The sequence below is a fragment of the Centrocercus urophasianus genome, unplaced genomic scaffold (assembly GCF_019232065.1).
Source record: "Centrocercus urophasianus isolate 14NV4802_14NV808 unplaced genomic scaffold, USGS_Curo_1.0 seq_24, whole genome shotgun sequence".
Classification (NCBI taxonomy): Eukaryota; Metazoa; Chordata; class Aves; order Galliformes; family Phasianidae; genus Centrocercus; species Centrocercus urophasianus.
In genome coordinates this window covers 11914712-12023364 of record NW_024884800.1, presented here as the reverse complement: position 1 = coordinate 12023364, position 108653 = coordinate 11914712, and the positions used below count along the sequence as shown (strand labels likewise).

General features: G+C 43.9%; 3 protein-coding genes across 4 annotated transcripts; 1 reads left to right on the top strand and 2 right to left on the bottom strand.

The window, feature by feature from the left end:
* The first annotated feature begins 26319 nt into the window (after nucleotides 1-26319).
* Nucleotides 26320-55775, top strand: LOC122163821 (ligand of Numb protein X 2-like). 2 transcript variants are annotated; one of them, XM_042825331.1, is made up of 10 exons: nucleotides 26320-26455; nucleotides 38021-38481; nucleotides 40954-41198; nucleotides 42535-42731; nucleotides 44036-44404; nucleotides 46407-46586; nucleotides 47881-48055; nucleotides 48221-48431; nucleotides 52441-52599; nucleotides 53681-55775. In XM_042825331.1, the coding sequence occupies exons 2-10, from the start codon at nucleotides 38093-38095 to the stop codon at nucleotides 53814-53816; spliced, it is 2061 nt and encodes a 686-aa protein (XP_042681265.1). In that variant the 5' UTR covers nucleotides 26320-26455; nucleotides 38021-38092; the 3' UTR covers nucleotides 53817-55775. The 2 variants fall into 2 exon arrangements, with proteins under 2 accessions (XP_042681265.1, XP_042681264.1); XM_042825330.1 differs by having other exon boundaries at nucleotides 38018-38481.
* Nucleotides 55776-57420: 1645 nt separating this feature from the next.
* LOC122163822 (pre-mRNA 3'-end-processing factor FIP1-like) lies at nucleotides 57421-82133 on the bottom strand. Its single transcript, XM_042825332.1, has 16 exons — nucleotides 82007-82133; nucleotides 81462-81501; nucleotides 78673-78757; nucleotides 77289-77395; nucleotides 76192-76250; nucleotides 75292-75402; nucleotides 72744-72874; nucleotides 71278-71402; nucleotides 69186-69291; nucleotides 67028-67226; nucleotides 66366-66392; nucleotides 63906-63963; nucleotides 63272-63327; nucleotides 62565-62751; nucleotides 60811-60969; nucleotides 57421-58913 (listed from the first exon to the last, which is right to left on the bottom strand). The coding sequence occupies exons 1-16, from the start codon at nucleotides 82098-82100 to the stop codon at nucleotides 58781-58783; spliced, it is 1677 nt and encodes a 558-aa protein (XP_042681266.1). The 5' UTR covers nucleotides 82101-82133; the 3' UTR covers nucleotides 57421-58780.
* A 2068-nt stretch (nucleotides 82134-84201) lies between these two features.
* Nucleotides 84202-105083, bottom strand: CHIC1 (cysteine rich hydrophobic domain 1). Its single transcript, XM_042825201.1, has 6 exons — nucleotides 104865-105083; nucleotides 97805-97859; nucleotides 91316-91471; nucleotides 89320-89376; nucleotides 89043-89102; nucleotides 84202-88237 (listed from the first exon to the last, which is right to left on the bottom strand). The coding sequence occupies exons 1-6, from the start codon at nucleotides 105053-105055 to the stop codon at nucleotides 88187-88189; spliced, it is 570 nt and encodes a 189-aa protein (XP_042681135.1). The 5' UTR covers nucleotides 105056-105083; the 3' UTR covers nucleotides 84202-88186.
* Nucleotides 105084-108653: the final 3570 nt, after the last annotated feature.

Genomic DNA, 108653 nt, shown 5'->3' with positions numbered 1-108653 from the left:
AGAAAAGAAAAGAAAAGAAAAGAAAAGAAAAGAAAAGAAAAGAAAAGAAAAGAAAAGAAAAGAAAAGAAAAGAAAAGAAAAGAAAAGAAAAGAAAAGAAAAGAAAAGAAAAGAAAAGAAAAGAAAAGAAAAGAAAAGAAAAGAAAAGAAAAGGAAAGAAAAGGAAAGAAAAGGAAAGAAAAGAAAAACAATTACACAAACACTTAAGCAATCACCTTTCTGCCCTCTTCCCCTTAAGCCAAACACAGCAGTCGTGACCTCCCTGCTCTCCCTGGGTTACCTCCAGCCTGTCCCATTTCCTGCTTCTCTTACGTCTGAGTGGGACCACCACATGTGGGATGGTGTTGTGGGGACACTGCATGGGTTTTGGAGCTGCTGTGATACGTCACAGCCACCTCCTGCCCGGTCCCCCCTGCAGCTCCTGGCTCCCACACCTATCCTCGCACAGCCGCAGCAAACCCTACAGGTTACACCCAGCACCATCCTTCTGCACAACAAAAATGGGAGCTGCCCCCCACGCAAACGATGGCTGAAGCACAAAGAGACTCAGGAGGTCTGCGTGCTTCTGAGAATATTCAATTGTCCATCTTCCCACCAAACGATAGCAAATGTCTGAAGGGAATCATCTGACAAGTCCTCTTGCTCAACACCGCTCACCCCTAAGCTGCAAGAGAAAAACAAACTCCTTTCATGGCAGGAAATCCTCAGGCCAGTTTGTCAGCAGGATTTAGAAACATTTCAATAACAGAACTACTGACATTAGATTTTGACTGAATGATACAGCCAGAGAAGTGGTAAGCGTGCATTTCTGATGGGTACCAGTCAGGTGGTGGAGGTGTCCACCCTATTGATGTTGGGCACATGTGGGTTGTAGTGCTTTCAGGATAAAGATTTTAGGCTCCTCCAATGATTTTAGCTCAAGCATTAGGTCTTCTGAACTGTTCTACATTAAAACAATGCATTTATGATCTAGGAAAAGGTCCAAATGAAGCCCACAGCCTTGAACATTTTATTTCTAAAATGAGCCACCTGAAGATTCCCTACATCAGCCCCATCACTTTCCAGCATCCAATTCAGTCTTCAAACTGAACTCAAAGATCCAAAAGACTTGTTTTATAAACCCAGTATTTACTTTGGGGTCTCCTTGATGGGACGCTGTGCGTTCCTCCAGCCCCACACCCCACACTCCCTGTCTCCTGGGCAGTTTTGCTGCTGATGCAAGATGTGCTGCAACCTAAGGGGCCAAGAACACTGCTGAGTGTTGTTCAGCTTGTCCCATCCTTATGCACTGGTTCCTATGCAATTAAAAAGTATTTCTTTCCTTTGTAGGGTGTTTTGAGACCTATTGATTAAAACTCCTATGCATAAGCAAGGTGTCCTGCTGTTCAAAATATTATCTTGTGTGGAGAAGAGCTGTTATTAGAGTTTGTTATTAATAGAGCAGGAAGTGGGGATTAAACTTTGCTCTCTAATCATAAATAAAAGCTAGAAGACCTCTGCAGCTTCTGGGTAAGCCTAGCAATGAACAGCTGCTCCTAAGGAAAGAGAACCTCAGAAGGAGAAACCCAGATTGATGTCTCACAGGGAGCTGAATGAGAACAAGGTCAGGTTTGGCAGCCTGCCTCCTTTTCACCTTGTGAATACTCTCCAAGGGATCGTGCTGGAACACAACTGTTTTGACACAGGGTTTCCTGTTGCAAATGCTCTATGCAGGCTCCACATCAAGCAGCTGGGATTTTTTTTTTTTACGTGCCTCAGCCACATTTTCAAGTGGTGTAAATTGCCATAGCACCATGGAGTCCTGCAGAACAACAGAAATCAGGCCGTTGGTTTTTATGAGCTGAGGATCCAATCCAGCCTAAAAATCACCCAAAGCAAAAAATGTTTCCAAGGCTAGAAAGGGAGTCTCACATCTGCAGCCAAAGCCCAGGTGACCACTGCAACCACAGGGAGAGTTTGCAGAGGTAGTCTTTGTGCCTACTGGTTGTCTCCATTAAACCCCATGGAAGAAGTTTTGAGAGTTGGGTAAACACAGAAAAAAAAGCTCTGAATGTTTAGCGTCCCTCTGATTCACTTTAAACTCCTTGGGCATATTTTGTATTCCATTTCCAGGAATAGCCTGGTGAGATTTTTCCTCACACAACAGCTCCTGGTGACAGGGATTGATGTTGCTGGGGTATCAATTACCCTGCTGAGCAGCATCGGACTTCGATGTGGCCGTCTGGTGGGGTAGAGGACTCCTTGCATAAAACAATACAATATTACAGCAACAAATAGATTATGTGAGCCACGAGCCAGCAATATGCCCTCACAGCCCAGAAAGCCAACTGTATCCTGGGCTACATCAACAGAAGCATGGCCAGCAGGGTGAGGGAGGGGATCCTGCCCCTCTGCTCTGCACTGTGAGATTTAGACTGGATATAAGAAAGACATTTTTTTACAATAAAGATAGTGAGGCACTGGTACAGGTTGCCCAGAGAGGTGGTGGTACCCCATCCCTGGAGACACTCAAGGTCAGGCTGGACGAGGCTCTGAGCACCTGATGGAGCTGTAGGTGTCCCTGCTCACTGCAGATGGCCTTAAAAGTCCTTTTCAAATCAAATGATTCCATGATTCGATGTTTCTATGTATAGATCTACCATTACCTTCTAGCACAGTCAAGAAGCCAGCCTGGTACACCCAGACAGCTAGGAATTGCCCTCACAACCACACCAGGCCCAGACCTGAAAGCAGCATAGCTGTTAGCACAAAGTTACATTCCAACTAACAATCCCTTCTTAGTTGCAAAAATGTTGCCTTGTGCTAGCACAGCCCTGTTGCTTCCAGTTTTAGGGCTGGTCTGTTCAGCATTAACCGAGGATGTGCTGCCCCACTCTATTGTGTGATACGGACATGCCCTCAGAGTTCAGCAGCTGGGTATTTGTTCTGGAAGTGCTTGTGTGCTCACCCACTCGGTGCAGAAACAATGTGATGTGCTTTTTTTTCCTAAGTGGTAATAATTAACAAAGCACAACCCATATAATCACACAGCACTGCTCAACATCATTGGAGAAGCACGCAGCAAAAGAATTACCTCCCCACTGCTTCTGAATAGCACCAAAAAGAAGTAAATAACCTTACCACAAGTATTCAGTGAGCAAAAAGAAAGCCTAAATTCATCAGTAATGTCATCTCCCTGCCTTGAACGTTCAAACAGTGCTTAATACATGCCTTACGGTATGAACAGCCTTTACAGCTGCTGGGCACTCGGTGTGCTGTGGGTTGGGACGTGGCAGACACGGCCTTCCATAAACATCCCAGCTCAGCAGAGCCCGCTCAGCCCATGGGACATCCTGCTGGGAATCCAGGTCTAGGAGAGAGCGAGCGCATAAAAATAAACAGGACTCTCATCTACTTATTTAACAGGGCATGAAAGCAATTAAGGAGATACTGAGGCAACCAGTCATGGAAAATGTAGGTCACGGTATTTAAATTCAGCTTCATGGTTACATTCCTTCTTCAGTGCATTTCCCGCTCCATGTTGTTTCTAATGACAATGGCAGGGATATATGCACCAAGATCCTTCTTCTCACTATCAGTTTACCTTCCAACGCTCTGCTGAGTCCAGACACACCAATAAATACTTCATCGCTATCTGTAAAGTAGGGAGCAGGAACTAACATGAGCTATAAGGAGATGTTTTGGCCTACATCCATTATGTGAGTTTCATGAAGCATAAGGATTAAAACACAGAAAAACATAAAATTTGAACCAACATATCAAAACCACCACATATGTGAAGCAAACATGGACCAAAAAAGGAGACTTGACACTGCAACACCATGCCTTTAACATCAGCATTTCTGTGTTTATGGTTGCAACAGATCAGCTTGTATCCTGTTTTGCCCTGTTGCATGCTTTGCCTTAGATTCTAGCTTCTCATACTAATCTCAGTGCTAAGAGAAAAATGAAAAAGTCCCCTAAACATTTCCTCATGCTATACCTGTGTTCCCAGATAACTGATGGTTCATTGGCCCACAGAACCGCATTGCCTTCATTACATTTTGACCTGAAAATCCTTAGCAGGTGCATGACAACCTGCAACCAGTTTTTTATAGCTGACAGCAGTCTAAAGCCCCAAAGGTTCAGGAATTTTCTAGGCTGGATGAGCTCTTAAAGGAACCATAACAAGTTACTTCACTTAAGCCTGTTAGCATATTATGTCACCAATTGTTACTCTCAGTTGTTTATTTCTGGCTTATTTCTTTTGCATCTTCTCTATGCACTCAAAATGTACTCAATGGAGGCAGCCACTGACAGCTGGGTTTTATACGGTACCTTGTATAATTTTTGAGTGACAGAAAGGCTGTGTGTGGGGGGTTATGCTTTAGACCAGAGTGTAGGGCCACAGTTTTCCACTACTGAGGTGCCAAACTATGCACTTGAGGTGCCACCACTCAGGCATCCAGATACATATCTGGGGGTCCAATGAAGGAGTACGGCTGCTCACCGGTTGTCCATGGATATACACACAATTGATCAAGGTTATACGGACACCAGCATAGAATCTGGAGAAGTTCTAGCTGGGGAACTAGGAGCTAAACTGCAGAAAACAATGCGTGGTATCAGGATTTCACTCTAGAGAAGACTGTTTAAAATAGAAACAGTAACAGAATGGACTGAAAAGCATTGCGCAGACCTGTCCAAATACTCAGATTTCTGGAGAATCAAACATGAAACAAATGTTGTTAAATCTTTTCATGACTGACCCTGGCACAAACCATCAGAGCAAGTTCTACTTGCTGGTGATGTGCAGCTGGCTAACACTATCAATGCACAGGAGGATCAGGGTGCCCTACAAAAAGAATGGTGTTCCTCTGGGGAACTGAAATACAGTCAGTTATAGGATGCAGAGCAGCACCTAGGGACTGAGAAGAATTATTTCTCCTCTCACTGCTCAGAAGCAACACAGAAAGGTGTTACTGTAGTAAGTACGAATATCAGTGTGTTGCAGCTCTGAAACAAGAAGTGTGACCTGAGGATGCTAGATAAAATAATTACTGCAAAGGCAGAGAGCATGAGTGTTGTTGTACATGGGCTGCCCGAGACCTTTCCCTGAGCACTGCTCACAGCTCTGATGGCTCCTATATCTTATAGAACAGGTGCAGGCAGAGGGATTACTGAGCACAGCAAGGCCTGTTGTATGAGAGCAGGCTGAAGCCATGCTTTATTTTTATATCCCAGATCCAAAGATCTGGATGTGTTTTCATGTCCACATGGCATTGCACATTGCATACAGACCTATTGGCTCAGATGTGGTTGGATATTGGTGGCACGGTTGCAGACAGAGTTCCTGTACCCCTGGAGCCTTCCTCGTCTTGTTTGTGCACTTCTCTCCATTGTGCTGACACAAACATTTCTGTGGTTACCTGGGAACAGAGTCAGAAAATTGATCCACCCTCACAATGACAAAACGGTTCCTTTTCAAGATCACATCTACAGCCAGCCAAATGCCTCTGGACTTCTTTGAAATTTGAGATTTATTCAACTGATGGTAACTGGAGAATCTTAGGAAAATTGCATTTTCATTGTACAGATGACCTTCATAAAGGTTCATACTTGGGCACACAGAAAGCACCCCAAAACTGGACAAAAATACCTGCTATACACCTGTCAGAGTGATAGAGAAAAATTCCTCAGCTGAAAAGCAGCATTTAGCAGGAACCAGTGCAGAAAGTGACCAAGAATTAGCAGTTGCAGCCCAGAATTAGCAGCTGATTTCTAGCCATGGGAGCAGGGAAGTTCTGAAAGAGCCTTCAAGCGAGGGACAAGAACCTGAACTAGATTTAAGATGAGCTTTGACCCAGAGGAACTGTACAGGACTGTTCTGCAGTAGTTGGGCCTTGTGCCTGAGGAGGTCCCTTCCATTGAGGTGGAACATCCAGAGCCACGTGCCAGACAAAGTTCTCCATTGGTCACAGAATATAGTAAAATGTGTGCATTCTGCATTCTACACGCAAAATTTAAACCTTGGCCATTCCTCTCCATGTTTTTGCAATAGAGTACAAATAGCACTACCACAGTTTATCAGCACTTTCCACTACAATACCACAAGACAGAGCAACAATTCGTGGTGCAAGAAAGGAGAGAAGAAAGCTTTGTAGTCAGCTAGGACAACAGCTTGGAAGGAGTAAGTCCTAAAGTAAGTGCAAAAAGGGCATATCCTAATCTTTCACGTTGAAGACCTGAACAGAATTCACCCCCACACCATTCTTCAGTTATATTGAACTCCTCCACCTAGAGCAGATTGATTCCAATACACAGAAGTGGGGAGCTGGCCATAAAGGTTTGAAAGAAATGGTTGTATAATAAGAGTGTATAATAAGTGTACATATAATAAGAATAACTGAGAATAAGAGTGTATATAATAAGAGTGACTGATCCTAAAAAGAAAACATTTCAACTCAAAATGATAAATGAGGAGCAAAATGTTTTCTTTTGCACCATCCTACAGCTGTAATGTAACGTTGGAATGACACAGGGGTTTCCTTCAGTGCATGCCTGACCAAGAAGTGTGGACGTGGCCACAAGTGCATGCCACCAGAGAACTCCCACTGTCCACAAACCTGCAATGACACCTACTGGTAACCGGTCAAAGATATTCCTGCCTGCAGACAGCACGAGCTTGCTTGCTACCAAACACACAAGTGATTTTCTCTTACATTCTGGCTCTCCCTCATCAAGATTCTCTGCAGTGTTTTTGTACAGCTGAATGCAGAAACCTGGGCTCTGCCTGGCCTGACTTATTTGCAAACCACTCACCATTTCACTCTTCTGTTCTGAGCCGAGCAATCCACTCTGGAGTACCTTGTGTAGGGGACCCGGGACCCTATGACTTTTCATGCCTTAGGCTAAGCCAGACAGGATTGTACAGTATGGAACATTCTTGGATGACTCCCAGACTTCCACATTAACATTTCTGTCATCCTACAAGATGGGAGTTGCCCTTATTCTGTAGTCCCTGGCACACAACAGATAACTGCTCTCTGAAAGCCTGAGAAGGTGACCTGTTCCATCTGCAATACCACCTGGGGTACCACTCATCAACTGGAGAAAAGAAGCAAGCACCACTTCCAATAAAACAGTCCCACTGCAGACAGCAAGGGAAACCAACGCTATTTAATAGAAGCCTAGTTTTAGAACCTGACACTGAAAAGTTTCAGAGAGAGAGATATTTCATTCAAAAACCTTTGCTTCCTCACCTTAAAATGAAGACTTTGATAAAATATATCCACCAAATCTGTGGAGGATTGATCTCACACTAAGCATTTCACAAGCCAAAGGAAGGCAAGAAGTGACCGCGCCATGAAAAGTCTCAATCCTCAGCTCAGAGTTAGCACTGGACTTTCTAATGTTGAAACAACACAGAAAGAAAGGGAGAAGCAGGAAAGGAGAAACTGCATATAGTCTGAAGTCTGGAGAGGTTTTAATGCGTATTCTATCAGTATGATGGAACTCATCAAGATGATTAACCCCTGTAGAGAGCACCATAAATCACAGCAAAAACACAAGCGACGTAATTAGAGTCAGGAATCCCACGTGAGATTTTCTTACTGAATTCCTTGGATTTGTCCCAAGCTTTAAACTGCCTCCTTTGTCTTTTTCTAAGTTATTTCTGGGTGGCACTACAGCCATGCATAAATAGTGAAAGTTCCCTAAATTATTTTTAACAGTTGATTTACATTACTTGCATTAAAGAAAATCTGCTGTGAGAATGCTCTGCATGTTCAAAGAGGTAAAGAGCTCAACATACAGACCGTTGGTGCCCCTGAAAAGTACACAGCCTAGATTAATCTCATTGGCTTTGGATGTCTCCAGAGTAGGCATTCAGACCCGAGGGGCAGTTTTCCAGCAGAACTCCGCAGCGAGGAGAAATGAGAAGGGCTCACTCCATCTCATCCTACACAGCCGAAAACATCTACCAGAGAGAGGCGAGTTACACCTTGGAGAAGAACCTATTTTTTCCTTACATAGAAAGATCATAAATATCCATCTTAAGTAATACATATTAATGTGTATAAAAGGTTCTATAAGTAGATTTGGAACAAATACCTACTGTGGCAAATATCTGGCAAATGCATAGTGTGAGGCAGTGAACTCTCTCTCCTTCATGTTAGGAGGGAGACCTTGCAACAGTCTTCGCTGTGCATAGCAGGAACTTTCACTGCAGAGACATGAGGAGATGCTTTGTTAATTCTTTAATGAAGGGTTTATGAACTTTGGACTGAGTTTTCAACAGAAACGTAAATCAGAATTTCTTGCACAAAACTGGAGTAGATACTGCACAGTGCTATTTTGTGGTCACAACAACCTATGCATCTTAAGGCTGACCTTTGCCTCTTCAGTACAAGCACACGGGACACACGCCACTCGTAGCAATGTGTGGTTCCAGACACGACACTCACAGACCCTACTGTCTTACACTGGCACAGTGCCGCCAAGCCACCAGTGACTCACGACAGCGCCAGCACCAGTGCTTGAGGAGGGGAACAGCCACACTTTGGACACACCGTTTGTCTTTTTCAAATCACCCCACGGCTGCAGATTTCCCTGGAGATTCAAAGTTGGGACCAGACACTGAGGGGCAAACTCTGTCCAGCAGAAAGCCATCACGGGGGCACAGCATCATTCAAGTTATTGATTTGAGCACGTGTAGCATTTTACTCATCCAAAACCTTCAAGAGTAAACTAATATGTAGAATGCACAATCATTTCAGGTGACTGCAGGAGAAAGATTAGCTTCTAAACAGAATACTTTATTCATTCATGGCTGTAATAGGCTGAGAGCTAATATGTTAGCTACTTAATTTGGCAAATTCTGGGATTTTCCTTTAATTAGAGCTAAATAAAGACTGTTCTTGAATTTTTTTTCTTTATACCATTCTGTGTCCCCACTGATATAACCAAACAAGAACTCCGACTCCTATTTCTGCAAACATGTTTTTCCCCCTGTACTTAGAGCTCTCGGCATTCCACAGCACTTTGAGGCCAAAGTCTGTGACTTAAGCAAACCAAAGTTCTGGCAGGAATCCCTTCTTGCAAATATATTTTTGGCCTGGAACGACAAGGCTTATGTAGCTCCTGATCACTAAAATACCACAGGCTATTATGGAATGAAAAGGAGCCACGAGGCTAAGCCAATGTCCTCCAGCTCCTTGCAAATCCCAGAAGCTGATCCAGTGTAAAAGTCCACCCTAAGAAAAGATGGATTGCTTTTTGTCCTCATGACAGCGATATCATTAAAACTTGTCTAGCCACATAGCACACAGCATCTTCAGGGGTGAACGAATGGCACTACTTGTTATCTCAGCTGCAGGAATTGCCAGAACTCAGACCCTTGTCTTTACAGCAGAGCTGAGTGTGACTGCTCTTTTTCAAGCTAGCAACAAACACTCAAGATACACACCAGGATTTTATTTGCTGTACAGAAAAGCTGGATTAGCAGCTGATGAGCTGTTACAACTCGAGCTCCTGCATCCTCACTTGAGCTTAAACTCTTCTCTCCAACAGCCCACATGCATGCTTGAAGGGCCAACAAATTGTGATCACAGCCTGAGGTGGGGAGGGGACGCGGGTTACTGTTCTAGCCAGATCAGGTACCTGCACACACCACTGCTGTCACTTCAGGGACTGCTGGATAAATGTGAACAAAATCAGAATAAGACAGGGAGCTGGCCCTGCCAGGTGGCTGAAAAGATAGGGTTTTTTTCAGTCCAAATATTACTTTAATAGGAGGTGAAAATTCTGAAATGGTTTGCCAGAGGTCAACTAGCTGTGAAGCCAGTGCTCTCACTCAGGGTACAAGAGAGAATGATCCTTCAGACAAGATTCATGAGGACAAATGCATCAAAGTGCCTGGGGAGGGGAAAGTTCAGTTCTTCGGAAAAGAACTGCAGAAAGAGTTCCCTGGGATCAGCTCCTGAAGAGGGAGCTGGGAATGCCAGACACCTTCCCCGTGTGAGGGGGGCACAGCCAGGAGAAGCTAACAGCACAAATTTACACATACTGAAAAGCTGCAAGGGAAATATGCATTTCCCAGTATTTCTCCCCTCAAGCCCCAGACCTGAGTGCTGTCCTTCTGCTTTGCTGTGCACAGATCAGATCCCCTGGATGCTGCTGGTCCCAAAGACGTGTGGTTTCCAGACCTTCCCAGGGTGTCAGGTTTGACACAGAAAGCACCAACATGGAAAAGCCCATCTTTTGTGCCTCTCATAACCATTTACTTCTCTGTACAGGAAGGCAAAATGTTACATTTCATCAATCCAGTATAGTGGCATTTTTCAGTCTTTTATTGATAATGGAAAGTTTTAGAAAACAGAGAACCAGAGCTGCTGGATGCCAATATACAATTAATCTGTTTTCATTCATTCCTTCAAGTTTTATTAATACAACAGAAGAGAAACAAAGCACTCAGTGCTGAGCCAAATGCTTCACTCTGTGACGACAGAGACGATAGTTTTTTTCTGAAATCCTGATGCTTTAGAGCACACAACAGCAACCAAATGTCTCCACGGCCATTAGGCCATAAGCCACCCACAAGAAACAAGCACCGCTAAATATAAACAGTCCCAATTCTTTTTATCTGTTAGCAAACAAAACACCATCAGCTTGTTTACACAGAGCAGTACCCAGCTCTGCAATTAATTAAAGCAAAAAATCAACAACTGCTTTGCAACATTTTCCATGCAAATGGTGTGTTACTGAAGCCAGCAGCAAGGTGGAGCAGCTGAGGGCCAACGTGGGGCAGGTTAACGTGTGAGGCTCTTTGATGTACAAAGAGGAGCTGCAATGCATGAGCAGTGCATTCCGGAGAGCCAACCACTTCCTTTTCCTCTGGAAAGCTTTGAGTGTGAATTGGAAAGCGTTAGTCACTGCAGCATGAAGGTGCAGGGCATGGAGAACAATAAAGATCACTTTCAGTGTGTTAACCTTTCTAAATCCATCCGCAAACGTATTAAGAAGTTAGCTCCTTTACCAGCGCTGGGGCTACAGTGGAAAAAACAGCTGCTCCACATGCAGCTGACTGGCACCAGCTCTGGGCAAGGCACAGTGACTTACTCTGCCCTAAACTGCTGGAGCCAGGGATTGTCTCAATTCCTGTCTCAGAGTGCACCCAGCACTACGCTGGTGCTGATCTAACTGCGAATGATGGTTTAAGTACCAGAAAACAACTACAAATACCAGGGAAAACCCCATTTGACATCAGGTACATTGTCAGAGGTACATCAGCTTGGGATCAAAGTCTGTTCCTTTGGAGCCTTTCCGAATGTGATGTATTAGGACTCAGATCTTACTGGAGAGATCAGAGCTGCAGGCCTTACATCTGGGTCAAACTGGTGGGACAGAGAAGTTTCCAGGATTTATGGCCATCTTTTTATAATGCCTCAATTCTGTGGATATCCATTCTGTGTCTTTTATGCAGAATCAGACCCAATCTAAGATGATGGCACACAGGTTTAATGGATCTGCAGTAATTAAGGGTGTTACGCTCTTATTAGGAAAAATGCTTGTTCACCCAATATAAAAAATCCAACATCAAGGAAATCAGTGTTGATGTCCCTTTCCTAAAATAAGGCTGGAGCTCATTATAGGCTCCCATACCCTAAGACTGGTGCTAAGCAAATTTCCATTTCACACGAGGAGATCATGCAACCTTTGCTTTTCTCTGTTATTTACAGTGGGGAGGCAGAATTCTAGCAGTTGTGCTTTTTGACAACCTTCATATAGTTAGTCAGAAATCTTTGTTTCTGGAATCTTTCTGTGTTGTCATGGAAATTATCACCATGTCTCTGAGACTAGGATAACAATTTTATGACAAATTACAGGAGATAGGGAAGGAGAATATTTTGGCATAAAACAATACTTACAAGGGAAAAAAAAAATCACACAACATTTTTGCACCCTTAAAAGGCATCAAATTAAAGATTTTACTCTCTAATCTCTGCCCACTCTTTACCAGCAGGCAAGAACAAAATCTAGCAGCCTGCAAAACATATTTTTTCTTGAAGGACTCAATACAGAGCAGCCCTTGCAAGCAGAGAAGGTTGGCCAGGTCACCTCAGGCTGCTTCCAACCTTGCATCCCACCAAGATCTAAGAACAGGGCCTACAGAAATATAAAGAGTTTGTTAATATTTCTGACCACCTCAATATCTGAATCCCGCAGATTGTGTCTCTTAGAGACACCTTACGCAATTAGCAGGTCTTCAAACCTCTATCAAGTTGCCCCTATAAGAAAATTATCTGAGTGGTGTAGACAACACAGATTGTTAACAAGGGAGGAAATTCTTACCACACGAGGAGAGAGATATAGAAACTGCTTTTAGCAGAGGAGAGAAAGATGCTTTTCCTTCTGTTGTTTCACAGAGGTGTACAAGGCTTCTGCCAAGCAAAGAAGAAAGGTCCAGAAGCTGGAAACCTATTATTGTGGGTTATATTCTAGGCCATACGTGCAGCCCTAGAGCTAGTGCTCTACAGAGCTAAATGCAAGAGGTTTCATTAGGAGAGCATTTTATTAAAGAAGGTGATTCCCCTTCTATGAAGGAAGCATACTCACACGCAATCTCCAAAGAAGGGGGTCTTGATGAGGCATGACAACTTATTGGATAAATGAATCATTTGTGCTGAAAACAGCTTTCAGATGGTCATTTTGAGTTGCCACATCTTAATCTAAAGATGGTTTCTGCTAATCCAAAGTGTGTTTTAAACAAATCAGGACCAGCAGGATAACAAGAAGACTACGTTATGGTAAATGTCTGAGCTGCTTTTAGTCCAATTGTTAGAAAAGCTATGAACAGACTCAATGAATGAGGTCTAGGATACAACAAAGCTCTCATTAATGAATTGAAAATATTTATGGTTGTTTCTCCTAATATCAGTATTCAAAACTGTAACTACTTCAAGAATTTGGTGTTTCAAAATTTGATTCTCCTTACTATTTTTTAATTCGTATTTCTTTCACTTAAAAAGGGAAAGATTTTTCACCTTAAAAAAGATTTGGTAACATGAGATGGCCCTAACGCGACACACAACAAATCCCAGGTGCTTCCAATAGCATCTCAGCACAGCTCGATGCATTCCAGCAGTAATTTCAACCATTTACCCGCAGAGGGCAGACGCTGACAACAATTTGTGATGGCAGCCATCTCCATAGCCTGCTTTTGGTTCATCCAAGTGTTCAATCTGAGAGGAGTGGGATGTATGTTAAGACCATCGCTTACTAACAGGTAAGCATGATGGAAACTCTCAAAACAGCACTCATTGCAGCAGGCTGAACAGAGGAAAGCTCTCCACAGAGGGACGAACTCGTGAAACAAAACAAATCCCTTATTTTCTTCCTGTTGGATAGTAACTAGTTTTAGTGAAATTACGTGTTTCAAAAAACAACAAAACCTCTGTGTCGGAAAACCACACAGAAAAGTGGTTCCACACAGAGCACCCGATCCCTGGCTGTGGTGCCAGATCTGAAGAAGCTGCTCTGTTGGGGTTGGGGAAGCTTTGAAGACCCGAATGGCTGGTTACAGGCCTGCACAGAAGGGCCGGGGAAAGACAAACGAGCCTCAAAGGCACAACACCCCCCAGACCCGATAGCATCCTTCAGCCACATCAAAAGAGCGCAGGTCTGTTTGATATTCACTTTTCCTCCTTGAATTTGGAGACGTGTAAACAGAGCCGGGCCAGCAGCCTTGAGCCACACACAGGTTCCGCAGAGGGAAGTGGGAGGGATTGCTACACAGCTGGCTGGCCTGGCCCTTGTCAAACGGGAAGCCCTGTCTGCCGCCAGCCGCTGCAGATCAAACAGAAGATACAGCCCCTTTGAGAACATCTGAGGGTACACATCTGGGAGCTTCCTGGCCTGGTGCAGGTCCCTGTGCCAGAGCCCCACGCCAGCTGTCAAAAGGTTGCTGCAGTCTCTAGAGACTGCTCTCCGAATGGCTCTGTGCACACACAGTCTGTCCCAGCATTCTGGTTTACGTGGCTGCAGAGAAAATGCTGGAAATGGTAACCATAAAGGATGTAAACACAACGAGAGAGCAAAAATAACCTCGTGCTTATTTTTAGGTTAGTGAGAATTGTATTAAACACCTCATTGCTAGGTGCCTGACTCACGATACTTAAAAGCTTGAGGATGTCCAAACCTATATTTATTTACCACTAAATCAAAGAGAAACACCAATTTTTGTAAACCTCAAGCTTTGGAACATAAGCCAATCTCTGCTTGCTTTCAAAGCAGGTTGTTTTAGAAAGGCTCCTTTTGGAAACGCCCTGTGCTGACGTTGAGCACTGGCCCCAGCTGTTCCTCCAGCAGTGCATGCCTGCGGAGCAAACCGCGCCCAGCAATACCTGCCGGGTAATTCCTTCACAGAGAGAAATTGTTCAGCATACCACTGGCACCCTGCACAGCCCTCAGCTCCTCGTGATAGGTCACCCAGCATTGTGTCCACAATCCTTTTGCCCTCCTGCCCTACCTCTGCTGCACAATGGGATCCCAGCTCCTTCCTTTTTGCTTAGCTCTGGGGTCTCTTCAGCCGTTTCCTGCTATCAAACACTGCATAGTGGGGCTTCTAAATCTCATCAGTGCAGCGAAAAGCAAAGGAGAAAGCACCTTTGGTTGGTGAAGTATTCCCTTCTCCCAGCTGTGGAGGTGCAGGTGGGATTGCTTTTGAGCTTGCAGGCCCACCTCTGAATGCAGGCACCTGCGCAAACAGAGCTCTACTACAAAGTAAAGAGAAAGGATGGAGAGATCTAAGGGTTGTGTGTGTGTGGATTCCTTTGGTGCCTTCCACTGCAAGCAACACTGCAGCCCAAGGGCTGTGTCAGTCTGCAGCTGGCTCTGAAAAGCTCACCGTGAAAATAACTTGGCTGTGAGCAAGCGGTGGGGAGGAGATGGCCTGTGCACTGCCCTGCGCTCCTATTGTGTCAGTCCTGTCCGAATGGCCTCGCAAGCCTCTTCCACCAAGAGCTGATCTTTTCTCCTCCTCTGCTACTTACTTTTCCCACTTTCCTGTTTTGTACTTCAGAGCCAGGCACTCTGCTTGCTAGGGTCAGCAGTGGGTCATGACTTGTGACATGAGGTTAATGCAGTTGTTAAGTAACAGCAAGAGACTTCCAGTGGCATGAATATTCCTCCCCACCTCCTCCCAGACGCACACACGCTTGCTGTCTCAGCCTGAGCCCAACACTTGGTTAACATGGGGGTGACCGCGTGATGCACACACAGCACGCACTGCGGTCCTACTTACGTCAGCTACCACGTGCTCAATCAAACAGGCTGTTCAGTGCGTAGCACAGAGATGTCTTTAAAAAGTTGGAAGCATGTTGTGGCTGCCTTCTGATAGCTGGAAATGGATGATGGAAAATGACAGCACTGTTGGCACCACACTGTGAGCAGGAACAGAAGCGTGCGGGCTGATCACAATCTCTGAGCTTGCTGCACATCCGCAGAGCCCGTTTGCTTTAAGGAGGGCTGTGTATGCTTAAGAAAAGCTCTGGTGATCCGGATAAGATTTTCAGAGATGTAAAAATCATGGAATTGTATTGCAGGTTTGCAAATGTTTGCAGTCAGAGCACTTTGATGTGAGAGCTGTCTTTCGAGGGGGCGGAGGAAGAGGAAGATGAAAGAAGATTTTAGGAAGTGTCAAGTCAAAGATGCATCACATTTTTTTGAGCCCCTTCAGACAAGCAGTTAACAAATAAGCTATCGGACTGATACCTCAACAGACGTTTGCCATCTCTGTTCTCTGTGCTTGAGATGAACATACTCCACGTAGCCTGTCTTGTCCAACTTAATTGGCAGTGGGATGCTGGACCAGATATTAGCATCATAATGCAGTACAAGGCCTCTGTGTGATAACCACATGCAAGTGTGAAAGGGACAATAGTTAGGGCTGCAGGAGAGAAATCACACCGACTGTCTGCTCTGCTAATGACACAGCTTTGTCTGTGTCTCTGAATTTTGAAAAGGGTCTCAGAGTGGCTGTTTACCTACCTTCCTTAATCTGATGGGAACCTTTTGATCTCAGCTGGATCTGACCACTCAGTTTACAAAGTACAATTAAAGACAGATAACGCCTCTTGAAAACAAATCACTCAAAGACCCTAGAAAAGAAGCCCAAGTAAGTCAGTAACCTCCAACTTTAATGCCTAAGATTTTGAGTCCCGATATCACTCCTGTAAAAAGAAGGGCTGAGCAAGGTATGCTTGAGGTCTGGCTCCAAACATGAAACCAAGCAGCAAGGCAAAGCAAACAAAACAACATAGCTTCCCTCTGAGAGAAAGAAAATCCAAATCTATTGGTTTAACAGACTAGCTGCAATAAATACACAGCTGACTGCAAATTCTTACTGCTGGGTCACATTTGTAACTGTCAAGTATTTCACAGCTGCATTTTACTGTTAGAGCTACTGGGAGAATGTCTCCAGAAAAGTAGATGTCAAAGCATTTTCAAATGCTTTTTATTGCTAGGATTGGGAATACGAGTACAAGCTGCAAAGCTATCATTCAGTATTCATAGCCATTACTAACCAGCAGTAACACAGACATCCAGAACTGAATTTCCCCTCTGGAGGGTGCCAGAACTGCTGCCTCATAGCATGACACGTGCAAGAAGGGTCCCAGGTGTCAAGGACAGGAAAATAAATCACTTTATGTTGTTTTGCTCTTAGTTCAGTTGTTACCAATTGATAGCAGCAGTGAAGCTCAGAATGAGTCCCAGAGGCCTGGCACCTATCAAGCACTGCCTTACCTTGGGTTCAGATTTCTGCAAGGCTTCTGAGATGCACACAGATAATAAAAGCATCAATATTTTCTGTACTGACAAAGTGATGTTTCAGAATCTCTTCTGTATTGCTGGCTTACTCTGTGATAGCTTTATTATTCTAGATGGATCTGACATTCTATGGAAACCAGAGCTAGTGGGTTTTGCTTAACATAATCTTCACTAAAGAAGTCTTAAAAGCAAATGTCATGGTTTTATGTGGGTTTCCATGAACCTACAACATCTGCTCAGTTACAAAAGAGCCCACAGAACATCTGTGAGAGGCCCCAGAGAAGACAGCTGGTTCCTCTAAGCCACAGATGCCTAGACAGCAGGCGAGTTAACACAGCAGGACAATAAGGGGCAGAAGGAAACCTGGGCTTTTCTTTCCTAAAGACACTTAGGAGAGGAAATGGTCAGAACCAGAAGGCTAAACTGCAGCCAGCACAATCCCCATCTCCTTCTCTCCCCTTGCTCCACAGGGGATTTCTACTTCTTTCCCCCAGTCCTGCTGACTTCCCATTGTTCAGGACTTGCTCTCACAAAAGGGCTCAATCCCAAGGCCTCCCTTCAGCTAAAAATGAGTAAACAGGACCTGCAGCCAACAGCCAAATATTACCCCTGGTCCACAATAAACTTTTTCTTCCCAGTCTCTGCATCCTGAAAAGCAGTTCTCCTTTGCTATTTTCTTTCTAGCAGAAAAGGTACAATTATGCTCATCCTATCCCTCTTCTATGGCTAAGTTCTTCCTCAAGACTCTGTTGATCCATGATCCCTGCAAACCGTCACTGTAACACGCATGGTATCAAGTCCATCAGTGTTTAAAATGTTGGCTGTTGGAGAAAATATTTATGTCAACAATCTAAACACAAAGCAGGGACAGAAATGACTTACAATGACCTATGTGAAAACAAATAAAATTTAGGCAGAATAGAAAAGATTATTAAACGAAGAAAATGTCTCCAAAGGGACATCTGTTGCTAACATCTCTCCACGTGGAACTGCTTTACTTTGAAAGGCATCTTTTGTAACGTAGTATGATATCATAACCCTAACTGTGATATCACTGTACTTTTGAACCTACATCATGAAGTACTTTTTTTTTTTTTTTCAATAGAAGAAGTGACAAAATAAAATAGCTTTTCATTGTGCATACTTCAAGTAGAGATAAAATTCTGTTCTTGAAATAGAATTCCACAATTACTATACGGGGACAAGGCTAAGTGTGCAGTGTACTGCATGCGCGTTGTTACGACCAGAAGGAAGAGCAATGGGACAGCCTAATACAACAACATGCCAGCAGAGGGTACTCCTACTTTGAGCATCTGAGTGCGGGTGTGTGCTGTAACGGAGGGCAGTACGGAGAGCCTTCACCAGTAAGCCAAGCACTGAAGTGAAGGAAAGAATGCCTGTAGCTGCTTACCAGCTTCCTGTCACTGAAGGCCTTCACTGGGAGAGGCAGTGAGTAATGTAGCAAGAAAGAGGACACAAATCAAACTTTGAAAATGTTGCTAAGGTCACAGATTTACAGCTGCTTCCCAAATAAATAAATACATTGCTCTTTAATTCTCAGTCTTCTAGGCTAAGCAGGCCAAAGCAGCTATCTGATGAAAGTATCACAAACACATTTGCTATACCTGTGTGCCTAAAATGTTGCAACTAAGTGAACACAATTCCAAGCATTAGTAATATTAGCAGCCTGTATGTGCTCATAACAATAAATGTTTCTCTGCATGGATTGGGAAACAATAAGAACAAAAGCAAAATTTACCTGCGGCTTCTTGTATGGCTCTATTGAAAAAAAAACAAACGTTATGATATGTTTAATAATATCAAATTATTGAATGCAGACTTACCTTTTAGCTGGTTTTGAACCCTGCACACCAAATTAATTGCCACTGTACCACCACTACTACAACTTTGAGCCGTATCAGAGACAAACACAGCACGTCTGCCTTTGGCTCGCACTCATACCTGGCAAACTCTTCAAAAAATTCCACACATGAGCTTTCCTCTCCCCAGCAGAAGTGAAATGATTCAGAAGGCCTTCCTTTTTTTCTTTCTTTTTTTTTGTAGAAAACAAGGTGACTTCCAGGCAAATTCTCATAATTATCAAAAAGATAAAGAAATGCACAAGTTGATGTACGTCAGAACAGCAGCAGACCTTTGGGTTCCATGTAACCCTCCATCACAGATGTTCTTTGTAGTGCTATAGCAACTGAACTTCTGTGTGTCTTGGTTTCTAAATCAGTAAGTGAACTGTAACCTGGGCGACTGCCAGGAAGCAGATCTGCAAATTAATACCTGCAAATGGCTTTTTGATGAGCAGGTAAAAAGAAATGAAGAAGGATCACGTATTATGAGCAAAGAAGGAAAAGTTGCTAGAGGAATTATCAGCAGAAGGAAACTTTTATGGAAGATAAGGAATGTAGCTTGAGAAATCAAAAGCTTCAGAGCTGAAAATGTTATTTCTGACTCTTCATTTTTTAAGATGTATTGTAGTCCCACAGTTGAAGAAATTTTTCCTAACTAACTAAACCCTGGTACACAGATAAATAATTTGAATATCCTTTCTCAGGAAGGGATGCAGCATGTGTGGTTTTGTTTTCTAGACTACAGAATCATGACTTCGACCATTAAACCTACTGAAAAAAAACCATAAGAGGGATAGGACACAAAATAAAGGCTGATTTCTGGTCTTTATAGTACAATAGATTTAATATCAACTCCCTTCACAACAGAAAACACACTAGGATATACACCACACAATATTCCCAGAGCAGCTTTTTGTTAAATATGTCTTCTCTGAGAAGGACCAACACTGTGACTACTGCATTTATTATGAATTCAAAGCAAGACTTCCAACACAACGCTACAATAGACCACGGCCAAAAGAGCAGTTTTAATCTGGATGTAATATATGTACTTCAATAAATACATGATGGATTCGTGTTCAGTTCTACCTGCCAGCTCTTGAGGTTTCATTAAAACAATTATTGAAGGTATTTTAATACCTTTAATACCCTGGGTAACCTGTTCTAGTGCCTGATTTAGTTGGCAATCCTGCCCACAGCAGAGGGTTGGAACCAGATGATCTTTAAGGTCCTTTCCAACACAACCTATTCTGTGATTCTGTGATTTTCTGGGTACAGGCAGCAAGAACAGCCTGGTAAAAGATCCAGGTTGTGAAATAATTATCTTAAAAATTAAACCATTCCTAGGAAAGATTTATGCTATTTTCTCAGCTTATTTTCATCATAATACTTTTAGGCAAACTCTACAAATAGTAATCTAAATTGATCTACAAGTACAAGGATTACAGGAAGCTCTATAGTCAGGGGTGCAGTAATCTTTCTAAGCCAGCATCCTGGATGCAACCCCTGAATTTGTGTGTGCTGACCACACTTTTCCCTTCTCACACTGACTCTTGTGGCCTTGCAAGGAACAGAAGAAAACATTTAAAGTTGCAGGTCCCTTGGGAGAGCCTGTAGAGTTCCTAACTTTCAGCTAAAAAAATGTAACCTCAGTATTTGGATATGGAATAACTTGGTCTAGGAATGAGGGAAAAAACTCACAACCAGATGCTACGGCAGCATTTTCAGTAAAGTTCTTGTAATGGTATAATTGTGCTCTAAGTAGTTATGTTGCTTATTTCTCTGATCTCTTTCTAAGTGCTGTGGAAAAAAGATTTTTTTGTGGATTATCTTGTTAATAGATAATCCTATTTAGTGGGTATCTTTGCTGCAGGGCAGTCTTGGCTTCCTACCCATTCAGTTAGGAATGTTTATACTTAGCTGCTTTTCTAGAAATGGAGCTACAGCTGTAGCACATACCAATTACTTTGTTTTTCCCCAGGACACATTTTTTTCTTGATATAGATGGAACAATCTCACTAGAAATATGTCACACTGCTGGAACAGTTTTGAAGAACAAGTATGTTTAACTAGCATGCATCCAGATCTGTGTTAGATCTTGATGAGACTTGCAGCCATCCCACGTTTTTCCTTTCAAGCCATTCAGGTGCATATTGTTGGTATTAAAAATTGATTGTTGTAAATATCAAAGGTGTTTTCTGGAGCAATTTTGGTAACTGAAAGCTCCAGGGAGAAAAATATTTTGCATTTCTAACATCCTGATATGAAGGTGCTTCTTCATTCTCCTGTTGGATGTTGTTATGTTCTATCGGACAGACACCGAGTCTCATATTCCATTCCAGAAACAGGTGCAAATCAGGCAAAAACAGAGCAATCATTATGGAGATCTCTCCAACACAAATCTTCAATTGCTTTGGCATTTGTTGTCCTTGCAGCAGCCTGAACTTAACAAGCCAGTTTTTATGGGTTTTAGGACCTTCATTCTTATTCTTTAACATTCTTTATATAGCTATCAAAGTTCATTGTCCCACTGATGATGGCTAGATTGACATGTAGGACTTGATGCAGTAATTTTTTGAATCCAGGCGTAGGTTGCATAGCTGGATGAAATACCATCAAAACCAGGCTAGAAAACACTTGAATGATGCTTAAAATACATTGCTGTGGCAAGGGGTCCTCTGGTTTCATTTTCCAAATGTAGATGTCTTTCTAGATAAAGATGCTGCATGGCCAAGCAGAATATAGTGTCTGTCCTAGCAATAACCTTGCTGAAACAGAGAGCTCACCTTGCAAGACTGGAAAGAGACTGGCGCTGTGGTTATACAAAGTGTACCAACTAGCAGAGAATTCAAAACAAATGATGATTAAAATCCCCTAAGTTCCAACTGTAGGCTCTTTACATTTACTCTGGGGAAATAAAGATGCTCTATTATCTCCAAATAATTAAAGAGCAAGACTTGAAGACATTCCAAAAATATCACACTATGCTCTATACTCCCAAGGACAGGCACTCACCTTCCTGCTGCTTCCAAACCACAGTGGCAGGGAATTTGTGTGCACTAGGAGCAGTGCTACAGACTTCCTGTGACTCCTGCTCCTCCAGGAAGACTGCAGCATGCTGCCATGGCCTCACTTGGGACCTGAAGGGGAAGAGTTTCCTGTTAGTGGACAGGATAATATTCCTTGACATACACAGCCTTTTCCCGACCCAACTGTCCAAGAGGCATACAGTGTTCACAAACAGGGCAGAAAGTCAGCATCTGTTTTTAAACAGCTAACAGAACAAAAGTGGCTACAAGTCAAATTCTAAATTCTTCAGAAACACCTTATTTAGTTAACACAACTTTTGAGAAGAATGGTTCTCCCAGGCACACAATTATACAGATAATACTCTTGTATAGAGTCTACTTACTATTTGTTATCAGTTTTAATTAAGAGAACAGCACTGTAATTAGGGGCTAGGAAGTAAAACTGAGCACTGCACTTGTTTTACTAAAATAACTGCTAGCAACCTGAGAGTACCTTATCTCTTTTCCCTCTACATTCCCTCCACAAGGAGTTAATAAAGGGAAGGGAGCCAAGGTAACAGGGCTCTGCACTACAAAACATCAAATCCAGTCCTGTCAAATAATAATGGAAAATTCAGTAGGACATGAAAATCAGCCCAATAAAATGCTATTTTACCTGTTGTTACTGTACTTCCTTGATAGGCACTGTTTTTTTTAAGCATTGTTTAAAATGCTGCAACAGAAGGATTGTGATCAGAAAAAATCTGTTGGTTTAAAAGTAGCTGCAGCATTTCAACAGTACAATTTCACAATGACAAAATAGCCATCGATGTTATTCAAAGCAACAAACGTGAAACGCGATTTGCCTCGCGTACCTCAATTCTTTTGTGTCATGTTATCATATCTGCATCACTGTAGCAAGCAGGATGGGCTACTCCCCTCCCAGGGAAAGCCAGATGTCCTCTTTGTATCTGCCAAACACACTTTTCTACAAGCAGAGAATCAATCTGTTTACTTCTAGTGAAAGCGTTTTACAGCTTCAACAAATAAAGGAACCCAGCGTAGTTAATAACTAACCACTGTTAACAAAACACCACAAGGAAGAACGGGAAAGTAAAGCAGCCATAAGTTATTACTAACATACAGAATTCTCACGCTATCTTTCTTAACACACTGCTTGCTCTCCTTTATACAGTTGGAACCATGGCACACCAGCCACCTCCTGCATACGCAGGATGCAGTGCATACATAAGGGGAATCTGCAGCAGATTAACAGTGTAAAAGGAACGAAAGTGCTATAGAATGTGGGAGATGAATTCCAGCAATGTGTTTAGCACCTTGGTTTTAGCTAAATCCACCATGCCTTCACGCATGCGTACCTCCATTGGTCTGCTTTCTGCAAAAGGGAGATTCCATGCCATTTAATCACAAATTCCTGGGATGACTCTCTCTCCTTGTTTGTGGGATGTTTTTTTTAAAGTGTGTTTACATTCTTGTGTGTGGGTTGGGAATTTAGGTTTGTTTGTGATGAAACATCAAAGTTGGTTCCCAAATTATTACCGTGCAGTCATTTATGCTTTGTACCTTCCCACAAGAGGATGATAGAAACACACACGTCGACCGAGGTTTATGCATTATTAATGGCGTCAAACTAACCTCTAACTCTTTGCACGGTGTGATCTTGCTTCTCCATTCAGTTTTCCTGCCCTTATTTATCCTATCATTTGTTTATACATTTTCTATTTTCACAATCAGATTTTACAAGTAATGGTTTCCAAACCTTCATGTTAAATAAAAAAATAGTAATACTCCATAAACATGCGAGTATATTTGATGTATCTACTTCTGTGCATCAGAAAGTGGCATTTTAATGCTGATGTGTGCATAATGCTGGAATGTGGCCCACAGTCTTTCTGCACATAGCGTGACGGGTTATTGTACAAATGATGCCATCACAGGCAGGTAATTACAGCAGTCAGAGCAGATAGAGGCTGGAACTGAGACTGCTGTATTTTATCACAGGGAGTTTTCTTAGTTACCAAAAAGTACACAAGTAAATTAACAAAACTTACAGTTCAAATGAACAACAGCAAAAAGACTCCTTGAGTTCCACAGAAGAACTTTGGTGTCTTGAAATCAATAGCACTAGAGAGACCAACAGACAGCAGGGTTTGTAAAGGTGCCAGGGAAGAGACATCACACTGACCTTCTCTTCAATGTATGGTTAACCTGGGTTATAATTTGAGTGCTACCAGAAAAACTATCCCAATTGTTGAGCTGTATTTAATGCAAAATGTGTACGTCTCAAACAGTATGAGATGCTACTCAAACACACACAACACATTAACTGCTTGCACAACAATCCTGTAAAGCAATCCAGTTATGCTTTACAGGCTCAATATTCAACCGTTGTTTGAGGAACAAATCCTTCCTCACCAGGCTGTTTCACATTTAGCCTCATTGCTACACTTTGGCTTGCTCCTGTAGTTGTAAGGAAGCACAGAATCCATCCATAGCCTTTGAATTATAAACTAGATGATAGAGGAACTTGAAGAACACATGCGTCTATTTTAAATATGTTTATAAAATTTAAAATATATTTACACATATTTTCACATGGGTTGTTTTTCTGATGGATTGGTATCCTGATCCAGTTCCCATTTCAGCCACACATAGAGCTGCAGGCAGAGCTAAGGAGTGGCATGCTGCATTGCAGGAGCAAGGTGCAACTAGGAGCCAATCACACAGCAAAGGCTTTGTGTCATCAAGCCACAGCCTTATTTACAGCGTGGACGCTTTTGCCTGGACTGGGAAATAAATTATTTTGAATTCTTTATATTTATGGTAGCTCAGCAGCAGAGACCTGTATCCTCTGTGGTCTGTTAAGCAACTGTGACTCAGTGATCCCTTTATTGCAAAGCCAAACCAAAATTCCAGCACACTTATACAATAAACTTTCACCATATCTTAATTATACGTGGGCACGTTGTCCACTCAGAAAAACAGGTCATCGGACATGATAAACATCTCCAGTGTGTGCTAACCAGACAGAGATTCCTAATTTTAAAGGCTTGCATCCAGCTGAAATTTCCTTGGGGTTTGTCTTTTCCATACTCCAAGTTCACCCACACGTTTCCTGTCCTCACCAACCGAATTGCAGGCTGAATGAATGAGACTGGTTCTGTGCTAAGGTTTAAACTTCTCTGCCCCAGAGTGCTTCACAGAGCATGGCCTAAGCCTTTATCTGCTTAGATGCAAGCCAATGTTCAATATAAATGAATTCTGGCTTAATGGGCACAGACTCTGATGTGATGCTGGCTCACAGTGCGGACACAGCCTGATGCCTCTACATGGAGCTCTGGCGCTCCTGAGTGAGCTGGCAAGGCAATGCAATTCCAGCAGTTACACAGCTCCAGCCTGCTGCTGACCACCGTTCCTTTCCCAAAACCAAACTTTCACAAAGTCTCAAACTAGTGAGATACTCCAGAATCATAGAATCCTTTGAGTTGGAAGGGTGCCTCAAAGTCATCTGGTCCAACTCCTCTGCAGTGAGCAGGGACACCCACAGCTCCATCAGGTGCTCAGAGCCCTGTGCAGCCTGGCCTTGAGTGTCTCAGGGATCAGAGCACCACCACCTCTCTGAACAACCTGCTCCACTGCCTCACCACCCTCACTGTAGAAACAATCCAAGCCTTTGTTTCAGCCCAGGATACAACCGGCCCTCTGGGCTGCAGGGGCACATTGCTGGCCAGGTGTGCTTTGGATCCACTGGATTTCCTACTATTATCTCAGTAAACAGAAGAAAATGCCTTACTGTATTTTTCATTTTTGGTGAGTCTTTTACAATCTCACCTCTGCAAAAAGAAAATCCTCTCACATGGTAATGCTGCTCAGCCCCTCACTGAAACACCACAAGAAAAGACAATGGATTTACTGAGTTACAAAATGAAAAAGATAACAAATTTAACACGGAATTAGGAAACGGAGCCCACTAAGTCCATATTTAAAATTAAGAGCCATCTTCTTCCTCTGGACCAGTACTGAACAGGCTGCACGGCAGGGCGTGGGACTGGGTGGGCTTCAACTCCCTTCCAAACCTTCTATTACTCTGTGATTTCATGATTACTCAGACAGTTTTGCCTAAATGCCACAAAACTCTGGCCCCTACAGAAACAGAGATGCGTTCAGGGCCCTGAAAGCGCTCACATTTTTATTCAGGTTTACTTAGCTGTGGGGCATGCCGGAACGATTGAACGGAGACCGGCGTGCACCGCTTCCACCTGCGCTGCCCATTGCGTTTGTTCATGTACAAAGGTTTCCTCGCTAATAAAACCTCCAGTAAGGCGACAGTTTGGTGTTCTTTACCGGCTGAGTACCTGTGGAAGTAGCTCTCTTGCTGCGTTACTGCACTGCCCTCTGCTACGCACTACGCCGCTCCCAGGGCCGCGCACCTGTCCGCCTCAGGGCGGGGGGAGCCACCGCCGCCCGCCGAGGTGAGGCGGGAAAGCGGCGCGGAGAGCGGGCGGCGGGGGCAGGGCTGTGGGCGGCCCGGCCCGGCCCGGCAGGAGGAGGGCAGCGCAGCGGAGGGAGGGAAGGGCCGCGCCGGGCCGCACCGCGCCGGGCGGGAGCACCTGGGCGGGCTGGGCTGCCTCCTCCTCGCGTACGTTTCGACTTTCTTCCCCGCCCGGAAACTTGGTTCGGTAGCCGCGCCGGCCGCCGTCGCAGGCCGAGTCGGCGCCGGCTGCCCTCTCCTCTTCCCGCCCTGTCCCCTCTCCTCCAGGTGAGCGGCGGACGGGCGCGGGGTTGGGTCTGGCGGGGGTCCGGGCCGGCGGGGGCGGTGTTTCCCGGGGACGCGGCGGCCGCGAGGGGCTGAGGGAGGGCGCTGCGGCCGGGGCTCCCGCGCGCGGTGCGGGGACGGCGCCCGCCACGAGGAGCCCTCGCTGGGCCCGGCCGTGCTGGGCGGCGCTGGGAGCGGCCCCCGGTCCGGCTGTGCGAGGAAGAAGTGCGCTGGCGGGGCCCGGTGCGAAGGGAGGCTGCGGGGCTGCGTTCCTTCGAGCGATGCGCTAAGTCGGCACGTTCCTGATGCTGCGCTGGTAAGTAATGCAGAAAAGTCTAACAAATAGCAATGGTGATAAAGGGCAAAGGAGAGCAACGTGACGGCGTGGACGTTTTGGAAATGCCTTGGAGGTAATAAATACATGAAGTGCTGCAGATGAGGTAATGCTTTGGAAGGGTTTTGGGAGGCTCGCTGTGTGAGGGGTACGGTAGGACTGGAATGCTTTTATTTCAGCTGATGATACCAAGTTTTTCATGAGGATTTTCAGACTGAGTGTCAAAACAAGGGGCAGTGCTAGGGTGCTCCATAGAATCGTTTGAGTTGGAAGGGAGCCTTGAAGGTCATCTAGTCCAGCTTTCTGCAATGAGCAGGGACACCTACAGCTCCATCAGGTGCTAAGAGCCCCGTCCGGCCTCACCTTGGCTGTCTCCAGGGATGGGGCTCTGTGAAACTTGCTCCAGTGCCTTGCTGCTCTTATTGTAGAAAACAGCTTCTTTTATTTTGAAACCATTTCCCTATGTCCTGTCACAGCAGACCCTGCTAAAGAATGTCTTCTTTTCTATAGCCCCCCCCAGATACTGAAAGGCTACTCTCAGGTGTCCTTGGGTTCCCTTCTCATCTCCAGGCTGCACAGCCCAGCTCATGCTGGGTTATGTCTGCCCAGCATCCCCATCCCTCTGCCATTCCCCTCACTCAGCTTCAGGCAGCAGAGCAGTGCCAGTGGGAAGATGGCACAGGATGATTGTCCCTGTGGGTGTACTGGGGGCTATCTGCTGGGCCTGGAAGCACTCTGTCATCCCATCTGCTAGTTTGTGGTCCCACTTAGCACTTGGGATGCAAAATGAGTGCTTTTCTGTTGCTACCAAACCTTCAAATGAGTAATGCTGTAATTTCATTTTCTGATCCTATTTTACAGCTAAGGACCAGAACTGAGTAAAGGCTCCTCAGGAAACGCTATTCCAGCCCAAGGCAGATAGAAGTGTTGTGAGAGGTCTCTGCTGTGTCAACTGTATGTTGGTGCAGGGTGACGGCACACAAGTCAGCCCAGGGAGATTCATGTCACTGTCACAAGGCCCCAGAGGTGTCTAGTCCAGTCCTTTGGCTTCTGGAGACTCCGGAGGAGCCCTGGGTTTGAGTAGTACAATGCGGTGTACAGGACAGTAGTTACCCTGTAGCAGTAGTGCCAGCTGTGTGCTGTGCCTCTAAGGGACAGCGCTGACGTTTGTCCTTGGTGCTTGAAGGCCAGAGTTCTTTGGCAGTTCTCCAATAAAAGAAAGCAGATTGTGCACATGGCTCCTCCAAAACAAAACTTTTGAGTTGCAAGCTGAAACTTCTAATGCTTGAACTGTTACAATACAGCTAAGCAGATGTAGAATGTCTGCTGCTGGAAGGGGATGTCAGTGTTCACGTTTATTGCCTTCTCCAATGAAGTCTGCTGCCTAAAGAAGTTCATGAAGTCACAACAGCACTAATGCTCATGTAGAGGAAAAACAAAGGGGTTCTTTGGCTGAGGATGGAGCAAGGAAATACCAGATCAGCCTTTTGTGGAGTTAGCTGTTGGAATACAGCTCTGCTGGAAAACCTTACCTCCCTCACTGTGTATGCAAGCATGATGCATATGTAACTCATTTAAATAACGGAGATTCACTGGCATAAAACCTTAGTGAAATGGAATGGAGAGAGGGACCACTGGTTGCAGCAAAGAGGAAGTTTCTCTGTTGAAAAACAGGCTTCTTTTGAAGTTTCTTACCAAAAGAATGAGGAAAGTGAGAGCCCAGTAACAAATCCTCCAGTAACTCCAACCTCCTGTGTGAGGAATGAGAGCTGTAAAAGGTGAAAGAAACAGTTCCAGAAGGAATCCAGTGGCTCAATGACCTTCTGCTCTAGAAAACCTTGAGGGTTAGAGATGCCTGATGGAACAAGTTGAGGATTGTTCTGCATAACATGAGTGCCAGCTGAATGGAGATCCCAGTAACGTCAGTTAGCACTTGTAATTAATGGTTTCATAAGCAATGATAGTTCTGTACTTCCCAAAGCATAGTGACTGATGAATTTACCTGTTCATGAAATTGTAGAGTCCTAGGCATAATGGTAGGTGACCAGAATAAAGTACCTGTTGCTCACGAGGCATCCCCTGCTGTACTTTTAACTCTTCAGTGTGCATTGCCATATCTTTCTTTTTTTTTTTTTTTAAATTCTCATTTAAAGCAAAGCAGAGGTAAAAAATCTGCTGAAATTGCGATACCAACTTCATTTAGAAAATTGAGCTGCATCATCTCATTCCAACTGTATTTCTTGCAAGAGTGGTTGCAGCTGTTGTCTGATGGGCTGGAGTATGTTTTGCTGATACGTTACAAACCCCTCTTGTTTGGCTTTTCCTTCTCAGCTTACTTTAGTGGTGCTGCTCATACAGTTGTTAGGAATCATGTTTGACAGTCTCTCACCGGTTTATATGGCCTGATTTATAGCACGCAAAGTAGGCTGAAACTTGCCTTGGAAGTTTCTTGAATGAATTGAGTTTTAAACCTTTCGATACTTTGGATGAGAAATTGTCCACGAGCCAGTATGCTGTGCACCATTGGAAGTGTCTGACGGGGATTTAGATGACCACAAGTAGTGGGAATTACTGCACTGCTCCAGGAAAAAACTGCAGGCTGAAAGGAGGGAAATGCAGTCAAGCTGGAGGAATTTGGAGAGACAATCAGCAGCTTGCACATGGGGTTGGTTTTATGTATAGGGCTGCTCCAGAGGGTCTTGTGCAGCAGACTTTTTTGATGACTATACTGTTCCTTATTTGGAATTGTCTGTGGAAGGGAAGTACTGGAATGGACTTGTTTAAAAAAAAAAAAAAAAGTGTTGTCTACCATTGTCTGCTCTTTGCCTGGGCCTTAAATTGTGCAAGCTTTGCAAACAGCTGCAGCAGGCTTTCTCATTAAGAGCTGACCACGTGGCAGATAGGATGGGTTGAGTTGGAAAGTAACCTTCTTCTTTGAGAACTTTTGCTCGGCTCTGCCATCGTTCCTTTTGTGATTGGTGGAAGTCGAGTACCTCTTGATCAGCCCTATTTGTAAAGTCCTCATACTTACTAACCTCCGCCCCAGGCTAATAAATAACAGATACGTTCTTCTCATCTAATAAGCCCTTCTACAGTCTATAAATAGAAGGGGAAAAAGAAAAAAGTCAGCCACCAACCACTGCGTTGGGTCTGTGTGATATCCTTTGTTAAACGATCTCGTTTGAAGTGGACAAGAACTGCTGTGTGATTATTTCAAGTAGGATGCATAAAAGTAAATAATGGTCTTCTGGGCCTTTTTGTATTTATGACTTAGGAAAAGAGTTCTCCTGTGAGGTTAGCACCTGGCTGAGCAGGGGAGGCTGTGCCCCATTCCTGCCCAGTGCTCCACCTGAGGTCGTGCTGGGTGGCTGCCTGCTAATGAAGAAGGGATGGCTGCTTTCCTTGTGGGTAGTGGGAGGACTTTGGTCAGCAGGGCTGTTCCAGCTCTTGCAACTGCTGAGAAGGCCACGCCAATTTTTTTTACATTATTTTTAGAGCAATGGAACATAGATAACGATTTACTCATACTGTAAATATGTACCTTAAAAAGTTAAGATAACAATGGTTCTTAAAGACCTATTTCTGGTACCAGCTTACAGGCAGCTTAGAATCAGGTTAAGACTTGAAAAGAAAAAAGTCTCTTTCTGGTTTATTCCCCCCCAAGCTGTGAGGGGTGTTTGTTTTAAGTCTGAAGGCAACTAGATATACCAAGAGAAATTATATGGTGAGAATGCATCTTAAATTACACGTGCAACCATGCTTAAGCTTGTGAACCCATAAGACAGAAATCCTAAGAAATAGAATGTGTGCTTAAAGTGAGCCATAATGTTGTTCTTTAAGTCTTTAGGAGAATGTAGTCCTTAATGGAAAGAGGCTTTATTTTTTTTCCCCACTTTCCTGTAGTGCTTTTGTGCCGTATGCGGGGAAGGCTGTTGGGGTACTGGTTGCATCCTGCCTGCCCGTGGGCTGGCGGGAGTTTAAACTGCTTTCAAACCTCCCTGTACACCCTGAGGAACTGCAGTGAGATCTTGTGGTCTGGGGAATTAGTTAGCTTTTTTTTTTTTTTTTTTTTTTTTTTTTTTAGATGAAGATAACTTGTTTTCTTTCCCCTTTAGCATGATCTGATGGGATGTAAAGGGAGCTACAAACTTAATTATCTTTTAATTCAGCTTTTTAGTCAGTTGGAACATGCTTGGGCTAGATGGTACTTTGCACTCCTTTTGATGAAATGCCCTGTTACCTTGTGAAGGGAAGTCTGCGCTGTTGTGTGCTGGGCAGGGTGAAACGCCCTGCTGGTATCAAGGGATGCTTTCATTGACTGTGTCATACTTCTAAGTGTACTGTAAAAAAAAAAATAAATAAAAACCAACCCAACACAAAAGCGCTGGTGTAACTGAGACCCAAATTTGCCTTGGTGCAGGTAGCTAAAAGTTCTGTTCTTTTATCCTGCAATAAAGCCCTAATCAGATGTTTCCAATGGTAACAACTGCAAGTGTGACAGAGGATGAATGCTTTGCTTTCTCGCAAGACAGATGAGGCCTAGAACTACAGAAATGCTGTATGTCTACCCAGGGCAATCTCACTCCTCACGCTGTTTATGATCATATATGCTAATGGCTGTCCTAGTAAGGATATTTAAACACTGACTTAAAAAGCATGCAGTTATATAATGCACAGTCTGCTTCTTCCCTTATGGACTTTATCATAGAAAACATCCACTCCTTTTCTGACCTGCATTCTATGACACCCAGACACAAGTAGACAGTAACGTACAGCATGCTGTCAGGCGACTGCAGGAGCAGTAGCTATCAGGGTTGGCTGCTTACCGAGGCTTGTACCTGAGACAAGCTTCTGCATGTTACGTACTTATTTCATATTCTGTAAACCCTGGTGCTGTTTTCTTTCCATAAACAAGGACGTGTCAGGTAGACACAATGGTGTGTGATGGCATAGGGGTGCCTGTGTTTGTATGACGTAGGATCTTTACCTCTTGTCCTCAGAACCCAGCTCTTAGGAAAGTGTGTGTTGCACCAGATATTTAGATGAACCTAAATCTCAACATCAAATCTTCGCCTTTGATTTGGCTTGTGGCTTTTTGCTTCAAGTGCAGGGGAGGTTTTGGTTATTGCAGGTTAGGTCCCTTATCCTTAAATCATAGTAATGGATTCCCCCTTTCTTAGTGGAAAACCTTATTCACAAATGTCTAACTGATCTTTAGGGATGGAGTTGCAGGTAGTTGCCCAATTCAAAGCGTAGGTGAGATGGGGGTGGAGGTGGGGGTATTTAACTTCCTAGAGAGAGATTATTAAATGCAGTAAGAAAAACGAAGCATACAAAGAAAATATGAGCATGCTGCCGGCAATGAAGATCTCACAGAAGTCTGTGTGTTGTATTCTGCAAAGAAGCAAATTGATTGAACTGGTAAAACAGAACAATCTGCATAAGCTTTATGTTCCTGTGCTTATAAAGCAGGCAGCTTGCATGTTTGTGGGGAAGAAAGGGTGTGGAAAGGAGGATGGATGCAGCGGAAGCATTTAGCAAAGGTGAGAAAGCATCAGAAATGTAAATAAAACAGCTTCTTCTGCAGCATTTATCTTCACGTCCGTGGGTTGGCATTGAAGTTATCCATTTTTCAGAGCAGCGTGTTAAAATAGTAATTGTTCAGTCTCCTTGGAGGAACAGTGCAGGTGGAAAGCACTTTATACCTCTGTTTAATTCCTCATTAAAAACAGAGGAGAGGGGAAATTTGCAGGTGCTTATTACCCAGGTGTTATTAACTGAATAACACCAGAATCTCCTGCTCTGTACAAAGGATTGTTGGGATCACACTGTGTTGTCCTGCTGCTCTAGAGCCAGCTGGGTTCCTGGTGAGATGGTTACAGTTCTGTGGCCTTGCTGTGGCACTGCTAATTGAGTTAAGAAACAAATGTATGGTATTGAAAGAAGTGGAGCAGAGGAATTTTTGTGTAGCTTTCTCATAAAATCAAGTACATGTTTGCAATTCGCGCTATTCATTTCTAGCAAGATTTTAAAAATCAGTAATACAAATCAAAAAACTTCTCTTTATATTTTCCAATATTACTGAAACCACCTGAAAATGAAAACCCGTGTGCCGTACTGAGAGCTGATGCTGCAGCAGCTGCTCAGGAGAAAATTCCTTGGGACAGGCTCACTGACATCAAGCAGACCCTGGAGCACATCCCTCCGAATCGGGTTTTCTAGACCAGCATGTATTTTGTAGTCTAATGTGACAGCGATTCTGTTCCAGGAAAATGCAGTTGAGAAAACAGATGCTTGCCCAGAAATTCAAGTGAGTTAAATACCAAGTTGTCCAATAAGCGCAAAAATGCAAGGCTTCAGAATAAAACTTGTTTTCAGGTTTATGGTTAAGGAATGAGCAGAAATGATGGGGACAATGGGAGCTTTTAAACTGGCAGTCTGTTGAGATGGAGTGCGGCAAAGCAGCCTGGATGTGCAGCTCCTCAATTGAAGCATTCAGGTAAGTGCTGTGCAGTTCCTCTCCAAGTGCCTCATTAGGAACTCTTGGCTTGAAGGCAAGGTTAATCACTGAAGGGGTTACTTCTTGTACAGCCAGACAAACCTCTTGTTTACAGAAGCCTTGGCTTCATACTTTTACTTTCAGTGGCCTAATCTTCAGCAGTATCAGAAAGTAAAAAGGAAAGGCAGTAGGGCTCTGTGTTATCACCTGTAAAGTATTCTGGTGTTTCGTACTATGCCTTCTGGAAAAAGCAGCCTGCTTAAGTATTGCCTACGAAGATCTGGTGGTTCAACACTATTTTCTGGTGACTAATATAAACTAAGGATGGCTTGTTCATAGTTGTGAAAGACTGTAGCAGCAGTTGGAAGTGTTTGGGCAGGATGCTGGTGTCATGGAAAACCTGCTGCTTTTCATGCTCGTGAAATCCTCCTTCAAGTGGAGCTGAGATTCAGCTAAAGAAAAACAAGCCCAACAGTTACAGAACACTTTGCAACCTCTTTCTCTCTCACTTAGGGGGGAAAAAAATATATATATTCCTATTTAGAGAAGCGCAAGGCTTGTGAGCCAGTTGAAAACTGAAGAAAGTTTTGCAGTTTTTGGGGTCCGTTTTTCTTATGGCTTATTGTTAGAGCACTGGGTTTGCTATGTTAGGATCCATCATGAATTTGCTGCCTTGTTTTATGTGATTAAACTGCTTTTGGTTGGTGCCCTCCTGGTGTGTGCCCTCAGTTGTCTTAATCCAGGATGTGCTGCCTTTGTTTTGTCCACCCCTCGAAATTAATTGTGTTGCCTTTACGTGGAATGTTGTATTTCCAGTCTCCCAGGGGAATGCAGTCATAAATATAATAGCTGGTGCAATTATCACAGACAGCTGTCACACGGCTGTGTACGTGGGGATGCGCCCTGTCGTCCCAAAGCTAGCTCTTATAGCCGGGCTGTTGGTAACGCCTGCAGCATCAACATGTGTTAACATAGAACACCTTTGTGTTTTCAGCATGCCTTCCATGCCACAAATGTATTTTTTTAATATTAAGAACTAGATTTTTTTAATGGTTAAGTTTTTAGCGGAGATGTTCCTCTTGTCATCCTGATCTGTGAGGAGGAACCTTTACGCTTCTGCCGCGTCCTCGCCTTGCTGTCTGTAGGCTGACTGCATCCTTCTTTGGCAATGAGAAATGTGCTCCTCGGGGCCACTCAGAGAGGGGGTGGAATAGCATTTTTGGTTCACAGGTTTGGGTTGGTATTCTTTCCTTGGATTTTCCTGTGTGATGGCTGTAAGTTGCTTACAGTCAGATTCAGAGTCGCATAAGAGTATTACATTCCTGCATGTAGTAGCTCTGGGTCTGTAGTTGAGCATCTTGTGATGTGAGCTCAGTCTGTCAATGGGAATGGCAGTGAAGTCATACCCCAAGGAGGTGGCACTGGGGTGTTGGTGACTGAAAGCAACCTGTATCAAGGCTGCAGCTGTGTGAGCAGGCAGGCTGGGACAGAATTGTGTCTGTGCCCCACAGTAAAGTAGGGAAGAGAGAAGTTCCTTACAGAGTGAGAGTGGTGCCTAGCAGTGCTGAGAGCTGAAATGTTGAGGTTGGCAGCAGGGATGTTGCTTTTCAGTGGTGCTCGACCCAACTTTCTTCTTCAGTTATTTTAGTACAGGTGGAGGCAAAACAGTGGAAAGCTTTCCTGGAGTACTTGCTCGCTCTGAAACAACTTTCTAAGCAGCCACAGAAGCAGCCTGTCAGTTCTGCTCTGAGTTGGGGTGCTCTGGAGGCCAGCCCTGAGCCAGGCGCTGACTGGGGGCTCCCAATGCTTGGAGGCGGAGGGGCTGTGCCCACAGAGTGAGAACAGGAGGCCGGAGCTGCTGCTGCCAGGAGCAAGCTTGCTTTGGTGGGGGAAAAGATCAGACAACCTGATAAGTCTTCCTTCAAAAAAATTCTGTTCTTTGAGTCGAGGTTACAGCACAAGGAATCCTGCTTTTTTAAAAAAATCCACCACCACTGCTTTTGTTCTTCTTATGCAGTGAAGATAAAGGTGAGCCCAAAGAAATCTTTTTTCTCGCCCACACAGGGTAAGAAACAAGAGGACTGTGCAGGTTTATTTTCTTCAGTTCTTTGTCACGTATGAGAGGGCTGTGTTACTCCTGGGGTCACTCAGACTCAGATGTTTTTGTTGTGTTTTTAAAACAGCATTACATGAGCACTATATACACGTGTCAGGCTTTGACATTTTCATAAACAACAAAAAGCAGCACGAGAATGGCAGGGGTTGCTGGGGTGCTGCGGCCTTCAGAGGCCAGAATGTGCAGCAGAAACTGCAACAGATGGAGTGGGTTTTCAGCTTCACTAAACAGCTGCAGCCCTGGGAGCTGGCTGCAGGACATGAGCTGGGCTCCACCTGAGCAGCCGGCAGCTGTGCCTGTTGTGTTCAAACACTGCATTTTCTAGACACCTAAGGTCTGTCTTGTTGCACAGTAGTCATCTTTGCTGAATAAGATGTTAGCAATTTTCCTCATGATGAACATCTGCTTTCTGGCTGAATCACTGAGCAGGCGGCAGGCTTGTTTGAGCCTGCTGCCCTCCCAAAGCTGCTGGTTGCCTCTGCCTCGCCGAAGGCTGTATGGGATGGGTTTGCTTCGTGGCTGAGGTGCCAGGCCCTGGTTCCCTGGTGGCTGCAGGAGGGTCCTTCTCATGGAAGGGATGGTGGGATAAAAGGAAAAGGTTCTTTGGCACTTTGGAATGAACCTTCACACCTGGCTTTCGAGGGTCTGGGCTTGCAAGAACAAAACGGAGAAGAAAAATGCAGTAAGGTTGTGGTGATGCTTTTATCTTCCACAAGTTTTGAAGTGACTCATAAATGAGATCATCACACATAACTTTAGGCACAGAAGGCAGAGTGTGAATTTGGTAAATAATGTGGTGCCCCCTTCCCCCCCATTAAGAAGTTGTTTATCAGCAAAATTACCATAGAGTTTGTTTTCACTGAGACAGGAGAGCTGTTTAATCACTTGCCAAAATCTTATGCAAATACTACAACCCGAAGCACAAGTATTTTGTGTTGGTAGGTGTTAGCCTTGGAAGCTTCCTTAACTGATCTGAACGGATTGATCAGCATTGGTAGGTGATTGATGCTGAAATGTTTTCTTTTCTCGTGCGGGATGCCTTCAGATCAAATGCGAGCTTTCAGTCAGAAAAACAGCAGAGGTGTCTGAGTCTGGTTCAGACAGGTCAGTAGCAAAGATCAGTGGCATTTCTGGAAGGGCAGAGCACATCTGCTCCTATTTGTGGGTAAGAGCTAAGGAGTGAGTGCACGAAAAGAGCAGGGGCTGTATGCCCCGTGTAAGCCCCTTCCTGCAGGGGAAGAAGCTTTCTGGTGCTGCAGCAGAGCAGCTTGGTGCTCGCTTCCCTCCTACAGCTGCCACCACCTCTGCAGCTACGTAAAAATTTGCCCGGGAAGTCACTTGATTCTGCCAGTGATATATTATCCCTTTAATTAAATAGATGACTTATGCTTGACAATTAGTTGAGGTGGAATGATGTATGCTTTTTATTAGAAACCCATGACTAATTTTTTCTGGCTGTTCTTGCTATCTTATTGTTCTTGCCTACCCTCCTGCAGTGTCGCTGCTGCGTGCCAGCCGTGTCCTCCAGGCACTGGTGCAGACCGGTGTTTGCTCTTGCTCAGGCTATTACCTGTTCCAGACAAAGCAACTATTTTCAAATGTTTTCCATGTTGTCACTGTTGTGCTTTTATTTTTAAACTGGGATTTTTAAAGTGGTCTTAAAAAAACCCGGTCGTGTGACTTCATCTAGTACCACATCCCCAGGTTAGGAGTAATCCTTCCTGCAGCAGTGTCTCTGCATGTGATCTGCAGCAAACTCAGGTGAATGTTGTATTTAATTACAGTGGGCAAGACTCAAAAGGGGTGTGACTGGAGACACTGTTACTAACGTCAGTACAGCAGCAGCTGCAAAGAGCTCAGTTTGTCCCTTACCTCCCGACCTGTAAGAAGGTGAAGCTCAAGCCTTTTTCTTACAGTACAGCCATCTATGACATGTGCTGTACTTATGGCTTTTCCCTCCCTTAGAAAACTTGAGCCTTTTCATAGAAAATATGTTTCCGTGGATAAATTTAGGCATGGATGAGAAGGGAACAATGCATTCTTTGTTAACACTAATGTTTTGTGGTGGGAGTGAGCTTAAGAGGAAGGAAATGTGGCTCAGATTTTTTTTTTTTGTTTCTTTTGAAATTTCTTCCTCTTCTTCTTCCTCATCCTCAGACCACTCTCCCAAAAAAAGACCAAAAATCCGGACAAGTAGAAATCCTCAAACTGATCTTTCACCATACATGTCTTATAAATGGATAATATTCAGTATCCTTGGAAAGCTCTAGAGAAAAATGGTCCATGTGAAAATTATTCTCTCAAGAACGTGCAGTGTTTGTTTCAGCTCTTCCAATTTGTACACTTAGTGGGGTTTTACACACCCTGTGTCACTGTGGCATGTAAAGTAATTTCGGCTTCAGTTCATCCACTTAAAGATTTTGCTTAATTGTGTGCTTTTGATCTCTCATCCTTGGGTTGATCATTCACAGGATCTCTCTGGAAGGAAGAACTCTTAAGGGGTTGGTAGGGTTGAGAATGCCAGGGGAAACTTAAGGTGGGAATGCAATTTAATTTTTAATTGGCTACATTGTGAGCTGGCACTTAGCTGGGAATTACTCTTTCTCTTCTTTTCAGCAGAGGACTCTGTCAGACAGCTGCTGCCGGACACATTTCCTTCCTGCTGCCCTGGGAGTGCACTTCCTGGCCACCATGGCTGATCCCACAGCAGAAGAGCAGGCACACCACGGTGCTGAGCTGTGCTGTGAATGCGGTCAGTTCCACCTCTTGCCGGACAATCATCTCTACAACTTCCAGAATGAAGTGGATGATGAACTCATTTGCCACATCTGCCTTCAGCCTCTGCTCCAGCCTATGGACACCCCCTGTGGGCATACGTACTGTTTCAAGTGCCTTGAAAACTTCATGCAGGAGTATAACTTCTGTCCTATGGATCGGAAGAAGCTCTCTCTCCAGCAGTGCCACAAGTCCAGCCTTCTAGTCCGAAACCTGTTGGATAAGCTGGTTGTCATCTGTCCATTCAAGGCAGAGTGTCAGCAGACAATGCAGCGGTGTGAACTAGAAGCTCACCTGCAGAACAGGTGCTTTCCCATTTACCTTGCGTTATCGCGCTGCGTGTAGTGCCATCTGTCTCTTGTGCTTCTGAGCAGAAAGCTTTTAGATTGGGACAAAATGGGACAGCAGAGGTGACGTGACAGCAGGTGAGGCCAGAAAGGTGGGTGTGTGAAGACAGCATAATTGTGAGCTAGGGAAGTGAGCTCCCATGTGCTGCAGGGCAAAGGTTGAAATCTCTCCTTGCCTTCTTCAGGCAAGTTGTCTGTGGACACAACCACTCAAATGTATATAAATCGTGTGCCCTGATCTGGGGAGTCTGTCTCTTCGTAAACAATTCCAAAGATGTATATTCCTTCTTTCACTTGTGTGGAAAAGAAAGACAGACACTAAGTCAATACTCTGGAGGCAAGGGATCGTGCAGTGTTACCAGTTTAATTGGTCCAATTAAGATGTGCAATATATGTCTTTGATCCAAATAGTGTAAGTCCCTCCAAGCTGTGCATTATGCAGTTGTTGAATCACCTACTTGTAATTCCATTATCCTCTCTCATTCTTCTGCTGAGAAAACGAAGCACATGAAATATGTGTTTTTCCCTTTGTGTAGAGGAAGAGCTTTTTTTTTGCCTTGCACTTCAGCAGAGATGTGTTTAGGTACTTCCGTTGTTGGCTAAGCTGGTAGCAGGCAAAGTTCTGAAGTGCCAGTGACAGAGGTCTCAGCGTGGTATGGAATGACATCTGTTCCTAGTTAATGATTGCAGGAAAGGGAGCTAAGTGCAGGCAGAAGCAGGCCTTCGTTGGTGAGGTGTACTTTTCTCAGTTGGTATTGAGAAGCGCAGCTTGTTTCCCTTCAGCTGTGTTGTAGCTTTTTGAGTCAGAGCCATGTGTTATAAATAGGTCACCCAGCACTTGGGATACTCTCACAGTTCCAGCCAAGCTCATACCCTTGCTGTTTAGCCTGTCTTTGTTACCACAAGCTGAGAGCTCCTGTTGAGTTGGGGCAGTGGTGGAAGATGCCCTGAGAAGGCTTACAGCGTCCTTGAACTGACTCTGTACTGTTTTCTCATTGCCATCAGGACTGAATGCTGGTGCTGCAGAAAGGACTGCCCACGTAGCTGTGGTGCTGCATGGGCACGGCCAGAGTGGGGCTGAGTACAGAGCTGAGGGGTCAGAACCTTCCTCTGAGCTTCTTAAGTCTGCCTTGGTACCAGTAAACTTCTATCACTTGCTAATCCCTCTGATGCAGGAGTTACACTTCAGAGAGGGAGGCATCCTTCAATGTTGATGACACTGACCTGACTGGAAACTATATCCTTCCCATACAGTTCTGAGCGTCTCCAGTGGGGATGGAGTATTCTAAAAATCACGACTTTGGGTTGTGAGCATTTTAAGTTTGAAAAGTGGAAAAAAGGAGGAAAAAAAAAAATTACACTGGGGTTTGGGTGCTTTTTTTTTTTTTTTTAACTGTGAGATTAAATTATAGTAGGATACCTAAGGGAATAAGTAGCATCTAGCAGCTTGTTTCTTGGGGGATTCTGTTGCCCTTAGCAAAATTCATTTATTTCTCCACGTCTTAAGAGGGCTGTGCCCAAGTGAGTCAGCTAGCTTCTGCCTTTTAGGATAACTTCTAGGGTCATTTTGTTGGCTCCAAGCGAAAGATGACCAGGGATACACCGGATAATACCTGGGTAAGGCTTGTTTATCCAGAATGTAAATAGAGTTTAATTTGAAAAGTGACTCTGGTAATCACCCAGTTCTACTCATGTCTCTGAAAGTGACGCTTTTGCATTCATCACTCTCCTTAACTGCTACTTTTCTGTAAGTGCTTTTGATAAAAGACCTTGTTTTTCCTCGCTCATTTTTGCTGAGATAGCTACGGTGTAACTGCATACAGAGCACATTTTTTGAATGCAGAGTTACTCCTGGAACCTCCAGGTGGGGAGTGGTCAGTGGGAGTGAAGCTTCTGTGAATTGCTCCCATTCATCTTCAGCACGGATTGGAGGCCAGGAGCTGCCCGAGGGTCAGGCCGCGTTCAGGGGAAAGAGAATCAAGCTCTGCTCACTGCTCTCCCATGTTACCAGCTCGTTAAAAACAAAGCTTGATTCAGAGCTGAGCTTGAAATTCGAGTCACTTCCTTTGCATAAAGTTACAGTTCATCATCAGCTCTAAAAGCACAGAGCTAAGTGTTTGCTTATGTTTTAAAAGAGGTATTGTCTTCACTGAGAGTTTGCCATGTAAATATTTAGCAAGTGTAAGTCCTCTTCCCATTCCATTTTCCTTTTAAAAGTATTGAGCTTAATAATTTTGAAAGTAAGAGAGTAGGTAGTCCGCTCTTCTACTTACGAAAGAAGAAGCTGAAAGTAGAATGAGAGCAACTTCAAGCATCTGTGATACAAGCTCAGCAGCTGCTGAGGTCCTGAACGTCCTTTGCCTGCTTTCCTCACTCAGAGCCTACGTGTGCTGCGTCAGCCACTTACGGTCACTGACAATCTCTCTCCAGGTGTCCTGGTTTCAAGAAATACAAATGTGAACTACAGCGGAAAAGGAACCCTGTTTCCAAAGGGAAGGAAGAGCCCCTCACCAAGGTGGAGACAAGTGCGCCCAGGGATCCAGAGGTGCCCAGGGATCCAGAGGGACCCAGTGGAGGATCCCCGCTTGCAGCAGAAAGCTCCGCAGCTGCTGTGGTGTCACTAGGGACCGCAGAGCCTGGACTGGTTAACCCAGCTTTTGAGGAGACTGAAGAAGGTGAGAGTTTGATAAACAGATGTAATTATGTAATTACCTTTTATAAGATAAAAATGAGGTAATTATTTCAGACGCTTCTCCAGTATTGTTAGATATCCTCTCTTTCCTCATCTTGTTCTTGAGGAGGGGGAAGATACATTCATCAGATGTGCGTTGCATGTGGGAAGATCTGCTCAGAAGCACAGAACTGCTGGCACAAAACAACTCTGAGATCTCAGGCTGCAGTGAACGTTGTATTTACAGTTTTCTTTGCAGAAATTAATGCAGTTTCTCTCAATGGGAACGTGCAGCACTAAAAGCACTTACAGAAGCCAAATAATTATTAATTAGGAAATGCTCCAACTTCTTAATCTTGTTCAGAAAGTTAAATATACAGTTGATTTCCTGGAGTGGTCAGCAGCTCTCTAATGCTACAGAGCAAGTGTGTTTTTATAGCCTAGCCTGGTTTTGGATTAGTAGTTACTTATGAAACCCTTGCAGATAAAAGTAACCATCTGCACTGCAGCCTAGAACCTCTCGTGTCAATCCCTGCCAGAAGGAAGGAGTGTGGAAATCTCAGTGCCTTCTTTGAGAGTCTCTCGGTTTCCAGATGTGCAGAGACTGGAGCTGGGTACTCCTCTGTGATGTGCCATTGCACAGCTCAGCTTAGTTCTCACTTGGCTTTTACTCTGAGTACACTTGGAGCAGATCTTGCATCTTTTGTATGAGACCTGCAGTTCACCTTTGCAGTCAGGCTCCTTGGCTTCATTAGAGTGCTGGGCTTGCCTAAATGCTGCAGTGCTGGTAGCTTTAAAATGACTTGCTAACAACTACTTTCATCTTCAAAGTGTCTGAGAAGCATTGCTTAGGCTTCAGGAGGCTGTGAAATAGGTAAACATTACTTCTGTGTTATAGGAGAGATGGAAGAAGAAGAGGAAAGGAAATTAGAGGAGGGAAGTTGTAGTGAACTGCCTGTGGTAGAATCACCTCATGACAGACCAGTAATTATAGTGTGGCAGTTCCCTTCTCTAATGAGTGCATGTGTGCTTCCAGGAGTCCAGCTGTCACAGCAGAAAACTAAATGTCTAAGTGAAACACACTGAATGAATACCCTGTAGTAAAACACGAGAAATAGCAGTGAGAGAGTTTAAAATTTGCCACAAGTTAGGGCAAGATGTTCTGGAGAAACTACAGAAATAAGGCCTTTATAGCTTTCAGTTTGACCGAGCTTTTTCTCTTGACAGCTGTTTTCCTTTCCCTCTAGATGCTACTTTAACAGTGTTAAAAATCTTGTGGGTCTAGTGGGGGAAGATTCCATTTATGTGTTGGTTTTTTTCTCTTTGATTTCCACCACCAGATGTTCCTCAGAGAGCTAGCCCTGTGGCTGAAACGAGCACAATTGAAATTCACAGAGAAGATCCAGAGGAAGAGCTTGGGATGAGAATAGTGGGGGGTAAGGACACGCCACTAGGAAACATTGTTGTTCAGGAGGTCTTGCGGGATTCTGTCATTGCTGCAGATGGAAGAATAGCACCTGGGGACCATATTCTTGAGGTATGCAACCCTCCTGTGTCATTGCTTGTCTTAACTAAAGGGATAAACAGGCAAAGTCGCCTAGAAGAACTGGGAAATCTCTACAGAGAAGGCTTTTTTTTTTTTTTTTTTTTTTTAAAGCACTGATCAGACATGTCTGTCAATAGCATCATCTGTCTCCTGGAATTGAGAAGTAGATTTGAGGACCCTTCTGATCCCTCCAGATTTTTGAATTCATACCATTTTGTGTGAAGCGAAAAGATCTTTATGTGATAAACTGCACCCAGTAGCACCATTTCTCTCCAGTGGATTGTGCTCTAGCTTGGAGGTCGTAGTTGCTTGCTTTACTATGTTGCTTAAGCTGCATTTCCTTAATGGGCAGGTAGGAAGCTTTAGACCTTACAACTTGAAGTCAACATCACATATATAATGTGAATAATAAGGAGCACCAGCCTTGTACCATGCTGACCCACGGCCAGACTTAGTTTCCAGATGAATCTGACAAGCCGTTACGCCTCTTGCAGTGTGCTAACTGAGGTGACAGAGCCTTGTCCAAGGCACTGAAACCTACCTGCAGGAAAACTGTTAGCACCTTCCGGCTATGGCTGCCCAATCATCTGACAAGCCATAAAGACCTAATTATCCTGTTGGGCTGTGGACATCAGTAATGAGTGGCAGCCTTGTGCACAAGTGGCCGATTGAATCTCCAAGTTGGTTTCTCATGCAGACCAACAACACAACTTCTGCTTTATCCAAACTGTACGTCTTTCGATCTTGACTGGACTGTAGAGTAGGTTCCCACACTCAGTAGCCCTGCTGCCACCCTGAAAGAAGGACACTACAGTATCTCACGTGGCAAAGTGAAAATCAGCTTCTCAGAGTTACTTTGGTAAAAGCGTGATTAGGGCGACAATTCCAGAAGTTCTGTAGGCTGTGCACTGCTCTCCCAAGTGAGGGGTAGGTAGTCTCCAGTTCAGCTCTTCTCCTCCAAGAGCATAATGAATGCTGGAAGTCAGTGGAAAGCAGTTCTGCAGTGTCACGATTTAACATCCTGCACTGTGGGGTTTGTTAGCCACGGGAGGGGTCCTATCTCCTCCATGTACTTAGCTGCTCACCATCACCGATGGCCTTGATTCATCTGCTTTCTTCTGCACTGCTTTTATAGAAAACTCTGCTCTCTGATGTGCATGAGGAACAGCTGCTTCAGTCACGGCATTGAATAGGGATTGTGCATCCTGTCTCCAGCTTTGTGATGTTCTGCATTGTAGACAGTGCCTAAATTACATAGGTTCTGATTAGGGACTCTGGTTTGTTTGTTTTTCTAGGTGAATGGTGTCAACATCAGCAGTGTGACTCACTGCCAAGCTGTGTCCTTCCTGCGCCACCCAGGTCCTGTTCTCCACCTCATTGTCCTCCAAGAGAAAGGCTTTTCCAATAGGACTGCACAGCAGGACTCCACTTCTGCTACGAATCAGGAAGTGATCCATGTCACCTTGATAAAGAGAGACCGATCCGAACCCTTGGGAATCAAACTGATCAGGAAGACTGATGAGGCAGGGATTTTTATTCTGGATCTGCTCGAGGGAGGTCTGGCAGCCAAAAATGGGAAACTGAGTCGAAATGACAGAGTCCTGTCTATAAATGGCCAGGATTTGAGGCAAGGAACACCTGAGACTGCCGCACAGATCATCCAGGTAATTTATAATGCGGAGAAATTGTCTGGCTAATGATACTGCAGCTTCCTGCATTGATGGCAGGGCTCCTGCTCTGACCCAGGGGCTAACAGAACATGCTGCAGCAAACTGCCTTCCCTGAAATCTCTTTTTGGGAAAGTAACTGCTCTGCAGATGTGTGGGAAATGCTGCTTCCAAACAAAGATAAACATGAAGAGTGGGAATACATCATGAGTCATCTGACAAGTCTGAAGCGAGGCAGTTGCTAGTGGCACGTCAGCTTAGCCAAGGCAATTGGAATTTCTTTGTGGTGTGGCAGTGTGGAGAGTTTCTTGCAGAATAAGTATTTGTATGCTCTGTGTAGATGCACACATTACAGAAACCAGAACAGATTAGGACAGCTTCTTGTGCTTCGAGCAGTCGAACTGAAGGTGTTTTCCAGACTCTCTCCACACCTCTCCATGCAAACAGCATCTCAGACTAAGAACTTTTTTAAATGCTAAAAAGGGTAGGAGAAGGGTGGCTTTTCATTCACAATAGGGATTTGTTCTTATTGCAGCATGCCAAATGTGTTGGTGGACAGAGCAGGCTAGGAGTATTGATTGAGGAACAGGGATTGCTGTGTGTGCAGTAGATGTCACGAAGATCAGTTTTTAAATTGTTTATTTTCCTAGGCAGTGACCTCCAGTTTCCATCTGAAGATCCTGACACAATACATCTGATCACATACTGTTTATATCCTGGAAAGGATCCGAGGTCAGCAGAGTGAGGGAGAGCCAGTTCTCTTCCTGCTAATTAGCAAAGGAGAGCACAGTGCAGTGGGAGAATAGAACAGTAACAGCAGGATTCCAGCACTGAGATCTTTCCTTCTACTGTATGTGTGATTCCATACTATGGCCTGTTAGAATTGGTTTTCATTCTTGCTGTAGCGTGCAAGTGTAACTTCTGTATGAGGAACTTCATCCCACTAAGATCAGTAAGTCTCAGAACTGGCTTCAGTGGCTTTGGGAATTAATTCCTTTTGAAGTGACATTGTGTAGAACTGACATTTTCCCAAACGTTCTTCTGAGAGCTTCTTGGTTAAACTTTGTTCTAATTTTGATTGCAAACTGTTTGGAGAAAAGTATTGTGAAGGACCATTTGCACCTATCCTGTATATGCACACCCATTTACACTGTACGTAGTGCCCTACTCGGGGATGAAGGGGAAAGCAAATTCCCAAAGCAGGATGCAATATTTACAATATATTTTGTGAAGACACAGATATGTGCAAAATTGCTTTGAGGAAAAAAATTGCATCCTGAAGTGATTTTGGAGATGAGAGACTTAAAACTTCTGTTATGTGAAAACCCTGTCCTTTGGTAGTTTAAAAACACACACGGACCAACCAGCTGACTAAATACAACAGAAGCAAAGCAGTTGATGCAGTCCCTCTTCCCAGGCCATGGAATTCACTGCTGCTTGCTGCTGTGGCACCAGAGGAGTGGGGAACGTCCAGTAGTGAGGACTTCTGGACAGCTGTACTTCTCTCATCTGTTGCAGGAAATGCCCCAAGCAAGCACAGATGCCTTACGCCAATGGAGTCCTTCACAATAAGGTTTTGTTGGATTAATTCAGTTTCTTTCAGATAGAAGAGCAGTAACAATAGTGAATGCTTTTCCTGTACTTCTGCCAAGGCCAGATATACAGCTGGTTGAGTTTTTAAACTGGCTGCAATCTTGGGCCAAAGGTCAGGTCTTCAGGTATCTGGGGGGAAAAACAGATGGAAGAAATGCTTAACAGCAGTTGTGGCATATGGGCTGGGAGGAAAGGAGCTATAACAAGTTTCTTTACAGCAGAGGAAAAAGCATCTACTGCTTTTATGATGGTTGTCCATTGTGTGGATCGGTCGTTCTGGCTGTTCATTTTGTATTGCAATATGCTGCTCTGGTTGCACGTACCAAAGCAGAGGAAGCAATCATCCTGTTTTGCCCTCTTCTGCTTGACTTCTAACGGTTTCAGATGTTCTTTTTGCTCCTGGCAGACCAGTGAATCCAGAGTAAACTTCGTAGTCCTGAGGCAGCCAGGTGTGCAGCTGTTGGACCCAGGGGAAGATGGCAGCACGTCAAACAACAGCAGCAGCAGCAGTGGGGGAGGAAGCCCAGTGCACCACCGGAGAAGGCTAGAGCAGAGTCACTACAGACGGAAGTCCAACTACCAGAAGGTAAGCTTGGAAATAACAGCAAAAACACTGGTTACCCTGGTCTGATAGCTCTATTGTGTTAGCTCTGTGACAGTTATTTGTTACGTATAACTGACTGAGTAGCTCCTTTTCTTCTTGAGCTGTTGACAAGCAGCATGTTGGTGGCTGTTGGCACTAGAAAACTCTGCATTTGTCATCTACTGGAAAAAACATATCAATTTCCTCATTTGTCTCTAGTTTTGATGCAGAACCAGTGTTTAATCCCTCCTTGTTTGGAATGGGCCATGGGAAATTCACAGTCCATGAGACACCAGCAGGGCCAGTGGTGGACTTTTTGACATTCATAAAGCACAGTGTGTTCAGGGTGTCGTGCAGTGATGCTTCTGGTTTGGAGACACAGCTCTGTGACACAGAAGTAGAAGCTACACAGATCACGTTGCTGTGACTCGAGTGTTGTATCTGCCATCCATTGAATGTTACAAGAATATCCTGCAAGAGGAGAATTGCCAGTCTTCTGTACCAGTGGAGGTTTGCTTTGTGCTTAGAGCTGCCAGCTGTGGGAGCAAACATTCTAAAACTGCCTAGACTTCTGTGTCTAAATGCCTCTGAAGATTAGTAAGGAACCTACTTCTACCTCCACAGTTTGTTACATCTGCAATTATTTGCAAATTAACAGGGAAATAATAAACTCTGGTATTTAAGCTTTAAGTAATACTCATACAGTCATTAGACACATTCATTTTCTAGGGATGCTGGCCATCTTTGTCAGCATCTCCAAGTTTGATTTTTCTTTTCTATACAGTATCTCAAACAACTCCTACTTGTCTGTTTTATCCATTTATGTTATTGGCTTGAGCAGAAATCAGGATGAGGGGTGATTATAATACAAACAGAGCAAATGTCAAGTTTCCATATGTCTTTTAAGTCACGAGAAGCAAAATAATTCAGCAGTTACTGATCCCAGTTTAGTAGTAGTCAGAAAGGAGTTGATTGCTTGATATGAGCGGCCTTGTTCCTTGGTGCAGAACTGTTCTCAGAGTGAGCATCTCTTCACAGCACAAGGAAGCAGGATTGTTGGGAGAGCAGCTGTTTTCCAGACAGCTGTTCCTCAGTCACAGCAGTGTCACACTGGAAATACAGAGTAGTTTTTTCCCCCCTAGCGAGTACAAGAAACTGACTTTGCCATCTAGCAGTATCTAGCATCTAGCCAAATGTTCTGAGTTAAAGAAACATAATGCCTATTTCGTTCTGACTCTGAGCTTTTCGTGTTAATTGCATTAATGAATCTGTGTATTGTATTGTCATTTTATTGTAGGAATTACCTCCAGGATATGTAAGTCATGAAAAGACAGTTGCAATAAAGAAGGAACCAAAGGAATCCCTAGGAATAACAATTGGAGGTGGACGAGATAACAAAAACAAGCTCCCTATATATGTAACAAGTGTACAGCCCATCGGGTGCCTCTTCAGGGATGGCAGAATCAAGCGAGGTAAGGAGACTCTCAGATCCTTTACAGGTTGGGAACTGTTTTTAAGCAGAATTTGGATTTAGATAGTGAAGTGAAATTGGAAGCAGGGTTCCACATGAGACCTTGAGGCAGGAACGTGCTTCAGAGCACAAGGTTTGCAATAATCCCATTTTATTTAATCAACAGGAGATGTACTTTTGAGCATAAATGGCATTGATTTGACTCATCTGAACTACTATGAAGCTGTCTCAGCACTGAAATCTAATGCAGCTTCCCACTCGGTCATACTGAAAGCCTTGGAAATCCTTTTAACAGACCCCACAGATCCCTCTCTAGACATCAAGGAGCGAGGATTCAGCTGGTCTCCCCTCTGGATCACATGGCTTGGATTGCCCAGGTACATTTGTTTAGTGATCTCAGTCACTGAGCTGACTTAACACTAGAAGTGAACTTTGTGGGTTGACTTGCCAGCATCCTTGTTAGCTTTAAGGCACAGGAAAGCCTCATCTGCCAGAGAGATCACAGCACAATGAATGCATAAAGAAGTTCAGCTGTTTCTTACAGTGTTACCCCTTGTTTTTCCACTTCTTTTGCACAGTAACCATGTTTCAGAAGTTTCTGAATTTATTTTTTTTTTTTCCCCTTCTCTAAGAGAAGTGACACAGAAAATGAAGAGCACACATTTTGGAATTTGAGGCACTGACTTGAAATTTATTCAGCGTAGAACCAGTCCCTTCTGAAATGTCACTAGCTGAAACCACTGTGTCTCTTTCTGGATGGCATTACAGAGGCCAGCAGGTATCTGCTGCCTTACAATCCCGATTCTGATCATCTCATTCGGAGGAACTCTTTCAGTCTAATTCTTTCTGGCTGTTTTAACTGTGTGATCTCTAATGTGAAGCACAAACCATTCTGAATTGCTGAGTTTCCCTGCTGCAAAGCTTTGGATCATTAACTTAGCAAAGATTTTAGCAGCAGCATGTTACGTTCCATGTTACAGAGCTGAGACGTCAAAAACTTATTTTCTGTCTCCTTTCTGGTGAGCTGAACCTCTTGTTTGCTCACTATTGTGGTTTCATGAAAGTATACTCAGCCAGAAAAGACAGAATCTGTTGTCATTTCAGGTAACTGGAGAGGGATCGTGCAGAAGACGAATGTAGAACAGTAAAGCCAAACCCTTTTGTGGGAAGCTCAGATTATTTATAGCCTTGTTTCTTGAGGCATCTGAAAGAAGAAAGACTAACAAGCCTCTTGTTACGTTACCCTTGTGTTACTTAGCAGCCTGGAAGCGCTCAACAAAACAGCCCAAGGAAGGTGGCTTTGTGTCTCAGGTGACTAACTTGGCTTGTGCTCAGCACAGTCCTCTAGTTTCCTCCTCCCTCCCTCAGAATCAACTCGTCTGTTCTGTGCAGGCCCGCTGTGAACCAGTTCAAGCTGTACCTGGATGGCCCAAACCTGGGTTCGCATTCTCAGCTGCTAGCAGGTGCTTGTTCCTCTTGGGTGCTCCAGGGGCGAAGTACAGCCAGGAAGAACTGGCCATGCCTTCTCCCTTCTTCCTTTCTCCAATTCGTTTGCATGTGTACTGGTTCCCAGCATCACCACCCTTCCTGCTGCAGGGACTGGTGTCCACTCTTTACTCACTGAGAACTTGCCTTCATTTCAAGCGTAGGCTGACATTACTAGCCATGTAATGCATTGCTTGAAATCCTTTTGTGCTGGTAATAACGTTTGCTCCCCCTTCCTTTGCCTGTTAGAAGGTCTCACTCCTGAAGCAGGGAGCAGTGATTTCAGATGCCCTTTCTGCTCTTCAGGCTTCCTTTCTTGCTTAAGGAGTCAACAAAATTTTTCTTGTTTCCTGTAGTAAAAATGGTTCCAATTCTTTCTCACCTGCTTTCCCACCTGCTTGTAGTAAGACCTGGTAGCAGTCAGTGTGGAAGCTTTAAGCTTAGTGTTGATGGCATGTAGAATTTTGGTTATGCTCAGCATTTTTTTTACAGCTACTACTCTGATACAGAAGTCCTTAAATCCTTCTCAGTAGAAGCTTTCATGCTGAAAGACTGGAGTCAAAGTCTGGCTCAGGGCTAGAGAAATGTACTCTGTTGTTGCAATGCTTGAGCCTATAGTGTTTAATTCCAGCCTTGGTTCTTGTGTCTGTGGGTTGTTTTCTTTACATCAAATGCTGTCAGGCTGGCATTGAGTGACATGCAGGCTCTGAGCTGTGCAGGCTCTGAGCTGTGCAGCCCCTGGAGCCCATCCTGTAGAACTTGGGCTACGTGCCAGGCTACAAGTGCTGAACAGTTTCAGGAGATCACAGCCCTGGTCTTGTATCTTTCTTGGGATGCCAGGTGACAGAATAACAGGAGCATCTTGGTCATAGTCCTCTGAAAGGAAACGTTCCATGCTCATAAGGTCTCTTGGATACCACAACATTTGGTGTGTAAGCTTAGGTCAGAGTTTCCACCCTTGCCTCTGGCCATGTGTGCCTGATGAAGATGCAGACATCTGTGCTGCTGGAGGGATGAGGTGGGAACACTCTTCTCTCCAGCCTCAGGCAACAGAGCCTGGTGCCTGACATTCTGGCTTTTTTCTCTTGTAATACCACTGTGGGAAACCCTGCTGTCCCCATAGACTTCTACTCTCTCCATTGTTTTGCTAGTAATCTGGTGGTGGGGAGTGTTTCGAGTTAATTATATACTACTAATTACTGCTGTTAGAATGATTATCATGATCACTGTATGTGTCACAGAAGATAGCTTAGGAGCTTCATTTCTTCATAGGATTGTTTAAGACCAGTTACTCATAGTGTGAATCTCAAAACATGGTGTTGGGGATTTAATTCATTGCTCTTTGAATCCTGGAGGTTGTGTTACTCTCTCTTGCTCTGTATCAGCTTTTGACTCCTGAAACAGCCCCATGCCACACTAGGCCTAGCTGTTAATGCTCAGGGGTGGAAAAGCAGCATCCCTCTTACTTTGAGATCTATCTGCAGCCAGTCCACAAAGCTTGAGAATTCTGCAGTAACCTTGAGGTGCTCCCTGCTGTGGCTCCACTGGAGCAGCACATTCCACAAACTCTGAGGGGGATGCAGATCTAGCAGGGAGCCTCCCAGAATAAAATCTGCACCTTTACTTTCTGTGACGTCCAAATTATTTTTCTCACGGTCATTTTCCATTACAGTGAACTAATGTTTCTCTTCCTAAAAGCTCCTTTTCATATGGAAATAGATTTCTAGTAAAGAGCTTTTTTCAATTCTTGGAGAATGTGTTCAGTGCTCACTTATGTTTTATGCTGAAGTAGCACTTCTGTTCTCTGGGCTGTTTATCTGCACCAGATGCCATAATGTTTGTCATAGCTCTGTTTGTTTTTTTTATTTGTATAATACCAGCAGAAGAAAACTGGAGGCACCAGTAAGCTGCAGCTGGGTCTCCCAGCGTTAATGTGTGAGGAACTGGTACGGAAGTAAACTTCTGTTTGAAAGCAGATAATTGGATCTCTGTCTCAGTGAGAAGTTAACTGAGAAGGCTTTTGAACTCTGAAACTCATCTGCAAACTGCTCAAGCAAAGCTCTTGAGGCAAAAACTTTGTAAAGGAGAAGTTCAGCTGCAGGAATAGCACAGGGGGTGATCAGCAGCAATTCCACGCAGCCTGCTGTTGCCAGAACGTTACCTGACTGCCGGCCTGTGCTTCTGCCATGCCTCTTCAGATGCCTTGCAAGGGCCTGGTGTGTGCTTGTGCTGCAAGCTCAGAGCACAAGTCCTGTTAGCACTCCATTACTGTGTTCTCCCTTGCCGTGTGCCTCAGGCTCCCTGGGAGGGCACCTCACTGAGTGAGGCCAGCACTTAAGCGATCTGCTGTCTGCTATCTCACTGTACACAGCAGCCCTGGGTTAGCAATCCCTTCCTGCAGGAAAGGCATCTCGTGCTCCCATGTGGTATGCAGAAGGAATGCTGCCTCACCTCACAGTGCTCACTTGCCATCAGTGAGGTGGCTGTTGAATGCCTTTGTTGGACCAAGCTGAATAAAAATCTCAATTCCCATTGACTGCATGGGGTTTAGCAGTGCTGTTTATAGTTGATGTGGTTTTTGTTCCTTTGCTAGGTAAAATCATTAAGTAATTCTGAAGTGAATTCATGATTTTTTCAGTTCACAAGCCCTTTGAGAGCAGTCATTTTAAAACTCTTTGACTACCACTGACAATGTAAGACTTGTAAGAGGCTGTTGTCTTCAGATTTGGTAATCGTCCCGTAACGCACCTTGCACAGAGGGTTGCCTTCAGCCCATAAAATAAGAAAGATGAGGCTGTTGCATAGCTGCACTTCCCCCAAAGGAAAATGTAAACTTCTGGTCAGTTGGCTTTCCTTGAAGCATGTTTACAAACATTGTTTTTGGCTGTGCCTTCTTTGCAGCTACCTTCACTGCTGTCAAGATATTGTCCTCAGCAAAGGCAACCAGGAAAGCTGGGGCTTCAGCATTGTAGGAGGCTTTGAGGAGAGCAAAGGAAACCAGCCCTTCTTCATCAAAACCATCGTGCCTGGGACGCCCGCCTGCCGCAACGCAAGGCTGAAGTGAGTGTGAGCCCTTCTGTGGGCTCGAGGCAGAAGCGTCGTTTCCCTGGAGAGCTTTTACCCTTTTGACTGGCTGAGCTTAAGTTAAGGACTTCTAATCCATAGCTGCACACTTAGGCAGTTAATAGCGTTACAAAACCCTGTATTAATGAGTGCTTTTTCTATAAAAGCCTAACCACCTACTAAAGGGAATTAAATGTGGTATTTTAAAAGGCTGTAAAGGCTTTAATTGAGTAATTAAGAAGAACTAGAAAGGGGATGTTCCAGATTAACCATAGAGGCTTCTGAGTTAAAAACAAAACAAAACAAACAGCAACAAAAAAACACCTGAATTATGAAGACTGTCTCAGTGCAAGTAGGAAAAGCCCTCCTGTAGAGAAAATGGAAGGTAGCCCTGCTGCCCTGTCAGTAATGCAGCAGGCAAAGTGGTGAGTAGTCTGCATTACCTCCAGGATCCACCAGAACCAGCTCTTCCACAAGCATGCAGCAGGCTGCAAGTGCAATACTGTTACAGGCTGCTCTCTGGCAGGGGGGCAGTTTCAGTGCAGTGAGTCAGGTTTTGCTACCCTGGGAAGCATGAAAGAACAGAGCTGGTCAGAGCCCTGGTGGGGGCCTGGGGCCAGCTGGGCATCCTGTTTTAGTGCCTGGGGAGCCCTGTAAGATTGAGGGAAGGACAGGGGCTTGCTCTGGCATCTCATCCCACTGCAGCTGAGCTGTACAGCCACATGGAGGGTATCTGGGTGATAATGTCTCTGTGATAATGTATCTGGGAAACCTATTGGATCAAGCTACAGTGAGAGAATGCCTCAGCCTGTGAGCATTTCTCTTGGCCCAGCCCTCTACTGCCAAGCCAGCCAGTTACACTCCTGTGTACAGCACTGTCTTCCTCCCCCTGCCCTCAGGTTCAGGACAGCACTCATTTCTCTGTTTGCGTCTGTTCTCTTTTTGCCCTTTATCTAAGAGTCATTTCAGTAAAGAATTTATGATCTTGGTATGGGGTGGAGTAGGTGATCTTGGTGTCCAAGGTTACAATGTGAATGAATTTACTTATGATGAGCTCATTTTTTGTCTTTCTGATTAGGTGTGGAGATGAAATAGTGGCAGTAAATGGCGTACCAGCAGTTGGAATGAGCAACTCAGAACTAATCCCAATGCTGAAGGAGCAAAAGAACAAAGTGACGCTTACTGTGGTATCCTGGCCAGGGAGCCTTGTGTGAAAGCTGTGACAAATCATGCAGCAGCCTTAAGGATCATCCTTGGTATCAGATATTTGCTGACCACCACGCTGAGCTGAACATGACAAGCTGAGGGAATGCTGAACTCGTGCTGTACAGCACACTGCCTCATGACAATGACTTTCACTTCATTTTTGGAGAAAACATTTCTTTACCGCGTGGAGGTTGCCACCGACTGATTGTTAGATTGAAGATAACGGTGACTCAGAACACTTGTAGCTTCTTGGACTCAATAGAGCTTTTAGTAGTGGTGTTGCAGTGCTTCTCTACGACTCACCATCTTTGCTTTTTAGTTTTAGAACTCCTCTTTCCATTTGATGTTTGGACCAGGTTAAAACAGATGTGACTGGCCTGTTTCCCCTACTAGTCCATGAATACCACTTGGCTGCTGCTCTCTACCTTACTGCCATACTGGACACTGAATCATTTTATATGTTTATAAAAGCCACTAATAAAACTGTGGGGATGCAGTCCAATTAAGCAGGTCTTGTAGCCCACAGCTTTATGTTCTTAGGCTGCTTCCACCTTCTGAATGTTTTTATACATCAAAGAAGTTTGCAGCTGAAGAGCTGCCAACTCAGCATGGCAGGACTGCGTTGACTCCTATGACGGTCCTATCACCAGGTAGCAGAGATGAGGAACTTGGGTAGTTTTTTATCAATTTCCTCAGCTTGATGTCTCTGGTTTTAAGACCTGATGAGTGACCAGCTTTTCCCAAAGAAGGCAGATGGCTAAGAAAGCAGGTTTGTTGATGAGAAGCTGTTTGTCTTTTAGTTTCCCAGCATTGAGAGGCAGAGCTGAGGCAGCAGGGACAAGATGTGCTTGCAGTTCTGTCACTGCTGTAAGAAATTGCAGCGTGCTGTGTTGGAATCTCCAGGATGGGACACCTCAGGCTTCAGTTCCAACACACTGCGTAGGTTAGAATGAAAATGAAGTCCCAGCAGGTTGGTTTGACCTCCAACCTGTTAAATTCCTACCTGGAAACAAACTACTTGAAGCAATTCCATCTTTTTTTTAAGTTGCTAATTAGCAGTATAAGAAACAGATCTTTCTCACATCAGAGATCTCTCTGTGCTGTTTCTGCTGTACCTTTTATGGAACCAGCTCAGACTGTAAGATTAATCAAAGGAGTCTCTTCTGTAAAAATGCTACCTAGAATGAATGTTTTAATTCCTTGTAGTAGCAAACAGACTGCAGGTATGTGCCCATCATCCTCAGCAATGCTTTTCTTAGGGCTGGCTATTGGTAATTGGCTCTTAGAGCAGAGTAGACCTGTTTCTTGCTAGATGATTGAGCTGTTTACACACCAAGTGACTTCACTTCCTCTGGCTGTTAGCTGAAGGCAGAATACAGCAGGCCCTTTTATCAGAGCCTGTTGTACAGAAATGGCTTAAGATCCATTTGTCTCAAAAGCTCCCCTGGCACATGGTGTGGCCTCTCCATTTGGCCAATAAATGCAGCTACTGTCTTAAACAGCAGAAAGAATGGGATCAGCTGTTGCTGCTAGCTAACAGTGAGAGTGAAATGATGCTGAAGTCAGAAACGTGCCTGTGGAAAACAAGTCACTTGAGCTGCATCTGACAGAAAAGAAGGTGAAGCACTTCGGTCTCCTTCCTGTCATGATAGAGAATCTGTGCCCAGTATGGAACAGTAAATACTTACATAGGTGGAAAGAGGGCAGTTCTTACTGGGTTGTAACAAATGGGGCTTGTATAAAGGATGGTAGGAAAAGGCCATGCAGAGGGTGGTCAGACCGTTAAAATGAAGGGTATGCTGCAGCAGTCAGCATGACTTTTACTATTGCTCCATCTCGTTTCAAGGTGCCTTTAACTTCACCAAAATGTCCTCATAATTAAGTACTGATTGCAATATCAGCTTGTTAATAGATGTTGAATTTGTTTTGATGCCTTTATAAATTATTCTAATATTACTGAAAGCCAACATGGATTATGGGTGTTTTTTTCTTTTTTCTTTACCCTCTTGCACATCTTTACCCTTTTCTTTACCATCTTGCACATCTCCCAGAATAAGTCATCTCAACCAGCTTAAAGAAGCTGACCTTGCCAGGAGTTTGTGCAGGTGACTTCTGCTTCTCCTGGGAGAGGAGCTGGATTACCCAGAAATGCACTGTGACTGGAGAAAGAAGAACAAAACCAACTCCCACATGCTCTTTTCCCTTAGCTATCTCACTGGTGCTTGTGGGGCTCAGAACTGGATGGACTGAAAAAGCCGGCCTAGGGAATAAAAGCTTTATGCAATGAAGCTTAACTCCCTGATCTCTCGTGAATATTAGAGTCACCATTCATTAGCTCCAGAAAACGTGACATGAAACTTGCAGCAGTTACTTGACATAAGCAAAGATTATTTCCAAAGCTCCATCTTTATAAATCTCTAATACATCAAAGGCAAACATTTCACCTCTATTTATTGTGCTAGAATAAAACTGTGAGCACCGCTAGCATCAGTGAAAGGCCTGAGTCTGTCTTTAGGAGGACATTCACCAACATACACGAGGAAGGAACTGGCAGCAGTAACTCTTCAAAAGAGGATTCTCTCCTTTCCTCCCCCCTTTCATGACACCACCGTGAAAGCCAGGTGCAGCAGGATGCAGACTGGATGTGATCACTCTTAATTACACCCATTTAAAGGTTGGGCAGCTTCTGCCACCTCCACAAACACAGGAAGAGAGAAGGGGCAGAGATGCAGGGTGGTTCTGTACACCCCTGGACCTGAGTGCAGAAATGGAGAAGGAACTGCCTGGGGGCTAAACTCTACACTTACCTTAGCGTGAAATTCTACTGACAAGCATTTTCCCCTGATTCAAGAAAGGCAAAAACCAGCTCAGCCAGGTCTGGGGGCCACTGCCTGCCATTTCCCTCAGTGCCCCAGTGATTTCACAGATCGTGTTCTGGAAAAAAACAATCAGATTTCATAATTACAGAGCACAAACTCGCTCTGGAGGCACCAGCAAGGATCCCTGGTGCTTCTCCCTCTTCCATGCTCCCCAGCAGCGCAGGAGCACGTTTGTCACCACAGTGCAACTTTGAGGATGCAGACATCTGTCAGCAGCAGGGCTGGCTCCTGCCCTCCGTCGCTCCCATCGCTTTCTTCTACAACAGGCCAGCCACACCACTGTGCTTGGCAGCTGCAAATTGCACAAAGGACTGGAGTCTGCACAACCACAACCTGTTTTCCTGACAGGATTGCTGTCAGCCAAACCCTCTTGCACAGCACCACACTGTGCTGGCCCAGCACTGGGGGACAAGGCAGAAACGGCTTCAACCAGCCCAAAAAGCAAGCTGAACTGTGGCCTCTGCCAGCACCGAAACACACCCAAGCAATAGGAGACACCAGCATGCTTCCAGACTGCATGCACCCAGCCTTCTGCATCCCTCTCAGTTTTATTTCTATCTCCCCTGTGCTCATCCTGCACCCCAGCTGCTCCCCTGGCCCTGCAAGCACTGGGGGCCTTGAAGCCTGATTGCAGCCTTGTTCTGCAGCTGGTTGGTGGCACACACCTCACCCACACATGTACATCCCATGACCTCAAAGCACATTTTAAAAGCAATATTACAAAACAAACAACAACAAAAAAAACCCCATACTTTATTCTTCTCCCCATAGGTTTGGTAGTTAATGACCCATCAAATGCACCATCATAGCATATAAACTGTTGCCATAGTGCTGTACTGGCTCAAGTCTCTACAGTTGTAAGCTTCACATGACACTCCAACTTGCAAGATTACGATACAAAAAATATGTAAAGTTTCAAAACCACATTATTTGGGGGCAGAGATTTAGAACAGTTCGAAATATCAAGTCAAAACAGTGGAAGATACTTAAAATGAGACACATGTGGATTCATGCTAACAGAAGTGCAACATTCTCTTTAAGAACCAGGCATACCAAAACCCTCAAAACCACTTCCCCTGTTTTTCCCACCCAGAAATATGTTTGCACCCTATTCAACCAGTACTAAAGTCCAAACAAAGTCTGGAATTTGACTGAATTTATTTTAAGATTTAAGGGGGGAAGGAATGCATTGCACAGGAGTGTTGGTAATATCCAAATAGAAATAAGCCAACCCCATGAGGGCAAACTGCTAGATGGAACTTTCTGTTACCTACTGCGCTAAATTATTCAGCTCAACCCTTAGTTAAAAAAAAAAAACAACAGTTAGTCAAAGCTAATTAAAAAGAAACTCATGCTCTTACTATGGGTTGTCCATTGGTTTTCCACTTAGGGGTGTAACGTGGTAGAACTATGTTTATGATGGATTAAAAGAAGCTTTGAAGTCTTTGCATACCCTGTGTGAACACAACAGCTCCCCGAAGGCAGCAGAGCACAGTCAGGCAGACCCAGGCCCACCAGCACGAGCTGCTCCTCCTCACAGGCTGTCTGCCTGGCACACAGAAATGGGAATGCGTTTTCATAGCTACACAGAACTGTACCTGGGGGTGAGACTTCACTACTAGGAGCCAGTCTCTAAGCTGGCTCTTGGGATCTAAATCACACTTCTCTTTGGACAATAAATTTCAAGTTGCACTTACTGTCCTGTTTTTCAAAAAAGGAATGATGGACATAAAAAAAATAAACAAAAACTATTACCTAAATGTGTTAGTTTCAGCTGAAGCCATCTTCCATCAGAAACCATAGGATCTGATACGACAAAGTTCTCCCTAAGGATGTTCATGAATAGAGTAGCTCAGTGCTTTATATACTAGTACTGCTGTATTTTGTCTCGTATCAAAAAAGAAAACAACAAAAAAGGTTTAACTGCACGTGCAGCCTCAACTCAAACCACTGCGATGAGCTTCACTGCCCACCCAGAGCCAGGCCCTCTTCCCTTGGGAAAAAAAAACACATGAAGAAAACACAAAATAAAACCAGAATGAAACGTCACCGCCGCCCCGCTGGTTCCACAGGAGCACGTCCCTCCTGGGCCCTCACTCCTTGCTGTCCTGCTCCTCTCCCTCCTGCGTGCCATCCTCGCTGGCCTCCTTCTCCTCCTTGCTGCGCTTGTTCTTCTTGTGCTTGTGGCGCCGATGGCTCTCCCCTTCCTCGCTCTCGTGCTGTTTGCTGGAGGGGGTGGAGAGAGGAGAGGAAAGGCCTCAGAGCCTGCAGCAGCACAGCTCTGCCACAGCCGAGACCAAACACACCAACTGTGCAGCACAGGCAGAGCACCGGGATCCAGAGCACGAGGAGACAGAGCAGCAATGCGGGGCACTGCGCTGCTGTGGGAAGGTTTTCTGCTCACTGGGGATGATCTGGCACCACATGCAGCTGCACCTGGGCTCCAGGCAGCTGTGGGATGTCCCACACTGCGGCAGCACCCCAGCTAGACAGGCAGTGCACTGTTGGGAATGCTGTCAGGGTCACTGGGGTAGTGATCTATTTGTTTATAATAAACAATTATATATAGTCTGCGTCCATCCCACTCCTGAGGGAACTCCGATAGCCTTGCCATATCACCAGTTTTGATATAAAGCACTGAGGCTGCTGAGAAAAGGAAGAGTCCTAAATCTGAGAGATGCTGGGAAACTTCTGCTCTTCTGAACATGCTGGGGAAAGCCCTAGGCCAGAAGCAAGAGGTGGGTCGATGCAGCTGAGAGACCCAGGTTTCCCAATGGGAGGGTAGGTCTGCTTTTGTTTTCTCACAAATGACCCAGCACTTCTCCAGCTATGTGCTTTAAAGCTCCTCTATCTCCTCCACCAGAGCTGGTTTCCAGATGCATTGCTGGGGGCACTGACCCAGGATCCCTGGCACAGGGCAGCAACCCCAGCCCAAGTGGCTGATGGGGTGGTGCAGGGGATCTGTGAGCCCCACACTGCTCCTGCAGCACCTGGCAAGCCCTGCGTTCTCTCTCTGCGTTCTGTTACTGGCAGGTAACAATATGGCAGTGATTTGTGCCACACTGGTGGTTTAACCACCTGCAAGTAATTTCCTTGATGCCCAGTAAACTGGAAACTACAGCAAAGCTCTTCCATCCACCTGCAAATGCCTTGACCAGGCCCAAAGCACAGCCAGGTGGCTCAGGAGGGTCTCTGATGGCACACTAGGAGCAGCCTCACACAGAAAGCATTCCTTCATTTGCTTTGGAAAAGATACTTTTCATTCTGCCACTTTGAGCAACAGAGAGTGCATCTGTGTGTGGTTAGCAATCAGAGAAGTTACCTCATTTCCAACTGGTGGAGCAGCCCAGTTCTCCAAATCAAGCTCTCTGATTTGGACACCAATTTGGTGAATTCCAGTCTGAGTACAGGAAGCTGAGAAATAGCCTTTAAAGCTATTGGCCTGTTAGGCCAGTATCAGCTCAGCTTCCATTTGTTTTCTGTTTCATGAGGATTATGCTCTTAGCCTTTCTTTCCATCCTTTCGTTTCCAAACCTTCAGAAATCTGTCCCTTTTCAGAAACCTAAGGATGAGAACCTTAAGGACGAGAACAGCCTTTTGCCCGCAGTCACTACATAAGAGTTTTTCTGACACTACATTCAAGAAAGGGGAATTACTTACAGAGCTGTCATGAATTTCTTCCAAAAGAAAGAAAGCACCCAAAAAAAGGGAGCAAGTCTGCTCAAGTCATTACCAGGGTGTAAAGTGACGCAGCAACTGAGATTGTCTCAGACTGGAGACCAGACCCGCTCTGCACAGGAACACACAATTCCGAAATCGGATGCTTTTCCCATGGATTTGCACGATGCATACGTCTTATCTCTGGGACTCACGCAGCTCTGATGCTGTATCTGGTGCAGGCTGACTTCTCCTTTCTGAGACAACGCTGCAGTCCTGTAGCACCGACCGACATCCTGCCCTACTGCAAGCAGCAAGGCTGCTCCCTGCCCAGGCACATCTCAGGGCTGGAGCAGATCACAGGATGCCGGCATGACCAAAATACACCCTCGGAGCACTTGGCATTTTGTCCAGAGCGAAGGTGAGCTCCCACCGGCAGCCCAGTTCAGCCCCAGGGGGCCCTTACCGCCTCGAGGACTTGTGCTTGCTGCTCTCCTCCTTGTCGCGGTGCCTGCGCTCCCGGTGTCGGTCCTCCCGCTCCCGGCTGCGGTCCCGGCTGCGCCGATAGTCCCGCTCAAAGTCGTAGCTGCGCTCCCGGCCGTAGTAGCGGTACCGCTCGTCCTCGCTGGGAACAGAGTGGGAAGCGAGGCGTGGATGTGATGCTCGTGGGCTCCAAAGCCTGGAGACGTGCTCACAGGACTGAAGAACCCCTCCCCATCAAAGTTTGTCACTCCCTGCTACCAACAGGCAGAGGTACTCGTGGTGCTCCCGAAAGCCCGAGCTGCCTTGCTCCAAATCAATGGAAACGTATTACTTTGGTCATTCTGCCTCCCCAGGTGCTAGACTATCTCACTGCACTACTGCTCCACAGTCTAACTCACAGGAAAGAATTACAAGTTAGGAGACTGTTTTCTTCCTCGTGACTTTAAAAACTCAGATTGCCCACACTGCAATTGTGAGAGACACTGACAGGCTCTTTCTGCCTGCACCCAGGCGTTCAAGGCACCTCATCCAACCTACACACAAGGGTGGGCACAACGTACCCAAACTCAGACTCATCCCACAGTCTCTTCTCTACTTTTGAAAGCTGATGTCTAGGGGGTTAATAGGAGCCGCTGTGGGAAACAATATTCAGCCTCAGAGAGAAATGAAGTCTGAAACAGCATTGTATGACTCGTGGAAACAAGCCAGACAAATAAATGTGCATTATCAATCATCTGAGAGAGCTCTAAAGGATTCCATTGAGCATAGCCACTTGCCCTGCTTGGCAAGCATGATCCTGGAAGTCAGCGTACTTGAAAGCACACAAAAATGCCAACAATATTCTCAGGACCTGGCTGTGGCAAGAACCCCTCAGGAAGTGCAGGAGCCTGAGCTCCTCACACTGCGGTACGTTGGTCTTTGGCTCAGTTCTGCCTCAGTTTCTCCCGCAGTGCACATAAACTTGAAAGAAAAAAGTCCAGGAAATTCTGCCCAGTTTACTCCATACAGGGGCCTGAGAGCTCCCAGAGCTGGCAGCACTGCCCTGCCAGAGTGCACATTCTGGTCACATTCCAAATGACTGATGGCACTCCCGACCCTGAAGACTGCACAACACTGATGCTCCCTGGGACAGAAGTACCACAGGCACCTGGAGCAGAGCACATAAGGAATGGGTTCAGGAGGAGTCACTGCAGCTGAGCCTTCACGAGACCTAGATCAACACTGGGAAGATGAAGCTCCCTCTCCCATGTGCTCCCAGCACTGCTGCCACCTGCTCCCATCAGCTCTCAGCTAGATGACTGTTTCAGCACTGCTCAGGAGCATCCAGGGTCTCCTGAAGGGTTCCTCTTTCCTGGCTGGCTCCTGGTGACTGGCACTCATGCCCTGAAGCCTCTGCAAGGACAGCTGAGCAAGGCACAGCTTTTATCTTTGACAGTTTCATTCACAAGACAAGAAGGGGGAGTTTTTATGGTTGCTGCTTCACACTGAGCTGTAAAACACTAAATAAATAGACAGGGGCTATTCCATTCACTGGCCTCACATTACAAGTGGGAGAGCAAGCAGAACTGGTCCTGCTGGATTAAATAAAAAGAAAAGAGCCAGTGACACTGGCTCCTATTCACCCACAGTACGCTTTGCCAGAAAATGTAACTGATCCAGGGCAAACCTCTCTGCACCCAGGACAGGCCGAGCCCGCACAGGTGGCTGCAGCAGGACCCCGCCGGCCCCAGCACTCACTTGTTGTACTCGCTGGTGGTGGGCGTGCGGTCCCTGTCCCGTTCCCGCTCCCGTTCCCGCTCCCGTTCGCGCCGTGAGCCCGAATACTCCCAGTGACTGCTGCCAGAGCCGCTGGCGCCTTTGTCCACCGTGGTCACCCAGGGCGTGTGGGACGTGGAGATGGGTGGGTAGCTGATGAAACCCGAGTCTGCAGCAAGACAGCAGCAATCCTGTTTGCCTGGAGCAGTATCAGCCTCCTTCCCACCCATCCATCCCCGCAGCCGTACCCAGCCAAACAGCTGGACCTAAAGGTGATGCCCCGCTCTTGCAGACAACAAAGGCCCAGCTCCCCACAACGCCCACATCTCCCTCTTCACCTTTATCAGTTTGCTAAGAACAAGCGAACACCTTTTCCCTGAGGAAGACACAATCAAGACCGCATATTTACTGGTGTTGCAAAACCACCCGTCCTTTATGCCATGGCTATGCAATGCCACAGCTCTCTGCTGGCCCTCCTATGCAGGAGGCACTATGGGGTCCCCACCAGAAAAATTTCCAGACATCCTGGCTTAGATGGCAAAGGGGCCTACAGAGCTGGGCATCCTCCTGCTGCCAAGTCAGCCAAAATCAGTCAGCCATTACAAGGCTCCACTTCTGGGGTGTAAGGTAGCAGCAGGGACAGCAGCGAGATGCGAGCAGTCTGACTGTTCCTTGTCCTCAGTACTCACCCGCAGAGTTGTAGCCGAACGGAGGGGGCTGTCTGTTGTTGTAGCTGGCTGGCTGCCTTTGGAGACAGAGAATGGAATGCAGGTTACTCACTTCAGCAGCCCTTGGCTAAACCACCTGTAGGAATGTCTGTGCTGCACATTTAACCCACGTTTTATGAAGATATCCTCACAGGAAACCCCTGGTTCCAGTGACTGTGTTTAACTTTGCATTGTAAATTCTTAGCAATGCCCACAGGAGCAGTTGCTTTGTCACACCTTTTGAAACTGTTTTACCTCAACTGCTTGCCTTGCTTTACCCCTCCCTGGTGTAACTCAGGCACAGAAGGCTTCCTGGGAAATAACCCATGCTTACAAAGCACCTGGAGACTCACAGGGAACCTGGATGAACATAGCACGCTATCAACTGCTCAGTATTAAAGTGCAACCCTAAAACTTACTCTTTCCTATGCCATTAGCACGACAAAACAAGGCAAACCAGTGCAATCAATCAGCACTTTGCAAACAGAATTCGATCTGGAATCTTCTCCCATCTCCCACCCCGGACAAAACCTAGACTAGCAACCACTGGTGCTGACTTCAGGAGGACCCTGCATCACTCCTGCCTATGGAGAGTCCACCCCAGGCACAGCCTTACCCATCCAGCGTTGGGATGAGGAGAGCTGGTGGCGGGGCCAGAGGCGGCGGGAAGAGCCCTAAACACAGAATGGAAGTCATCACACAGAGACCACAGTCGTACTTGAGGGGAACAAGACTTCATTGCTGCTTACAGGTAAATGCAGTTAAAGTTTAAAATAAAATAAAATGTTTGAACGAAGACCTGTTTGGAATGCAGTATTTTTCCTTTAGGGTTACATCTCCAACCAAAATTAAAACTAGCTGTGCTAGTTTTGTAGGGCTACTGAAAGAAAAATAAAGGAAGCGCTACCTTGTATTTTGGCTTGTTCATCATAAATGTAAGATTAATTATGACATAAACATTAATCTTTACAGTCCTGTGGAAGACAGAAAAGCATGGGTTTTGAGATGCAGATAAGTTGCAACTATGGTAAAGGTTTTATTGCTCCACTGATTAAGGCGAGTAAAAGAAAGTTACAAGGAACTTGTCGTCCATCACTGTTCTTAAAGGAAGCCAATTTTCTGAGCACATATTCATATGACTAAAAACAATAAGAAGACATGGCACCAACAAGGCAGAGATCATAGGCTAAAAAAAAAGTCCATTTCTAACGAAGGACCACAAGCCACTACCTTCAGAAAGGAGAATTCAGCAGTACACAACGGTGACCTGCAGAAGTGACATAAGCCTTTAAAGCTAAACTCTTCAACCTTAACTAATGTGAAGTGAGAAGGACATGCCAATTGCTCCTAAGAGAACTTCCTAAATTTCTTTTCTAACTGCAAGCAACCATTATTTCCTATAGCAGTTACTGACATCCATTGGTTTGATTTTGCATAAAAATTCATCTGTTTACCATTTAACATCAAAAAAGAGCACACTGCTGATTGAAAAGATAGGAGCCATCTGCCCAACTGCAGCTGTTCGTGTTAAAGCCAGCAGCTCCAGGCTCCTCTTCAAGACCATGGAGATAGAGCCAGCTCAGCTGATGAAACCTGGGACAATTCATCACCTCCTCCTGTAAGCATCTAAAGCAGGTCAGCAGAACCCCTCCCAAGAAGGGGGTCTCGCTGAAACAGAACCAGCCTGAAGTCTCTAACTCACCCAGCGGAGACCTGTGCTGCAAACAAGTTGAAGGACAGTCTCACCCTTAGATGCTTGTTTTTTCTTTTCTTTAAAGAAAGATCTTCCAATAAAATACAATGCCCAGAGCATTTCAATCACATTTGCTCACTTGCTCAAGCCCAAGTACTTCAAAGTGCTACTGTTATGAACACCTAAGCTATAATGGTGGTGGATCACCTTCATTACCATAATTAGCAGGTAGTATTCTCCTTCATCTCCCTTTTCAACCTCGTTACCTGAATTGTAAGTTCCTTGTACCAGCCAGGTCATTTCTTCTACCTTACTCCTCCCAAACAACTTAAATCTAAATGCACTTGACTAGCACCTGACTGCTGCAGTGTCTAGAATCAAGACCAGCATTTGTATCCAGTTTCACTACAATAAAGCTTTCTAAATCCAAGTTTATTATGAGTACTTAAAGGTTTCTTTAAGTACTACAAGGAGAACCAGCTCTGCAATATTAATGTACACTGAGAGGAGTATGAAGAGTGATGTTTTAACAAACAGAAATTATCTGAGTCTCAGAGATAGCCCAGCTGGTAGAGGTTTTCTGCATTCCTATTTGGGAAGCTCTGGGCATACCATGAACACAAAAGCACAAACAAGAAAGCTGTGCAACAAGTTCAGCATGTCTGACACACAGTGAGGATAAGCACATTAGGTCCAAGAAAGTGCTTTGAGTGCAGACCTGCAAGGAGATGCATCAACTGTGCAGCACAACACAGAGGCAGTGGCCTGACTGCATGTTTGTGGTGGCCACCAGCCTTGGCCTTGCAGATGTATGGCATCTGGTCAGAAATACTGCTACATGTTTTTTTTTTCCCTGGACTAGGCAAAATGTATAGTAGAAAAAACAGTTACAATTAAAGGAAACTCAGTTTTGTGGTAGCTTTGAGCTAGCGAGGTTCACAGTTTATGCTAAAGATTGGTTGTTACATCTCTTTATTAGCATTCACTAGCTCTAAGGCACACTACGATGCAAAGGGCTTCTTTTGGAAATGGCATTTCTTTGGTACTTCTTGCATTCCTTCTGCTCAGTCTCACACCAAATTCCTATACAAATCATCAGTTTGTCACTCAGAGACCTGCTGTGTAAGATAAGAACTAAACTATTTCAAATCTAACTGGCCTTTGCTGGATTGTTCTTAAGAAAGTCAGAAAGACAGAAAGAATTAAGAACCCTTACTAATTGTTAATAAGCAGCTAGAGTTCAGTGCTGCACTGGAGTTTATTAACCTTAGATTAGTTGTGCTCTAAAATGGGCCCAGTGTCATCCTCTTTCAAGTTACTTAATCCAAATGCTCAATAGGGCCATCTGTGCACGCTGTTGTTATGAGACAAGTTAACACCTACCTGGAATTGGACCGGGTGGTGGCAGACCTACGGAAACAAACACAACGAAAACAGATGAGGACAAAAGGAAAAGCACATCATCCTCTGCTCCTCAACCTAAAGCTTTTGAATAAAGTTTCACACATTTGAACAATCAAGCCAGTGGAAGAAAAAAGCGCTCTTAAACAGTAACTGGCTTACAAAGAATTGTTTTCCCAAATTATGATGTTTACCTTTGTATGATAATATTAAATTCTGCTGCCTTCTCATACTACAGTTCGAGCATCATTCTTGAAGCACCTGCAGCGAGTCAGAACCAAGCAGGTGCTGTACTAAACAGCCTGATGATCTGACACAGGTCAGCAATTCTTGTTCTTTTCTTCTTCCACTGATAATTAGAAACCCATTTCTCAACATTTAGCAATAAAGCAAAAGGATCCACAACACCTAAAGACCCTTTCATCGAAACAAAACCTCGAGTTTTTTCTTCAAGGAACAGACCTATTTTAAAAATATTTAAGGACAAATGTTTAAATGGTTGAAGGAGACGTTGAACAACGATTGGTTAAGCCTAAGTACCCGCTGTCTGACCGCACGCAGCAATTATTGACCAAACCTCTGATTTGCCCAGCCTGGGATGCCCCAGCCTGCAGCACAGGCTGCCTGCTCTGCTCAGCACCCACCTGGAGGGTGCAGTGGCGGTGGCACAGAAGTGACAGGGGGAGGGGGATGCAGGAAATGCGGCGGCGGCGGTCCAGCAAGTGGGGGTGGCGGAGGACCGGCTGGGGGAGCAAAGGGCTGCTGCTGGGGGGGCTGCTGCGGCTGCGCCGGCTGCTGGGGCTGCTGCGGGGGCTGGGGCTTGCTTCCATGATCCCCGAGAACCTTGGGAGGGAGAGGAAAAGGAAAACTGTTTTTAGTCTTATTCATTCCTGCAGAAAGGACCTCAGTCCAGCAGCATAAAGGAAGCGTATTACCAAAACGGGCTCTGAGACACCTGAAAAGATTAGGCCGTGCTGAGCCTGGGCACAGCACCCTTTGGGGAGGAAGAAAGTTATCAAAGCAAACAATATTCTTACAAACACACTTTCTCTTAAGCAGAATAGCAGCAAGACCAGATTCAAGCAGGATGCAGAGCTGTGCAAGACAGCTGAACATTTCGGTGTTACACTGTCTGCTCCACTGCTGAGATTCTATTCTCCAATAGAATTGTCACCTGCAGAGGCTTCCAATAAAAACCAGCCACCCTCAAGGGTGACGCTGCTCTGCTTTCTATTTGTCATCTTTCAGCCTTTTTTAAATCCAGTTCGTCTTTCACAAAGACAACAAGAGGCCAATTCTGCTCTAGATTGTGACCATGTAGGCCAGAGGATTCACATCTCCAACAAAAGTAGGTTAAACACTCACTACTGCTGAAGGAATTATCAATATGCAGGGAGACCAGAATGACTTGGAAATACAGGGTATCAAAGCTTCTAAGTGGGAGGAAAAACAACCATTACCCAGCAAATTTTCTCTTAACAAATTCTTTTTTTGGCCTCAGTTGGTAAAAGCTGGAAACTGACCACTAAAGAGTAAACAGACCATGAGAACACATGTAAAAACACAAACCAAAAATTGTGCCCAGAGAGGGTAAAGTTGTCCTTTTGTTTTGTGAATTAATGGTGGTTAGTAAGAGAAAGGTAGAAGGAGATGTGTTCTTGCCATGTAAGTCTACCAGAAATTGATGGACATAGATCTGAACTGGATCCAGTTTGAAGCTGCAGGCTATGCAGGTGATGTCCTGTGATGCTTATCACAGAATCACAGAATCACCTGGGTTGGAAGGGACCTCAAGGATCATGTAGTTCCAACCCCCCTGCCTAGCAGGCCCACCAAACACACACATTCAGATCAGGTTGCCCAGGACCCCGTCCAACCTGGCCTTGAACACGTCCAAGGACGGGGCATCCACAACCTCCCTGGGCAGCCCGTTCCAGGGCCTAACCACTCTCCTTGTAAAGAACTTCCCCCTAACATCCAACCTAAATCTTCCCTCCCTCAACTTGGATCCATTTCCCCTAGTCCTGCTGTTGTCAGCCCTTTTGAAGAGTTTACTCCCCTCGTGGGTGTAGGTTCCCTTCAGGTATTGATAGGCTGCAATGAGGTCACCCCGCAGCCTTCTCTTCTCCAGGCTGAACAAGCCCAACTCCCTCAGCCTGTCCTCATAGGGGAGGTGCTCCAGCCCCCTGATCATCTTAGTCGCCCTCCTCTGGACCCTTTCCAAAATCTCAATGTCTTTCTTGTACTGAGGGCTCCACACCTGGACACAGGACTCCAGATGGGGCCTCACGAGAGCCGAGTAGAGAGGGACAATCACCTCCCTGTCCCTGCTGACCACCCCTCTCCTGATGGAGCCCAGGATCCCATCTGCCATCTTAGTCTAAATGTTACTTTGAAGAAATGCAAGCCCCACGCAGGAGTTCTCCACTACAAGACTAGAAATTCCAACCTAACAGTAAAGAGGAAGGGAATAATCCACATAGGAGCCCCCCAACTCAGCAATCTGAGAATACCTTGAAGAGCCAATGACAAAGGGAAACTGAGCATTCCCACCCAGATGGGAAGGCTGGTGTTTGACAGGACAATCTCCAGCTCCTAGCAAGGAGCTTTTAGCACAGAAGTTAATTCAACCTGCAAAAGAGAGTGATGCATACACACACTTTAGGAGGAGTGATACACTGCTCACTACGCTGTAGATGGGAACAGTTATACGGCAAGTCAGGAAAGCACAGACTTTCATCTGGGTTCACAGAGAATGCAGTAAAAATCAGAAAATTCTTTAAGACAGCTCAAAACATTTACCTGAATGGGATTTTCTTCAGAGGCATGCTTATCACGTCGTCTTCCTTCCACTCTCCTAATTGTGCCAGCCTGGCCACCGATCACATCAATTGTCCCACCCAGCTTCCTGGTACAAAGCAGATGCATCTTTTTAGGCTCAAAGACATTAAAAGGAGCAGTTCCCCCCTTCCTCCCCCAGCAGAAACACCTCTCTCATGCACAACAACATAAAGCAAAATGGCTAAGTTATTTCTCTTCCAGGAAAGACACAACTCTGCAGGCAGCACTAGCAGGTTAAGAGGCAAATGAGATGGGAGATGAATGAGATGGCATTTTTTCACATGTGGACAATTTGAGCTCTGCCTATAGGGATGAATTAGGTCTCTCTGAACACTTAGAAAGAAAGAACCACCACATATGAGTAAAAAATCATGGATTTTAGACACAGCTTCAGAACTAAATCCTTTGCCATCTCCCTGGATTTGAGTAATAATTCCAGGATCATGCTGAATGAAAAAGAATATTTAATCAAGAGAAGCCTTTAGCATGATCAGTCTGGACAGAAACTAAGAGAAGTGTAATCTTCCAACTGATGCCCACACCAACAAAACTACTTACAAATGAGACTGTTAGATACTTTCTATCCCACCTCCCAACACTCTACTCTGTCAGTCGAAGAAGTTTTGCCATTGTCTTCAGCATGAACAAAAGCATACTCATATAGCCCAGACACAGTGCTGTCTGTGCTTTAGGGAAGCCAGTCACTGCATTCTGCTTTGTTCTTCTACATCATACCCACATCGTGCTCAGGGCAAGACCATCTGTATAGAAGCTTATTGTAACATCATTACAAGTTTGAGAGAGGGGTGTCCACAAGTGAAGTCTAATAATCCCTCATCCTATAATCACAAAGCAATAGATTTCTGTAAATTTGGCCGTAGACATGTTTTCCAGCAGTTACAGAAAAAAACATGGCAACTTTTCCCACTTTAGCAGAATTTTCTAACTCTGCAGGCAGTTTAAACAGGGTGAACAAAAACCATGTCAGCTCGCTGGTAAGACAAAGAATTTCCTCAGTGAAACCTGCTTACTTTGTCTAAGCAAAAAAAAGAAATCTCAGTGGTAATCCCAGGATTTTGGAGACACTGTGATGCATCCTGGGAGGATATTCCTCCTGGTCCTGAACAAAAGCTCCATTAACCTGTATCAGTACTTTCAAAATGGACAACACTGCAGCATCATTAAAACAGCACCAGCTTCTCTTACAGGGCTGTAGATTTTTCAAAGTTTAGGAGGAATGCATAACATCTGGAAAAAGCAGGACCAATCTGATGACACTAGGAACAGTGACAGAAATGCTAGCACATGCAAACACTGCTCACATGCAAACAGACCAAGAAGTGTTTTATAAGCTTATACTTGAAGTATTTGATTGATTCTTTCTCAGACAAAGCTTTATTTGGAAAAAGGAAAGCTGGGACGTAAAACTGATTTCTGCAAGATAGAACTCCAAGTCTCTGACCTTTCTAGTTCCTTACAGCTTTATTTTTCTGAAGCTTTTGATTAAAAAAAACCTACTACCTTATGAAGTCAAAGCAATTTCCCCCACAGTGGCTGTCAATCAAAATAACTCAATTGTTTTGCTTAGTCCAGCCTTGTGGATTCTCTTGTGGCAGGAAGATACAAATTAGTACTCATCTACCAGCGTAGCACACATGTTCAGAAACCAATAGCTCCTCTCATCAGTTGCCAAAAATGTAATTCATCCTCATTTAAAGGCAAAGATTAACATCAAGGGAATGAGAATAAGCCAAGTAAGCATAAGCCATCAGCAAGGTGTGCTCTCAAAGCTGAGGGATTTGCCTTGTTTTTCCCACTCCCAGAACCATTCCGCTTTGGCCAGAATACAGGAACCCATAAATGAGGAGGCAGGGGCTGCACAACCCTAAGCAAAGCACTGCTGCAGATGACAATAGGGAATGAATGACCAAAGTAGCTTCCTGCCAAATGAAATCTTTCTTCAGTTTCCAGTCTGAGGAGATTCAGATATAGCCCAGGTGTACCTTAACTATGTCAGAGTGCACACAAGCTTTATATCTGCATCATCTCTTACCTATTGGGAGGAGGCCCAGCTTTCATGCGCCCTCCGACAAGAGCCAAGAAGTCTGTTTTGAATTCTGTTTTGATGATATTGTTTTCCACTTCTTTTTCAGCATTTCCTGTTCTTCCTTGCTGGACCTAAGGAAGGCAATATGTAACACACAAGTTTAATGCATATAGTTATAAATCACTGACGCATCAGAGATAAGACTCCACTGTAAGTCTCCAATGAGAAACAATCACAGTGCTCCTGCAAACAAACAACCTATTCTACAGTCAAGGAGGCTGACATTTCTGTAGACTAGTTGGCTACTCCAAACTGTTGTCCACATTTTTCCCCATTAGGAGTCCAAAAGTTTAATAATCTCACATTCGGTTTCATGTAGCCCTCAAAACAAAACTGAAGATAGTAATATTTGTTCTTGACTCACTGGTTCGAGTTCAGATTAACAGCTGTCAGCCACCTAATGAAATTCTACACAGGTTCATATCCAAAGCAATCACTAAAAACAAAATGCAGCTACACAATTGCAACAAGAACAAGCAGCAACCTTAACAGCCACCGATACCCAGCTTCACTCAGATCAATCCTGAAATCAGTAGTTCCATCAATCATACTCCTATCCACAGGATCTACTAATCAGACACCCCAAAACCTGGACAGTCTCAAAATCAACCAGACACTCACTCAGGTCTTGCTGCTCAAGCGGTTCAAACTTGCCAGGCTGCCATAGAATCATAGAATCACAAGGTTGGAAACGACCTATAAGATCACCTAGTCCAACCATCACCTCATCACCACTGCCACCACAAGCACTAAATCACATCACGCAGCACCTCGTCCAGACGCCTCTTGAACACTGCCGGGCGACTCCACCACCTCCCTCGGCAGCCATTCCAGTGCCTGACCACTCTCTGAGAGAAGAAGTTCTTCCTTATGTCCAACCTGAACCTCCTCTGATACAACTTGCGGCCATTACCCCGTGTCCTGCTCGTTGCCTGGGAGAAGAGGCCAAATCCCTCTTCACCACAACCTCCCCCCTTCAGGAAGTTGTAGAGTGCAGTGAGGTCTCCCCTGAGCCTCCTCCTCTCCAGGCTGAACAATCTCAGCTCCCTCAGCCGCTCCTCATAAGGTTTGTGCTCCAGACCCCTCACCAGTTTTGTTGCCCTTCTCTGGACACGCTCCAGGACCTCAACATCTTTCCTGTAGTGAGGGGCCCGAAACTGAACACAGCACTCGAGGCGTGGCCTCACCAGTGCTGAGTACAGGGGGATGCCAGAGCTGTTTGTTCCACAGAGACAAGATTTTTAGCAGCGAGATTTAATTTTTGAAGGCATTTTTGTATTTCTCATCACTGGAAGGAATAGGGAACAGCTCAGAAGTAAGTGACCACGTACCCTTATACTATCATCTCCATGACTACAAAAAACAAGTCCTAGTTTTACTGTACACACACGCAAGGATTACACGACACCTACTGTGATTTTATTTTCAGTGCTGATGGGAGGAGCAGGATCCAGCCCAAGCTGAAGCCGTCGCTGCTTTTCACAATAAGCTTTCCACGTCTCTTCATTGAATCCATAATTAAAGTAATCAGAAAGATCAGCACCTGATAAAGAGAGTAGAGGTTAACACTGGGATTCTGGTAGGCCTGCATTCTCCAACCGTCCTCCAACAGCTTAAACAGAACAGCTCATTTCATCCTGTCAGAAATCTGTTGTGTGCCACAGCTAAGACTGCTGCAACTGGACTGCAGCCTAACCAGCAGTGGGACTGCTTGGGAAGTAGAGTACAGTATGTATGCAGGCTATAAAAAGAGATGCTTCCAAACAGTTATTCAGCAACTGGATTTTTTTTTTCAGACTGATTTCCCACAGTTGTTCAAAAGAGCTGAGAACTGGGGAAAGCACCACCAGGAAACAGAGTGGTGCCATAGAACCTTTTGTTAGCAAAGCTCAGGCAGCATCACAGCCTTTGCTTTTCTGAGCAGAAACTGTGGAGCTCAGCCATTTGATGAAACAGCACTAAAGTTTTCTTTTCTTTTTTTATTGATACGACTCATACTACATTATTACATCTTAGACACAATCCTAACTGTGGTCATCCAGGATGTTATCTTACTTTGATATTCACTCTTCTGTAAAATGTTCAATTTTCACATGAACACTTCTGAGTAAGAGAGAAGGCCTCAAACTGCAGCGATTGAATGCAGATGCACAGCGACAAATGCAGCTGCTCTGCAAGGCACACCTGGCATCAGGAAGCATCTTAGGGCATCCTGCACCTTGCTAAGTGTCCCTTACAAGCCCTTGCAAGGGCAATCCCAGCCAGACGGTTCCAAAGCAAGCAGCAGATACACAAGGACTTGTCAGGCTAAGCTTGGATCTACAAAGCGAGGTTTAAGTTCATCTCCAGGGTAAGCCACTCCTCCTGCTGTACCTCCCAAATACACAGATGTCAGCAAGGCAGATTCAGAAATATTCACTTATCTCTTTGATTGGCCTATATTTCAGCCTTCTATTATTTTTTCCACACTGTATTTCTTCATCCTCTCTCTCAAACAGATACCAACCAGCTGAACAATTACCTGTAAAGGACATAAACCTGAAAGGCTGCTGAGTAAGCTACCTGCTTGCCATCTCAAATTAACTTCTGGGCCACACCTCTGCAGACACCTTCCTTCTCTATTCATACTCCAATGCTGTTTTTCAGGGCTAGTCGGCACTGTTTTGTTTTAGGGATGTCAGCACGACCAGGCTGCTCTCCATGCACTGACTCTGAACTTCACTTGTTTTCCTTTCAACTTCTTCTCTTCCCAGCCCTCTCATTCTCACACCACAATCAATTGGAACACTCCTATATATGAAAAGCTACAAATTTTATACTATTATTAATCACAGGGTGCTTACTGCTGGTTTGATACCACAATACATCAGCAGTTACTTGCACTGCTATACTCTGATGCCCTTCATTTCATGTAGACAAGAAATATCAAGAATATGCCACAGATAACCTTACAGAAGTACTAATTCTAAGCACACTAAAACTTCTGAAAGATGGATAATATACAGGGCCTACTGGGACAAGAATTATTTCTGAAAAGAGACAAATGGACTTCACACTTCAGCTAATATTTTGTTAAATATTTTATCACATTAGCACAGCAAATACTTGGATCTCTTTGGCTTTTCCATTTACTTCTGTTTTTTCTGTCTTAATTTGATACAAGAGTTCATTTGTAGTATCTCACAGCTGTGGCTTCCAAGGAGAAATTTCCCTAATAAAAATGATGAAGACAGAAGAGGCTGTGCATATACAAAGATCTGCTGTGCAAAGTTCTGCCTACGTAACACGGTCTTGAAGCAGTAAGTGGGGACTTCCTCAGCCATACACCTAGGGGCAGAACCTGGCTAAGAATTAGGCAATGCTGTTTTTCTAAAAGAAAAATCCCACCGTATCAGAGTAGGAAGCATTCTGCTCTCCTTTAGTCAACTATCTGCAGCAGCAGAATTTAAGAAAAAAATGCTTTCCTGTTAGAATACGTTGCAACTGTTAGAATCCTGTTAGAATTACGTGGCAATTCTCACCACCACTGCCCTGAAGAGGGGATATTTCAGCCAGGGCCCACACGAGAAAGCTGCACGGGGTGGCTGGGAGCACGGCCACCACAAGATGGAAGTGAGCTGCGGCACACGAAGAGCAGAGCATGTGTCACCACTGCCAAACAACTGTACTGCACTGCTCTCAGTGCAACGTTTACTAACTAGTGAATTAACTGTGTTTTTAAAAGTGTTCCCTTTAGGAAAATTATATAAATAGAGTAAGTGCAACCCAATTTTAGGTAAAAGCGTGGTTTGATCAAACAAAACATTGTAAACCAGTTGTCTAGAAGCACATCAGAGGCTGAGCAAAATAAGTTCTTCGGGCATCCCCCTGCCATGGCAGCAATAAAAGGACAGGAAGTACACGTGAAATAAAAAAGACAACTGCAAAAAATATTTACCACAAGAAACTGTGAGGCCCCACCTGGTTTCCTCCATGGTTTGTCTTCAAACGAATCTAAATCCACTTCTATAACAGGCAATCCGTTTATATTCCCTGCGGCATCTAAATCAATACCTTTGGGCTGCAACTTGGCTTTGGAGAAAGAGAAAATGTTACTACCTTTAATGCAATGCCTTTATCCACTAATTTGCAGAACAAATTGCTCCAGTTAAAAAAGTGCTACTCTGAATTCAGTGCTGGCTTTACAGCACAGAGGAAACCACAGTCAGCTTCTAAATAAAAAAATAGTTTAGTTACTCTGTAAATTGCCAGAGCACACTGCAGTTGCAGTTGAACAGCAGAGAAGCAAATTCAACACAGACTGATATTGGAGTGAATGATTACAGCATGTATGAAATTTATCCCAAACAAAGAAAAGAACTTTTCTCCCCAGGCAAAATACTAACTTCTCCCTCCTCAAACATGCAATTTTTCTTAAAACAAAAGACTTTTTCAGGATTTATTTTGGACAGACAATGTACTGACCAGAATCAGAAAAACCTCACTGGGTACAGAACCCCCAAAGGAAATTTGTGCTCATCTTCTCAATCAGAGGGTAAGTTGTTGTTTGCATACAGAAATTACTGAAGCATGCAAAGGCCATGAAAACACAGCCTCTCGTATGAGGAAGGACAGAATACAAGTCTCAGTATACTACATACATTAAATTGAACAGTGAGGAAAAATTGATCTGCAGAAGTATGTGCAGATAATACACTAGGCCAGACTTTTTTTCTTTATTTCTCCATTTATTGTTCTGACTTTAAATCAGATTTGTTAATTTATTTTCCTCCAAACAGAGAAGATTTGCAGCTGCTTTAGCTGCCTTTGCCAGAAAAGTGAAATATTACAAAATGTGAAGGACGAAAGTAACAGCAATACCTGAAGCTGATGCTCCATAGCCTCTACCCGTTTTTAAGTTCAGATTCATAGGAGTTCCCCTATATGGAAAAGAACAACTAGATTGGTTGGTATTCAGACAAATTATTTGGAATTTTTCTACAAAAAGTACAGTCAAACCCTGACATCCTTCACAAGACACTTTGCTCGCTTTGGTTTACTCACACCTCTCTACAATTTTTAATCCAAGCTGGAGCACCTTAGAAGTGAAATTCACTCAGCACAATTTTCCCTAACCCTGTGGAAACGCAGGAAACAATCTGGCCAACTGGCCAACAACATTAATATGAGGGAGCTGTCTTGATGGAGAACACAAAGGTATTTCAAAGAGTTCTTGGTGGCTAGAAGAATGGGTATGATTATTTAAATGGAACTGAACAACATGGAAATTAAAGCTGCACCTGTATCACACACTGAGGAGAGAGGCAAAGAAGGATCAGATTTCTAAAAGGATGTCTACAAAATCTAGTGAGCTGCTGACAAAAAGGATGGAGCACTGCTTAGCAAAGCAACCCCCAGACTCAAACTACCTCTGTGACTGGAGATGTGAAAAACACATGAAGTAAAAAAATTAGAATGTGCTACAAAGTACGTGCAAGTTCTTTCCTTCAAAGGAAGGCTGATAAAAGCAAAAATACTCCTTATTATTTTTATTAAGCCAATTCAGGTATTATTTTAATTCAGTGACACTACTTCCTAGTTCACAATCAGCCTCACCGTTTGTGAATCACAGGAAACCAGGTAGCTGAAACTAGTCAGCTCACAGCTTTTGTAAATTCTTAACAATACAGATCTTTCTTCTTGAAGCTTTCACAGATGATGAATTAAATGCAGCTCCCCAACTTCAGTTTTACTCAATCAAGCAATAATAAATATTTGGTTAATTTTCCAGCAGCAGATCCATGAAACATCATACCTATTTTAACAATGGATTTCAACAAGGAATTCCATTCCTGCTTTCTGGCCATTGCTCCCATGTCTCCCAGAATGCAGACCAACCCTTATCCCTGCTTCCAATCCCAATTAATGCACCAGCTCCACCTCAGATCAAACCCTGTCATCACCCCAGCAATACATACATGTACGATGGTGCTCCAGTTTTAATATTGCCAATAGTAACTTTCACGTCGTCATCATCGCTGTCACTATCACTGTCTTCTTCATCATCTTCTCCACTTGGAAGGGCCTTACAGAAAGAAAACACATGGGAGTTTACTAACACATACAATTGAGAAGTTCCTCTGGACAGTAATTCTAATCTTATCAATCTTGTATGAGGAAGGACTGTTATAAAGAATGACCTGATATAAAGATAATGAGTTCTATTGCACTCCAAAGCTGTACCAAGTTGCCCATGGAGACAAAAAAAAAAAAACCACCATGGATGCCTTCAACACAGACAGAGGGCTGTGAAGAAAATGCTGTGTCCTTTGAAAAAAATGACTCTAGACAAGAATCAAAGCAAGACTTCTCAAGGTGGGACTGATTGATCCCAGTTCAAAGAATTGGGACACATTTCTCAGATCCAACTCTTCCACTGTCTTTGAGACAGGTGGGAGAGCCTGACATTCCTTTACTGCTCCACAGTCATGGTATAAAATCACAAATAAAGTCACCAAAATATTCACCAGCCTCCTCGTAAGGCCCTTGGAATAAATATTCTCTCATACCACAATCTTCACAGCAGGAAGCTGCTGAACAGTTCTCTTTAGCTCATTTCTCACAATGAGTTTGTTAACTTCACACATTCATTCTGCAGTTGCTGATTTGCCATTGGTGCAGCACCCACTGTGATCAAGAACACATCTCTGCTGCTCATGTACAAGAGAGCAGGAAACCTCTAAGATATTCAGCAGGTGCAGCTTTAAAAGATGCATGAGCTGAATTAACACTTCACCACTACAAAACGGCACGGGGAAGCTGCTCCCAGTGCTCCCTCCCTTTCCACAGCAAGCAGGTTTGACAGAACTCTCCAGGAACACTATTAACATACCACAGTGGCAGAAAATAACCTCACTGAAAAGACTGGAGGACAGACAGGGCAGAAGCAAGCCTCTTCCCATCACTCAGCATTGAGATGAGGTCTGAGGAAGAATCAAAGAGACCCCCAGCAATCTCAGCGCTTTGGGCCTTCTACTGCAGCATTCCCTGTATTTTATTGATACCCAAATAACATTATATAGAAAGCTGATGGCAATATCGTGCTTTTCCTTTCAGCCTGTGGCTTCAGAGGCCTTCCCTCACCATCTCAGTGGGCATAAGCAATGTTCAGACCACAGCTCAATCCCCCCTACACAAGACCAAGATGAGAATCCTGTTGCTGTCACCAGCAGCAACAGGACTCCACAACAGTACAAATGTATCTGAGAGCAGGACCAGCGCCTTCACAAACAGATCGTTTTATATATGAATATTTACGAGCACAAAACCAGATATGTCTACCAGTTGCAGTGGAACACATACATGCTGTGACACCTCTCTGTCTTCACTGCCGACGGGCCGGTTCTCCTGAGGAGCATCTTGCAGAGGATGAGAAGATTCTGCATGTCTAGTAAATGCAACAGGCAAAAATAAGTAAAAATCCAACCCAGAGGTTCACCTACAAACATCTCTAAAGCATTTGCCGAGGTGACTTTCATACAGAGGTTCTATTCATGAAGTGCGCTTTTGCTGCTGGCAGTTACCTCAGATGTGGGACAAATTGCTAACCATCCTTGCTTGGCTTTGCCTTTCTTGGGAAGAGCAAGGTTAGAGATTCCAAAGAACACCTGACAGACAGCAAAGCCAAGCATCACTCAGCTGTTTATGCTTGTGGCTGCTGCAACAGCTTTCAGTTTTGGTTTGACACAATCACCGCTGATAGAAAAAACCATAATTCAACGTCCTCAGAATAACAAAAGTTACCTTGTCCTGTAGACTGCTAATAATATGTGTATACAGTAAACAACAGGGATGTTTAACCAGTAGAAATCAAGGAGAAAGTGATTTTAGTCTTCCCACAAATTGCTTACATTAAACTTTAACTACTTATTGATGAAGAAGAGACAGAGAAGTATCTACCCCATCTTACCGTTCATTACAGATTAGTCCTAATGCGACAATGGTCAGTTTCAGATTTATCTCCCATGAAACAGTTGGTACATTGCTAACATTGCCTACTGCATTCACCAAGCAAGGAAGTCAAACTGGCACACATAAGCTAGAAAAGAGTATACTGAGTGTTACAGATCTGGCAGGTGAAGAGAGGCCATTCTTCTCTAATGGCACAGTTAAAAACCCAGCAGAACTTCAAAACAATTTTGGATTTAATAACACACTGCTGGAGTAGCCCAAGCCAGTTTTGCCACCAGTACTTCGTGGGGGAAAAAAAACCCAACAACTCTGCAGTTAATTTAAAACATCACATCTGATAATAAACACACACAAAGTTATCTTCAAACAGAAACACACGTAAAACCCAACAGAATCCAAACACCGGTCAGATTAAAACCACTGAGAAGGCTGCACAAAAGGACACACCAAACAGATAAGCCACAGATCATATTAACACAACTCAGCAGCTAGGGAGGAAAAAGAACAACAAAATCAGACAGGAATAATTTGAGCGGTCACTGAAGCTCTCATCTTGCAAAATCCACCCATATACAGAGAACTTCAGTCAAGTCAAGACCAAAGAGATGGACACTTCAGCAGCTGAAGTGATGCTTGTGAGGTGATGGCTGAAGACACTTTGTTATACAAATTAGCAGAGGTGTCTAAGTGAAAAATCAGCCTCTGGAAGTACATCAAAGTCACAGACGTGGCCTGTTACACGAGGACCAGAAGATGCATCACTACAGCAAACTTCACAGACGGCTCCAAAAACTTTGACAGAGGTTTGCCACATCCAGGCAACCTGTAACACTGATCTCAATCCTGCAGCTTTCTTAAGAATCAAAGATGGCTGAATAAAGTAAGAGTGGCAAGTATTACCTCCAGCTTTCAGTCACATGAAGTATCTGTGGGTGTGCATTAAAATGTATGAACTGGAGTTCAAATAAACACTAGCTAAGCAACAGTCAATCCCTAACCTGTCTGCTCTGTGGGAATGAACCACCTGTCAGGACCACAGCCATCACGTGCAGGCAAAGAAACGTTCTATTTCCCTGGAAAGCCAAAGTAACCCCACACACTGTGTGCGGATGGTGCAGCATCCTGCACAGACTGCAGGCGTCCAACATGTCCCTTAGGCTAGGAAATGACAGTGGGCCCTGTGTCCTGCACCATGCTTCGTGGATAGAGGCAAACATTACAGCCAAGCCAGCACCACATCCCTGGGTAAATGCTAACAGAGGCCACAAAGAGACAACGTCACAGAACGCACCACAGCTCTGAATTCAGGTGGATACTCACTGTCAATAAGGATGCTGTCACACATATCACAGCTAAAACTTCTGTTTTGTTGTTTTGTTTTGTTCAGTTTGTCCTATTCCCTAGGCACAGGGCATGTACTGCAGCAGTAGGATAGTATATATGTAGTAGGTGATAGTAACAATCACCAAAGTACCAGATTCCAGATCTACAATGACCTTAGGGAACAGTGAATGCGACCAAGAACGTGTGATGGCTCTCAGCACAGCACAGCTTAGTGAGCTATGGAGCCTTTTGACAACCATCATGCATATAAAATGGCAATAGAGAGCAACTGCTGAGAAAAAGTCCTGCTGGTGCAGAACACACTGTGCAACTGTGGAGGAGTTACTGTCAAGAGCAGGCAATGATTTCATGCACAAAAATCAATACTGATCACTGAGTTGCTTCCACAGCTTTCGCTTGACAGTCTTACCTGAACCAGATAGTTCACAAATCACACAAAAAAATTTTGACTCGATCATATTAAGGTTTTAACTTAGGCTCAAGGATTTTAGCTTTTCCAGGCTATATGCCACAGTATTAACACCTGACCAACATCAAATCATACCCCCAGGCCATTTTATTTTCCCTGGATATTAAACTGGAATACACCCGATTTAAAATTTATTTGAGGGGAAAAAAAGGAAGAAAGAGTTTTAAATTGAATGGGCCGACTGACCCAGTTCACCTTACACACATACAAACACTGTGGGCCCAGTCTGACGGCAGCGGCCCCGTGTGACGGAGAGGGTGGGAGGCACCCGGCAGCAGCACTGGTCCATGGCATTCCTCAGGCTGTGCTCAGCACGCCTTGACCACTGCAGCACAGTCTTAGAATGAACAAACAGCCTCCGACTTACCCAGAAGTTGGTCCGTCTTCTTGCTTACCAGTGGTGTCATCTGGAAAAATGGTAACAATGAAATTATTCAAGAGAAGGCACAGCAGATAGATTTAAGTACAAAATATGCACAGCGAGAGAAATACCCAGTTGTGACACGGCAAACGTAACCTCAGGGCAGCCTAAATTTCAACTAGAAATGATAGAACCAAGAAAACAACCCACAACCGACCAAAACACGCCCAACAGCAGCCGCCTGCAGAAGGCTCCCAGCAGGCACAGACTTCAACACCCGCACCCACAGGGCAGAACAGCCGCCTCAAGGCACGCGCTGTGTGGGGAGCCGGCGGCAGCCGCGGGGCTCCGTGCGGCTCCAACACATCTGCGGAGCCGTGCGGCCGGGAGGCGTGAGAGGACGGCGGGGGCTCAAGGAATCCCGGCTCGGCCTGAGCCGGACCAACACCGGAGACGCCGGGCCCCGGCCCCATCCCCGCACACAGCCGCACCCCGGCCCCGCTCCCCCAGCCCGTTCCCCGGCCCCGCGCCCAGCCCACGCCGGCCCGTACCGCCGTACAGCCAGTGCTCCTCATCCTCCTCCGCCTCCAGTGGCGCCCCGCCTGACACGGCCCCGGCCGCCGGCGGCTCCAGCTCGGTGGCCATGGCCGAGAGGAGGAGGAGGAGGAGAAGCGGCGTCCGCGGCCTCCCGGGCCCCGCTCGGCTCCCGCCGCGGCCTGAGACGAGGCGCGCGCCCGCAGCGCTCGGCACGGGGCGGGGAGGGCCGCAGCCGCCGGCCCGGGCCGCGCCGAGGACGCCCGGCTAGCGAGCCGCCATCGCTCTTTCTTTGCCTCCCGCGGGAGGTGGGGACAGGGACAGGACGGGACGGGACAGGACCGGACCGGACCCCCGGCGGGAGCGGAGGCGGCCCCGAACCCCAGCGCCACCCGCTCCCGCCGCCACAAAGGCGCCGCGCAGCGGGACGAACAGCACGCATGCGCCGGTGTGGGAGCGCATGCGCCGAGGGAGCCGGGGGAGCGGCCGAGCCGCGGCTTCGCGCCTCGCCGGGCCCAGCTGAGGGCGGGGCGGCGCCGATTTCTGCTCCCGGGCGGGAAGAACGCGAGCGGGCGGCAAGTGTCGGGGCTGACGGCCGCCCGGGCTGCGAGCGAACAAGCAAGCGAGCCGTCTTCGGCAGTCGCAGTAACGGTTCAGTCCTTCGCAGCGGCATCCGCGCTGGCCGGCCATATCTCCGTGTGAATGACGGCAGCGCCTTCGGGGCGGGATCTGTGAGCCGCTCCCGGCGGTGCGGAGCAAGGCGCCCGCTGCAGCGCTACGGAACGGCGGCCGGAACGGAGCTCGCCCCGCTCTGCGCTGAAGAAGGCGGGAAGCTGCCTGAGAAGCGTTCTTTGCCATGGAGAGGTGGAAGCGACTAAAGAGAAAGGAGCGGATTTGTACGCGGATTGGCTACGAAGCAGGAATACAATACGGCCATTACGGAGACAAATGGGATCCTTTAATGAGTCGCGTTATTCTAACGAAGAGGGAGCCATCTGCGTCGTTGTACCTGGCGTAATGCTAGAGATGAGCTGCCCTTATCACCAATCCCAGCTTGTTTCTACTTACCCGTATTGAAGGGAAATTAATTCAAACGCAGTACGAGCAAACATAAAGCAAACAGGGTGATCCGAAAGAGAAAAATTTGCTTGTGAGAGAAGGATAATATTTAGTCTAGCAAATGAAGATTTAAATCTATAAAATTTAAATCTATAAAAACTAAAAAAAAATAACCTCAGCTGGAACACTTCAACTGCATATGATACAATACTTACAGCAATGCTGATACAAAAGATGTATAAAATTATCAATATGTTGGCACATATGTTTTGGCAAGCTTCATTACTGAAAAGTCCAAGAGTAGAATAAGGGGCAAAATCCCAAATGTTCTTAAAATGGACCTTTGCAGTAGCCTAGGCAATCACATCTCATGACCCTTCACGGATTAATATCGCAGCTCAGCCAAACGTTCCTATATGTGGCATAATAACAAAGGAACATTCTCTACGTTTCTCAAATAATAATCAGCAGCAGTTGCATGCCTAAACAGCACGTCAACCCAGGTGCTTGTCCAAAACAACTGAGGACATCAGTTTTCAACAAAAAATACTGCACGTGCCTGTTTTGGGAATGTGATGTTTGCCCCCCAGGGATGAACTGAAGGCTTTAATTTTAAGCCTTGCTTTCACAGCTACAAAGTTACCCTGCTAACACACACAAAAGGCTGCATTGTCCTCTGGTCACAGTGCACTACACGAGCCAATGATTTATTTCATGAACACATTATCCATGCTCAGGTTAGGCTCCCTCCGCAGTGCTATAAAAATCCCTCTGCAATAAAATAGGAAAACCTCTGCTCTTCTCCACTCTCAGAACTCTGCATCACTGCACTCCAGTAATGACAGAGCATCTGTGATGAAAAGTAAGGCTGCAGCAAAATTCCACAAAAACTCCTGGTTAAAGAGGGTCTGCGCACCAGCTGAGATAGGTTACATGGAAGACTAAATGTGACGTTCATTCTAGAGTTTTGTTTTTGGGAAAGCCTTGCTAAGTTTTCCAAGAGTTGTCCTTTCAACCAGCCAAACCATGCTGGGAGTCCCACTGCTCCGTGTTAGAAATGTGTCCCACATAAAGGAAACCACTGACTGCCATTGCGCTCACACAGTGCTGCAGGGAGACACAACCACTTTGCTTCCAGAAACACACGGCACTGTTCAGAGGTTTTCATCTTTAAATTTAATTAAAGAAAAATGTCTCATAGTGATTACGCATGTCTGACTTCCAACTTCTTTAAACAGCACAAGCCTATGCAGTCAAATGTAGAAATAGAGCTCAGAATTTTATTTTAAAAAGAAAAAAGAAAAAATGTTTCAAAGTGTGAGGTCCTATTAAAAAAGTGTCTGCTCACTTGTAAACGGAATAAAAATGTTAAGAAGACGATTTAAAAAGTTTCATACACCTTAAACAAAACCACTTTCTGTAAGCCATACAAGTAACATTACAGCATCATAAGAACAGCAAGAGCAGAAGAAAATGGCAGAGGAATCACAACATGACTTACTGAAGTAACAACTTATTTACAGTGAATTTTAATAGCTTGACATTTTTATTGCTCTGATGGTAGTATGTTGACAAGTAAACATAGTAAACTGTCATAGTGGGACACTAATATGTGTATATTTACAGTTTTGCATACAGTGGTTTTTTGTATCTATCAAGAAAAGTACAGGGAATTTTTTTCCCCAGTCAACACCACTCTAGATTTTAGCAAAAAAGTTCTCTGTTTTTCAAGTTACTCATCTACAACTGTCCACACTTCTTAGACTTGTCTGTGCACGTTCTAAAATACATCTTTCCTCCTCTGATGGTAAAAGAACTTCACAAAAAGCATGTGGGGAATTGGAGGTAAGAGCTCATCATCTTTAATGCTCCTCACATACAAAAACTTTCTAATTAGAAAAACAAACAAACAGGCATTTCATACATACAAGTTAAAAAGGAAAGCGTCAACATGTTTATTTGAGAAACTGAACACTGATTAGACAGATGATATTCCTGTAAGAGCTTTATAAAAATTGCTGCAAACTCTCACTACATATTTCTACTAGTTCCCTTTTCTCCTTTCTTGCTACACGTTTTCATTTTGTTGAAACCAGTCAAGGCACTGTCTTCACCATTTCTATTACACTTTGCTCACATCAATCTGTTACATTACTACACGTGCTTCCTCCAATTAACAAGTATCCTCTATAAACAGGCTTACCACTTCGTGCTCATTTTTTACTGTCGAAAATGAGTTCTCCATCTTATGAGATATAAACTATCTGTCGGATGTTTTTATATTAAAGCAAAGAATAGCCTAGGCAAAAGAGAACCTGTAGACAGACAAGTTCACAGCAGCATTTACAGTTGCTTTCATGTTTAAATGAGCTATTAAACCTGTCTTTCAGATGCAAATGTAATACTGCATGTTGTTTTTGTATTTTAATGCAAATTTATCTTCCTATTAAAACATGGAGCTTGCTGTAAACTTCTTTTTCAGCTCTCATACTCCACTAGTTGCTTTATGGCCATGTTTTTAAGTGCCTATTAAAACATAAGAAGAAAAGACCATTTCATGGTTTGAATACAATTAATAATTTAGGACAAAGTAAAAGCGTGTAGAATTTATGTACTTGAAATGTAAACTTTGAAAATAAATACTCTGTGCTTCAGTGGGAAACTCAGGGTGCTCCCTGTGCTTGGCACAGCATTTCGCTGAAACAAGACAGATCAGTCGAAAAACTCAACTCCACCCATGGTATCAGCACAGACTCAGCACAGGACTGCTGCTCACAGTGAGAGGAGGGCTGCTCAGCACTCAGCACTGGCAGTTACTGAAACTCTCGCTTGCCTCTTTCTTCTCTTGGTTAGAAAAAAAAACACTTTGAAAATATGGTCACATAAAAGCAAAAATTAAGAATCTGCTGAGATTTCTTGAGTTTCTTACAGAGAGAATAGCTAACAAAGTTCTGGCACAACTGTAATAAACTTCTATTGTTCTCTCCAGCTAAGCTCCCTTCACTTATATCACATGCGCTTATTTCTAAGGGAGATTGTCTGTGCTATGTCAATTTTGCTTTTCACTGTTTCTTTCTGCCATTAAGTATTTTCTCTGCTTCCAGTTAACACTCATCCTAAAAAATAAAATAAAATGGAGAGAATACTTTGCATGGTTCTATGACAGAAATCTGAATTGCAAGGTATAGCTCAAGTTAAATTCACACAACACTGCAGTTCATTCATTAAATTAAATTAAATTACAAATTCAATTGATCAGTTATTCATTACCAATCTACTGGTCCAACAAAATCTCTGCACTAACCATACAGATTTCAGAGCCTGAAGCATCAGCCTGAGGTCAGGAAGCACTGGAATGGGACACTCAACTGTACAGTTAGAAGAGCAAGAAATTTGATTCCAAGTAACAACTTACATAAAACTGGCCTTCTGTAAACACTGGGTACTGGGTATCTGGCCTGTTACAGCTATTAGAATGTAATGACTTTACTAATACTGTATTTTAACACAATATTGCACACTGAAGAGATGCAAATACATTCAGAGGAAGTTCTAAGTCAGTCTGAAACTAGAAAGCAAACTGTGACGCTGCAAGGAGTTAAGCTGATGCAAAGAAATGCCTGCAGACATTTATGATTATATTCATCACAACTTACAGATAATCAGTTATCTGGTATTTTTTTCCTCTTATTTCTAGTTAGGAAGGGGGGGAGGTGGGGGGAAGGGGCAAACAATGCATTGTCATTTGCTTCTTTCTTTCATTTGCTACGAACAAATGGTCTTGCTTAGGCCAGCCATTACAGTAAGTTTTTCAATAGTCACTTCCCTTCCTGACATCAGGCAAACAGGGAGGAGTCCAAAAATGCTTCTGAATTCCACAAGGTATTTGTGGCTCTTCAGACTGTTCCTGAATGCCAAAATATACATGTGAGCCCATTCAGCTGATCTATTCCTCCCATCAGCACATTCCGAAATACTGCTCTGATTTAAGCAAAATTTATTTCTGCTAGAAAGGGCTGCCATATCATTTAACTGTTAAAATGCTGAAGTACTTTTGTGCTATAAAAATATTCAGTTACTTCAACTTTCATTTGGCTGTTGCCAATTCTTCTCCTTAGTAACGACTCTCTGCAATTACAATACACGCTTTTTCCTACTCTGAAAACAGAACGACCCACAGAAACTGACTTCCAGATATTCTAAATGTAAAAAGTGGGCTTTGGGATGTTTTGCTAATAGCAGCTGCCATTTCCCCATAAATGTAGTTTTTTCAAAAGATGAGCAGTATATAAGGTTCCCATTTCAGGTGCCACAAATAACACCCGAAGTAGTTAAATGACAAACAAACAAACAAAATGCTACACATTTTTCATCCATTTACTAAACAAAAGTGCAACTGAGCCCTACACATCTGACAGTATGTACAAACTCATTATGGCTTTACCATAAAAACAGTACGTGAATGGGTCCATACAATCAGAGGGATGGTAACAAATGTAATGAATAAAACTATGTCAAACTGTTGGTAATAGAACAAGAGCTATCTTACATTCTGTAAACCTTGGCATACCACACTTTACATTATGCAAAGAGTCAATATTTACAAATCTATAGTGGGTAAAAGAATTAACCTCCTAATGTAAATGATGATTTTGCAAAGTGCAGAACAAAACCAGTGCTGTTAATTGCAAGTCCTATGCAAGCAAGTGACACTAAAATCTTTACTACTAGACGCTTACCTGGACATTTCTACTGAGGATTTATAGGAATGCAACGTTTAGAATGAAATACAGTATGACACAGCATCAGGGTGCATGTTTGAGGATATATGCTAAATGTAGAAATTAATAAGGCAGCATGCTCAGAACGAGTTTAAGCAGCACTGATGTCAGATTCCTAGTGGCAACTATATCAGTTTTTGTTAATGTTAAAAATTCAGAGTGCAACACAGAAGCCTCATTTAACATTTAAAAAAATGTGCAAATTGTTGTCAAACAAAAAATAACATCGCAAGGAAGATACTCTACTGAAGAACATCTTTTAAATCACAGCAAAGTAGACCATCTTCTTTCCAAAATCATCTACAAGGCACTAAGGGTAGAAAATGACAGGTAACATGAAAGACCAAATGCAGTTCCTCAGTCAGGTCGAAATATGGGATATTTTGGTAAGAACTCTATTAATATTACCTGTTGAAGAAGGGAAAAGACAAGAACAGAACACAGTAATCAACAACTTCAAATCTTCAGCGTAACTTTCCATGCAACACTAGCTGTTTGTAGGATTAAACTTGTCCATTATTTTATAGGGAAACTTTATCCAGAGAACAAAGAAGATTCAGGTTATTTTGAAATACACAACTTATCAACACTTGACATTTTGGGGGTGACGCTCTCTTTGAGCCTAAGCAGTCTTCATTGTTATACATGAAAGTGGATGAGAGAATAGTAGGATAACAGGAATGTTTGAAATTCCACTTTCCTAAAGGACTATCTTGGTTAAATCTTTTATGAGATCAGGAGCCAGGATTAAAATAAATAAATAAAAATCCATGGTCTCATTAAAAAAAAAAAAAAAAAAAAAAGCAAACAAAACACTACTATAAAAAAATGCAATATTTCTGTACCAAAATGCTGACCCAAAAATAACTATAAATAGCAAAAGGATAAGAGCTAAAGAACTATGGGCTGCTGGGAGAATCACACTAGGGCACGGAAACCCAGTGGGCCTTCCTTGCTATCAGTCATTGATCAAAGTGTACCTGTAGTGCAAACACAGAATTGTTATGAATGGAAAACAAGTTCAGCAGTGACAATTTCTCAATTTTAATACATATATAGCCACTCTTTAAAACTGGCCTTCACAGGTGTATATCAAACAACTGCTGTTTTTTATGAGAGCTTATTCAGATTGGTTAAAGTCTGGTGAGTTAACAGATTTCACTATAAAATAAAGGGTGTGGAATACCAAACAAATAACAGGAATAATACTTACATATTCCATCATATTGCTAGTTTCGCATTTCCTTTTACTCAGCTTCCAGTGCAAACCAAGCTAAGAAAGTAATTATCAGGGGATTAGCACATACTACTACATTATTTTGATAACTAATGTAAAAAGCATAACCAATCAAACCACTTGGATCTGCAACACTTCAGACAGTGAAATTTAACTTCTACAAAGTACAGAATTATAATGAGTAAAATTCCTACATGCCAATTATGCAAAAAAACATGAAAGTGAAGAAAACAAGCACTCCAACTTTTCTTACCTTATGATATAGTCTGTTATTTTCCCATTCTAATAACTTCTGAATTGATCTTCTAGTCTAAAAAAATTAAGTCAAAACTGTATTATGAATGGTTCAGTAGCCAGCTTCATCCGGAAGAACCTCATTATTGCATTCCTGGACTAAGAATCACTTAAATAAATCAGTTTTATAGAAGTACAACCAAGCAATTGAACAATTGTAAATGGGAAGTTGAAGTGATAGGACTTCTGTTCCTCAGCATCAGAAAACAAACAAACAAGAAACCACAATGCTCAGAACTGGACACATTCTACTTTTTCTACAAGGGCCCTTAAAATATGATTCAGTTACAGTCTTCATTCTGATATAATAAATGGTTTACAATGGTTTACAGCTACAAAGAGCTTCCACAATACTTAGAATACTCCATAAGATCATGGCAACCATTAAAAAATGGAGGTGAAACCCTGGATAGGAGATACATCTGCGTCCTTACACCTATAAAGGGGATCTTATTTTGAAGAAAGCAACCCACTTCAGGAAGTAAGAAGAATTTTACTGACTGTGGGAGAAGGAAGTATTTTTGAAGTTTCAACTATTTTTCCTCTGTTGTCCCAGAAGGAGCACTGTGACAACCTACTCTACTTCCTGCGCGATGTTAAACGCAGGTATTTTGTTCACAAACTTAATAATGGTTGATGAGCTACATTACCTCATTAAAAAAAAAAAGCAAAGATATCAAATTCTGAGTCAAACACTCGATGATGGAGAATCCACTAACTCTTTGCAAATTATTCCAGTGATGAAGCTATCCTCAGAATTAAGAATTCCACGTTGTTTCTTGCACTGTTTAAATTTCAGATTCCAGATTCTGGATCTTGCCTTTTTTTTTCTTTTTTTTCCTAAATGAACACACATGGACTGGCTAGGACAGAGTTAAATTCATCACTGCAGCCTGCAGAGTGCTGCACTCTAGACCTAATGACTCAGTGTTGTAGCATACCAGTGTTGCAGCTCTGGCTGAACAGTGCTTGCACAGCATCATGGACCTCTGTTTCTAACTTTACCTCCCGCGGGTATGGGCAAGAGGTTGGGAGAGCTGCCCCAGTTTGACCAAAGGGCTACATGACACCATGCTCACAACAAAACTGGGGCTGTCATGGCCCAGTTGATGGGAGGTAGGGAGTGATTTGTCTTTGCACCTCTTGGGTTTTTCTCCTCTTTTTTTTCCCGTTCATTTATTAACTTTTATTGAGACCTGAGGTTTTTCTTGCTTTTGCTCTTCAAATTCTGTCCAGTCCTGTTGGAGACTAAGCGAGCAAAGGGCTGCTGTGTGCTCAGGTACTGGCTGGCTCAGTCCTCCACAAGAGACCAAGAACAACCGTATACTTTTGGTTCTCAGAGTGACCAAATCACACGCACACATTCATGTACACACTTTATACATTTGAGAAAATAGCACAGGGATATTAAATATGTTTTTAAAACTGCAAATATTCCATCTCTACGTATCAAGTTTATTCTTCTGACTGCTCTTCATAGCAGTAACACAGTAAAGCATGCCAAATAAATAACAGTTCAGAAACATTATGGTATCTATTAGAGATAATAATAATACAAATTGTCTGCTTGCAAAAAATTGTGTGAGAGGAGGGAAGAAAAATACTCACTCTAGTTCAGGCAACTTTTGAGGATCAACATCTCAGTCTGCGCTCACTAATTCAGTTTTTACACCTTTAAATATCCTGGAAATGTAGGTTCTCCTATATAACACTTTCTTCTTTGAACTGAGATAAGATTAGCTACACCCTTGACTATCAATTCAATTGGCAATTTGGTATCATTTGCTTCATTAAGAAATGTTTTCTTCTATTCTCCAAAGAGTGGAAAATTGAATTAGCTTTTGAATGTGAGATAAAGAAAAGGGCTTTGGAATGGAGACGATGCTATTCAACATTACTTAATGCTACCAGAAATTGCAAAATCAAGAAAATAAGACAAACAAAAATGTACTTACTCTTTTGTTAAGACACACTACAGGCCACAGGCTACAGCCCAGTGTGCAGCAGCAGCACAGACAGCCACAAATCAGCCATTTTACATTGACAGGAAGATTCTTTCTTAAACAGGTATTCACACGACTGATGCTGGTCTTGAATTCTTCTGGGGCAACCTGTAACAGAAGTGCTGAACTTCAGTGGAATGCCATTACAGACGTATTTTCTCAAGAATTGCCTTTATAGATTAAAATGTAAATGCAACATATTTCATTATGCAACATGACCCCATCTTCCAAAACACCGGTCACACAGGGAGCATGAAAAGTCATTTTCCTGTAACAAATTCATTTATGGTGTGAGCTTTGCAAAAAATTTGCTTTAAAAAGCCCAGTGCAGCTTAGATGAACAGCCTCATCCATATTTATTACACCATAGAGCAATAGGCTTGATAACACAGTGGTCCCTAACAAGGCTAAGAAGTGGAACGCAGCAGTGCAACATCCTGGCTACACTGACCACAAAAAAAGGAATAAAAGAAGGAAAAAAAAAAAAAAAGAAAAAAAAAAGAAGGAATAAAATGAAATTAAAAAAAAGAAGAATGATGGCTATCTTGTTTCCAAGTGAATAAGGAGTAATAGGTTGTTACTTCCTAGTAAAAACACTATTGTGTGTCACATTAAAGAAGGATGATATGTCCAGTTTACTTTCATACCAAGTCTACACTGTGCCTGGGTGAGGGTGGGCTGCTGTCCACAGACCAATTCCTGACACAGCCCACACAGTCATGGGGCTGCAACTTTACCTGTGGCTTCTTCCGAAGCTGGGAAGCCCAGAAAGGCAGCAACTGGATTACATCCAAGGCTAAGAAATGCACCTTGTACGTGATTTTTAGTAAAGCCTAGCTGCTGAAACGCATTTTCTTTAAGTACACTCAGCCCACTACCTCTTAAAAGTATTATTGCCTACTCACATGCTCCAAACCCACCATCTCCCTACAGTACCTAAATAACGAGTGGGGATCCATGCACTGTCTTACAGCTAACTTGACTCCAGGATGGCACTCTTAACTGTAACAAAGCCCAGGCTTGGACACACAAAGCAGAAGAGTGAGATCCAACTTCAACAGACCTGAACAGCCAGGGAAAACAACTTTAACATAATAATAATAAAAAATCTTTCCTTCCTACTTGCCATGTTGAAGAAGCCCCTGCCTAGAGCTGGTCTGGATACCAAGTTATTGAACTCCTACATAAGCCTTCCAACCATCAAGCCTGACTGTTCATTTGATTCCACAAACAAAGAGGGAACAAAGGTGTTAATTGGCAGTGCCTCCTTGCTCTGAAGAGGTGAACCCAGCAGCCAGGAAGCAGCATCAACCTGGTTCTGCCACCTCCGCCTATCACAAGAGCTAACTAGATTAAAGCACTGCAGGAAAGGGAGTAAACACACAGAGCATCTGTTTCCTGGCCATTCAGATCACCACGCAGTACAGTCAGAGGTCATCTGGGTCTGTATGCTAGCCAGACCTGCAGTGATCAGTTAACAGTGTGAGCATTTTATAGCAGGAATGAATAACTACACAGCAACCACTTATTCTGCAATTATACAGACTACCTTTGTTTCCTCAGTATAGAAAAGTCAATCTTGTACTTCTTTCTACACGTACAAATGAAGCAAGTCCAAAAGCTTTTTTTTCGACTAAATGGCACATCTACATTTAAGTATGTTTTACAATAAATATCCCAGTTAAAAAAAGAATTAAAAAAAAATAAAAAAGAAACAGCATTGGGATGTTTTTAATGAAGAAGAGAAAAAAATTACATTGTGATGTGGAAAATTAGCCTGTGCTTTCAAGCATTCAAAACGGAAGGCTTTGCAAATCTCTGCCAGTGGCAGCTCTTATATTTAGGAAACCCCAAATATTTGATGCATGTGAGTAAGACCACTTCATGCCCACTATGGGAGCAAGATTGGTAGTGAAGTGTGACAGGACTGGTTGTGTAACAGGAATACAGGAGTTCAGCTTCTGCAATCAGACGTGATTCAGAGCAAATTGAACTCACATGCACGAACAAACCACAGCTCACAATGCTCAAGGAAGTTCACATGCAAATATGTTCTTAGCATTCATATGTACAAAAACGGGACCACCTTCAGTAAGTCTTCTGAAATTCATACATGTATCAGCCTATCTATTTATTTGAAAGGTAATAATCTATTTTTTCTTGACTCCATTAGTACTCGTGATATGAAGTCCACTAAGGAAAGAGAATGGTGCCTTTTGTATCACTCACAAAGTTCACTGGACCTTGACAACAGCACATCTCACCCCAAGACACAGCTGTGCACTACTGTAGACACTGGATCTGCAGCCTAGAGTTCTCTGTATATCATGAACAAACTTTATAACCATAATTGATATCTTCCAACACGAAGTCAACTAGATTCTTTGACCACTGGTCCCATCGTCAAACAGCACGATGCTGCATTAGAAGAACATATATGCTGTCATGAGCACAGCACTGCACATGGTAATCTAGAAACAAATTCTGGGTGCCAAGAAACACAGATTTCTACCTGGGCTATTTTCAGATTAGCACAGCACAGCTACTAGCTGCTAACGCACCAACTACTTCTATAAAGGCGTATCTCTTCACTGCAGCACAAGATGAAACTACTGAAGACTTCTTCAGCCAACTCAAACTGCTGGATGCATTTCTCCATTGCAGACACCTCACCACGAAAAATACTTCTGTCAGTCAGAGGCATCTTCATTTGAAGCTAAACTTATCAGGGACCAAGATAAGCCTCATTGTGTGATAGAAAGAAGCAAAACCAGTTTGTTCCTTTTGGTTTACAGCTCAGTCTTGTTACAGTGACAAAGAATGACAAATAAAATGACATTGTTCTTATTTAGTAAGAAAATGATTTTTAGAAAAAAACAGTTACAAAAGAATGTTGCTGATTTTTGGACATAATTTTAAATCCTGTCTTTTATGCAGATAAAGATACTGAAAAGTTAATAGAAAATGCCTAAGTATTTAGAACAATTCAGAGCACCTCCTGAGCAAAGAAAGCTCACTAACAGTTTTGAGCAGTTTTGGAATGTTGCTTGTAGAATTTCTGAGTCTCAAAAAGAATGAGATAAACACATAGCTCCTGGCTGTGCAGTGCACCTTGTAAAGAGATACTGGCTCCTTTTAGATCTCCAAGGGGGGAAAAAAGGACATAAAAGGGAAGGAGGGAGTGTTATAATATTTTACAACAGGATGTAAGAGAATCTGCAAACACAGGAAGAGAGCAAGAGCCCAGCAGGCCTGATCTTTCTCCTTCAATCATGATCACAAACCCTATCAATCACACACTGCAGTGGGATCACAATAGCAACAGCCCATTTTATGGCTTACATTTCCCTGCACTGCACAGTAATCTCTGTATGAGATCCTGATTGTTTGAGGTCCAGGGCAGGAAACTCCACTTTTTTTCCTTAAGGCCCACTGGCCCCATCACTATCTTGTCACCTGGAGCACTGCTTGCTATTGAACAATTCCTCATGGGAAGTTTTTATAAGCCAGGTTTAAAATTCTTTGCAGCAAAGGAATCACTTAAACTTTTAGCACCAGAAGTTCTACTTCATTTCAGAATAGCTACCAACAGAGCTGCCTTAAAACCCATTTCAAATGTCTGTTTTAAAAGAACAACCCTATAAAAACATAGCATGCAGAATTTGAATTTGTGGCCAGAATTTAAATTAAAACCAATTACTACAAGCTAATTACTGCCCCTTTATTTTGTAAATCAAATCTTTTCTTACAAAGTTTTGTTGCAAACACTCCCGAAAGCTAAGCTCTGTATTTATACACCAGCTGATAGTTGCTTCTTATCCTGCAAGATAAAGGGCAAGTCAATCGAGTGGAATTAACTAGAGCCAATATCTGACCTGATATTTTCCATATTGTTTTATTGCCTATGCTATATCCTCAAACATTCGCAGCCAGTTAAATATTTAAGATGTTCTCACATGCATCTTAGCTCTAAGCTAATTAACAACTGCTTGAGAATCTGCAGAAATGAGGAGGAAGAAGAAGAGAAGATGGATAAAGAAGGATATTTCATATTAAAAAGATAATAAAGAATAAAATTAGTGCAAGGTTCACTATAGCCATTATGCAGATGAAAACCAAGCTGAGGGTCAGGAAACTTTATAAATTCCCAAGGGCTACCCAGAGCATAAATCTAAAAAGTTAGTGATTTCATCCTTTGTTTAAAAGCCTAAATCCTCATCCTGAATTTCTTAGAAGAAAAACAGCATAATGGAGAAGTCTATCAACCCCATATAATGGTTTCATCTTTCAGATTCCACTAGCAAAGGAATTATATTATTAGCATCAATTCACAGTGGTCAACAAAGTCATTAAGCTTAATATTACATGGACACTCTCCAAGTATGACAACCATCCAGTGATGGCTTTAATGCAGTCTTACAGTAAACATTTTTTATAGAAAACAGTGAATATAAACAGCCACCACACTATTCATAAATGGATTTCATAAAAAGGAAAGAAGAAGAAGAAAGATCTTCATGTGGTACATCAGCAGACCACAAAGCCTGATGTGAATTATTAATCAGGGTATTTGAAGAACACTTACTGGAAAAATCTGAGTTTTCATTTTCAGCAGCAGTAAAGGTGATGGACTGCCACAACCAGAGGAAGCAGCAGATTATTCATTTCTGGCACTTTATGAAAGCATTAAAAACTCAACAAGCCACAGCTGTGGCTTTTACCACCTTTCACAAGCATGTGTGGCAAGCATTAAGAAGGATTTGTTTACTATCTCATCTGATTGGTGAAAGTTGGATTTATTTTCAAAGTCATTTTCCTCAAAACCCACCAATCCACACATGGAAAAAAAAAAAGTAACTGGATTTTCAAAATTCCCAACATAAGCAGTGCTCCTGTAGGCACCAAGTCGACACTCACATGTCAGGTAAAAGAACATTCTCTTTTTTCACTCTTTGCTAAATTAAATCCAAGCAGTAAACCGAAGTTTAAATTAAACTTTTGCTCCTGTAAACTCAGATCCTGTAATAACATCAATTTCTCACTCTTTATTTAACAGGAAGTCAAGCAAGTGGGAAATGTGACAGGCATTAAGGTTCGTATTAAAATGAATATGTTTTGGGGTGGGGTAGTGGTTGTTTTTTTTTTAAAATATATTTTCTTACAGAAAACGACCACTTAATTAAAAGAACAGAAAAGCATTCCATGGCTTTTAGTGATCTGAAAGAGCTTTACAGAAAATAAACTTCAGACATGCAAAGCAGTGAGATGCAAGTTGTGTTACTGCCAGCCTGCGCATCAGGCACTGTTAAGTCAATGAGCCTTCCTTTTTTGCCAGTGAGATCCTGAAACAAGGCCAGACTTTACAGGTTGTCTTTTAACAACCAAATTAGCAGCTTGACCAGCCAACAAGTGGACTGCTGTCAAAAATGCTGGACAGATTCACCACAAGCACTTTGTTCGTTATGCTCGGAGGAGAAAAATCCCAGATGGGTTTGGCAGAACCAGGACGCCTCCAGAGGGAGGAACCTCCACAGGCCTCAGCTGCATTCGGCACATGGCAAAAACAGCGACTGCAGGAGGCTGGGGAGACTGGGAGGCTGCAGCCAGGTGGGATGTCCTTAGAGAAAGCAGCAAGAGCCAAGTACCTTTGTCTCACAAACTCTGGAAGAGATACGCAAGGGGATGACAAAATGAAGGACGAGAAAAGCACTGAGTACTGAAACAGCTGAATGAAAAGAATTGGGGGAAAAAGCCTAAGACACAACACAACAAACAAACCAAACCAAACCAGAATTATGAAAAGAATTTAAAAGTCAAGAACTTTGCTACAAGTTTTCAATGATAAATAAATACAAACGAATACTTATTAAATTGCATTTAGCAACACAACAAGACTCAGAGAAACGATGAGACTTTCCCAACAAATTTTCAGAATGACACAATTACTGAATTTCAGGAGAAGTTCTAAGAAAACCTACTTCACTCGCAGACTTGAGACCATGTTTAATTCCTTTAAGCTTCAGATAAATAAATTCTCTTCTAGAGATCTGCCTAAAAATAAACTCAACGCTTGACAGACATATTGAAAAATGAGGTCTAGTGCCTGAAATAGTTTAATTTGCACAGGATGTAGCACAAACTGCAGGCACCTCTGAAGCAAGGGAGTACAAGTCTTGCTTTTACACAGATTGCCTACGTGAGAACAGCATCATGGTGTGCTTAGAATGTCAATAAAGACTACAGTCATTGCAAACTATCTTTGCTGTAGGGACTGGTCTTCGACCAGCTACTTCATGAAGGACAGAGTTAATTTAGCAGCCTTCAGCGCAGTGCTGGCCTGCAACCAGTTGTGTTGGATTCATAGGCATATATTTGTAACACAAAAACCACTGGAGGCACTGGAGCTTTCCATTTAAAAGAACAGTTTAATCTCACACTTACCTTCCCTGTCAGAACAGAGGGAAATTCTGTATCAAACTTGTTGCTCAAGCCAAACCTTGAAAACAAAAGAGACAAACAAAATATATTCCACCTAACTTATTTTGTTTCCCTTAATAAAAAATGCAATAGATGCTTTTTTTATAAAAAAGGAAAACTATTTCTTTTGCCTTTACATGTACATTGTTTTATAAGCTTTCAAACCATTTTTATATAAGCTCTTCTGTATTATTCATAAGACAAAAAGAGAAATATAGCTTGTTGCTTTACTTCAATACCTTCAAGCCACTAAAAGCAGAAAAAAATATTTTACAATTGGATAGCAGTAATTTCAATTTTCTCTTTCTTAAAGAAAAAAACAAGAGCCTGCAAGTATTAGCTAATCTTTCCATTTCTGTTTTTCTTACTCATGCAATTTATTCACATGCAACAAATAAAGCTACTTATAAGGAAACCATTCATTGCTTTGGAAAATTTATAACCATACAATTCTTAAAAACTGCTTTGATCTGAGTTAAACTACCTCATGCAAACATGTAAGGGCCCACATATGGAGTGCTTTCAAGCAACCACGAGCTTTAGAAAACTGTCTTAGCCAACACGGTGCCTGGTGTCTCCTGTCAGTGAAGCCTTTTTACTTTGCCAGCAGCAAATCTTCAGCACAACCAGCAGAGCCTACAGGCAGCGACGTGTTTTCCGGAATTTAGATGCTCTGCTTGAAAACCCACGTTGCTCCGAGCTCCAAATCTACTGAACCAACTGCCCATGTCAAGGAGCTACTTGTGTAGGCCAGTAGGATGCTGAAAGCACAGCTGACTTTGTTGTATTTAAAGCATACATGTAGGCAAGAAATTAACAAAACCCTAATGTTAAGCCCACGAGTTTCTGTGAAATAAAATGTTATGATCTTCTGTCCTCTCCATCTCATCTGAATTCTAACCTTTGCAATTCAGTAATAAAACAACAGCAACTGGTCTCTCAGCTCCAGTGTCTATTCAAAGAAGTCTTCCTGTAAAGCTTGTAAAGTTAAATACACTGCACACCAAGTTCTGCCAGCCCTGATAAACCATTTCCTGAATATTTGTGTTGAAACAAACAGAAAACAAAAGAATCACAGACAGAAAGATGAGCACGTGTATTTGGTATTGTAATATTTACCCTAGAAACAAACCCTTCTGGGCAGAGAGCATTCCTCTGAACCAACACCGAAATGTTCTTCGCTGGCCACCCAAATGAAAAGACACTGCCCAAGAGTAAGTGCCCTCCACTGCACAGCACGTAGCCCACAGATAACTCAGCTACCCAAATGCAGCAATGGCACTTGCTTAGCAGTACAGACAAGTGAAAAATAAACTTGAAGGGTGAGAGGAGCATTAAAATCTGCGCTGCTCTCAGAAATCCAGTCAGCTAATCAAGATGTCTGTCAGCAATGCTGGCGTCAAGTTCTTCGGTTGCTAACTTAAGTCAGAGCCTTGGCACCTGTAAAAACCAGCATGTTAGCACACTATTTGTGTAAATATTACAAAACCACCAAAGATTAGACCTTCACCGAGCTGTCTCTCAACCTTTGTCTCTTCAGCTATCCTAAGCACTATGACCAATTGCCACTTGTTTGTGTTTCCTTCAACAGATTTTCATTGGAAATCCTCTACAAGTGAATGTGAGTGAACTGGACAGCAGCACAGCATTGGCTACAGCGTATCTGAGTCAACTGGAAAGCCATGATGATAAATCACTGCTATATATACAAAAAGTAAACACAATATGATTTTAAGCAAACGAAGAGGTAGCTGATATAAACACATTTTCATTTTCTGACAATGTAACCTGCAGGCCAGTCTCCACATTCTGTAACTTCTCTTTTTTATGATGAAATTTTCCAAGTTGGTCTTTTCAGTCTTAAAAACTAACAAACAAAAAACCAGAAAAGACTAACAGCCCTACAAAACCCAGGTGAGCCTGTTTTGAGGAACACTGACTCTTTTATTGAAAAACTACATGAAACAATCACAAACCTTTAGCAACCAAGCAATGTAATTAACTTATCATAAATGAGCTACTGGAAAGCAGGGCTGTAGAGATGGGGAAGGGACTGGGGGGGACAGTGTGTGAGGAGCAGCTGAGGTCCCTGGGTCTGCTGGGCCCAGGGGAGCTGAGCAGAGCCCTTCTGGCAGCTGCAGCTCTCACAGGGAGCAGAGGGCAGTGCTGAGCCCTGCTCTCTGTGACAGCAGTGGGGCCCAAGGGAACGGCGTGGAGCTGTGTCAGGGGAAAGGCAGGGGGTCAGGAAATGGGTCTGCACCACAGGGTAGTGGGCATAGAACATCCCCAGGGCAGTGGGCACGGCCCTGAGCTGCTGAAGTTCAAGAAGCATCTGGATAATGCTCTCAGACTGTGTGGTCCTGTGTGCAGCCAGGGGTTGGACTCAATGATCCTTACGGGTCCCTTCCAACGTGAGATATTCTGTGATGCTATGGAATTATTTATCCACATCACAGACTAGAACTGCTCTAATGGTGCCAAAGACCCATCCAGATCACAACACTGATTCTCACAGCGCCAGCAGCAAATGCCCAGAGAATGGCAGAAGGAAAAAGCCTGCAAACTTTACATACTATTACCCCAGAATTCTCTTCAGACCTTCAACAGTTTGTAGTTCAAAAACTTCCCGAGCCACAGGCAGCATCTTTTATCTCACTGCTCACATCTACTCGTTACAATTCCCATTGTACTCCCGATTTCCCAAGAAAATAAAACTAATGAGTGCTTTTTGGTTTAGAACTGTTAAGAACATGACAAGAACACAGTGTAAGTTATTGAATTAAATCTGAAGGCTGACGATGTCTTTGAAACATATTTAGAAAACCAGAACTTGTATTAGTTGCTGTAACAGTCCACTCAGATTTAATGTGACCAGGAAGCCTCAGTTACAGAAATGCATCTGTTTTACACTGATGCCCACAAATGGCTGAAGGAGTTCCAGAGGCTTCGGCTATGCTGCAAACAGAACCGTGCCATGCTGTAACACTGCGTGCAGCCAGCAGCACTGTGGCCTTTAGCAGTTTCACAGAGACATCTCCAGGGGTTGCTGTCCTCCCACTGAGTCACCATGGAGAGACACCATGGAGTTCAGAAAGATTAAAACCTTATTAGATGGGTTACACTCAAGAAACAACAAATAGTTGTTTCTGGTAATAATTCAGGTTAAAGTTCTGGTTAAAGCAGAATGCCACAGAATTCTACAGCTGTGTAAGCACTTTCAAAAAAGCGTTGAAGCTTTATTAAAAACTTCATGTAAAAAAAGTTAAGACCTGAACTTTTAACTAAGAAATAGCCTAGTCCTTCCAAAATAAATTAATTCATAGCAATAATTGATCTAACATGATTTTGCCTCCACTATCCTGTAAAACCCAGTATGCTTTAAAAATAGCTGTGCAAAATAAACTGCAGTATCAGTCCGTTCAATTACTTCAAACATCAATTGGTGGTCACTTATTTCTGAGCACTCTCAGTGTAAAGTGTGCAAGGTCTAACATTTAGAAATTCACATGAAGTCACTCACACACTTTAGCTGGAATTTTCTCTCTGGATGACATACCTGTAAAAGCAAGGAAGCATTGCCTAATGGACACCAACACTGGAACAGAACAAGGATTACCTCAGTTTCTGTTCTCTCTCGTTCCTTGTTTTAAAGCATGGCACAGCAGAAGCCCCGTCATCTCATTTTCCCCATTTGTAAAGAGGAGGGAATGCAATTTCCCAGAGGCAGATGTAGTAAATAAAAGCTTATACATTAAAGCCTGAAAGTTCTGAATCATCATCTGTAGATCCTAGCTGCAGTAGGACCACATTATAGATTTCTTTACAAAGCATTATCAGAAATGATTTCTCCTGTCCCCATAACTGGAACAGAAATATTTTGGAAAGCACTTACATCTAGAACAGACATATTTACAGATTCTTGAACTTTTTCCTTTTGACTTCAATAGTCTTTCATTCTTGCTTAACCCAGTACTGTATTTATAGGTAGTCATCAGTCTTACAAGGCCATGCAAGCTAGCCAGCTCTCTCGTGACAGGTTCTCCAGTTTCCTTTTTGCATGGCTCATTTCCCCACACCTAATCCAGTGTAAGTTTAACCTATCTGGAACATATGAACTTGGGTCACCAGACGCTTCCTCTGCAGAGGCACCACCTCAGCTCTGTTCAATGTCACTGAATAAAGAAAGCACTCATCAACAGCCCTGAGTTGAAATTTCTTTCTAGTCTATGACCCTTTCCTATGAAGCCTATGAAGATGAACTACTAAGGGGCATCCCTCCCCGTGGATAACGTTTTGGAGAACTAACTTATTGAGAACTAGTGGTAGGCTGAAGTCATTTGCAATTTTAAATACACAGAAGACGTATAGATGGGAGTAATAGAAGACAACTAAATATCTTCTTTCTTTACAACTGAGAGCACCTTTCCTTTCCCTGACAATACGCTTTTCATCAGCACCTGTATCCTAGGTCCCTCAGGCACTCCTAAAGGAAACATCATGGAAGAACAAAAGTTAGCTTGTATCCAACACTAGAAAGTTCACAGACCTGAGCAGGAATCACAAGCAGAACGGTAAGGGCAAAAAGAGGCTCAATGTCTCACTTCACTGCCTCACGTGCCTCAGTACATCAGAAAAACTGAAACTCCTCGGTTAGTTTCCTGCAGTGTTTTTGGAAGTTACTGTTGTTGCTTTGACTCAGTTTTCATTCAAGATGTTTATGATGAGATACTTCAATACATCATCAGAGTAACACTGACTTACATAGTGAAACAGAAAACCCCCTTACATGGAATTCCAGAAGAAAAAAAAAAGGCGTTCACCAAGTTGTAGTGATTTCTCTGCACTAAAATTTTAAAGCTTACTTAAAACTAAGTGGGTCGTTAACTTTCCTAAAACGAGGATCTTCTACAGTGAGTGTTGAACAAGATGAGCATGAACTCTGCTACCTGCTTTCCTAAATGCTCCTTCAGTGAGAAATGAAACAAATACAATTTATTCAATCACTCTTCCCATGCACAGGGGTGAAAGGTTAGCAAACAGTCAGTAGAAAAAGCAAGATCCTGCTAAAAAGATTCCTGGAATTTACTTTTAGTATGGCTGGACACTGCAGGGTAACTCTGTTAGGGTCAGCCACTCACTGACAAGGTCATAACAACTCTTATGCAAGAAACTAACATGTATTTTTAATCTGCTAAAATGAAAATGTTTGAGAGGACTGTACGTGAAAAGCTGGACCAGAAAATGACCCTAGAATTAGAGAATATCCTTCTCTGAGTAAGCATTCAAGCAAGCCATCGTCAGGTGAGGAACAGAAAATACGTGAAACAAAATAATAGATGGTTTGTTTTAAAAATAAATGCTTTTCTTTTTTCTCCTTTTTTCTTTACTTAAATGGAGTTTCTGACTTCCGTCAGGACAGAAGTTTTTATTAGCAACATTCCAGACAGGTTCAGAAAACAAACACAAGTCTTAAGGCATGGCATGTCGCACATCAATAAGTAGAGCAGGCTGCTTCTAAAGCCTGCTGATTCCAAAAGATGCAGCATCTGTGTGAAAGTGGAAAATTTTCAGAGCTGATGCACACCAATAAAAAAATCTATTGGAAGCCAAATATTGTCTCACTTATTAAAGAGGTTAGGATTGTTTACTGTAGCATCCAGAGCCCATTTACATTTCATTGATAGCATCCACTGATTGTTTTTATTAGTATAGAGAGATTTTAAGGAACTGTCAGGAACTGATAAAAGAAAAGCTGTTTTGTACCATCAGACAGGCATAGTTGATTCAGGAAGGAAGTTGGGAGGAGTGGAAGAAAAGGAAAATAAGGCAGGTAGGAATTCAGGCCAGGTACTTACATGGGCAGTATTCTAGCTCACTATTCCCACATCATTTACAGTTATTGCGTTCTTTTGATGTAGACATCACTGGCTGACAGCTCTTGGAGGTGTTCCTGCCTATCTCCAAAAGATGCTGAAGCCACAAAGGAACCTTAAAGAACATTCCTAATACACTGAAAGCCTCAGAGCAAACAAAGCAAAGTATGTGATGTTTTTTTTTTTCCAGTTCTGAACTTAAAAACAGACAGCTAATAAAGCAGGCATATGCTACTCTGGTCATTTCACATAAGCTACATCTCTCCTTCACACAGGCCACATGCTCTGTGGGCTCAGGACAGCAGGCACACTGCGGTGCAGCGCAGCAGCCACCCATGGCACCAGCTCAGCAAACTGCTTCAGACTTACATGGTGGACACAGCAACTCCAACATTAGTTCTCCTAGGATGAGAGCTTTCCTCACCCAGTGCCTTTGCTGCAGAAAGCTAAATCACACTGCACCTATTCAACAGAGAGAAACGTGCGATCTTTTATGCAATCCAGACGGACCCAAGAAAACACAAGCTCGATGGATCTCTGCAATATCAAAGTTTCAGTACCACCCTTCTCGTTATATAAACGAGCGTAACCACTAACAACTCGGTACGAGTGCACTCTGTTGTGCTAATTCCTCACTTGCTGGAGCGGGGATAATTAAAAAAAAACAAGAAAGTAAAGCCAAATGGCCATTCCACATTTACGTCAAACGGGCAGCAAACACCGCGCCTCGCGATGCACTGCAACGAGGAAAACGCTGAAACCGAGCACAACTCGGGAGAAAGTTTGGGGTCGGCGAATGACAGCGCGGCCGCCCGCGCCCCGGGCAGCGCAGCTCAGCGCCGGGCCTCCCCGGCCCCGCCGTGCCAGCGACCGCGGCGGTGAGGCCGCGCGACGGACAGCGGCTGACCGCAGCTCCGCTCTGCAGGCGGGCAGCGCGCGCGGGGCCGCCGCGGGACCTCAACGCCGGCCGCTCGCTCACCGGCGGGATCGCCCCGAGCCGCGGCAGCCCTCGGGGGCCGGCGCCTTCCCCCCGAACGGCCGCCCCTCGGCGAAGGGCGGCGCGGGACCGCCGCGGCGGCAGGGAGGCGCGCTGCCCCTCGCTGCCCCCGGAGCTCCGACCCTCGCTCCCGCCCCGCAGCCCCGCTCCTTACACGGTGATGTGCCCGGCGCCCCGCACCACCACGGGATCCGGCGCGTCGCGGGGCCGCGGCAGCTCCTGGCTCCGCACCACGGGCTCAGGCTCGGACGACTCCTCCTCCTCGTCTTCTTCTTCTTCCTCCTCCTCCTCCTCCAGCTCATAGATCGTGTCGAAATCCGCCATGTTGGGGAGCAGCACGCTCATCTCAACCCCACCCCCGACGCGGCTTCGCCGCGCGTCTGCGCAGTGCGCAGAGAGGGGGCGGAGCGCCGCGGGCCAGGGGCGGAGAGAGGCGGGTGCGCGTGCGCACTGTGCGAGAGGGTGCGCGTGGTCGCGCTGCTTACGCTGCTTGCCGCCGCCGCGTGCCGGAGCGGTGCTGTGGCGGTTCCTGGGCGCGTGTCTCGCGCCTCTTCGTTTCCCGCCCTTTCCAGGGACGCGAGGCGATGCTGAGGAGAGTGCAGCGCGCTGCGCTGACTCCTGACCCCTGCGTCAAGTGTACTTCTGCGGGGTTTCTTTTAGTAAAAACAACAGAGATCGGGCTTTTTCCTCCTGCCCCTTCGTTTTCAGCTGTCTGCTTACCTGTTGTTGCCTCGCAGCGCTCGCAGGTTTGTTGGTTGGGGGCTGAGGTGCAGCGGGCTGAGCTCCGTAGGCACGCAGTTTTCCCGAGGCTTGGTTGCCTGTTTTTTTTTGGTTGTGTGGTTTCTGGTTTTTGGATCATTCTGGAAATCGATCCCTGTGCAGAATAATGGGGTGTTGAGAGGAAAAGGAGTGCTCTGGAGAAGAGCCCCCAGGAGGGTTCTGGGGCTGGCAGCCACCTGCCATAGTAGACACACAGTTCTGAGAGATTTATTTTGGTTTTGTTTTTTAAGAGTATGTGTTGCAAAGGGACTTGGTGTATCACAAAGAAAAGAGCTCGCCATGTATGTCCTTTACCTGCAAAAAAAGAAGGAAAAAGATTTCTGTTCCCATCAGCTGTTCTTGGGAAAAGCTTCCCTCATAAATTGTCTTCAGTATTTTTCAGGGCTTTCTGGACATTAGCAAAAAGCTAATGATTTTGGATTTGGATTTGATTTTGGATCTCTTCACTGCCTCTGCATGCAGAAGTGCATGAGGTACAGATCAGCAGTGCTGTGTGCTGCACCTCATGTGTGCAGCTGCAGCTAGAGCAAGTCCTGATGTGAGGAGAAACTAACTGGGAGAAAATGGCTCTACAAAGAAATGGAGTTGTGTATTCTGTGCTGATCGAATGGGTCTGTCAAAGTGATTTACTAGAGAAAAAGTAAATGGGGCAGAACACTCCTCCCTGACACTGATCAGGTTAAAAAAGATGTTTTGTTTAGAAACAAGTTGAGAAAGTGAAAATAATTCTACAACTGGGAATCTAGTTTTTTTTTTCTATTCATCTTCTATGGCAAGATTACTAATTGTAATCCTTGGGAAGAAGGTCTGGAAACCACTGAAGTAAAGGTTTATATAGGTTACTAATAATGTGCCAGCTTTTATTTTGTTGTCATCTAAATGGAGTGTCTGCCTTCACTGAACTGAAGGTCAAAGACTTACAACTTTCAATCATGACTGAGTTTGCACTGTAAGAAATTACAGGCTTGGTGCGTGCATCAACTCTACAGATTTTAATAATTATTGTTGTCGTTCTTGGCAGCTTTGGTGAATTGTCCAGGAAGAAGGTAATGATGTGTAAAATATAACTGCAGGAGATGTAACAGGGGGTCCTGTGCAGCATTTCCTATGGAAAAGAGCTGGGCACAGGCACTTGAGTTCAAGGCTGTTTGCTGTTGCTGAGCAGAAGTTGGACAGTCCAGGAAGCATTTTGGAGTAATCCATGGAGTAGATTAAAATGCTGTCTTATTTTATTAGGGAAGCATTTTCCAGCACTATATCTGTTGAATGCTTTAAAACAACGACAACAAAAAGCCCGTGTGCTGGGGTGCTAGTGACTTCTCTTACCTTCCAATCTGATTTTTGCACTTTCTCTTGTATCAAGAGAGGAAGGTGGAGTATATGGTCCTATCTGAGCACAGAGTTCACATCATAATTAAAGAATAGGTTGTAGCAGTAAGCAGTAGCTCTGTGTTGGAATGCATATAGAAATGTCCAAACACAAACCTTAAATATAAAAACTGGTCTGGCTGTGCTAGAGCCATCGTCTTTCTGTGAGAGTCTGGACAGGATTCACATGCGTGACTGAATAGAAAGGTGTTTGTGTTGGATGTGGACGATGAGCTAGGTGTGTGGAGGACAAAGGTCAGTGGCCATGTACTGGTATGTGCTGAAGTACCAGGGTCTGTTTTGTTTTGCTGGAGGCAGAGAGCCCTTAAAAGCCAAACTGAATGCTGTAGAAATAGTGTCACATTGTCAGGCAGCCTTATGCCCCTGAAAATTCTTGAACCAACCAGCTGCCCAATGAACAGTTGTGCTGCTGTGCTGCTGCCTTCAGTGCAGTCAGTGCTGAATGCCTGCTTGGTGACAGTCAAGCTTCTGACTCTGTTCAAAACACTTCTTCTAGGTACTTGTTATCAAATTCTGAATTGCTTTTATTCCTTGTGTCAGCTTTTCATTGTATACATAGTTTTTAAAATGACCTATTTCATATCTGATTGCTTCTGAATTCCTCTGCAAAGTACACTTAGCATAAACCTTACATAAACCACAATGTTGCTTTGTTGGCCTTTTTCTGAAGACCTAGGCCAGATTTCTTCCTCAACAAAATGACCTCTTAACCATTGAGTTTTTAACATGGAAATGAGTCATAAAATGTGTGCTACTAAAACCCTGCATGTACTTTCCAGTGTCCTGAGACAGAACTGTACCTCGTTCAGAGAAAGTTGCACTGGCTGTCTGAAAATTGCCTGATAAAATGTTCAGTTTTCTACTGGTCTGCTGTTCTATATCTTGTCTTTGTATGAGATACTCACAGGCAGTATTCTGAGTTTTCACTAAGTTTAGATGTTTCGTGTTTATTTGCTCTGTTTCTGGTATCAGACACAGGGAAGATCTCAAGTTCTGGGGAGTTTCAGTTCATGGAATGAAGTTGATTGGCATTTTAGATGCTTTTTAATCTCAACTGCACAAGAGAAGCAGCAGCTAATAACACCTTTCAGATCCATGATTTGACTTGGATTACTTGGCGATTGCACTGAAAATACCTATTGTAGAGGTAGATAATTTTCATAATAATCTTAGTTTCAAGAAGTTGCCAACTTTATGATCCAGGTTTTTATTTCTGCTACTGTATTATTACTAGTAGTAGCCAAATCTGGATTTGATTATGCTCTGATCTATGAATTACTTTTTTTTTTTTTTTTTAAGTATATTCCAGTAGGATCCTTTCTGCTATCTACTGTAAAATAAGAACTACGGTGATTAAATAAATCTGTACAACTTTTCTCCCCAGACTCGTATTTAGAAGTTAATTAGCTCATTAGTTAATGAAGCCAAATCACTGTGGTGCTGCCTAGAGTCTCCATTTGTAGTAAAATTTTGGGAAAAGAAAACAAAAACACCTAGAAAATAGAAAAAGTTTTGTCTCACTTTTTGTTTCTGTCACAGGTACCTTCAGAAATGCTGTCACCTACCCTTCTGTGGCAGCAGGGCTTTCCATGTTGGAGCTGATTAGTAAGATAATAGTCCTTTTGTTTCCTGTAAGTGTCATGTATGACAGTTTTTTTTCTTCATGATTTTTTTTTTAACATTCTACATTCTTCATGCATCAACAGCAGACATAGGTAGAGAGGCTGCTGGAACTATGAATCCCTCCTTCCCCAGACCTGTTATGTAGCAAATA

What these genes read in the sequence shown, in the direction of transcription:
- LOC122163821 (XM_042825331.1), top strand. Translation starts at nt 38,093, where the DNA reads ATGGCTGATCCCACAGCAGAAGAGCAGGCACACCACGGTGCTGAGCTG. An exon ending in GGAAGTCCAACTACCAGAAG is followed by an intron (nt 46,587 to 47,880) that starts GTAAGCTTGGAA and finishes ATTTTATTGTAG; the next exon opens with GAATTACCTCCAGGATATGT. An exon ending in GGATGGCAGAATCAAGCGAG is followed by an intron (nt 48,056 to 48,220) that starts GTAAGGAGACTC and finishes TTTAATCAACAG; the next exon opens with GAGATGTACTTTTGAGCATA.
- LOC122163822 (XM_042825332.1), bottom strand. Translation starts at nt 82,100, where the DNA reads ATGGCCACCGAGCTGGAGCCGCCGGCGGCCGGGGCCGTGTCAGGCGGG. An exon ending in GGAGCACTGGCTGTACGGCG is followed by an intron (nt 81,502 to 82,006) that starts GTACGGGCCGGC and finishes CCATTTTTCCAG; the next exon opens with ATGACACCACTGGTAAGCAA. An exon ending in ACCGCCACTGCACCCTCCAG is followed by an intron (nt 66,393 to 67,027) that starts GTGGGTGCTGAG and finishes TTGTTTCCGTAG; the next exon opens with GTCTGCCACCACCCGGTCCA.
- CHIC1 (XM_042825201.1), bottom strand. Translation starts at nt 105,055, where the DNA reads ATGAGCGTGCTGCTCCCCAACATGGCGGATTTCGACACGATCTATGAG. An exon ending in GGCGCCGGGCACATCACCGT is followed by an intron (nt 97,860 to 104,864) that starts GTAAGGAGCGGG and finishes TTTGTTTTCAAG; the next exon opens with GTTTGGCTTGAGCAACAAGT. An exon ending in ATAACAGACTATATCATAAG is followed by an intron (nt 89,103 to 89,319) that starts GTAAGAAAAGTT and finishes TTACTTTCTTAG; the next exon opens with CTTGGTTTGCACTGGAAGCT.